Source organism: Sus scrofa, chromosome 13, assembly GCF_000003025.6.
Source record: "Sus scrofa isolate TJ Tabasco breed Duroc chromosome 13, Sscrofa11.1, whole genome shotgun sequence".
Classification (NCBI taxonomy): Eukaryota; Metazoa; Chordata; class Mammalia; order Artiodactyla; family Suidae; genus Sus; species Sus scrofa.
This window is the reverse complement of record NC_010455.5, coordinates 35,345,764-35,489,942: the sequence shown is the minus strand read 5'-3', so window position 1 is coordinate 35,489,942 and position 144,179 is coordinate 35,345,764. Positions and strand designations below refer to the sequence as shown.

Here is a 144,179-nt window from a genome sequence, read left to right as displayed (position 1 = left end):
GTGTGCATTTTACCTCAATAAAAAGATGGGTAAATTTTTTTAAATTTTAATTAGCAAAAAAAAAAAATTAAGTACACTGGTCTTGGTACCAGGACCCCTACCTTGTTGAATCCCTTCTATACCCCTTTTGTCATATAGGATGAAAGTCAAGTTGCTTGAGTGCCCATCCCTTAGGAACCTGGCTCCTAGCCAACAGTGATGACATCCCCTCACCCCAGAGATAGGACAACCAGAGCACAGAAGATCCCTTACATAGATCCCAGTTTCTCACATGTCCATGCCTTTGCACACTCTTCCCTCCATGCAATTGTGTTTCTTCCCCTCTTCCTACTGTAAATGCCTAGACCAAACACAACCCATCTGGTTACCTCTGAGGTGGTGGGTAGGGGTGGGTTACCAGCTGCAGAGGAGCACAAAAGAACTCTACGTGGTTATGAAAATTATTTTTCTTTTCTTTTTTTTTTCTTTTTGTCTTTTTAGGGCCACACCCATGGCATATGAAGGTTGCCAGGCTAGGGGTCTAATCGGAGCTGTAGCCGCCAGCCTACGCCAGAGCCACAGCAATGTCAGATCTGAGCTGTGTCTGAGACCTACATTACAGCTCATGGCAATGCTGGATCCTCAACCCACTGAGCAAGGCCAGGGATTGAACCCCCAATCTCATGATTCCTAGTCGGATTCACTTCCGCTGGGCCATGATGAGAACTACGAAAATTATTTTCCTTAATTGAGGCGGTATTTCCATGGATGCACCCATTTGTCAAAATTCACTGTGCTATAATACAATCTGGATGTTTTATTTAACTCATTCATAATGGGAAGCCACAAGAAAAGAGTCACTTCAAAGCATCATTTCCTATAAGAAGTTTTCCCTGAGCCTCACTTCCAACACAGGCTGATTCAGGTACCTCTCCTCTATGCCCCCAAAACACTGTACGAACACTTCTATCACAGGTTTTAACTTACCTCTGTGTCTGTACACAACTGTTGAATGTACTCGTCTACAATGTCCGACCAAAAGCCTTAGCGGGCTTATGACCACGTCTTAATGGCTTCATTTCCCTAGCACCTGCTGCCACTTGGGGGCATCTTCAGCACCCCCAAAAGCAGGCAGGAAACAAACACCTAATAAATGGATCCAAATGAGATATGACCATGGTGGAGGTGGCAAGAGGGAGACAGGAAAAAACTCTGAGGTTGTAACCTAACTAAAAATACATTCATCAGCATAAAAGGTAATTACCAACTGCAATTAGGATCAGCTTACACACCGCCCCCACCACTGGCCATCACTTTTGTTCTGCAGACCCCCATCAACAACCCCTCATCATCACTTTCTTTATCATTCCTTTTAAACTGTTTACACCGAAGCTGTTTGGTGTGTCTGAGGTCATGGTGTGATGTGAGGCTTGTCTGTTTGTTCCCCTCCAACCTCCATCCACAGTCCTGAAGAAAGACATTTAGAAGCCACACCCACAGTGGACTTATGTGCTCTTGCAGGATCAAATTGGTGTTTCAGAAAAGGCTTCTCGTTTCTGGCTCCTCATCTAGGAATTCAACTCTAATCGCCTCAAAACACATGTGTAAGTGTTCTTTGGCGTCCTTATAATTAACTTCATTTAGATAAATATTAGGCTCCAGGAATTTTCCATCATAAACTTGGCTACAGCTGAATGCTCCAGGAGGGCCCTGATCCATTGATGAGCTGCAGGCGTCAATGAAATGTTAACGAGCATTGACAGCTCAGCAGGTGCCACAGAGGCGAGAAGAATCCAAAAAAAAGGCTGTGCTCCACTAGGCATCTCCACCCCACCTCATCGAGGTTGCATTCTTGCCGCTCTTCCACCTCCACTTACTGACCCAGAGGCACAGCCTCAACCCAAGCAGATTAGGTTGTTCCTCCACATCTGACATCCCATCTCAGCCTCTCTGCCCACTGAAACCTCTATGCAGAAAGAACAGGGATTCATTCGCTTAATGGTAAAATTGACTGATACAGATCTATGTTTTCTCATGAGCAATTCCAAATCCCCAAACTCTGAAAACCGAAAAGCTTTTTGAGGCCGATGCAAACTCATTTGACAACATGCCCTGGCCTGAACTGGCCAGAGACCATTTGTAGTCTTTATCCTCCATGGTGTAAATATTCATCTTTGATTATAGACAGCTGCCCTAGGCCGCGTCGGCAGCATTACATAATACACAGTATATGCAACGTTTCACCTTCTAAAACCCAAAAATGTTTGGATGCTAAAATACATCCGGCACCAAATATTTTACATATGGGATTGTGGGCCCAAACCTATAATAGGCCAATCAGATCTGTTTGTAGTGGGTGCCCATAAGGACATTTCTGGGCCCAAATGGAAAGAGCAAGCACCACAGTAGGAAACTTCTGGGTGGCTGACAGTGATGACACAGCAGAGAGTGGAGCACGCCTGCATGACAGCTTATCCCCAACTTGGAGCGTCACCTCATCCAGGGGTCTACATTCCAGCAGCCCCAATGCACAGGAGCCACTCATTAGCCATACTTTGCTCTTGAAAACACTTAGTAAATCATGAAGACACACTCCTGCCTCAGAGACAGAACGTAGATGCAGAGCTCAGAGAGCACCTACAAAGTCCCATCCACGGGAACAAACTTTCAGAATGGCTATGGCTGGTATCATCTCCATGTCAGCAGGTCAAGTCCATGAATCCTGGTCCCCATTTAATCACACGTTTATTGATATATCATAAGTACATATACAGAGATTGAACTGTTTTCTTGTTACTGAAAATTAGAAGCAGACAGAACGGTGCACATGTCATATGCATACCACTGAATGACTTTTCATAAATTAAACACACCCATGAACCAGTGTCCAGACCAAAAACTACAGGGGAATTCCCATCGTGGCTCAGCAGTTAACGAGCCCAACTAATATCCATGAGGATGCAGGTTCAATCCCTGGCCTTGCTCAGAGGGTTAAGGATCTGGCATTGCTGTGGCTGTGGTGTAGGCCAGTGGCTATAGCTCCAATTCGACCCCTAGCCTAGCAACCTCCATATGCCACAGATGCGGCTCTAAAAAAGACAAAAAATAAAAAATAAATTAAAAATTTACAAAAACCTACAATATCCCCAGCACTACTGAAGCCTCCTCATGTTTCCTTCCAAGTTATAACATGACACTCCACACCAAGGGCAACTGCAACTCTAATTTCTAAAAGTCTATTTTTTAAATTTGATTTTTAGATTAAATTCATCAAATGTTTTGTTACTATGTAGACCCACTGTGGGTGATGACTGAGTTTCCTCCCTACCTTCTGAAGAGAGTACCATAAAACTAGCCAGGCAGAGGTTGAAGAAAAGCAACCATAGTAAAGGGCTGATGTAACTCAAGAAGGACCTGCCCTAACCCCAACCTGGCGTTGCCTCAAGAGCAAACTCTGACAGATATAAAAAGCAGCAAAGCTTGCCTGAAATAAAGAGCACAGAAACCTAATTTAAATAAGATGATTCAAATATATGCCTCAGTTAACGCTTGTAAAATGCCATTTTTTATTGGGATAAAATTCTCCATTTTGGCTTCCCTCTCTCCTGCCCCCTACAGAGTGCGTGCAGCGCCTTGATGTGGGATCTTAGTTCCCAGACCAGGGATCAAACCCAGGCTGTAGCAATGAACTACTAGACCACTAGGGAAGTCCCAGGCCATTTTTTTTTTTTTTTTTTTTTTTGGTCTTTTGTCTTTTTAGGGCTGCATCTGCGGCATATGGAATTTCCCAGGCTAGGGGTCAAACCTGAGCTATACTGCCAGCCTAAACCACAGCTCCAGCAATGCAGGACCCGAGCCATGTGTGCAACCTACACCACAGCTCACAGCAACACGGGATCCTTAGCCCACTGAGGAAGGCCAGGGATTGAACCCATGTCCTCATGGATACTAGTCAGGTTCACTAACTACTGAGCCATGACGGGAACTCCTCCCAGGCCATTTTTAAATATAGAATACAGTGGTGTATTTATTCATAGAGTTGTACAACCACCATCACTATCTAATCACAGAACATTTCCATCACACAGAAAAGAAACACTAGCTAGCAGTTACTCCCAGTTTCCCCGTTCCCCTCATCCCGTGGCAACCAGTAGTCTACTTTCAGTCTTTATGGATTTGCCTCTTCCAGACATTTCATATAAATGGGATCATATATTATGAAGCAGCCTTTTCCACCTGCCTTCTCTCACAGAGCATAATATTTTCCAGGCTCATCCATGGTATAGCATATATTAATACTTTGTTCCTTTTTATGGCTGAATAACATTGTATTATATGGATACACCACATTTTGTTTATCCAATGATCATTTCTTGGACATTTTGGTTTGTTACCTCCTTTTGGCTATCAATAATGCTGCTATGAGCATTCACATATAAGTTCTTACGTGCTTATTTTCATGTGAGAACATGCATTTTCAACCCTTTTGGGTATATAGCTGGGAATGAAATTGCTGGGTCATATGGAAACATAACATTTTGAAGAACTGCCAGTCTGTCTTACCAAGTGGCAGCGGCATTTTACATTCCCACCAGCAAGGAATGAGTGCTCCAATTTCTCCACATCCTCACCAACACTTGTTATTTTCCATTGCTATTATTTTTCTTTCTACTATAGCCCTCCTAGTGGCTATAAAGTAGTATGTCATTGTGGTTTTGACTTAGTGACCTAATGATTAATGATGTTGAGCATCTTTTCTTGTTCTTACTTGCCATTTGTATTTCTGCTTTGGAGAAATGTCTGTTCAGACTTTTGTTTCCTTTTATTTGTTTTTTTCTTCCAGTTTTATTGCGGTAAAATTGTATCAGTTTAAGGTATACAGAAAAGTAATCTGAGTTAGCTACATCATGAAATGATTGTTACAATAAGTTTAGTGAACATTTGTTGTCTCATAAAGATACAAAATTAGGAGTTTCTGTGGCCCAGCAGAATCGAATCAGACTAGAAACCCTGGGCTTGCTCAATGGGTTAAGGGTCTGGTGTTGCCATGGCTGTGGCATAGGCCAGCATCTACAGCTCTGATTTGACCCCTAGCCTGGGAATCTCCATATGCCGCGGGTGCAGCCCTAGCAAAGGCAAAAAGAAAAAAAGAGATACACAATTAAAGAAACAGGGAAAAAATGTTTTGTAATGAGATCTCTTAAGATTTATTCTTAACAGCTCTCAGATAGTACATACGTCAGTGTTTATTTATCACACTGTAGTTTGCATCCTTAGAACTTATCTGAGGACTGGAAGTTTGAACCTTTTAACTTCATCCAATTCCCTCTCCCTTCCACCGCTCCATCTCTGATAACCACAAATCTGATCACATTTTCTGTGAGTTTGTTTTTGAATTACAATTGACCTATAACACTATGTTAGTCCCTGTTACACAACATAGTGATTTGGTATTTCTATACATTTCAAAACAATCACAATAATAAGTCTAGTTACAGTATGTTATCTTACAAAGATATTTCATAGTTACGGACTCTAATCACCACACTGTAGATTTCATACAAAAGACTCATTTATTTGCAGCTAGTATTTTTTACCTCTTTTATTATTATATTATTATTATTTTGGTCTTTTTGTCTTTTGAAGGCCACACCAAGGGCATATGGAGGTTCCCAGGCTAGGGGTTGAATCGGAGCTGTAGCCACCGGCCTACGCCAGAGCCACAGCAACGTGGGATCCGAGCTGCGTCTGCGACCTACACCACAGCTCATAGCAACTCCAGATTCTTAACCCATGGAGCAAGGCCAGGGATCAAACCTGCATCTTCATGGATGCTAGTCGGGTTTGTTAACCACTGAACCATGTCAGGAACTCCGTATTTTGTACCTCTTAATTTCCCTCACCTACCTTTCCCTTGCTTATTTTTAAACTGGATTTTTTGCCTTTATACTGTTAAATTGTAAATATTCTTTACAAATTCTAGATACTAGACCCTTATCAGTTACAAAATTTGTAAACGTGTTCTCCCATCCTGTGGGTTGTCTTCTCGTTTTCTTTTTGAATTTTTACAGCCACACCTGCGTAGATGGAAGTTCCCAGGCTACGGGTCAAATCAGAGCTGCAGCTGCCAGCCTATACCACAGCCATAACAATGCCAGATCCGAGCTGCATCTGTGACCTACACTGCAACTTGAGGCAATACTGAATCCTAACTCACTGAGCAAGGCCAGGGATTGAACTTGCATCCTCATGGACACTGAGTTGAAGTCTTAACCCACTGAGCCACAATGGGAACTCCTCTTCTCATTTTCTTAATAGTGTCCTCTGATAAACAAAGGTTTTTAATTTTGCAAAAGTTCAGTTTGTCTATTTATTCTTTTGTTGCTTTAGCCTGTGGTGTCATATTTAAGAAACCAGCGCCTACATGTACACCTATGTTTTCTGCTTAAATTTATATCTTTGTAAAATGTCACTTTATTAAATCATTTGTTGGTTTATGTAAGAAAATTATCATATTAAAGCCCTCCTATTAGAAGAGTTACAAAGAAAACATGCAAAATATATATTAGTTTTATGTTCCATAGGATAATAGTTTAGAATGTAGTCCCTGGAGCAAAATCTGGATTGAACATATCTGAGGAGCTCCTTTGGAGAATATGTGCATCCTGACTTATAACGAGTGTTCCAAATTATATTGCGTTCTATATATTTGTATATAATTATTTATATGTCCAAATCTACATATATATATATTTTTTGGTCATGTCACTAGGAAAGATTGATGTGAAAAAAAAAAACAGAAAACTGTATAGACTGATAAAATCCTATACCCACTAAGCCGTAGAAAGACAAAGGCTATGTCCATGGCAGAAGAGGTATACATTTTCATGGTATTAAAAACATATTTTGAGACTGAAAAAAACCCAATCCCAATTACCTAATCTCTCCAAGCTTCAGTTTTTGCCTCTATAATATGGAGATGATGACAGTACCTACCTCAGAGGTTATAAAGATTAAATACACTAATGTATGAAAAGTAATAATAGCTTCTGGAAACACATAATTTTCTTAGCGAATATTAGCTATTATTACTTGTATTATGTTTAACATACACTAAAATTGTTTTGTAGGAATTTTTTTTAAATAGCGCATTTTCCTTGCAACCATCCCTGTACCCTCTTGCCCACAGGAGAATATAAACTCTATGCAAGCAAAAGAGCGAATAACTATTTGAGCTGAAGATAATAGCCTTAGGAGACGTCTACAGGATTAGAGGTAAACTGGAAACTTTTGAGTAGTTAAAGACCAAAAAATGGTCATTTTTCCATCTCCTGGGTAATACTCTAATTACACATTTTCCTGACTATTGTTTACTTATTGTTTCCTGACCTTGTTTACTGGGATGGCAGCATAATGTATTCCAAAGAGTGAGGATTCAGAATCCTGAGTTTGGGTTCCGACTTTGCCATTAATTGTGTGAGCCTGGAGCTTCGGCTCATTTCTCTGGCGCTTGGTGTCTATTCGAGGCAGGAAGGAAGAGAAGGAGGAGGGAGGGAGGAAGGAAAGAAGGAGGGAATGGAAGGAGGGAGGGAGGGAAGGAGTGAAGAAAGGAAAGAAGAAAAGGAAGGAAGGAGAGTCAGGAAGGGACGGGGGAGGGAGGGAAAGAAATGCTCTCCTGATTCTAAAAGTCTGATTGTTTAGAAATTCTACATTTAGAATTTCTTTTCTTCTCTATTTGTAGCAAGTAGAATTGCTCAGTTTTTCAAGCCCCTTGTGTGTGCTAGCCTCTGTGATAGCACTTCCATCACATTTGGCTTTTGGAAGTAATCCATAGCCCAGAAGATAATCTTCCTTTCTTTGTCCAGCATCTCTACCCCAAGGTCAAGCATCCATACATTTGGGAGGAAGGAGGGCTCTGTGCCAGGCTCACAGATGGGCCTAAATGTCGACTCCCCAAGGATGCTGCAGGAGATCAAAGGGGAAGACACGCTGACTAAATGTCCAGTTGGAATCTCTGGAACTCAGAAAGACTGAACTTAAGAGTTCAGTGGGACTGTGTCAGTCCTGGTCAGCCTGAATTTTGGAAACAGAAGGCCCACCCATTTCCCATCATGTAGAAAGCAACCAAAATAATGCTTTAAAGTTTCTGCTCTTGCCATTTGTCTCTGTGGGAGAATGGACTATTCAGATAATGCGTTCACGTATTCTATGAAAATATACTGAAAGCCTGCGATGTGGCAGCACTATTCTAGGTGCTGAGAATATAGCAGGGAACAAAAGTAAATTCCTGTACCCTAAAGCTTACCTTCTAGTGCAGAAGATGGGCAATAGTCAATAAACAAACAGGTAAAAAGTATGTGTACATGTGTGCACACATGCAGGCATAGGTGGGAATGTGTGTATGTGGATGAATATACTTACGAATGTATTGCGTGTCAGTAGGTAAATCCTTTGGAAAAAAAGAAAAGCAGAGCAAGCGGCATAGGGAATGGGGAAGGGCTTGTATGCAGTTATTATTTTAAATAGGGTGGGTTCTTTTATTAGGTGACATAGAAACACGGAACTGAAAGATGAGGAACTGAGACATCTGGAGGAAGAGCATTCTAGCAGAAAAACAGTAATGCAAAGGCCTGGGGGTTAGAATATGTGAGTTGTCTATGAGTGAGGAATAGCGAGGAATTCAATAAGGAGAAATCAGAGAATCAAGGCAGGAAGCAGCAGGAGGTGAGTGTGATGTGGGGAGGGGAGGGCACATCCACATCCAGCTTATAAGAACTTTGGCTTTTATTCAGACCAACGTGAGGATCTACTGAAGAATTCCAAGCAGAATAGACACGTAATCTGACTTTAGCTTTAAAACGATGTCTCAGAGTTCCCTGGTGGCCTAGTGGGTTAAGGATCTGGCATTGTCAGGTGGCTGCAGCGGTGTGGATTCAGTTTCTGACCCTGAAATTTCCACATGTCAGGGGCATTCCTGGAAAAAAAAAATTTCTCAAGCTGCTAAGAATGTACCATAGAAGGGTGGCAGCAGGGACACCAGTCAGGAGCTTATTGCAATTATCCAACGAGAGGTGGAGGCTTAGACAGGGGTTTTTAGCTATCGAAGTAATGAGAAGGAGCTGGATTATAGATATTATGAAGAAAAGCCAGCAGGATTTGCTGGTAGATGTGATGTGGGGAGTAAGAAAATTATTCAAGTTTTTGGTCTAAGCATCTAGAGGGAAGGCCGTGGGAGGAACAAGTTGGAAAGCAGGAGGGTGTGGTGACTCAGGAGTTCAATTTTGGACATGTTGGTTTTGCAACGCATGTAAGGCATCCAAGAAGAGATGAAAACACAGCCCTGGAATTCAATGGAAAAGTCCTGGCTGGGGATACAAATTCAGGAGTTGATGGCGTACGTGTGGATGTAAACCCATGAGCCTGAATGAGGTTGTGAGTATAAAGAAAGGAGCTGATGTTGGAGCCCTGGGCTCCCCAACATTAAGGGAGGAAGCGTCTAAGAAGACTGGGAGATACAGCTAGAATCTCAAGAGAAAAGTAAGAGAGAGTCCTCCAGAAGTCAAAAGGGCAAAGAAAGGTGATCATTCATGTTAAATGCTCCCGATAGATCACAAAGAGGATTCACGATTCATGCTACCACATGGATGAATCTTGAAAACACGGTAAATTTAAAAAGCCGGTCACTGGGTCACTTTGCTGCACAGTAGAAAATTGATAGAACACTGTAAACCAACTATAATAGAAAAAATAAAAATCATTAATTAAAAAAAAAGCCAGCTGCAAAAGGCCACATACTATATGATTCCATTTATATAAAGTGTCCAGAATATTGGGGAGTTCCCGTCATGGCTCACTGGTTAATGAACCTGACTAGCATCCATGAGGATGAAGGTTGGATCTCTGGCCTCGCTCAGTGGGTTAAAGATCCAGCATTGCCATGAACTGTGGTGTAGGTCACAGGCACAGCTCAGACCCCGAGTTGTTGTGGCTGTGGCGTAGGCCAGTCGCTACAGCTCCTATTGGACCCCTAGCCTGGGAACCTCCATATGCTACAGGTACAGCCCTAAAAAGACAAAAATAAAATAAAAGTGTCCAGGCACTGTCTACTTTCTATTGAGACAGAAAGTAGATTAGTGGTTAGCAGAGAAATGGGGACTAAATGCTACTGGGTGTGAGGTTTCTTTTGGGGAGGTGATAAATATGTTCTGGGATTAGAGAGTAGTGATGGCTGCACAACTTTGTGAATAAACTTAAAAACCTATTGGAAAAAAAAAAAAAAAAAACTACTGAACTGTATGCATTAAAAGAGTGAGTATTGGAATTCCCAGTGTGGCTCAGTGCTAACGAACACAACTAGTATCCATGAGGATGTGAGTCCAATCCCTGGCCTCACTCAGTGAGTTAAGGATCCAGCATTGCCATGAGCTGTGCTGTAGGTTGACCCGGCTTAGATCCTGTGTTGCTGTGGCTGTGGCATAGGCCAGCAGCTGTAGCTCCAATTCAACCCCTAGCCTGGGAACCTCCATATGCTGTGGGAGCGGCCCTAGAAATGGCAAAAAGACAAAAAAAAAAAAAAAAAATCGAAGAAGAGAGCAAGTACAGACTACTCAGCCAGAAAAGAATGAACATTCGGAGGGTTTTCTGAAAATGGTCAACACTGGAGAAGGTTCATGTTCCGATGAGAGAATGATCCAGTAGGAAGGGAGCAAAGGGAGAGGGGACAATGCTGGGTCCTGCGGTAGTACAAAGAAATCCAGACCAACTCTCACAGGCATGACAGGGACATAAGTTTCTTAGAGAAAAAAACCATCTCCAAGTTTGTTCTACTTAAGGGACCCAAAGAAGTTAATCTGGGGTAACTCCTCATCCTTGGGAAGCGTCTTCCTGAAAACACCCTCCTTTCTATAATCAGGCCTTAAATCAGCCACTGTTCTTCTTCATTAATAATAATCCTACCTATCTCTTTTCCCAAGGGTCTTTCATTTTCATTTTTAAAATTGTTTCATTTTTTAAGAGAAAATGATCATTAAAACAATAGCCCATAATCCCAATGCCCAAATATCCCCTGCTAATATTTTTAATAAAAGTAATAACAAAATGAAGGTAGAAGTCTCCCTCCACTCCTGTTTCTATTCCCCCAACAACAATCACAGTTTTTTGTCTCTTTCTAGCAAATAGTAGTAATACTTTATATTATCAGCATACACACATTTAAAAAAAATTCGTCCACAAAACCACTGTACTATAACTACTACTCTGCACCTTACTCTTTGTGCTTAGTAATGTATCTTGGCAATCCTTATCAACACAATTTTTTAGTGGCCAGAGTGCACTTTCTTAGGGCCACATCCGTGGCATATGGAAGTTCCCAGGCTAGGGGGTCGAAATGGAGCTGCAGCTGCCAGACTATGCCACAGCCACAGCAACTTGGGATCCGAGCCAGGTCTGTGACCTACCCACGGCTCACAGCAATGCCAGATCCTTAACCCACTGAGCAAGGCCAGTTATCAAACCGCATCCTCATGGATCCTCTTTGGGTTTGCTAACCGCTGAGCCACAAAGGGAACACCACCAGAGCACTTTTTTAAAAGCTCTTTGCTGTTTGTCATATCTCAGTCTCACTGAAACACATCGAAACAAAATATTTCTGTTCTGCAGATGGCAAAACTGACCCAGAATGAGATTAAATGACCTGTCCAAGGTCTCACCGGAGCTAGAAGCTGAGACAGCATTAGACCTTAGTCCTGGTTCCTTTCACTCTCTGTGCCACAGTGCCTCCCAGTGGTACTCAGGTGACATTTTCCACCCACAGCACCAGGGTGTCCATCTTTTCAGAGTCCACCAGTTCTCAGGAACTTTTTCATTTGAATTTATTAAGACCATCTCAGGAGTTCCCATCGTGGAGCAGTGGAAATGAATCCGACTAGAAACCATGAGGTTGCAGGTTTGATCCCTGGCCTCACTGTTCAGTGGGTTAAGGATCCGGTGTTGCTGTGGCTGTGGCCGGCCGGCAGCTGCAGCTCCATATGCCATGGGTGGGGCCCTAAAAAGACAAAAGATGGGGGAAAAAAAACCCACCTCACTCTCTTAAGACGAGGAATCTCTTTTTTAATCAGGATACAGTGTCTCTGTTGATGAAATAATTCTTATACTTATTGCATTGGGATTTAAAATTAGTACTGGAATATTAGGCTGTATACCCTATAATATCTAATATTCTAAGACTTTCATGTAGAAAGAGAAGGTATAGATGCCCAGAGAAGTTCCTTTTATCAATTTTTAAAATTTAGTCCAGGAGTTCCCTTTGTGGCTCAGCAGTTAATGAACCCAACCAGTATCCATGAGGCTGTAGGTTCGATCTCTGGCCTCTCTTAGCGAGTTAAGGATCTGGCATTGCGGTGAGCTGTGACGTAGGTCGCAGATGTGGCTTGGATCCAGCATTGCTGTGGCTGTGGTGTAGGCCAGCAGCTGTAGCTCCTATTCAACCCCTAGACAGGGAACCTCCATATGCTGCAGGTGTGGCCATAAAAAGCAAAAAAATAAAATAAAATAAAGTAAAATAAAATAAAATTTAATCCAATGTACTGAGCATTTTGAAGTGTCTGTGGTTCTTAACATTTTGGGGGACATGCACCCTTTTGAGAATCTGGGGGAGTCCCCCAACCCTCTCCGGAGACAAAAGCACAGACACACAAAACATTGCTTTTAATCCCAGGTCAATCACAGAATTTCTAAAGGCAATCCACAGGCTCCGAGTTAAAAACCACAGCAACCATGACTTCATATCCCAATTTCTCTACACCCAGGTATATCTACAACATTTCAATCAGTGTCGCAATATGCTTTTAATTCACTTTTAACATATATGCCTAATCTTCTCACCCTGACTCAATATTTAGGGATATCTCAATATAAGCTCAACTATCTCAGGCAGTCTGAAAACCCTGAAATATTTTGCCTGAAATGTTTTTTAAAAGAATAAAATTTCAATTTCCATTAAAATAGTTATTCAACAACAACAAAGATATTGAAATCAAGGTTTGACTTAATTATACAGTGATAATTTGATGCTGTCTATACTTACACTGAAAACCAAACCAAACCAAACCAAAATCCAGGCTTTGTTATGGTAGGGAGGGGTGAAGGGGATAAAGGATTCATCAAAATATCAATTAGTCATTAACTTCAGAAACATAATGACCCTTAGGGGCAGAGAACATTCACCCTATGGCTTTTGGATAGCAAAAACATTCCCTAAGGATAATCTTTCTTCTACTGCCTTTCAAACTCTCTACTCTAATTAGGGTACATTTTCTCTTCTTTTTATTTATTTATTTATTTATTTATTGCTTTTTAGGGCCACACTTGCAGCATATGGCAGTTTATGGGCTAGGGGTTGAATCAGAGCTACAGCTGCCAGCCACAGCTACAGCCACAACAACTCAGGGTTTGAGCCGTGCCTGGGGCCTACCCCACAGCTCACTGCAATGCCAATCCTTAACCCACTGAGTGTGGCCTGGGATTGAACCCACATCCTCAGGGATCCTCAGGGTTCGTTTCCGCTGAGCCACAATTGGAACTCCAGGGAGCCACCTTTTCTGAGGTATCTTAGGATGTTACTCTGTAATGGCTCAGATCCCCATAGAAATGGAGTCTGCATACAACACCATTAACAAGTAACAATAAAAAACTATTTTTTTCTTACATATGCATGTCTCTCTTACTTTCTTTTTTTTTTCCCCCTGTTCCTGTGGAAGTTCCCTGGCCAGGGATCAAACCTGAACCACAGCAGTGACCTGGGCCACTGCAGTAACACCAGATCCTTAATCTGCTATACCACAAGGGAACTCTTAAACATGCCTTTGTTTTTTTCTTTTCTTTCTTTTTTTCTTTTTGTCTTTTATTTTTTTGTGCGTCTTTTTCTAGGGCCGCTCCCACAGCATATGGAGATTCCCAGGCTAGAGGTCTAATTGGAGCCATAGCCACCGGCCTATACCAGAGCCACAGCAACGCGGGATCCGAGCTGCAGCTGCAACCTACACCACAGCTCACGGCAATGCTGGATCCTTAACCCACTGAGCAAGGCCAGGGATCGAACCTGCAACCTCATGGTTCCTAGTTGGATTCGTTAACCACTGCGCCACGACGGGAACTCCTCAACATGCATTTCTTAAACATGAATCCAATACCTCTCTGCTGACTCCCTGAGTACTCGGGGAAGGAATAGAGAACAGAAGCCCCTGCAGACTTGGAAAATAGTGGCCTTACTCTGCCAGAGACTGGTTGCCCAGTAGAAGTAATTCCTTAAAGCCACAAAGGGGTCCCCGTTTCCATGTCAGTAGCAAATATTAAAGCAAGTGATTTTTTTTTTTTGCCTTGGATCTGTTTCTCTGACTGGAATTTCTTATTTATTGTTATTGTCCTTGTTATTACTATTAATTCAACAGAAACCCTGGGGCATAAGGACACAGGACTTATAGACATGTACTTGATTCCTTCTGAAATTACATTTAGCTTCCAAGAGATGTTCTTCAGCTTGCTAGGGGGCCTGTGGTAATGCGACCTCTCCCTTTCTTCCATTTCCAGGCTTAGAACAAGCCCCAAAACTAGTCTCTCCCCCTTATAATGGCCACTTTCCCAGTAAGATGTTTTAATTAATTAAATAGAGCACAGAGACCATTTATCCTCTCTCTCTCTTCTAGTAGAAAACAGGTTTAACCAGTGTGTCTGCCCCATGTGATTGCACTACCATAGGATTTCAGAAGGCCACCCAGAAAAATACATGTGAGAAAAATTACTATAGCTCTGTGCTGGGCTAGCTCACTGGGAAACTGATTACCTAGCAATATGTACTTGCCCTGGGCTAACAAATATCCTCAGTTTCACATATATGCCTGCCCTCAGCACTTTTCAGTCCTAGAATCTGCTGTCCTTTAATCCTCTTGACAGGGCTCTTGAGGGTTGTGGCTGCCCCCAAGGAAAGAAAGTTCCAGTCACACAACTGCCTTAAGTCAATCATGAGTGTCTTCCACAAAGAGTCCCCAAACTTTTTACTCACCTAACAGAATTGTATGAACACCAGAACTTTTACGTGTGTCTCCTCTTTCTGTTTCATAACCCTGTTCCATCATCGTAGCACAAAAACCATCTTTCATACTTTTCCTGAAACATGGACTTCACATGTAGCTCACAACATACTTTCCTGAAACATCCACCGTAGAAGCTGCTAGTAGGGTAGCTCGGGTAAAATGCACATGACCTGGGAATGGTCTTCAAACCACCATTGGTATGTCAAGCACTTGTTTATCGGTTTCGCTACATGATTCCCTGGATGCCAAAAGATCCCAGATGAGTCCGTGGATAGTAAAGCACAGCAGTCTTGTGAGATGGGTGTTGTGGCAGTGGGTGCCATCTCCACCTCTGTGGAAGCTGGCTTTGTCTCTTCATTTATCAGAGTGTCCATTTTCCCCTAAATAAGATAGGAATAAACCTCCTTAACTTTAAGCCTCAACTCCTGGGTTGAGTCTTAAAGGAAATGATATGGATGGCTGTTCAATGTGAGAGATAAGTATTCCTCTGGCACTAACAGGGTTTAGACATGCTACCCCAAAATACGGCACCTTGACATATTGAATACTTCAAGCTGAAGAAACGTGAGAAACAGCCTGTACAGGAACGACGTTCTGACCTTTCCCTGAAGCAGGTCACAGAGCCCTTATGTGAGAGGTGCCTTCCCAATACCCAGAGTAAAGAAGAAACATCATTATCTCGGAAGGGACACAGAAAAGTATTTGAACAAACAGGCCTTGCTGAGTTACCCCAGTTTACTACACTTGACTCATACTCTTCAAACCATCACCCTTCCAAAACGTCCATTCTTCACCCAACCTAGCATAAAAACATTCAGGGTTATTTTGTTTATTTGGGTTTTGTTTTTGTTTTTTGGTCTTTTGTCTTTTTCAGGCCATACCTGCGGCATGTGGAGGTTCCCAGGCTAGGGGTTGAATCTGAGCTGCAGTTGCCGGCCTAAGCTATAGCCACAGCAATGCAGGATCCGAGCTGCGTCTATGACCTACACCACAGCACATGGCAATGCCAAAATCCTTAAACCACTGAGCGAGGCCAGGGATCGAACCCACAACCTCATGGTTCCTAGTTGGATTTGCTTCCACTACACCACGATGGGAACTCTGTCAGGGTTTTTTGTTTGTTTGTTTTGTTTTTTGGCCACACCCATGGCATGCAGAAGTTCCCCAGGCAGGGATCGAACCTGAGTGCCAAGGATCCCAGGATTCCCCATCCAGGGATTGACCAGACCCACAGCAGTGACAACACCAGATGCTTAACCCACTGAGCCATCAGGGAAGTCTAGAAACACTCAGGTTTAACCATTTCTTTGGGTCTTCATTTCATCATGAAGTCTCTTGTATCACTTAAAACCTAAATTAATTTGTGTTTTTCTCTTGTTAATCTTCATCAGTTTAATGTTCAGACCCAGCTGTGGACCCTAAAAAGGTTGAGAACTTTTTCCTCCTCTAGAGCAAAGAGCATATTAAAAAATCAAGCACTTCTAAATTAAAAAAAAAAAAAAAAGATCAAGTACCAGAATTTGGTGCTTTGTCATCACGGCAGATTTCGTAGCATTCTTAACTCGGAACTGTCAAGTCAAGATTGTTTGGTCAATTAATTATATACAGAATCAAATTGCCTAACTATTTATTGCAAGAAGCACTATTGAGTCCTCATAGGTTTGTTGCTTATATTTTTGGTTTAAACTTAAAAGTCAAGCATTCATACACCTGATGGTGAAGGTTTTAAATAAAACTGGATTTGAAAGCTGAGTAGAAAATCAAAAGAGGGAATTCCCGTTGTGGCTCAGCAGAAATGAATCTGACTAGTATCCATGAGGTTGCAGGTTTGATCCTTGGCCTCCTTCAGTGGGTCAGGGTTCCAGTGTTGCTGTGAACTGTGGGGTGGGTTGCAGACTCTGCTTGGAGCCTGCGTTGCTGTGGCTGTGGTGTAGGCTGGCAGTTGCGGCTCCAACTGGATCTCTAACCTGGGAACTTCCATATGCCATGGGTATGGCCCTAAAAAGCAAAAAAAAAAAAAAAAGCAAAAAAAAAAAAAATCAAAAGAAAGCGAGATCTTTGTTTTTCCACAAGCTTTCAAAATGTTCTTTCTACACCATCTGCATTGTGGAGGACAGGTGACCCTACAGCAGAAGGCCCGGCCACACCATCACACCGTGAAACTGCACAGTCAGCAGCTGGCTTTGGTCTGCTCAGTCCTATGAAATACGTAGGTCTAAAAGATGCGAGCCTAACTCATATTTTCATAAAAGGTCAGTTCTCCTCTGTTTCACAATGTTAGTACATTTACCCTCTGACATTCTTAAGAAGAATGAAAGAAATTCATTGGCTTTGCCTCTGGAACCTCTTTTGCATTACCCATCTCCAGTCTGAAGGACAAAAGTCCAAAGACTACTCCTTTTTTATGGTCAATAATACCTTTTAAAAAGACCTTTCCAACACACTCCAGAAAATATCTATTCCAAGCACTTTAAAAATCAGTCAGCTTCTCCTAGGGGAAAAAAGTCTCCTTGCTTATTCTGAGAAGGCACGCCAAAATATGACATTGAGATTATCTGTCAGTTTGGTTCAGCTGATGTATTTCTAGCAATTGCAAGTTACATGGCTCATTTCTCTCATGTGATATGCTTTTCAACAGATCTCTTGGCTGCTTTCTATAGATGATGTGCCTTGGTCCTCAGGGATTCACTGACTAAAAAAATTGAGATTTTTATTCACATATCTTCTATTAGTATAAATTGTGGATAGGCATTTTTTTCCTTCCAAGCCCCAGTTTTCCATAGATTACTTTAAATGCAGGAATCTGTGGAAACTAGAAAATGACTGTACGGTAATATTTCACCTAAGTAATCATATTTCCATTACCTTTACTAAACCACAAGGAAATTTAGCTCAAAACAGATCAATGGAAAGTTTGAAACTGTGTATGTTCTCATGTGTTTCATTAATGAAGAAGAAAAGGCCATCATAGGAAAACAAAGATAGGAAAGAAATCACTGAGTAATAAAACAAAAACCTTTCTATATGAAAGCATCCATCAATATTCAGGAAATACATGATTTTAGATATTTACAAATAAAATGCTTCCAGTTTCTCCCCAAATCCCTTGAAACAAAGTTACGTCTATTACCAAACAGTCCTATTTAGGTTATTTTCTAGCATTAAATATTATACAAGCACATGAGCTTTAAAATACTCTTTAAAACAATAATAAAGATTAGAAGCGTCTGAGAGGTTAAAGAAACGTTAATAAATAATTTTTCAAAACTTGCTATAGCTCTTTTAAGAAGTAATTTTGCCAGCTTTTGCTGTTGGAATAGCTCACATAAAAATAACCATATAGTATTTTTCAAACAATCTAACCGAGAGAGATAGTTATATTGTATGATATTCTTAATGACATTCTTCATTTCACCTTCACTTTTTGGGGGGGCTTCTACTTATCAGCAATCTAAGTAAAATAAAATTTCAAATATACAGAATATACACAAAATGAAATCCTGTTTGGTTCATATTTTAACATTACCTTTCTACACCATATGCCTCTGGATTTCCAATAAAAAATCTTTTGCTTTGAAAATCTTCATCTTTGCCAAAAGACAGTTTCTGGAGCTCTGGAAAGTTGTCACACTAATACAATCACAAAATGAAATGGTACAGAGTAGCTTAGGAAGATACAGGAGAGTGGGTGTTTTATTACATTTCTGTACCAGATCATTGTTTCTAGGAGGTAAACCATAAATTTTTAATTCTTCTAGTGTTCTTAAGCAATGTAAAAAGAACCATTCCTGACCTAGTTCAACCTCTTTTATCACAGTAATGGCAATAATTTTACTGTGCAATAGAAACTGGGTTATTCTATTATCTTTTGGGGTAATATTTATTGAGTGCGAATATGTCACTTACGCTCTTCTCTTTAGATAATGAACATAGACTGAGATCTCCTTCAAGGCCCAGAACAGGTAATATTCCTTAAATCCAAGACTGCAGACAATATATAGATGACATACTGCATCCATGTCTTGGCTATAGTGAATAGTACTGCAATGAACACTGAGCATGATTTGAAAAGATACATGTACCCCATTGTTCACTGCAGCAAAACATCCAACAGCCAAGACATGGAAGCAACCTAAATGTCCACTGACAGAGGAGTAGATAAAGAAGAAGTGGTACATGCAGTTCCCATTGTGGCGCATCAGAAATGAATCCAACTAGGAACCATGAGGTTTTGGGTTCAATCCCTGGCCTCACTCAGTGCGTTAAGGATTTGGCATTGACGCAGACGCAGCTCGGATTCCCCTGTTGCTGTGGCTGTGGCATAGGCCAGCAGCAGCTGTAGTTCCAATGAGACCCATAGCCTGGGAATTTCTATATGCTGCGAGTGCAGCCCTAAAAAGCAAAAACAAAAACAAAAAAAAAAGAAGAAGAGGTGGTACATATATACAATGGACTATTACTTAGCCATAAAAAAGAATGAAATAATGGCATTTGTAGCAACATGGATGGACCTAGAGATTATCATACTAAGTGAAGTTAGTCAGAGAGTGAGAGACAAACATCACATGCTATACTTATATGTGGAATCTTAAAAAAGGATATAAATGAGCTTATTTTCAGAACAGAGAGAGACTCGCAGACATTGAAAAACTTATGGTTACCAAAGGGGGACAGGTATGGGGAAGAGAGGGGTGGACTTGGGGTTTGGGATGTAAGTGTTCTAAAATTAAGTTGTGATGATAATTGTACAACTATAAATATAATAAAATTCATTGAATTTTAAAAAATTCTTCTTGGAGTTCCCATCGTGGCTCAGTGGAAACAAATACGACTAGGAACCATGAGGTTGCAGATTCTATCCCTGGCCTCGCTCAGTGGGTTAAGGATCCAGCATTGCCAAGAGCTGTGGTGTAGGTCGCAGACATGCTCAAATCGCACATTTCTGTGGCTCTGCCATATGCTGGCAGCTACAGCTCCAATTGGACCCCTAGCCTGGGAACCTCCATATGCCTTGAGTGCAGCCCTAAAAAGCAAAAAACAAACAAACAAACAAAACCTCTTCTTATGGTGCTGGCTTAAGAAATACTTGTATTCTAATATGCCCAAGGGGAAAAAGAAGGCAAAATTAAAAGAGGCCTGAGAGTATCCATGGAAACTCCCATGGAGAAGTGTATTTTAAATGGAGAAGGACCATCTCGCATTTATTTAGCTTAGCAGGTTACTTCATGATGCAATTGCAAAATCACTTGCCTAATGGTATAGGCAAACATATTTTTGGTCTTTGGCCACTTTGCAACTCTGCAAATTTCTGCCTATAACTGATTATAAATGCAGAGCTATGGCTGGAGTTCTTTTGAAATCTTGACATTGTCAAAGCACTGAACGGTGTTACGGTAAGTCATATGCTTAATTTTCATTCTACTGTGAAGACTGAAGTCTTGTTGCTGACTGTCTAAGCAATCTGGAGCAGTAAAAATTGTTGGAATAGGCTAGACTTAGGTAACCAAAAGACCTTGAAGTACACAATCCCTCAAACCCAACAGAGTCTGCTGTTCATTCCCATAATAGTCTGAGACGGATACCCTGGTCAGCTAGCAGCTCTCCTGTGTGTGATGCTTTGGGGTCTTGGCTCTTTTCATCCTATGTCTCAGTCATTCCTCATGGCCTCACAGTGGTCTGCACTGTGCAGCAGTGCCAGCTGAAGGGGGAAAAGAAAGGTGACATGCTCTTTTGAGTCTTGGCCTGGAGAAGGCACACAGCACTTCTGCTAATATCTACTGGCCTGACTTGGGTCATATAGGCAAACCTAACTCAAAGGGATGGGAGACGAAGCCTAACTGGCCCTCATCAATGGAAAGGGTTAAAAGGATTATTGGCGAACTGCAGGCAATCACTGCCACAGGCAAGTCAACTAATCTTGTGCCTCTGAACTCTTTCATGTACAGATGAGCAACAATTATCTATATTTATATACCAATCTTGAAAGCTTGTGACTATGTATCACCAACCAAAAAAAAAAAAAAAAAAAAGCAAAAGTTCACAAATAAGAGTTTATTTGAGGTCTTGAGAATTCAAAAGATGCAGATTCAGGTAAAACTGAAAGAGTGTTTCAAGGAAGAGAAAGAGTCAGGGGCTTAAAGACAAAAACCTACAAGATTGTTAAAGTTGCCTGACAAGAAATGTGATTGACTCTGATGCAAGTCAGGAAATGTTTGTTGTTAAAGAATGCAGAGTTATTTTAGGGTAAGTGTCTGATAAGTATCTTGAGTTTCTGGCAGATGTGCTGGATGCTTGCATTAAGACAGTGGGTGGTCCAAAGTTCAGATTCCATAAAGTCTGAGACATGCATAAGTCACATTTCCTTAGTGGCCTCCCAGATCCATTAGCAATGTTGACTCCATTTTGATTTTCATTCCACAGTCTACCTGTGAAGCATTTTGAGTTCCAAGGATGAATGGTGTATCAGCTGAATATACTACTATTGTTTATGCCATTGCCTTGTTATTGTTAATTTGAAATATTACTTGGGGTAAAGTAACAGTAAACGATAGAGAACTTTCTACCAAAGAACATTATCAAGAACTCTGTGTTAAACGCAATCTTGCCTGCCAATAGAGGGATAAACTAAATGGTGGGTTTTTTGGGGGGTTGTCTTTTGTCTTTTTTAGGGCAGCACCCAAGGCATATGGAAGTTCCTAGGCTAGGGGTGCAATCAGAGCTGTAGCCGCTGGCCTACACCACAGCCACAGCAATGCCAGATCTTTTAACCCACTGAGCAAAGCCAGGGATCGAACCTGCTTCCTCATGGATGCTAATCAGAGTCATTTTCCACTGAGCCATGACAGGAACTCCTAAATGGTGTCCTAATCCTGTGTTCTTTTTATTCTCATTATATTACTTCACATAGGACAGCTATTTCTTTATTTTTGCTCCAGAACTGACAGACTAAACTAGTTCAACATACTAAAAATATAATTTTAGGAAACATATAGCACCAGTTAAAATACTTTCATAAAGTAACAATTTAAAATACAGAGGTCTGGGAGTTCCTACCATGACACAGAGGGTTAAGAATCCAACTGCAGGAGTTCTTGTCGTGCTCGTGGCTCATTGGAAACAAATCTGACTAGTACCAATGAGGACGCAGGTTCAATCCCTGGCCTCGCTCAGTGGGTTAGGGTTGCCATGAGCTGTGGTGTAGGTCACAGATGTGACTCAGATCCAGCATTGCTGTGGCTGTGGCATAGGGTTGCTGTGGGTATGGTGTAGGCCAGTGGCTACAGCTCCAACTCGACCCCTAGCCTGGGAACCACGAGTGTAGCCCTAAAAAAGACAAAAAAAAAAAAAAAAAAAAAAAAGAGAGAGAGAGAGAGAAAATCCAACTGCAGTGGCTCGGGTCACTCTGGAGGTGCAGGTTCAATCCCAGCCCAGTGCTGTTGGTTAAAGGATCTGGTGTTGCCGCAACTGCAGATCAGATTCACTCCCTAGCACAGGAACTTCCATATGCCACAGTGCAGCCAAAAATAATAACATAACATAAAATAATAAAATAAAACAAAGAGGTCTGAAAATAAATAATTAACAAGAACCTACTGTATAGCTCGGGAAAATCTACTCAATAATCTGTAATAACCTATGTGGGAAAAAAGAATGGAGATATATATATAAACTGGTTCACTTTGTTGTATACCTGAAACTAATACAACATTTAAGTCAACTATACTTCAATAAAATTTTAAAAATAAATAAAATAAAATACAGAGGTCTGAGAACTTTCTGGAGAAACTGAAGAACTACCATCCTAACCATCTAGTAGAGACAAATCAATGAGTTTTATAGTAAGTCCACAACATTTTGCATACCAATCATGCAAAATAAGTATCAGTATCGAAACAGCAGCAAAAGGAAAACAAGTTTCACTCACGTGCAGCCAGTGTAACTTAAGAGTGTGCCTGGAACAATGGTAGTGAGATACATGATCTCCCTGAAAACTAAGGCTAAGAGATACTAATCCCAACTCAGAAAATGAATCATTATATGACCTTGGGGAAAATTAGTTAGGTTGGTTTCTCTGTGTGAAGAGGCAAACAATAATAAGCATAAACTTCTAGAATAAACCGTTAAAATCTGAGGGAAAAAAAAGGGAGAAGGAGAGGGAAGAGAGGGGAGATGAGGGATGGAAAGAAAGCAGACAGGGAGAAAGTTGCAAGATTGAAAACATGCCAAATGATTGTTCTGGACTATACTAAAAGCCATAAACATAGACCCCAAGAATCAAAATATATTAACACAAGTAAATCAGGCATGATTATTGGTTTAGTGCACATGATAAACAAATGTTTTTGATGGATGTAGAGTGGAAACAAGCATCCTTTCTCTCAGGTTTATGTGGTAGCTAGAAAATATCTTAACATTCCATTTAATCCAATAGATATTTATCAGGCCTGGCCTCTATGCCAGAACGTGGTAATAAACAAGACAGGCATGGTTCCTGCTTCTCTGAGCTGATGTGACAGACAACACGTAAGTGAATAAAATAATTGCAACTTGCAGATAAGTGCTATGAGGAGTCCCCATCATGGCACAGTGGTTAAGGAATCTGACTAGGAACCATGAGGTTGTGGGTTCCATCCCTAGCCTTGCTCAGTGAGTGGGTTAAGGATCCAGCATTGCCGAAAGCTATGGTGTAGGCCAGCAGCTACAGCTCCGGTTAGACCCCTAGCCTGGGAACCTCCAGATGCCACAGGAAGCGGCTCTAGAAAAGGAAAAAAGACAAAAAAAAAAAAAAATATATATATATATATATATATATGCTATGAAAAAAAGTGAGGAAATGAGCCATTCTTCCATCACACAGATATCAGAGAGGAGAATGTTCCAGAAAGGAAGAACAAGTGCAAAGGCCCTGAGGCAAGATTCATTTAGCACATGTATGTCAGTAGGCTGGGATGGAAAAATTGAAAGGGGGGTGCATAGAAAATGGAGACGGAAAGAAAGCAAGAGACCATGCCCAACAATGTCCCCTCCTAGACCATGGGAAGAATGTGGGATTTGACACCAGAGAAAAGGGAAGTCTGGGACTGACGAAGCTACACAGTGGGAGATTTGGAACTAAAACACTCAACTTCTGACTTGTATCTTACTTAGTGTCCTCTACCTTAGAGCCCACGATTTCAAATGGCAAGTTTTATTTTTTACCACAGAACCACTCAGAGTGGGAGAAAAGTGGAGTTATATTGGTTGGGTTTTAGGGTTTTATAGGTAATTTTTTGTTTGTTTGTTTGTTTTGCTTTTATGGGCCACACCTGCAGCATATGGAAGTCCCCAGGCTTGGGGTCCAATGGGAGCTACAGCTACCAGCCTACACCACAGCCACATGCCATATCCAAGCCACGTCCTCGACCTACACATTGCAGTTCACAGCAATACCAGATCCTTAATACAAGGCCAGGGATGGAACTTGTATCCTCATGGATAATAGTCAGCTTCATAACCCGCTGAGACACAATGGGAATGCACTTTTAGGTAATATTTTATGTTACTTTTTTTAATTGCCATTCATGGAACTCAACTCAAAAATGACCAAAGTTTTTCTAGGGCAGAGTAAGACTCCTTCCCACCTCTGCTCCTATGATCCTGGGCACCCACCTCTCCTCCCCTCCCACTAGTCTCTTCCATGGCCTTAAAGGAGTTGGGTTTTAAGAAAATACACACTCACTAGTATTTATTGAGAGTCTACTCCTGGCCAGGGATTGTACTAGGTACTGGAGCCCCAACAGACTGAGATGCAAAGCCTATTTCTAAAAGACACAAGAAAGACCCCCAAGGAATTCCCACTGTGCCTCAGTCACAACAAATCCAACTAGTATCCATGAGGATGCGGGTTTGATCTCACTCAGTGGGTGAAGTATTCGGCATCTGTAAGCTGTGGTGTAGGTCACTGGCATAACTCAGATCTCAAGTTACTGTGGCTGTGGTGTAGGCTTGCAGCTGCAGCTCCAGTTCAATCCCTAACCTGGGAACTTCCATATGCTGCACATGAAGCACAAAAACAAAAACAAAAAAACTTAAGATTTGTTTCATAAGTATAGTTAGGACTCAAAGTACACTAGAAAGATTTTCAATCCCAAAATATTCACGCTCTCTTTAATATCTTAAGAACTAAGGACCAAAGTCAACTTTAACAGGTTTGGGGCCATGCAAACATGCATTTTGAAGCAATTTTCTATTTTGAATATGAAACTCCCTAAAATAGCTTGATGTTCTTTACTAGTCTAGCCTTGTTCAATCAAAAATAATAAAAAAGGAAATGTCTTAGATGTTTTAGGAAATTTACCTAAGAAAAAAATTACCAAATAAGTCACAAGGATATAATATACAGCATGGTGATTATAGGTAATGATACCATATTGCATACTTGCAAGTAACTAGGAGAGTTGATCTTGAAAGTTCTTATCATGAGAGAAAAATGTGTAACTAGGTGTGCTGATAGATATCAACTGGACTATTTTGGTGACCACTTCACAATATACAAATATCAAATCATTGTTATACACCTGAAACTAATATAATGTTATATGTCAATTATACCTCGATTAAAAAAATAATATTAAAAAACCCTAAAATCAGTTTCAGGTGTGCCTTTGAATTTTGTACCAAGGAAATGTATCCCTACTCAAAAAATACATTTAAAAAAATTAGGGTATAGATTGATAAATGTTCACTTGAAAGTAGATAGTGGGGGAGTACGGCTCTGTCTCCAGTGGGAAGAAAGGCAGCCATAGTGTGAAGAAAAGGACCCTGAGGTAGAAGGCAGCTGTCCTGGGCTTCTGACACCAGATGCCCCCTGACTAGCCAGTAATTTCTCCACCCAGGTTCACTTAAATCAATGGTCAAATGAGGATGCACACATCTCTGCCCTTAGACTGTGAGATGAAAGGGAGCCTTTGCCTTTTTTTCTTAAATGAAATCCTACCCTTCCCTGAAGCGTTAATTCAAACATCCCCTCCTCCATGAAGCCTTTCTACACTATCCTGACCAGATGAAATTAGCAGCTACATCCTCTGGGTTTTGAGAAGGAGGTCTCTAGCATTGCCCTGGCTTCCTTGTATGGTCCTACTTCTTTCAGTTTTCCCCACAGCCAGAAAGTTGTCTTAAACAATCTTTGAAGTTTCCATGGGGTTATCAGTTCACAGTTAGGAGTTCGATAAATAGTTGCCTAATGAATGGTGAATACCTGTTTCCTCGCCTGCATTTGAATATGTAAGGTGATTCTACAAAGAATATTAGACATGAACTATCTTTCCATTAACAAATGATCTTGGGATATAAAATCATAAACAATACAAATATTATGGTCTTTTTTTCTTTTAAAAATTTTCAATTCCGAGCTTGAGCTTCTGCACTGGTGAACACGTAACTTGGGGAGTGTGGTGCTTCTCACATACATGGCACTAGAAATCTCTTCCATCTGGCTATTCCTAAGTTATATCCTTATGATAAACCTGTTATCTAGCAATTCTACCAATCCACTTCCCTTTCTGGTACTCCATGCATGTGTACCACTTCCCCCTGGTACTCCATTTCAGGGGTTGGGGATTAAGATGGTGGAATAGAAGGACTGGAGCTCAACGTATCTCATAAAAACAACAAAATTTACAAAAACATGCTGAGCAATCTTCAACCAAATGGACCAGAAACTTTCAAAAAGATATCCTACTCCAGAAGACAAAGAGGAAGACACATCAAGAGGTAGGAAGGGCAATCACACAATATAAGCAACCCCACACCTCCCAGGTGGGAAGCCCCACAGACTAGAATGCAACTGTTTCACAGAGACTCACTTACAGAAGTGAGACTTCTGAGCCCCACATCAAACTCCCACATGTGGGGATCTGGCACTGGGAGAAAGAGCCCCTGGAGCATCTGGCATTGAAGGCCAGTGGGGCTTGTGTGCAGGAGCTCCACAGGACTGGGGGAAATGGAGACCCCATTCTTAAAAGGTACACACAGACTTTCATGTGCATTGGGTCCCAGGACAAAGCAAGGTCTCCATAGGAATCTGGGTCAAACCTGACTGCAGTTCTTGGAGGACATCCTGGGAAAACAGGGGTGAACATGGCTTGTTGTGAGGGAACAACATTGGAAGAAAGCTCTCGGGAATATTCAGCAGCTGTGCCTTTCTCTCGAGGTGGACATTTTGGGAAAATCTGGCCCCACCCATCAGTGGGTGCAGAGAAGCCCCAGGGCAAACAAAAATCCAGATGGGATCACAGCCCCACCCATCAGTAAACAGGCTGCCTAAAGACCCAGCACACAGCACCTCTAATCCCATCCAGAGACAAAGCCCCACCCACCAGAAGGATAGGAATCAGCTCCACCTACCAGTGGGCAGGCATCAGTCTCTCCCATCAGGAAACCTACAGCAAGCCCCCCATACCAACTTCAGCCGCAAGGGGCACAGACACCAGAAGTAAGAGAGGCTACAACTCTATTATCTGTATAAAGGTCACCACGCCAGGAGTTCCCATCATGGCTCAGTGATTAACGAATCCGACTAAGAACCATGAGGTTGTGGGTTTGATCCCTGGCCTTGATCAGTGGGTTAAGGATCTGGCATTGCCATGAGCTGTGGTGAAGTTTGCAGATGCGGCTCGGATCTGGCATTACTGTGGCTCTGGTGTAGGCCGGCAGCTGTAGCTCTGATTTGACCCCTAGCCTGAGAACCTCCATATGCCACAGAAGCCACCCTAGAAAAGGGAGAAAGACCCCCCCCCAAAAAAAGTCACCACACCAAAAACCTAAAAAAAATGAAAATACAGAGAACTATAACTCAGATGAGGAAGAAAGAAAAAAACCCCAGAAAACCGGCTAAGTGATCAGGAGATTATCAACCTCCAGGAAAAAGACTTTAGACTGTTGATGCTGAAGATGATGCAAGACATTGGAAATAAACTGGAGGCAAAGATGGATATACAGGAAACACTGAGCAAAGAGATACAAGATATAAAACTTAAACAAGAAGAGATACAAAATACAATAACTGAAATAAAAAAAATTCACTAGAAGCAGCTAATAGCAGAATACAGGAGGCAGAAGAACGAATAAGTGAGGTGGAGGACAGATTAGTGGAAATTACAGATGCGGAACAGAAAAGAGAAAGAAGATTGAAAACAAATGAAGAGAGCCTCAGAGAACTCTGGGACAACATTAAACACACCAATATACATATTATATGGGTGCCAAAAGAAGAGACACAGAAAGGGACAGGAAAAATATTCAAAGACATAATAGCCGAAAACTTCCCTAACATGGGAAAGGAACCACTCACTCAAATCCAGGAAGCACAACAAGTACCATACAAAATTAACCCAAAGAGGAACACCCTGAGATACATATTAATCAAAGTGACCAAAATGAAAGACAAAGAAAAAATCTTGAAAGCAGCTAGGGAAAAAAAACAAATAACATACAAGGGAACCCCAATAAGGTTATCGGCAGATTTTTCAGCAGAAACTCTGCAAGCCAGAAGGGAGTGGCATGATATACCTAAAATGATGAAAGGAAAAAACCTCCAACCAAGCTTACTTTTACCCAGCAAGGCTCTCATTCAGATCTGTAGGAGAAATCAAAAGCTTCACAGATAAGCAAAAGCTAAGAGAATTAGGCAACGCTAAACCAGTTTTACAACAAATACTAAAGGAACTTCTCTAGACAGAAAAGAAAAGGCCACAACCAGAAACAAAAATACCACAAATGACACGGCTCACCAGTAAAGGTATATATACAGTAAAGATACAAAATCATCCATGCACAATTATGGCACCAAAATCAGAAACTGAAAGAAGAGATGAGTACAAATGCAGGACACTGAAGATGCACTTGCAATTAAGAGACCAACAACTTAAAACAATCGTGTGTGTGTGTGCGTGTGTGTGTGTGTGTGTATAGACAGAGAGAGACATATTAAAACTAACTGCAAAGGAAAAATCTATAATTGATACACAAACAAGAAAAATCAACTCAGATACAACACTAAAGATAGGCATCAAACCACAAGAGGAGAGAATAAGAGAAGAAGGGAAGAAAAAAGAGCTGCAAAAACAAAGCAACTAATAATATGGCAATAAGAACATACATATCAATAATAACCTTAAATGTTAATGTATAAAAGCCCCAACCTAAAGACATAGACTGGCTGAATAGATACAAAAACAAGGCCCATATATATGCTGTCTTCAAGAGACCCACTTCACTTCTAGGGACACATACAAATTGAAAGTGAGAGGATGGAAGAAAATATTTCATGCAAACGGGAATCAAAAGAAAGCTGGAGCAGCAAAACTCTTATCAGACAAAAGAGAACTTAAAATGAAGAAAATTTTAAGAGACAAGGAAGGTCACTACCTAATGATCAAAGGATCAATCCAAGAAGATATAACAATTTTAAATATCTACACACCCAACATAGGTTCACCACAATATGTAAGGCAACTGCTAACAACCTTAAAAGGTGAAACCAACAATAATACAATCGTAGTGGAGGACTTTAACACCCCTCTTACAGCAATGGACAGATCATCCAAACAGAAAATCATTAAGGAAACACAGGCCCTGAATGAAGCATTAGACCAGATGGACTTAACAGATATTTATAGGACATTCCATCCAAAAGCAACAGAATACACATTTTTCTTAAGTGCACATGGAACATTCTCTAAGGTTGATCACATCCTGGGCTACATATCAAACCTCAGTAAATTTAAGAAAATTGAAATCATATCAAGCATCTTTTCCAACTGACCACAATGCTATACAACTGAAAATCAACAACAACAAAAAAAAAAAACTGCAAAAAACACAAACACGTGGAGACTCAACAACATGCTTCTAAACAACCAGTGGATCACTGAAGAAATCAAAGAGGAAATTAAAAAATACCTAGCAGCAAAAGACAGCAAAGATATGACACTCCAAAACCCATGGGATGCAGCAAAAGCCGTTCTAAGAGGAAAGTTTATAGCAATACAAGCCCACCTCAGGAAACAAGAAAAAGCTCAAATAAACAACCTAATTTCACATCTACAGCATCTAGAGAGAGAAGAACAGACAAGATGTAAAGTTAGTAGCAGGAAAGCAATCATAAAGATCAGAGCAGAAATTAATGAAATAGAAATGAAGAAAGTCATAGAAAAAATCAATGAAACGAAAAGGTGGTTCTTTGAAAAGATCAACAAAATTGATAAACCCTTAGCCAGACTTCTCAAGAAAAAAAGAGAGAGGACTCAAATCAATAAAATTAGAAATGAAAAAGAAGTAACAATGGACATCACAGAAATACAAAGGATCATAAGAGACTATGATATGCAACTATATGCCAATAAAATGGAAAACCTAGAAGAAATGGACGAATTCTTAGAAAGGTACCATCTTCCAAGACTAAACCAAGATGAAATAGAAAAGATGAACCGACCAATCACAAGTACTGTAATTGAAACGGTGATTTAAAACCTTCCCAAAAAAGTCCAGGAATTCACAGGTGAATTCAATTAAACATTTAGAGAAGAGCCAACACCTCTCCTTCTGAAACTATTCCAAAAAATTGCAGAGGAAGGGGTACTCCCAAACTCAATTCTATGAGGCTGCCATCACCTTGATACCAAAACCAGATAAAAATACCACAAAAAAAGACAACTACAGGCCTATTTCACTGAGGAACATCGATGCAAAAATCCTCCACAAAATACTTGCAAACCACATCCAACAATACATTAAAAGGATTGTACATCATGATCAATCAGGATTTATCCCAGAGATGCAAGCGTTCTTCAATATCTGCAAATCAATCAGTGTGATACACCACATTAACAAACTGAAGAATAAAAACCATATAATCCTCTCAATAGACACAGAAAAAGCCTTTGACAAAATCCAACATCCATTTCTGATAAAATCTTTCAGAAAGTGGACATAGAGGGACCTTACCTCAACATAATAAAGGCCATATATGACAAACTGACAGCTAACATCATTGTCAGTGGTGAAAAGCTGAAAGAATTCCAACTGAGGAGTTCCCGTTGTAGCTCAATGGAAATGAATCAGACTAGGAACCATAAGGTTGGGGGTTTGATCCCTGGCCTTGCATAGTGGGTTAAGGATCCAGTGTTGCCATGAGCTGTGGTGTAGGTTGCAGATGCAGCTCAGATCCTGAGTTGCTGTCACTCTGGCGTAGGCTGGCAGCTACAGCTCCTATTCAACTTCTAGCCTGGGAACCTCCATATGCTGCAGGAGCAGCCCAAGAAATGCCAAAAAAAAAAAAAAAAAAGAATTCCAACTGAGATCAGGAACAAGACAAGGCTGCCCACTCTCGTCACTATTAGTCAACATAGTTTTGGAAGTCCCAGCCACGGCAATCAGAGTAGTAAAAGAGATAAAAGGACTCCAAATTGGAAAGGAAGAAGTAAAACTATCACTATTTGCAGATGACATACTATACCTAGAGAATCCTAGACTTGACCAGAAAACTGTTAGAGCTCATCCATGAATTTGGCAAAGTCAGCAGGAAACAAAATTAATACACAGAAATCAACGGCATTTCAATATACCAACAACGAAAGATCAGAAAGAGAAACTAAGGAAGCAATCCCGTTTACCATCACATCCAAAAGAATAAAATCCCTAGGAGTAAACCTACCTAAAGAGACAAAAGACCTGTACTCTGAAAACTGTAAGACATTGATGAAAGAAATCAAAGACGACACAAATAGATGGAAAGATATACCATGCTCTTGGATTGGAAGAGTTAATATTATCAAAATGACTATACTACCTAAGACAATCTACAGATTCAATGCAATCCCTATCAAATTACTAAGGACATTTTTCGCAGAACTAGAACAAAATATTTTAAAGTTTGTTTGGAAGCACAAAAGACCCAGAATAGCCAAAGACATCCTGAAAAGGAAAAATGGAGCTGGAGGAATCAGGTGCCCTGACCTCAAACTATACTGCAAAGCAACAATCATCAAAACCATACGGCACTGGCACAAAGACAGAAATATAGGTCAGTGGAACAGGAGAGAAAGTCCAGAATTAAACCCACGCAGCTATAGCCAACTCATCTATGACAAAGGAAGCAAGAATAGACAATGGAGAAAAGACAGCCTGTTCCATAAGTGGTGCTGGGAGAACTGGACAGCCACATGGAAAAGAATGAAATTAGCACACTCCCTAACACCATACACAAAAATGAACTCAAAATAGATTAAAGACCTAAATATAAGACCAGATACTATAAAACTCTTAGAGGAAAACATAGGCCAAACACTCTGACATAAACGACAGCAACATCTTCTCAGATCCACCTCTTAGAGTAATGACAGTAAAAACAGAAATAAACAAATGGGACCTAATAAAACTTAAAAGTTTCTGCACAGCAAAGGAAACCCTAAACAAAATGAAAAGGCAACCCACAGAATGGGAGAAAATCTTTGCAAATAAATTGACTGACAAGGGGTTAATCTCCAAAATGTATAAACACCTCCTACCGCTCAATACCAAAAAAACAAACAACCCCATCAAAAAATGGGCAGAAGATCTAAACAGACACTTCTCCAAAGAAGACATACAGATGACCAAAAAACACATGAAAAGATGTTCAACATCACTCATCATTAGAGAAATGCAAATCAAAACCACGATGAGGTATATCACCTTACACCAGCCAGAATGGCCATCATTAAAAAGTCTACAAACAATAAGTGCTAGAGAGGGTGTGGAGAAAAAGGAACCCTAGTACACTGTTGGTGGGATTGTAAATTGGTGCAACCCCTGTGGAAAACAGGATGGAGATTCCTCATAAAACTAAAAAGAGAACTACCATTTGATCCAGAAATTCCACTCCTGGGCATCTATCTAGAGAAAACCACGATTTGCAAGGACACATGTACTCCAATGTTCACTGCAGCACTCTTTTCAATAGCCAAGACATGGAAACAACCTAAATGTCCATCAACAGAGGAGTGGATCAAGAAGATGTGGTACATATACACGGTGGAATATTACTCCGCCATTAAAAGGAACGAAATACCAGAATTTTTAGCAACATGGATGGACCTAGCAATTATCATGCTAAGTGAAGTCAGTAATACAATGAGACACCAACATCAAATGCTTTCACTGACATGTGGAATCTGAAAAAAGGACAGAATGAACTTCTTTGCAGAACAGATACTGACTCAACAGACTTTGAAAAACTTATGGTTTCCAAAGGAGATGGTTTGGGGGGGGGGGGCTGGGGTTGTGGGATAGAAATCCAATAAAATTGGATTGTGATGATCATTGTACATCTATAAATGTAATGAAATCATTGAGTAATTTAAAAAATTTCAATTCCATCGGCATACTTTTTCATTAAATAAAATAATAATTTAACAATGGGGGATGGGGGCAGAGTTCCCTGTATGTTCTAAGCGTTGTTTTACTCTTTAACTGACTCTTTAAAATACCTTAAATTCGCAACAGATGTTTGCTTAAAGAATGAGTTCTTGTTTTTAAGCTTTAAGCGGTGCATGACAAACTCAAGATTTCACGGGCTCTTTCCAACACTGGATGGAAAGATTTGCGTGGGATTCAGACGAGGAAAATAAGGAGTAAACGTGAATAATATGACATTCCTGTTAAGTTACAGCTGAGTTAGTTTGGCTTTTTTTTTTTTCTTTTTTTTCGAAAATTTCCTTTATGAAAACACTGCTAACAGTGGCGATCTAGCGAGATCCGAGGACTGAGGTAATTTTCAGGATTCCCTCCTTCCTCCCCGCTTTTCTGTGCTTTCTAAATGGGCAGTGGAGCCCCGCCTTGTCACAGAGTGGTTTTCATTTTGAGGCCACGGGAGCTTAGTCCGGCAAGAGCGCAGAGAAACTGCCAAACAGCTTTGATGCCGGCGCCAGGATCTTTCAGCCAGCGAGGAAAAAATGCACATGGGTCCCCGCCTGCCAGCTCCACTAGGAGACAGTGGACGCCACCATGGACTGTTGGTCCGGTGGGACCACACAACACCGGAACCCGGCGCCCCGGGAGTGGGCGCGGCGGAGCATAATAGCTGACGTACGACCCCGCCGCGAGGCCCGGCCGAGAGACGGAAGTTAAGGACGCTGACGCAGCTGGGGGAACTTTGCCTCGATGGCACTTTCCTGTACGCGACTCCGCCCCCGCTAAAGGGGCTAGGCTCTGGAATTCAAGATGGAGTCGCTGAGTCGAGCTGGGCAGGAGATGAGCCTAGCGGCCCTGAAGCAACACGACCCCTACATCACCAGCATCGCAGATCTCACGGGCCAAGTCGCGTTGTACACCTTCTGCCCCAAGGCCAACCAGTGGGTGAGTGCGGCTAGGCCGCCGAGGTCGCCCGCCCGGCCACCGCCTCTTAAAGGGGCCGCGCGGACGGCCCTGGGTGGGGGGAGATGGGGGAGGCCCGGGCGGCGGAGGCGAGGCCAGAGACTGGAGAAGAGCCGGACGGCTCTTGAGGGTTAGCGGTGGCGCCGGGGATTGGAGAGTTTAGCAAGAGAAGTAGGTCTAAACATCCGGGGGGAAAGTCGCTAGGGGGGAAGATTGGAGGAGGATGAGTCCAGTAGGGTCCCGCCAGAGGTCCTGGGCGACCTGCCTTCTTTGCAGGTGTATTGAAAGATCCTGTGAGACCGGTGGAATCAGATACCTAAAAGGTTGTGTTTGGAGCTTTGAGGGTTATTGGATAAATTATATATACATAATCTGTAAAGTCAACACGCCCCCTCTCCCCGCAACAGACAAATAAGAGCCCCCTTCACAGAGGTTATTTGGATTTTAAGCTTGAAATCCAGTTAGTTTCAGTTCTTGGAAGAGAGGGGATGGGGATAAGTCCCACTTTTATCGAACTACACTATTTCCAGAGTTTGGGAAAGATATCAAGGCACTCACCAAAAAGGCTTCAACGTTCATTAGGTTACCTTGAAACCTTTTGAAAAGACACCAGCTGTGTTGCTCCTCATGTCACCTCTAACTGCTTCTATCAGATTGATTGCTTTTTAGCTTTTCTGCATGGGAGGGAATCCGAAAAGTTACATTCGGTCTGTTCGCTGACTTATTAACCCATTTGAAGCTTCCTTCATTGTTTAAATAACGTAATCCCCCCCTTTTTCTAGTAGTAAAACTTCTTAAATCATTCAGTTATTGCCTTTACTTAGAAAATAATCCATAAATGTTTATTGAATTGAATTAAGAAAGTCCACGTTTCAGTAAAAATTGAAATCTTTATAGTTACAAAACTCAAAGATTTTTATCATAATATGCCCTTTGCAACATAATGTAGATATATGGGTTATATTTAATCAGATAATTTCGTGAAAAATCATTTGGCAAAAATAAACAGTTAATTCAGATGAAGGGAGTTTTCAAAATAATCTTGCTTTGCTTTGTCTTCTTTCCTTCACCTCCTGGAAGAGGAGGAAGTATGGGAAGTCACAGAGAACAAAATTATAAATTTTTTTTAAATGTGTCTCTTTAGACATTGCTTTAGTTAAAATTGTTCTGAACCATTTTTCTTTTTCTGCTCTATATATACATTTGTGGTAGATTGTAGAGAAATGGTTTGGGGCATGGACTTATACTAACAAGCTTTCATTTCTAGTTTGTCACAAACTTATAATATTTTGGAATTTTAACTGTGGAGCTCTCCTTTAAATATGAAATACAAGTTATAATAATCTGAATTGAAAAAAACTTTTTTTTTTTTTTTTTTTTGAGGGCTGCACCCACAGCATATGGAGGTTCCCAGACTAGGGTCGAATCAGAGCTCTGGCTGCTGGCCTATACCACAACCACAGCAATGCAAGATCCAAGCCGGGTCCATGACCTACACCACAGCTCATGGCAACACTGGATCCTTAACCCACTGAGCAAGGCCAGGGACTGAACCTGCATCCTCATGGATTCTGGTCAGATTCATTTCCACTGAGCCACACGGGAACTCAAGAACTGAAAAAAAACTAAGCTGCTATTGTTCATTTCATCATGACACTTGGCATATAGCCAAAATCTTTTCTGTTTGTTTTTTTTGTTTGTTTTTTGCTTTTTAGGGCTATACTTTTGGCATATGGAGGTTCCCAGTCCGAGCTAGAGGTCCAGTCCGAGCTACAGGCCGGCCCACACCACAGCCACAGCAACGGCAGATCCTTAACCCACTGAGCAAGGCCAGGATCAAGCCTACAATCTCATGGTTCCTAGTCGGATTCATTTCCACTGAGCCACGATGGGAACTCCCTCTCTTTGTAATTTTACATTGAATTGTAAGATTGCGCAGTGGTTTATTTGGGCAGGTTTTCTTTCACTGAGAGAGTTGATTACCCATATCTTATACTAATAACATTTGAAAAGCAAGAAAAAGCCTCTGAATTTTTACGAAAGAAAAGTTTCCTGATACTATCTCAGCTAGGGCAGTACTCCTGGAAGGAATTAAGATGGTAAATATTAAAAAAACAATTTTTTTCGGAGTTCCTATCTTGGCTCAGCAGTAACGAACCTGACTAATATCCATGAGGACGCAGGTTCCACCTAGCCTTGCTCAATGGGTTAAAGGATCTGGCGTTGCTGTGGCTGTGGCTGTGGTGTAGGCCGACAGCTACAGCTCTGATTCGACTCCTAGCCTGAGAGGTTCAGCCCTAAAAAGACCAAAAAAATTTTTTTGTCATCCCAGCAAATTCAATTTGATATAACTAACATTTAAGTTGGCTCATAGTTTGTTGACCATATTAAAGTATTTAGGTCCTATCTGAACTGCGAACTTGAATGTTTGTATTTTCTTCTTTTTTTTTTTTTTTTTCCTTTTTTTTCTTTTTTGGTCACCCCATGGCACATGGAGTTCCTGGGCCAGGGATCAGATCTGAGCTACAGTTGCAACCTACACCACAGCTGTGGCAACACCGATCCTTTAAGCCACTGCGCTGGGCCAGAGATGAAACCTGCATCCTGGCACTGCAGAGACACCACCGATCCTATTGCACCACAGCAGGAACTCCTTGTTTGCTGTTTTTTAAACATTTTAATTGTTTGAAACTTAAATATACTCTTGTGACAGCAAATGAAAGGTGATATGAGTTGTATTTTCTTAATCAAACGTTCACTTTAAGCTTAAAAAAAAAGTTTTTAGTTATTTGTAAGACCTACAAGAATTACACTAAGACAGTATAGTTTCAATATTCATGTTTCTTCAACAAAATTCTGATAACAAACTAATTGTGTTTGGCAGTAATTCTTAACGAACCATAAAATTTGCTATTCATGAAAATACCAAAATCCTCCAATGATGAAATATAGTAGCCTATAAGATAAAATTTCTTTTTTTCCCTGACTTTGATAAACTTTAATGCTGAAGAAATTGCTATACACAGGATCTTGGCTTTATTTATTTTTATCTTTTTGTAAGATTTTTATTTTTTCTTTTATAGTTGATTTGGATCTTGGCTTTAAAATTAAGAAATTTGGCTAAAATGTTTTAATTTTAAAGTGAAATTTTCACTTCTTTCAGGATTTTCTCCTTTAAATTTTAAGAAAGAAAAGGAAAGGAGAAATGCTGCAGATATAGGCGTGTTGCTGGATTGAACATTTCGTGTCTGTTAATATGCATCAGTAGAATAGAAAGGATACAAAATAAACTGGTAATGTACTTTGTAGAGTAGGAGAGACTTGATCTGTTAACAGTTATTAATTTTAAATAAATAAGTTGATCCTAAATATAGAGTATTTCTTCTCCATTGGGACTATTTGGGGATGGATCATGGGGAAAAATCTAATTGATTCATTGTCTTTTATAGGAGAAGACTGATATAGAAGGGACCTTATTTGTATATCGAAGGTAAGCTTTTAAAAAGAAATGATTTTTTGTTTTTCTGCCACCCCAGCAGCATATGGAAGTTCCCAGGCCAGGGATCGAATCTGAGCCAGAGCTGTGACCTGCGCCAAGCTGCAGCAATGTCAGATCCTTAACCCACTGCACCACAGTGGGAACTCCAAGAAATGATTTTTGTTTGTTTGTGTGTGTGTGTTTTTAACCTAATGATAAACAGTGTTATATGGAATGAGTCAACCCTTTCGTACATTTGTCTTTGGAACTTTCCTGCTTGACCCGTCAAGTAGTCATCTCTCCCTCACTGTGAGATCCTAACCAAGTAATGTCCCTTCTTTGACTCTTCCTGTGTTCAGAATCAAACAAACAGGACTATATCTTATTTAGGACCCTAGAAAAATGGAAAACATTTTCTAGTTATGAGTGAGTTGAATGCTTTCCTCCCTCCCCGCATATTAAGAAAACAAAGATATAGTAGGAGTTCCAACCATGGCTCAGTGGGAACAAATCTCACTAGCATCCATAAGGACTCAGGTTCGATCCCTGTCCTCGTTCAGTGGGTTAAGGATCCGGCGTTGCCATGAACTGTGGTGTAGGCTGCAGACACAGCTCAGATCTGGCGTTGCTGTGGCTGTCCTATAGACTGGTGGCTACAGCTCTAATTCATCCCCTAGCCTGGGAACGTCCATGTGCCACAGGTGCAGCCCTAAAAAGACAAAAAGAAAGAAAGAAAACAAAGATATAGAGATGAGAGAAATATAATACATGGACTAGCTAATAGTGATTACTAAATGAAGAGGTTATTGTTTTCTTCTATAACTCTGGTTTTATCCCTTTCCCAACTCCTCCCAAAAGTTTTGGATTGTGTACAGTGTCGTTAATAATGTGTAATTTTAGTTTGAGAGTTTGTTAGAAATCCTAGATTATTCATAATTGCACATTTTTTATTTTCAACTTTTCTGAAAATTAATTATCAATTTAAAACATAATTGGGTCGTAAATTGAAACTTTTATTGGCAACTTCCATAGCCTAAAGGCAACTGACAGAATGTTCCTCTTTGGAGTTCCTTGTTTTCCTAGATCCCTCTTAAGTCTTGCTTTGACTAGGACAGATTCCTTCCCTTGATTTCTAAAGCTTAGGGGACTCAGCAGGACTTCACTGACATCTAATTCTTTTCATGTGTGTGTTTTGAGAATTATCTTTTAAGGATTGCCTTTCTGCATTGATGGCTATTAAGAATTTGCCAAGTATTCTAAATTTTGTTGTACAATTTCCAGATCTTGTCTAAAAACACTTATCTTTTTCCTCCTTTAAATGTAAATGATTTTATACTACTTTTTATTTTCCGACACTTTGTTCCCTGTTATTCATCTTTCTTCTTTAAAGGGGCAGGGGGAAGGCTTTACCCTTCACTTACTACATTCTTCATTACCAGTGTAAGTCTCTTCAGCTGTTCTTAGAACCTTGGTATAGTGAATGACTTAATTTAACTTCTGGAGGCTTACATAGTATTGATTCTAATAAAAGGGAGACCAAAGATTCTAATAACAGATCTGTTTACTTCTATTTGGGATATGTGAGAATATTTTATATACCTTGGGTAAAGATATATCAGTATGTCAAAATATCACTTTGGAGGGCCCTTAGTATAGAGGAAGCCTGGATTTGGAATCAGAAAACCTAAAGCCGAACTCTGGTTACATTATTTGCTTGACTTTGGGGTCCAGGCCTGAGTCATTCTGGGCTTGTTTACTTCTCTGTACAGCAGGATTCCAAAATCTCTCCTGGGTACACAGAGAAACAAGTGAGAAATCATAAAGTGTCATATGATATTTCTTTTTTTTTTTTTTTTTTTAATGGCCACACCTGCGGCATGTGGAAGCTTCTGGGCCAGGGCTCAAATGAGAGCTGCAGCTAGGGCCTATGCCACAGCCACAGCATACCACATCCAAGCTGCATCTGCAACCTACACTGCACCTCACCACAATACCGTGTCCTTAACCCAGTGGGTGAGGCCAGGGATCAAACCCATATCCTCACAGAGACAGTATCAGGTCCTTAACCCACTGAACCACAGTGGGAACTCCCAAAGATGTTTCTTATTTTGGGGTTCAAGGCATTTTCTTTCTAACCCAGGTCTTCCCATAGTTCTCCTATTTGATGTAAGAAAAATCATTATTGTAATAGTGAGCAGTAATTATAATCAATCCTGCACTGCATTTAAAATAGATTATATCTTCATTGAGAAAATGTTTATTAAACATCTACTAACTGTTGGTCTTGGGACATAATCTGAAAAAACATCTACTAACTGTTGGTCTTGGGACATAATCTGAAAAAAAATAAGAACCCTATTTGCATGGAGTTTATAGTCTAATGGAGAAAGACAATAAATATAAAAAACAATAAGTGGTATGGAAGAAGAGAGGAGAATTAGAAGTACTGAGCTTGGGAGCAGGTTGTTGATCATTAAAAGGGTAGTTTTCAAGTAGGTGTCCCGTGAGAATAGAACATTAGAGCAAAGGCTTGCAGGAGATGAAATAACTATAGATTCTGGCCGAGTGGTTCAGACTGAGGTGCTGGAATCACACCTATAGGGAGAATGGCAAGGAGCCCAGAGTGGTTGGAGCAGGAGGAACAAAGGAAGAGAGAGGAGATGAAGTCAAAGGGACACATCAACTAAGGCCTTGGTGGCCTTGGTTAGGACTTTGGCCTTTGCTCTGAGAGACTGAGTTCTTAAAAGCTTGTGGTGTAGGGATGTGATCTAACCTAAATTTTTTGTTTACAATTTTAAATGCTAATAATACCGCATAATGCAATAATGGGTTCATTCTTTGAAATGGAAATAAAGAGATAACATTTCTGCAAATGCAACAATAACTACAGATTTGTTTTTCTTCTATTAAATCTAAGGTCAGCTTCACCTTACCATGGTTTTACCATTGTGAATCGACTGAATATGCACAATTTAGTTGAACCAGTGAATAAAGATTTGGAATTTCAGCTCCATGAACCATTTCTTCTATATAGAAATGCAAGCTGTGAGTATCTTATCTGTTTATTACAAATCATATATTTGCAGTTAAAACTGAGTGACTTTAGTTTCTATCAGCACATTATTCTTGGAGATTCAAGGTGACAATAAAAAAATATACTCATGATTATAAATGAGTCTCTTATTCAGATCAAAGCTTTTAAATTGGGCATCTAAAATTGAAACATTCATTTGTATACAATAACTTATTGTTTTAGTTAACTACACTATTTCATATAATAGCATTATGTTATATTCCTGTCCTTTGTACTTTGAAAATGAGTTTCATTCTTTGTTTTTGCTCCGATATGAATTACTGGCTGCCCATGCCCCTGAGCAACAGAACTTAGTTTAAGAGACACAGGATGGGGACAGAAAGTACTGTCTGCCCTGATTGTGGTTATTTTTCAGTCTGTTTAGTTCACACAATTTAGTTGAGTGTCTGCAGGGTACAAGCGCTGGGCCAAGAGCTACTATTGTATTTTGATGTTAAAGATATAATAACCTATGTGAGACAGGCAGCAGTTGAGTCAACTGAGACTCAGTGGTGAGTGGTGGCTACTCAGTTGGAGAGGATTGTAACCCTTTTTCCTGTTTCCTAGTCCAGGGTCTTTTCAGGCATTTTACAGACTTTAAAAATGATTGGATGTGGTCAGCAAAGCTGGAGTGACCCTTTCAAGAAGTAAAGTACTAAAAAGTATTCTTGGTTCCTATATTTCAACATGGGTATTGAAAATGTGATTGTACAGAAAAGTGTACAGAGAGTGTGAATACAGAAGACAGGCAGTTTGCTTGGAATTGATGGTAGAGATATCAGAACTGGTTGTGGTCATTGAGTGATTGTGCCATCACTATCATCTAAGGAGACTGATGGAAATATATTGCTTCTAACTTGAAAATAAAAGTTACCATCTTTGAATTTCACTTAACTGCGAGGGTAGCTGGTATTGGGGAAATGTCTTCAGAATAAAATGTTTAAAACAGGAGTTCCCATCATGGCACAGCGGAAATGAATCCAACTAGGAACCATAAGGTTGTGGGTTCGATCCCTGGCCTCACTCAGTGGGTTAAGGATCCAGTGTTGCCGTGAGCTGTGGTGTAGGTTGCAGACTCGGCTTGGATGTGGCGTGGCTGTGGCTGTGGCGTAGGCCGGCAGCTAGAGCTCTGATTAGAACCCTAGCCTGGGAACCTCCATATGCAACGGGTGCAGCCCTAAAAAGACAAAAGACAAAAAAAAATTTTTTTTAAACAACTAGAAATTATGCGTCTTTTAATTCCTCAATGAGAAATGTCAAGATCTGTTTTGAAGCTAGAAGCCCCATATTCTCCCTTTTCTTATTTTTAAATTTTTTTTTTTTTTTTTTTTTTTTTTTTGCCATTTCTTGGGCTGCTCCCGCGGCATATGGAAGTTCCCAGGCTAGGGGTCTAATTGGAGCTGAAGCCGCTGGCCTACACCAGGGCCACAGCAACGCTGGATCCGAGCCGCATCTGCAACCTACACCACAGCTCACGGCAACGCCGGATTGTTAACCCACTGAGCAAGGGCACGGATCGAACCCGCAACCTCATGGTTCCTAGCTGGATTCGTTAACCACTGCGCCACGACAGGAACTCCTATTTTTAAATATTTTAAGTGAGGAGTTCCTGTTGTGGCTCAGTGGGTTACAAACCTGACTAGTATCCACGAGGGCTCGGGTTTGATCCCTCATGTGGCTCAATGGGTTAAGGATCCAGCATTAGAAAAGAAAAAAAAAAAGGATCCAGCATTGCCCTGAGCTGTGGTGTAGGCCGGTAGCTGCAGTACCAATTCAACCCCTAGCCTAGGAACATGCATATGCCACAGGTGCAGCACTTAAAAAAAAAAAAAAAGGCAAATAAATAAATATCTAAGTGAAATAAAATCTATGTCTTGACTTTCATTTATCAGTAAACTATTTATCCAGATAATTACCCCTCTTAGATGGTTCAAATGGGTTTATCTAAACTAATGTTAGCAATAGAATCACTTTAGATGGCTGTTTTCCTGATATTGACCATCTGTTAAAGAGCAAATTCTGCAAAGGAACCACAGACCCTTTTGGTTTTTGTTTGTTTGTTTGTTTGTTTGTTTTTTAAGGAAAATTGGCTTAGTTCTGCTTTTTATTACCTGGAAACTTAATCTAGTTATTGCCTGTACAAAAAGTTTGATTAGTAAGGTAGTCGATAAGGGAAAATTATCAGAGGCCTGAGGACTTTTTAATTACCGTTTAGCATAAGCCTGAAGTGAATCGTATTTCTTTCACAAGTAAAGATTTCCTATGAAGTTAAAAGTGTGAAATAACACAAATATAGTTGAACTGTGAGTAACCAAGATTTAACTAGCCAGAGCCTCAGATACATGGAAATATGTCTATAGTTTGTGTGTGGAAGAAATGAAAGCAAGTTATAGACAGTAAGTAAGGTTGGGTTTTGTATTGTGAAAATCTGGCAAATTTCTCAAGTGTTCCTTATAGTCAGTACTATAACCTTAACCGCACTGTAGTTTCATAGAGTAATTTGTTGTAATGATGAGATAAGATCTTAGATCATCAGGACTGTTTTTTATGTTAATTAGAATATTCTTGAGGCAAAAAGTGCAGTAATGCATTTTATTTTAGAAAGCTTTTCAACAACAGATTGAAACAAAGATCTCCTTAAACAGAAGACTTAACCAGGTCATTCAATCCCCCAGTTAATTGAGGCACTGAATCCTCTCCTAAGGGCTGTACAGTTTCTGATATTGCTAATTAGAAACTCAGGAGCACATCAGCTTGTTTTCAGACCAGAGAAAAGCCTGAAAAGGTCAAGTACAATACTGTGGTTATATTAGAAACAGCCTAGAAGAGGAGCTTAGGGAAAGTATTTAAAGGAATAGCTGTATCCGGGAGAGGTGGCAAGGCAGCATAAAGTGATTCTGGGCCTGTTAAGGCCTCTCTTGAGTGTATGTTTTGTCTACCTAGTCTTAAAAGTAGAAAGTAGTCTTGTCAGGTCAGCAAGCTGTTGAATTGTTTAGGGATTTTTTCTTTAAATAAAAAGTTAATTAGTGTCTGAGTGTGTGTACAGGTAATTATACATGATTCTGAAGCTGCTGTTCTTTTGCTTTCTTGTGGGAAATACTACCAAGACACCTGACCCATTTTACTCAAGTTTACACATTCAGATCCAGCCTCTTCCACTCAAATAAATTTTTTTTTATTACTTTTTTTTTTTTTTTTTTTTTTTTTTTTTGCTATTTCTTGGGCCGCTCCTGTGGCATATGGAGGTTCCCAGGCTAGGGGTTGAATCGGAGCTGTGGCCGCCAGCCTACGCCAGAGCCACAGCAACGCAGGATCCGAGCCGCGTCTGCAGCCTACACCACAGCTCACAGCAACGCCGGATCGTTAACCCACTGAGCAAGGGCAGGGACCGAACCCGCAACCTCATGGTTCCTAGTCGGATTCGTTAACCACTGCGCCACGACAGGAACTCCTCAAATAAATTTTGAGTTAATATAATAGAATGTTGAGCTATAACTTTTGCCAGTTCTAAATTATTTGTTTTGCTTTATTTTATCTTTTTAGTTTTTTCTTCATACACCACCCCCTAAACCTCCCCATCTCAAGAGAAAGGTCGAGCCATAGCCACTATAGAAGCAACACCGCATAGTTACGTTGTGAGCCACAAGGAAAGTCCAAGAGAAAGGTAAAATCTTACAGGAAATACTTAGGTGCACCAGAAGCTTAAGTTTGGTAATTCTCTTGAACCTTTTGGAAGCAGTATGTATGTATATACTGTGCAAGAACCTTTTGGCAGCCACAAGCCCCCAGTGAGGCTTCAGTGAGGATTGAGGAGACTGCAGATTCTGTAGTTACTAAGCAAAAGCAATGTTCCCAGCACCTTATATCTGATTCCTTACTTACAGATGAGGAAACAAGAGTCACGAAGTGACAGAGGCAGAGGTCAGGTCTAGGTCTGTTGAGCTTAAAAGCCAGTGTTCTTTCTGTTTTACTGGAACAATAAAATTAGTTCATCAATCCACATCCTAGAGCAGTGCTGTCCATTTGAACTCTGTGAAGATGGAAATGCTCCCTATGGGTACTGTCCCATGTAGTAGCCGCCAGCCAGTCACATGTGATTGTCGAGCACTGGAAATATGGCTGCTGCAGCCAAGAAAAAATTTTTTTACCTTTATTTAATCATTTTGCATTTAAACAGCTGTATGAGATTTCTGGCTACCAAAGAGGTCTAAAAGCATGGATCCATGTAGAAGCACACCCTTTTGTTGTGCCATACCTGAATTGAACAAGCACTTGAGAAGCTTTGGATTAGATTTTTATGCCTCCCATTTAGTCATTACTTTTTTTTTTTCAATGGCCGCACCCATGGCTTATGGAAGTTGGGATTGAATCTAAGCTACACTGCGACCTATATATACCCCAACCAACCACAGCAACACTGGATCCTTTAACCTACTGCCCAGGGCCAAGTATCAACCCTGTGCCTCTGCAGTGACCCGAGCTGCTGCAGTTGGATTCTTAACCCACTGTGCCACAGCAGGAACTCCCAGTCACTCCTTTTTAAAATTTACAAATGATTTCTAGATACAAAGACTGCAGAAGATATCCCTGAAGGTGGCTTTGCCATGGTAACACTTTTTGGCATGGAATTTAGATTGCAGACAAGAATTCTATTCTAGGCTTTGCCATTTTACCAACTGTAACCTAGGATAAATCACTTACATCACTCATGGGTCTGACCTGCTTATTTTAAGAGAGCATCATATATGTGAAGATATTTTGTCAGGCAGTTACAAATATAAAATATTATAGACTGTGTCTCCACCTGAGACTTAAGCCAGATGATCTTATTAGTGGAAGAGTCGTAAGAACGTTAATATTGTTCAGGTCCCCTTATAACCTAGGTTCATAGTGTGCTGCTTCACATCCCTTCAGATTAGCACCGTGACAAGCTGGGGACTCTGTTTATTTTTACAAATACTGTATTCAGAAGTTGTAAGGGCAATTACTGGACATCCTGAGGTATGATAAATTGAAAAAAATATATATATTAAAAATGAGAAATCTCAGAGGCTACAGATTTTTTAAAACTCTCAGCAGAAGCTGTTCTGAAATGGGTCATGATGTTCATTTTCATCAGGATGCTGGAACACACAGCGCCCTATGGGCTAAAATTTTGTAGAGTAATATAATACTGTTTTAGTCTATGGACATGTCTCCCTAAAAAACATTTATGATAGTTTAAGTTTTACCTGTGATTAGTTGAAAAATCATAATTCTTTTGCTTTGTAAACATAGGCATTACTACCAATCTACTGATCTTCTGTTTTCATTTGTAGACAGAATCCTTTTTATTTATTTATTGGTCTATTTGCCTTTTCTAGGGCCGCTCCCACGGCATATGGAGGTTCCCAGGCTAGGGGTCTAATCAGAGCTATAGCCACCAGCCTACGCCAGAGCCATAGCAACTCGGGATCCGAGCCACATCTGCAATCTACACCACAGCTCACGGCAATGCCGGATCGTTAACCCCCTGAGCAAGGCCAGGGATCGAACCCGCAACCTCATGGTTCCTAGTCGGATTCGTTAACCACTGAACCACGACGGGAACTCCTTTTTTTTTTTTCTTTTTTTTTTTTTTTTTTTTCTTTTTATGGCTGCACAAGTGGCATATGGAGGTTCCCAGGCCAGGGGTTGAATCTGAGCTGTAACCACTGACCTATGCCACAGCCATGCCAGATCTGAGCCTCTTCTGCAACCTACATTACAGCTCACGGCAATGGCGGATTCTTAACCCACTGAGCAAGGCCAGGGATCGAACCCGCAACCTCATGGTTCCTAGTCGGATTCACTAACCACTGAGCCATGATGGGAACTTCAGAATCCTTTTTAAAATGCATGGATTTTAAGACCATTCTTTGGAGACTGAATTTTGAAGAGTTATGACATAGGCACATCAAAGAAAATATCTTTCAACTCCTATCCAGCAATATGATGTCAGAAGATCTTCCTACAAACAATTAGAAATGCTATATAAAATATTAAATATATAGTGTAGCCTGAAAGGGAATAGAGAACATTTCAATGGGTCAGCATCAGAGTGAAAACTGAAAGCTTTAGTGGAAAGTTTGTGTGCTGATACTGGGTTCTTGGGGATGGGGAGCTCTCCTTAATATAAGGATCCCATTATAATTCATGGGATCAAGAGATAAGACCTTGAGCCCTCAAGAGGCAGCTCATTGGAGCTAAGATGCACATATTGACATATGTCCAGGTCCCCTAATGAGTTATATATTAATAAATTAGGAATATATCAGCCCACTGAGGGAGATGACAGGCAAACTTATCTACTTCACTCTAGGCTATGAGTTAGAGGGAAAACTTCACTCCTGAAAATTGTAGCCTTTTCTCTTATGGATTTGGGGTTCAAGTTATACATTCATTTGGTAAAATTTCTTACCCCCGCCAAAAAATTAACATAAAATTAATCCTCAGCCATTGAGTATTCTATAACACTTGGGAAAAGCAATGCAAAACCCTTCTGGAGAGAAATACTCTTAATCCAGATTGCCCAGAGGTTTTTTTTTTTTTTCTTTGCTTTTTAGGGCTACACCTGCAGCATACGAAAGTTCCCAGGCTAGGGGCTGAATCAGACCTGCAACTGCCAGCCTATGTCACAGCCACAACCATATGCTGCAGTGCAGCCAAAAATAATGACGTAACATAAAATAATAAAATAAAATACAGGAGGAGTTCCCGTCGTGGCGCAGTGGTTAACGAATCCGACTGGGAACCATGAGGTTGCGGTTCGATCCCTGCCCTTGCTCAGTGGGTTAACGATCCAGCGTTGCCGTGAGCTGTGGTGTAGGTTGCAGATGCGGCTCGGATCCTGCGTTGCTGTGGCTCTGGCGTAGGCTGGCAGCTACAGCTCCAATTGGACCCCTAGCCTGGGAACCTCCATATACCACGAGAGTGGCCCAAGAAGTAGCAAAAAGACACACACAAAAAAAAAAAGAAAGAAAAAACAGAGGTCTGAAAATAGATAATTAACAAGAACCTACTGTATAGCACAGGAAAATCTACTCAATAGTCTATAATAACCTATATGGGAAAAAAGAATGAACATATATAAAAACTGATTCACTTTGCTGTACACCTGAAACTAATACAACATTGTAAGTCATGGATACTGGTTGGGTTTGTAATCCACTGAGCCACAATGGGAACGTCCTCTTTTTTCTTTTTAGGGCTGCGCCTGTGGCATGTGGAAGTTCGCAAGCTAGGAGTCAAATCAGCTGCAGCTGCTGGCCACAGCCACAGCCACACCAGATCTGAGCCATGTCTGCAACCTACACTGTAGCTCATGGCAGTGCTGGACCCTTAACCAACTAAGGGGCCAGGGATTGAACCCACATCCTCATGGATAGTAGTAGGGTTCATTACTACTGAGCCACGACGGGAACTCCTTGCCCCGAGGTCTTATTGATAAGCCTTGTGGTCCAAAATTACTATATATATAAAGAATTAATTCACAGTCAGTGAAAAATAAGATACATCAAACAGCTAGCCCTTCCCAAAAACTTTGGTTAATGAAATGATCAGAAAGAGGCTTTAGGAGTTCCCATCGTGGCTCAGTGGTTAACGAACCCAACTCTTATCCATGAGGACTCGGGTTCAGTCCCTGGCCTTGCTCAGCTGGTTAAGGATCCCATGTTGCCGTGAGCTGTGGTGTACATCGCAGATGCGGTTCAGATCCCGCATTGCTACAGCTCTGGCGTCGGCCGGTGGCTACAGCTCCGATTAAACCCCTAGCGTGGGAACCTCCAATGCTGCGGGAGTGGCCCTAGAAAAGGCAAAAAGACAAAAAAAAAAAGAGAGAGAGAGAGAGAGAGAAACTTTAATGGATATGACTATCAGATATAGATTAAAAAATAAAGTGACAGGTAGATTTTAAAAATAACCAAGTAAACCTAGAAATTAAAATTTTAGTTATTGAAATAAATGCTACCTGGACTCAACAGTTTGTTTGTAGCAAAGAGAATTGGAGAACTGCAAGAAACATCTGAGAAAATTATCCAGAATGCATCCTAGAAAGGGAAAACATGGAAAATATGACAAAGAGGATAGAATTGGACAGTTACAGAAAGTCTAACATATGACAGAAAAGAATTTCAGAATGATAAAATAGATTGAGAGAGAGATAATTTCTGAAGAAATTATGACTGAGAATTTTCCAGAATCCATGAAGAACATAAATCCAGATGTAGGCAATAAAATAGACAAAACAAATAGAAATAAATACGCATCTAAACACATGGTAAAGCATCAAAGGCAAAGAGGCAGAAGCAAGCAAAGACTGCTCGAGATTATTTACAAAGAGCACTATTAGATAGCATATTTAATTGCATCTACTGAGTGTGAAAAACAAAGGAATAATATTTTCAGAGTATTTAAGGAAAAAACAACCAGTAATTCAATAATCCAAGAAAACAAAATACACATTTTTCCAACAAAAACGACTTTCGTCTCCAGCAGACCCCTGTTGCAGGCGCTTGCAAAGCAATACTTTCCAGTACGGTAGCCACTAACCATTTGTGGCTATTGAATACTTGAAGTGCACTTAGTACAACTGAGTTTTTAATTGTATTTAATTTTAATTAAACTCTTAATTTAATTTTACCAGTGCAGTTCTAAAGGCTATAGTTCAGAAATAAGAAAATTGAACACAGAAGTAATGGGATTTAAGAAACAATAATAAGCAAAGGAAAGGAAGTGAATTAGAGTAAGCATTGACTGTATAAAACAATAAAATGACTAGTTTGAGTAGAGGCATTAAAAGATTAGGCAGAAATTCTAGACAGCAATAGTATAAACCCAAAGCATCCCAAGACTGAGGTGAAGGTAAATAAAATCAACTGTAGACTTTTAAGTCAAGCTGTGTTCAAAAGATTCAGGGTAACCACTGCACGCCAAAAGTAGGATGTCTTAACTTTTAAACCAGTATAAATCAGCAGAGGAAAAAGGTAAATAGAAACCATGGGAAATAGAAAGCCCAGAATAAAGTGGCAGAAGTAAATGCATCAGTAATTAGAACAAATGTTAAGTGAATTACATTTGTGAGTTAAAAGGGATTCTGAGATTGGATAAAGATACACAATTTGCCAATAGTGCGGTTTTCAAAAACACCAAAAACTGAAAAACCAGGAAGGTTGTAAGTAAGGGATAGAATGAGCTATGTCGGGCAACTCTTAACCAAACACAGCAGATGTAGCAATGTTAATCACATATGATAGATTCTAAGGTAAGAAACATCATCAGAAGTAAAGGTTACCACATAATGATAAAATGAATAAATTGCCTAGAAGATAAAACAATTCCAAACTGATGTATACCTAGTATTTGTCAGAATTACATATCAGATATTTAAAAGCCATGATTATAGTGAGAGATTTAAACAGGCCACCTCAGTAATTGTCAGATAAAGCAGACAATTTAGTAAGGTTATGGGATACTTAAAACATTTAAGTTTAAATCTAATGGACATATAAAGAACCCTGCTTCCAGCAATTTGAGAATTTGCTTTTTTTCAAGTATGTATAGATTTTATAAAAATTACCACCCAACACAGATGTTAGAAAAAAAGAGAAATATGAGTTAAAGGAAAATATAGATGAGAGGAATTGCAATAGAACAGTAGAGCAAATCAGCAAAACAAAAAACTCCCCTTATAACTTGATTGATCCAACAATAAGAGTGAGGAGAGGTATAATAGGTAATATTAGAAACTATAAATATATTGCAACTAAAGATAGAGAAACTACATTTTTAAAAGATAAAAATGCACTCTGAAGAACTTTTGCCTTTAAATTTAAAACTTTGATTATATGGACAACTTCCTGGAAAAAAACACAGTGTAACAAAACTTAGAATAAATGGTCTCAATAAAATAATAGTGTCAAGTTTATCTTTTTTTTTTTTTTTTTTTTTTTTTTTTTACCATTTCTTGGGCTGCTCCCGCGACATAGGAGGTTCCCAGCCTAGGGGTCGAATCAGAGCTATAGCTGCCAGCCACAGCCACAGCAACTCGGGATCCGAGCCGCGCCTGTGACCTACACCACAGCTCACGGCAACACTGGATCCTCAACCCACTGAGCAAAGCCAGGAATGGAACCCAAAACCTCATGGTTCCTAGTCGGCTTCATTAACCACTGAGCCACGACAGAACTCCGAGTGTCAGTAGTTTAAAATCTTTTCCATCACATCTTAAAAAATATGCTGAGAATGTTCTATTCAGTTTAGTACTAGAATAGTTCTCTATATCGTGATCACTTCTGATAAAGTAACTACAGGAGCTCCCGTTGTGGCTCAGTGGGCTAACAAAGTGAACACAGGGTCTGTGAGGATGCAGGTTCAATCCCTGGCCTCAGTCAGTTGGTTAAGGATCTAGTGTTGCTGCAAGCCACAGCGTAGGTCACAGATGCAGCCCAGATTTGGCGTTGCTATGGCTGTAGCATAGGCTGGGAGCCACAGCTCCAGTTCGACCTCTAGCCTGGGAACTGCCATATGCCACAGGTACAGCAGTAAAAAGAAAAAAAAAAAAAAAAGGCAGCTACTGGATCTGTATATTTCTAATCTTATCAAGGACATTTATCTCCACAGTGAGAAAATCATGCTTCATGATTTTCCGTGATTATCACACTGTTCCTTCAGGCATTTGGTGAGCAGCCGCTACAAGCAACATAGCTCACTTAAGGTTGTTTCTCTTAGAAGGTGCATTTCCCTAATCGTTGTCAGGGCTGCTTTGATTGCCACTTCTGTGGGTACCTCTCAGAGTGAACATGGTAATCTGGAATCTGTTTTATATATATATATATATATAAAACATATATGTATACTTGTGACTTAGATGCCCCAGGAATATTTTGTAAGGTAGGCGCTAAGCAATTTTTTAAAAATCCAAAATTTGGTCTGTGAATCAGCAAAAAAGTAAAAGCAAGCAAAACTGGGTTTTGTCTTTGTTAGAGATAGACAGTCTACAGTATAATTTGGTTAATTGAAAATATTAAAAGTTTGGGAGTTCCTGTCATGGCTCAGAAGTTAACGAACCGACTAGCATCCATGAGGACGCAGGTTTGCTCCTTAGCCTCACTCAGTAGGTTAAGGATCCGACATTGCCATGAGCTGTGGTATATGTTACAGACTCAGCTCGGATCCTGTGTGGCTGTGGCTGTGGCTGTGGCGTAGGCCAGTGGCTACAGCTCCAATTGGACCCCTGGCCTGGGAACCTCCACATGCTGCAGGTTTGCCCCTAAAATGACATTTAAAAAAGATAAAAGTTTGTGTCATTAAACTCTGTAAAAAATCAATTCTGGCGTCTCACAATTTTCTTTTTCAAAAACTTTGTGTTATCCTTTTTTTTAAACAAACAAGGTAGTTATTTAATTCAGATGCATATGTTACTTCATTGATGTTTATTAAATATACTTTGCAAAGCACTTTAGAACATGCTGTATCATTTTGATTAAAACCATTGTGTACTTTTAAAGAATTTTAGGTTTCTGGTTCTGAGGTTCCGTTGTATTTTAGAAAATTATAAACAGAAGTCATTAAATTGTGTTAGAACTTTTATTATCAGAACTCTGCCTTTCTGTAAAGGTCAAGATTCTTAAAGAAATATGTGATATTAATCTCAGTGCTATGCATATTTATTCCTGAAACAACCCTGTTAATTAGTGGTAAAGATTAATGATGTAAGATCTGTGATTTGAGACTTACTCGTTGCCAGTTTGAATGATTAGGCTCATTACAGTGAAAATGTGATCCACCAGAGAGATCGTGAGGGTATTTACATATTGTTTTTCCTGGTCACTTTTATCAGCAAAACTGATTCTTTTTTTTTTTTAATGTTTTAATTGTTATTTCTTGAATTAGGAGGAGTATACAGTCTAGATTTTCTCTGCTCATACCTAACTTTATTCTGTCCTTAGGCAAGTGTGGTGCTTTTAGCTGGAAAAGAAGTGATTACTTTGTGTGCATGATGAATTTGACATATTTTTACTGAAAGATAATCATTTTAACAAGGACAACTTTTCATGTTTTCTCCACCCAACACCTCAAGGCATGGATCTCCCACTGAGTGCCACTTTTTGTATTTTAAAATGTTTTCTATAATCCAAAAGCACTTTTGAAAAAAATCAACAAAACTTCGCTCTATAACTGCTTAACAACAGATCTCCATAACAAGAAAAGTTGAAAATAAAAATATTATTGCTATTTAATATTTTTAAGAACTTACCTCTGATAACCTGCGCGAGGTACCCCTTCGTTTCCACTTCACTTACAACTTTTCCTTTATATCGGCCATCAGTTTCTTGATACAGAGCATTTTTAATTAAAATTAGATCACTAGAAAAAGCAGGGAGATTCATTTCCATAGTGTTGAAAAATGTAACTGCCAAATGGCAAGTTATAGTAGTAGAAGAAATACTGTAGTGTATGTGGGTTTTTTGTTTTGTTTTGTTTCCTTAATCTCTTCTTGTCCTGTCTCAGTTCAAGGGCAGGACTCAGAACAGTCTAGATGGTAGGTGGCTGTTGGCATTTGGCACGAATCTTCAGATTTAAAGCACAGTGCAGGACATGTCCTTGCAAGAGAACTTTATGATTTGTCAACTCAAAAAATGTGAGTTCTACCTCCAGACTAGAAGAGGAAATTATAAACAGTTAAAGTTCCACAGTTCATTCTTTGTGATCTTGGAATCCAGCACACTGCTTCTTAACTTGGCTTGAAGAAAGGCAGGCAGTCTTCCCCCAACAGCAGCCAGCTGTGGTTGGTATGATTCTGTAATCAGTGAAAGAGGAAGAATCTGTGGCACTGCATTAGTCTGGCTTTCTGGACCTAGATAAAGAGTCTTGCTGTGGCCTCATTTGTAGCTTGAAGAGGTAAAAACCCATGAAAACATAGTGACTTAGACTCCAAGGCTGATCTGTGGACACTATTCAGTCAGATGTTTCAAAAATCTTTAATGCTTTCTAGCTGTCGTTGGCTGTTGCTTAGTGTTCTAATAGAGCCCTCTCAGGCACCTTCCTATTAACTTTGTGAGTCCATGAACATTGCTGGATTCCCAAAGCAGGTTCTTTTCATTATGCCTCAGTAATTACTAGTTTTTTTCCCCCAGAGGCAGAGTTGTCAGGTAAAAAGCAATTTGTATTTTTTGTGGCATTACCTTAATTGTAAAGATTTTAAAAATGAATTGTGCATGCTCTATTTATTTCTTTTAGATAATTAATGTTTTCTCTTTTGAGAACTCACAGAAGAAAAGAACAATTACTTGTTAACTAAGTGGCAGAAATGTGTTCCTAATATGTATGTGTGTAGGTTTTCACCTTGTGGTAGTATAGAGAAGTATATTTTGGAAGTGAAAAATTGAAACTCAGAGTAACCACTAGTCTAAAAAGATTTGAAGCTGCTCTGTAGTGGACAGAATAAACCTTGAAAGAGCCCTCTAACCTTCAGTCTTCCAGAGGGTCCAGGCGGGTTTGAGCTACTTAGAAAGTCTCTGCTTCCAGGCATGCTCAGCTTTTTCTTTTTGTTAAAGGAAGGCATGGGAGAAGCTTTTGCTACTGACATTTTAAAATTAGGGTATTTACACAGACATCTGGAGTCCTGTCTTTTTTTGTGACAAAATGGCCTGTGTGGCCATACAGCACCTGCGTTCCTGCATGCACAGTAGTAAGTGCATACCCACCACAACCTCACTGATCCTACCAAGCCTGAGGTTTCCTATACCCCCACTGGTATTAGTCTTACAACCCTTCTTTGAATGATCTCTTAGTAAATTGCTAGAAAAAATATGTAGGAGAGAAGTTAGGTAAAGGAGAGAAAAGAAGTTCCCCCTTTTTTTTTTTTACAATACTGTCTGACCTATTTCCCAAAGCTCAAAGTATAGTTGTTGTTGGGGTTTTTTGTTTTGTTGGGGTTTTTTGGTGTTTGGTTGGTTGGTTGCAGTCGCTGCATGTGGAAATTGCTGGGCCAGGGATCAAATCCCACCCGCAGCTGCGACTTATGTTGGGCTGGGGATTGAACCCCTGCCATCACATTGACAAAGTATAGTGTTTTTTTTAATGATTTTTATTTTTTCCATTATAGTTGGTTTACAGTGTCCTGTCAGTGTTCTACACCAAAGTGTAGATTTTTATACACCAGGAAACAGGAACTCGGCTGCATGGAGGCCAAGGGCCATGCTTTCTGCCCTTTGTTGTTCCATGATACGTAAAAATGATAATATGTATTTGTGTAGGATACTGGGGTGAATAGACTAGTGGGGATTGGACAGATCCAGCATTTTGGCACATCCGTGGTTTCTTGCAGCACACTTTTAGAGGACACGCTGTCTTAGGAAGTGGCCAGTACTATTTGGCAATAGTAGCAATAAATTCCAACAGCAGAAATAAAACCCTAATGTGGTTCACTGTTTTATTCAGGGTTGCCCATCATTAAAGAATAGGAAGTTTATAGGAGTTCCTGCTGTGGTACGACGAGATTGGCAGTGTCTTGGGAACGCTGGCATATAGGTTCAATTCCAGGCCTGGTACGGTGGGTTAAGGGTCCAGTGTTACCACAGCTGTGGCTGGGGTCTGATCCCTGGCCCAGGAACTCCATGTGCTTCAGGACGGCCAAGGAGAAAAAAAAATAAAAAGTTTATAAATAGGAATCATCAGTTGTGATATTCTTGGGTTTATTTTCTTAGTCCCCCAAAAGTTCAGTGGGTCATTTCGTGTGTCTGAATCCTATACTGAATTTATGGTATTAAAAGGGACTGTAGGAGTTCCCGTCGTGGCTCAGTGGTTAACGAGGAACCATGAGGTTGCGGGTTCAGTCTCTGGCCTCACTCATTGGGTTAAGGATCCAGCATTGCTGCAAGCTGTGGTGTAGGTTGCAGATGCAGCTCAGATCTGGCATCGCTATGGCTGTGGAGTAGGCCCGTGGCTACAGCTCCGATTAGACCCCTAGCCAGGGAACCTCCATGTACCACAGGTGTGGCCCTTGAAAGACAAAAAAAAAAAAGACAAAAAAGTGGGGGGGAGGGCGGGACTGTGGAAGCAGTATTGCTAGTAAATATTTTCAGACTTGATTTAATTTAGCGAGGGTACCAAATTTATAATCAGAAGGGTCTTATTCTAGAGTGAATGTTTTTGGCTATATCCAAAGTACATTTTATTGATTTTGTTTCCTGGTCTAAGGGATCTTTGTCAGTGTTGTGTTCAGAAATTTTATAACTCTTAACACCATTGCCAAAAAGCTTTTATCAAACCCTCTTTTCTGCTTGGCACCATGCTGAGAAAATCTCTAGCCTTCTCAGATCCTTTTAGAAAGTAGGTCAGATCTAAATAATAAGTGAATCAGAAAGATAACATATGCAGAAAAGAGATTCCCAGATGTTTTTTTAACATTTCACAGGGTTTTTATTTATTTATTTATTTATTTGTCTTTTTTTTTTTTGCCATTTCTTGGGCCGCTCCCGCGGCATATGGAGGTTCCCAGGCTAGGGGTCGAATTGGAGCTGTAGCTGCCAGCCTACACCAGAGCCACAGCAACGCAGGATCCGAGCCGCATCTGCAACCTACACCACAGCTCATGGCAACGCCGGATCGTTAACCCACTGAGCAAGGGTAGGGACCGAACCCGCAACCTCATGGTTCCTAGTCGGATTCGTTAACCACTGCGCCACGACGGGAACTCCCACATTTCACAGGGTTTTTAGAAGTCTCAAGAGGTTTCACAAAGGCTCCAAATTAATTTGGATTTTCTTGATCTTGTGTGTGCCATATACCACTCCAGATGAGAAGCAGAAAGATATAACATCAAATCATAATAGGCTGCTGGATCTTCAGACCAGGTTCTGTAGGGAAACAGAAAAGTCTCACACCTCAGCTTTTTAAAAATTCTCAGTACTAAATAATCTAATAACTTTAATCTTTGTCAGTCGTATTCTTTATGCATTCAAAAGAAAAGGGCTGTCATTTGAAAAGCAATGGAAACATTTAATTTTGAGTATGCTTTTCTGCCTTTTGATATTTTTCATGGAAGTACAACCTGAAGATATTTAAATGTCCTGCCATACCCCTTAACTCTTCAGTAACAGCCTGACTTACTTGGGACAGCAGTTATCAGCCACAATATGTGATGGGTATTCAATAACTAAATAGTTTGCTTTCATTTAAGAAAAACTATTTATAAAGCAGGATGCCATAATTATTTACCATAGCAAAATAATATTGTATTGCCAAATCCCTAAATCCTCTGAGGTATAATTAGTCAAGGGAAATTATTTGAGGATGTTTCACCAAGCAAATTGTTGGCAGAATGTGTTGGGCCTTAGAGTGTTAGTTCTCTTGAGGGAAGAATACTTAGCTCTGGTTTAGAGACAAGGTCCTTCATGCTTTTAGCTATCTGGTGAATTTGTCTGTCTTTCCTCACCAGTGACAGTGACAGGCTCAGTGGCAGCTCCATGGGCCTTCTAGCCAGTTGCATGCACTGAGCATTTGATATGTTGGCAGACAGAGCTGATTCTTGGATGCGTGTCTGAACTTCTACAGGTCAGCTTTTGGCAGAATCAAGTGTGACTCTTATCCTTTACCCATTAAGCTATCATTATGGCTTCCTTATCTTTATTTCTTCTGCAACATGGCTTTGAAAGTGTTTGGCTCTTTTTTGGAAGTTTACTTAATAATGTACAAGAGTGGGAAGTGTGCATCTTATTTCTAAATTATAGTGTATTTCTTCCAAGGAAGGAGGGTGAAGCTTAAGTAAAAATTTGTCAGGATAAGTTGACAGCTCTGACGAATTTATTTTGATTATTGATATGGAATTCTTTCCTAAGAGTTTGGTCTGTTCTCCTATTAAAACATACTTAAATGCTTGTTTAGTTCCCCAAAAATGTTTATTCTTCTCTGAGTGTGATGTATTGCATATCACCCTTTTTCTCATCACTGTAAGCAGTATAGGGTATCTGTTAGAAAAAAATTGGAATCTTTCTGTTTGGTCTCTTGTGTGTGTCCTTTAGCCAAGGTTGGAAGAGGCATATTTAGAAAAAGGTAGTTATGTAATTGCCATATATGGAGTCTTTTCAGATCCGCAATCTGATTTACTCTATGTTGGAGCAATTCTTAACATCTAAGAACATAACTAAGACCCTGCAGTAGATAATGCTTAGTAATTATTTCCTCTGTAATAAGGCTACTCCTGTGCATCTTCCGTTGGAGTGTCAAAGCTCAGTTTAATCTGTTGGCTCATATCATGTAAAATATTTCAACATTATCTGTTATTCAGTGGGTGTTAACGCTCTTTGAAGCATTGGTAGTGTTTTGAAGTTCTATGAACAGAAGAGGGGCTGTGAAAATGGATTCCAGATGCATGGAACTATTCACAGCAGGCTGACAGCCCAGAAAACCAAAACAAGCATGGGCTGCCTCATGATAGTACATGGAGTCACCTGTAGGACACATGGCCAGACATGGAGTCAGAGAAACCCCCTTGTAAATAGGGTAAAATCCATGTTTATGGTCTTCATACGATCTTCATAAAATAAAGCCATTCACAGAGTTCCCATCGTGGTGCAGTGGAAACGAATCCGACTAGGAACCATGATCCCTGGCCTTGCTCAGTAGGTTAAAGATCCGGTGTTGTCATGAGCTGTGGTGTAGGTCACAGACGCAGCTTGGATCCCACATTGCTGTGGCTGTGGCGTAGGCCAGAAGCTGTAGCTCTGATTTGACCCCTACCCTGGGAACCTCCATATGCCATAGGTGCAGCCCTAAAAAAAAAAAAGTTGAAAATAAAACAGCTTTTAGTGTACACTGAAAACTATAAGACATTAATTAATCAAAGAAACTGAGAAAGACACAAATAAATGGAAAAATATTCCATGCTGATGGATTGGAAGAATTAATATTGTTAAAAATATCCTTACTATCCCAAGCAGTCCACAGATTCAGTGCAATCCCTCAAAATTCCAATGGCATTTTTCACAGAAAAAGATAACACAATCCTGATATTTGTATGAAAACACAAAGACTGAAAAACCAAAGCAATCTTGAGAAAAAGAACAAGGCTGGAGACATTATATACTCCCTGTTTTCAAACTATATAGTATGATATTTTCACATACAGCAATGGGCCCGAATAGAGAGCCCACAAATAAACCCATGCATACATAACCAATTAATTTACAGTAAAGAAGCCAAGGATACACAACGGGGAAAGGACAGTCTCTTTGATAAAGGGTATTGGGAGAACTGGAACACACAGTGGAATTTTATTCAGCATAAAAAAGGAATGCAATCCTTCCATTTGGATGGACTTTGAGAGCATTATGCTGAGTGAAATAAGTCAAATGGGAAAAGATAAATACTATATGCTCTTAGGGTAGGCAGAATGGATGAAGGAGGTGAAAGGTACAAATTTCCAGTTATAAAATGAACAAGTCCTGGAAATGTACAGCATGGTGACTATGGTTAATAATACTATATCGTGGCAGTTCTGCACTTGTCTGCACCACTCATCTCACACAGGCAGCCTGGGTTCTGGTTTTGGCATCTGGCCAAGAATTAAACTGTCACCATGTCAAGCAAAAAGGCAAAGACCAAGACCACCAAGAAGTGCCCTCAGCACTCAACATCCAGTTGCGCTCACCGTGTTTGACCACTCACAGATTCAGGAGTTCAAGGAGGTGTTCAACATAATCGATCAAAACAGAAATGTTTTCATTAACAAGGAAGATTTGCATGCTATGCTTGCTTCTCAAGGGAAGAACCCAACTGGCGCATACCTCAACACCATGATGAACAAGAGGCCCATAAACTTCACCATGTGCCTCACCGTGTTTAGGAAGAAATTAAATGGCACAGACCTAGAAAATGTCATCAGAAATGCTTTTGTGGAGTTCCCGTCGTGGCGCAGTGGTTAACGAATCCAATTAGGAACCATGAGGTTGCGGGTTTGGTCCTTGCCCTTGCTCAGTGGGTTGACGATCCGGTGTTGCCGTGAGCTGTGGTGTAGGTTGCAGATGCGGCTCGGATCCTGTGTTGCTGTGGCTCTGGCGTAGGCTGGCAGCTACAGCTCCAATTCAACCCCTAGCCTGGGAACCTCCATATGCTGCGGGAGCAGCCCAAGAAATGGCAAAAGACAAAAAAAAAAAAATTAAAATTAAAATTAAAAAAAAAAAAGAAAGAAATGCTTTTGTTTGCTTTGAGGAAGAAGCAGCTGGCACCATGCCAGGAGGATTACCTGAGAGAGCTGCTGACCACAGTTGGTTCACAGATGACGAAGTAGACCAGCTGGACAGAGAAGCACCTTTTGACAAAAAGGGAGATTTCAGTTACATTGAGTTCACACACATCCTTAAACAGGGAGCAGATGACTGAAAGAACTTTTTAGCTAAGACCTTCCAATTACTTTGTCTTACTCTGTTTTACAATTTCCCGGATACTTCCTCCCCCATAGAACTATTACATGCAACTTAGTTTCAAGGCTTTGCCTCTTTTTTTTTTTTTTTTTTTTTTTTTTTTTGTATTTATTCTAGACCTTTCTGCCACTTAGCACTTGTATAGTCAGACTGCACTTGGGGATGAGGTTATAGATTGTAACAAAAAAGAGATTATGAATAAAAATCAGCAAATGTGAAAGCCCAGGAAAATGTATCTGGTATTTCTGGGTTTGTTCCATATTTATATTTTTATATAATAAAAGTGCTATTTTGAATTTAAAAAAAAAAAAAAAGCTATTGAGGAGTTCCTTGGTGGCTTAGCTGTTAAGGATCTGGCATTGTCACTGCTCTGACTCAGGTCACTGCAGTGATGTGGGTTTGATCCCTGGCCTGGGAACTTCTGCATACTGTGGATGCAGCCAGGAAAAAAAAAATGCTGTATTGCATCTTTGAAAGTAGCTAAGAGAGTGTATATTGAAAGTTCTCATCACAAAAAGACAGTCTTTGAGCAAGTGGTGCTGGCAAAAATGGACAGCTGCATGTAAATCAGTGAAACTAGAACACACCTCCCTCACACCACACACAAAAATAAACTCAAAATGGCTTAAAGACTTAAACATAAGACAAGCCACCATAAAACCCCTAGAAGAGAACATAGGCAAAACATTCTCTGACATCAACCTTACAAATGTTTTATTAGGTCAGTCTCCTCTGTCCACAGAAATAAAAACAAAAATAAACCAATGGGACCTAATCAAACCTAAAAGCTTTTGCACAGCAAAGGAAACCATTAAAAAAAAAAAAAAAGACAACTTATGGAATGGGAGAAAATAGTTTCAAATGATGCAACTGACAAAGGCTTAATCTCTAAAATATACAAAGAACTTACACAACTCAACAGCAAAAAAAACCCACAGTCCAGTTGAAAAATGGACGGAAGACCCGAATAGACTGAGTAGACACTTCTCCAAACAAGATTATACAGATGGCCAACAGGCACATGAAAAATACTCAACATTATTAATTATTAGAGAAATGCAAATCAGAACTACTATGATGTACCACCTCACACCGTCAGAAATGGCCATCATTAACAAGTCAACAAATAACAAATGCTGGAGAAGGTGTGGAGAAAAGGGTACTCTCCTACACTGTTGGTGGGAATGTAAATTGGTACAACCACTACAGAAACAGTATGGAGGTACCTCAGAAAAGGAAATAGAAAACTACCGTATGTCCCAGCAATCCCACTCCTGGGCATATATCCAGACAAAACTTTCATTCAAAAAGATAGATGCACCCCTGTGTTCATTGCAACACTATTCACAATAGCCAAGACATGGAAACAACCTAAAAGATGTTTCAACATATCTGTTGTCAACAGATAAATGTATTAAGAAGATGTGGTATATGTACACAGTGGCATACTACTCAGCCATAAAAAAGAACAAAATAATGCCATTTGTAACACATGAATGAAATTAGAAACATACTAAGTGAAGTAAGAAAGAGAAAGACAAATACCATATGATCTCACTTATATCTGGAATCTAAAATATGACACAAATGATCCTATCTACAGAAAAGAAACAAATTCACGGACAGGGAGAACAGATTTGTGGTTGCCCAGGCGAAGGGGAGGGAGTGGGATGGACGGGGAGCTTAGGGTTAGTAAATGCAAACTATTGCTTTTGGAGTAGATGGGCAGTGAGGCCCTACTATGTAGTACAGGGAATTAGATCTAATCACTTGCAGTAGAACATGATGGAGGATGATGTGAGAAAAAGAATGTATATATATGTATAGCTGGGTCACTTTGCTGTACAGCGGAAATTAACAGAACATTGTAAATCAACTATAATGAAATTTTTTTTTTATTTTCCCAATGTACAGCAAGAGGATCAAGTTATCCTTACATGTATACATTACAATTACATTTTTTTCCCCACCCTTTGTTCTGTTGCAACATGGGTGTCTGGACATAGTTCTCAATGCTATTCAGCAGGATCTCCTTGTAAATCTATTCTAAGTTGTGTCTGATAAGCCCAAGCTCCCAATCCCTCCCACTCCCTCCCCCTCCCATCAGGCAGCCACAAGTCTTTTCTCCAAGTCTATGATTTGAAATTTTTTTTAAAGTTCCCATCACAAGAAAAAAAAATTTTATACCTGTGCGTGGTGATGGATGTTAACTGCATTTATTGAGGTTATTTTGCAGTATATACAAATATCAAATTGTTGGACTGTACACCTGAAGCTAATATAATATTATGTCATTTGTACCTTAATTTTCTTTTCTTTTCTTTTTTTTCTTTTTTTTTTTTTTTTTGCTTTTTAGGGCCACATCTGCAGCATATGGACGTTCCCAGGCTAGGGGTCAAATCGGAGATGCAGTTGTTAGCCATAGCAATGGAGGATCCGAGCCTTGTCTGTGACCTATACCACAGCTCACAGCAATGCTGGATCCTTATCCATGAGCAGGGCCATGGATCAAACCCTCATCCTCATGGATACTGGTTGGGTTCATTATCACTGAGCCACAATGAGAACTCCTGTACCTTAATTTTCTTTCTTTCTTTCTTTCCTTTTTTTTTTTTTTTTTTTTTTTTTTATCTTTTTTAAGGCCATGACTGTGACATATGGAGGTTCCCAGGCTAGGGGTCACTTAATTTTCTTTTAAAAAAAAAAAAAGCTTTTATTAACAGTGACAAATATCATATAGTATCACTTATATGTGAAATCTAAAAAAAATAATACAGGAATTCCCATCATGGTGCAGTGGAAATGAATCCTACTAGGAACCATGAAGTTGCAGATTCAATCCCTGGCCTCACTCAGTGGATTAAGGATCCGGCATTGCCATGAGCTGTGATGTAGGTCACAGACTTGGCTCTGATTCCACGTTGCTGTGGCTGTGGTGTAGGCTGGCAGTTGTAGCTCTGATTCAACCCCTAGCCTGGGAACCTCCATATGCTGCGGGTGTGGCCCTAAAAAGCAAAAATTAATAAAAATTAAAAAATTTTTAAATAATACAAATGAACTTATTTGCAGAACAGAAACAGACCCACAGACTTTGAAAATAAACTTACAGTTATCAAAGGGGACAGGTGGGGTGAGTTGGGATGTGCTGGGGGTTTGGAATTGACATATGCACACTGTGGTATATTAAACAGCTGGCCAACAGAGACCTGCTATATAGCACAGTGAACTCTACCCAATATTCTGTGATAATCTATATGGGAAAAGAATCTGAAAAGAATGGATGTATGTATATGTATAACTGTATTGTTTTGTTGTATAGCAGAAATTTTCAAAACATTGTAGATCAACTACTATAAAACTTTTAAAAATGAAAAGGTGGCTTTCTAAATTAATGTATATTGGTAGTGTGAGTATATGTTAATGTGTATTGATGCAATTCAAATCATAGTTATAGAAAAAGAATTTTTTTTTTTGGTCTTTTTTTTTTTTTTTTAGGGCCACACCCATGGCATATGGAAGTTTCCAGGCTAGGGGTTGAATTGGAGTTGCAGCTGCCAACCTACACTGCAGCTTATGGCAACGCTGAATCCGTAACCCACTGAGCAAGACCAGGGATGGAACCCAAATCCTCATAGACCTTAGTCACGTTCTTAACCCACTGAGCAACAGCAGGAACTCAAAGGATTTTTAAAGTTTCTTCTGCTAGCATTTGTATTTTCTGTATTGTCATTCTTTTAGAATGTAATTTTTACCTTGTTCGATTATTTATGCTTGATTCTTTTTTGTGTTTTAGTCCTCAAGAGTAATTGAAACTTGTTTACTTTACTTTCTACAGAATATTTTGTGTTATTTCAACTAATGAGGCATTGAGTATGTAGTGGAAGGATACTGGCTTAGAGTGAGAAGACATGAGTTCTGGTTCTAGTTATAAGACTATTTTTCTCTAATTTATTAATGTCAGTCTTTCCATGAGCCTCGGTTTTCTATCCATAAAAGTACATAATGGAACTTCTGACCCAAACAAAATGGCATAAATTTGTCTTTCCTTCTCCCCTATTAAATACAATTCTAAAAATCAGAAGTAACAAAAGGACAATCAGGAAAATTCTAAAAGGTAGAAAGAAGAAGATCGGGTTCGGGACCCAGAACTGACAGAACAACCCAACAGCAGCTTGTCTTACAAGCCTTCAACAGAAGAAGGGGACCCAGGCATAGTGTTTCTTGACCTCCAACATAGCAAAGGAAGGTGCCTCATACAGGCTTGTTCCTCTCCTAGATCGAATGGGAGCCCTGCCAGCAGTACCAGGTGAGCCCAACAAGACTGCACGAAGGATTTAAACCTTACTGACAATAAATAGCCACTGAGGTAATATTTTCCCTCCTTTTCATGAGAAGGAGGTGGGTGTAGGGAAGGAGCCACATTACAACCACCTGGCCTAGGAAGCAGTCTTTATCTCCCTTCACCAGTGAAGGTACTCCAGGTGGCCTAGCCATTGAAAACTCCTCCCATCCTTTCAAGCAACACTGGCTAAGGGCCTACTAAATTCCCACCTCAAGAAATTAGAAAAAGAAGAAAAAAATAAACTAACTCAAAGCATGCAGAAGTAAGGAAAGAACAAAGAGTAGAGCAGAAATCAATGACATTAAGACGATGAAAACAAAGAAAAATGAATGAGACAAAAAGTTGATTATTTGAAAAAGTCAATAAAGTTGATAAACCTTTAATAAAGACTAATAAAAGTAAAAAGATGACATAGATTATCAATATCAGGAGTGGAATAGTGGATGTAGTTACCTGAAAAGTAGATTTGCCTCTTAGTTTGTGTCAAGCCAAAAGACATAACCAAGCTAAAGATCATGAGAAGGAAGGGTTTATTATTACTTGCAGCAAGTATAGGGAACATGGGATCTTTCACAAAACAGGGTCTCCCCAAGCAGCAAAGATGAGGGAGTTTCAAGTTAAGCATACATGCGTATTCATTAAGGAGCTTGGGTGGTCCACAGAATCCAAGTGTTAGTTGATTGAAGTTATAAGGGCCAGAAAATGTCAACATACTCCTCCCTTAGACTCCAGCTGATCTGGTGGTTGAACACTTCAGGCTAGTCTTTACCGTTGAAATAGAACTGGGAGCCTTTACAACCGCTACATTATCTTTGCTATCGTTACTTCTCCTACCTGATAATAATTTGTTTCTGCATTCTTTTGTTCCTTTAAGATCATTAATTACTGGGACCTGTTCAAGGGTAAGCATTGTGACCAGGCTTAGATCACAAAATGTCGTAGGCCAAAAATTGTTTCTCTTCTGTCAAGAAAGCCATGCCTGTTTCTCTTTCTCCAGGGAGCCCCTACCATATCTGCCTCCAATATCATCCACACATCCTCTGTAATAGGAGAATGCTATCAATAACTTTACACTCATACACGTGACCATTTAGAAGAAATGGACCAATTCCTTGAAGACAACAAACTACAAAACCAAGATAAAATAGATAACATAAATAAATAGTCCTATTGCCATGAAATAAATTGAATTCCTAATTTTAAAGTTTCCGAAAAAGAAATCCCCAGGCCCAGATGATTTTACTGGAGAATTCAAAGATTCTTTAATGCTAATTTTACAGTTTCTTCCAGAAAACAGAAAAGGGGAAACACTTCTCAACTTATTCTGTAAGACCAACGTTTACTTTAATACTCAAAACAAGAAAGTACAAAAAAGAAAACTACAAACCAGTATCTCTAATGAACTTTAAAAAAAAATCCTTAACCAGATAATAGCAAAGCCAACAATATATAGAAAAGAAATATAAATTATGAACAAATGGGCTTTATTCCAGCTCTGCAAAGGTGGTTCAGTATTAAAAATCAGTCAGTATATCTACCACATTATAAAGGAAAGGGTGAATGTTTTCCCTCTAATATTGAAAATAAAGCAAGGAAATCTATTCTCATTACTGCTATTCAACATAGCACTGAAAGTTCTAGCCAGTGTAATAAGGGGAAAAGAGAATAGGCCTACAGATTGGAAAAGAAGAAATAAAACTGTCTCTGTCCACAGATGACATGAATGTCTCTGTACAAACTCCTACAACTAATAAGTGAGTTTGGAAAGGTCTGGAGATACAAGATCAACACACAAAAATAAATCACACTTATACATACTTATAATGAACCTGTGGAAACCCCAAGTTAAAGGTAGTAACCGTTTATAAATTGTACAGGGAAAATTAAATACTTAGGTGTAAACATAACAAAACATGTACAGGTGTACTGAAAATTACAAAATACTGAATTTTAAAAAAATCAGAACCTAAATAAATGGAGAGATATACTACATTTGTGCATCAAAAGATTCAATGGGAGTTCCCGTCGTGGCGCAGTGGAAATGAATCTGACTAGGAACCATGAGATTGCAGGTTTGATCCCTAGCCTCACTCAATGGGTTAAGGATCCGGCATTGCCGTGAGCTGTAGTGTAGGTTGCAGATGCAGATCAGATCTGGCACTGCTGTGGCTGTGGCGTAGGCTGGTGGCTACAGCTCCGATTAGACTCATAGCCTGGGAACCTCCATAAGCCACAGGTGTGGCCCTAAAAAGACAAAAGCCAAAAAAAAAAAAAGTTTAAAACAACTAGAAATTATGCATCTGTTAATTCCCTCAATGAGAAAATGTCAAGGTCTGTTTTGAAGCTAGAAGCCCCGTTTTCTCTTTTAAATATCTAAGTGAGGAGGTCCTGTTGTGGCTTAGTGGGTTATGAATGCAACTAGTATCCATGAGGGCTCGGATTCAATCCCTGGCTTTGCTCAGTGGGTTAAGGATCTAGTGTTGCCATGAGCTGTGGTGTAGGTCACAGACAGGACTCAGATCCTGCATGGCTATGGGTGTGTTGTAGGCCAATGGCTACAGCTCCCATTTGACCCCTAGCCTGGGAACCTCCATATGCTGCGAGTGGGGCCCTAAAAAGACAGAAAGAAAGAAAAAGAAAAAAAATTCTGCAAAAGTAAAACTGGAAAACAGTATAAATGTTTCTCTTTAAACATGAAACTACTGTGACTCAGTAACTGTACTTTTGGATATTTAACCCCAAGAAATGAAAATTTGAACTTTCAAAAACCTGTACATGAACATAGTAGCTTTATGTGTAATAGCCAAAAACTGGGAACATTCTAACTATCCTTCAGTGAATACATGGTTAAATAAACTAGTACATCCATGGGATGAAATGCTATTCAGTAAAAAAATGGGAACAAACTGTTAATGTAGGCAACAACTTTGATGAATATCCAGAGAATTATGTTGAGTCACAAAAGTCAATCTCAAAAGGTTGCATCCTCTCTAATTCCACTTATATTCTTGAAATGGCAGCATTATAGAAATGGAAAACAGATTAGAGTGTTTGCCAGGGGTCAGAGATGGGGGCCTGGGTACCAGAGGAGATGGGTGTGGCTATAGAAAGGCAACAGTTATTCCTGTGGCTGTGGAAATGTTCTGTATCTTGAATGTATCAATGTCAGTAGTCTGGCTGTAATATTGTTACAGTTGTACAAAATGTTACCATTATAAGAAACAAAGGGGCATACAGGATCTGTACTTATTTTTTTTACAAACACCTATGAAGCTATAATTATTTAAAAACTTAAAGTTTAATTTAAAAAAAAATACACCTGCCCTTCCTGAGCCAGAGAGTCATAGTAAGTAGAAAGAGGTATGCTGAGGATATGCTGGGATACATGGGATATGCTGAGATTGTTGTGGTGGATGCACATGATAACAAATGAACCATGCCTATCCGTATGTTTATTTTGACTTATATTCATTCAGTAGTTCTACTCTACCTTATCCAAAAAGTATTTCCATGTACACCATGGGGAATATAGCCAGTATTTTGTAATAAATATAAATAGATAGTAACCTTTTAAAAGTGTATAAAAATTAAAAATAAAATAGGTTCAGCGGAGTTCCCACTGTGGCACAGTGGAAAAGAATCCGACTAGGAGCCGCGAGGTTTCTGGTTTGATTTCCTGGCCTTGCTCAGTGGGTTAAGGGTATGGCATTGCCAGGAGCTGTGGTATAGGTCACAGGCAAAGTTTGGATCCTGCATTGCTGTGGCTGTGGTGTAGGCTGGCAGCTGTAGCTCTGATTTGACCCCTAGCTTGGGAACTTTCATATGCCACTGGTGCGGCCCTAAAAAGCAAAAAATAAAATAGGTTCAAAAGTATTGACAGTTGTGTATGTGTGTGTGTATCTCTTTAATAATGGAGTTCATCTATCCATTCACCTGTGTTTTGTGGGGATTTTCTTAGTGATGCTCATCATTTTGGGAATAAAAGATTCCAAAGTGTGATATGAGCTCAGCCTTGGCACTTCCATTTCACATGCAAATAGAGTTGATCATAGGATGGGACTGGAGTTGGTGTTTGTATTTTAAAGCCTTGTTTTTACTGTAACATAGTATTAATATAAATTTCGAGAGATTCATAAAGGTTCTGGTGTTTGATTTTGGAACTTGGTTTTCAACAATTAAAATACATTTTTCCCTACATTTGACTATCAGTTTGGAAGATATCTTACAATTATCAAGTGACAAAAAACACACAACCTAAAAGTTGCAAGTTAAGTTTTATTCGAGGACCTTACTGAGGACTGTAGCCCAAGAGACAGCCTTTTAGATAGCTCTGAGGAACTGCTCCAAAGAGGTAAGAGAGGAGCCAGCTTATATAGGTGTTTTTGCTGAAAAAATATCCACGTAGTCAAACATCAAAATATTACTGCTGATCACAAAAAGAAAAGATATCTCAAGTAATGATTTTTGTACTTTTCTATGGACAGGAGGGTGCAAATGTCTGAGCTCATCGAAATTATTCCTTACATATGCATTTTAGAAATGCTGCTATCTGGGGCCAGTATCCAGAGCACAGAATGTTTCCTGTTTGTCTCCATCCTGAATTCTTCTTAGGGCTCACCATGTGTGGGCGCTGTAGTGGCTGATGGCTTGATGACAGGCAAGGGCAACATTCCTTTCCACACAATGTTGAGTCTTAGTTTAAATGGCAGCTTTTTTTTTCCTTGATAATACATAAAATAATAGGGCAACTTACACTTTAGTGGCATCTTAGGTTTAATGAGATCTGGTAATGTCTAAAGCCAAATATTTTTACAATTTTTATCTGAATAGTTTATGTCTTAATTTTATTTTTATTATTAAACAGTTTTGGAGGGAGGCTTTTTTTTTTCTTTAGAGGAACTGTTAAGAGTTTGAGGGTAAATTCTGTGACATTCTGTGGTGATAATATATTACTTACATATGCCCAAGCATTGAAACCTCATTTCCCCTTATCTTTTTTTTCCTTTGTTTTTCAAGTGTCAATATACAGTATCTGGTTTTATGACAAGAATGACTGTCACCGGATAGCCAAACTCATGGCCGAGTAAGTATTTCTGTTTAGATTTAACTGGTGATATATGGAAAATGAAGAAATGACTTTTCCTCCTTCTCTTTGCTACTGGAGCCTATAATTCATGTATTTTCCCTGATTTCCTGTTACTGTAAAAGTTGAAAAGTACAGAATAGCCTACAGAAATCTAAAATTAACCTATAATCCTACTACTACCAGTGTTACCATTTTTGTCTGTTTCATTCCAGTCTTTCTTTATGTGTACTATGGATGTTGATGTGTGATTGTTTATGTCCACTGAAAAATGCACATCATAAAAGTTGAGTTAGGGAGTTTCTGCTGTAGCATGATGAGTTAAGAATCCAACTGCAGTGGCTCAGGTCACTGCAGAGACATGGGCTTGATCCCCAGCCCAGTTCAGTGCATTAAAGGATTCAGTGTTGCCACAGCTGCGGTACAGGTCACAGCTGCAGCTTGAATTTAATCCCTGGCCCAGAAACTTCCATATGCTGCAGGTGCAGCCATTTAAAAAAAGAAAAAAAAAGTTAGGTTGGGGTTCCCTTCATGGCTTAGAGGGAACTAATCTGACTAGCATCCATGGGGACACAGGTTGGATCCCTGGCCTCAGTCAGTGGGTTAAGGATCTGGTGTTGCCATGAGCTGTGGTGTAGGTCGCAGAAAAGCTTAGTTCTCATGTTGCTATGGCTGTGGCCTAGGCCAGCGACTACAGCTCCCATTTGACCCCTAGCCTGGGAACCTCTGCGTGTCATGGGTACAGCCCTAAAAATACAAAAAAAAGAGTCAGTTTTTTTGTTTTTTTTTTTTTTAGTGATCTTACTGAGGACTATTGCCTGGGAGACAGCCTCTCAGATATCTCTGAGGAACTGCTCCCAAGAGGTAAGGGAGGAGCCAGGATACATACAAACTTTTTTCCTGAGGAAAACATGTAGTCAGGCATTAGAAGATTACTGCTTAATAACAAAGAACAGATTATCTCAAGTTGATGATTTTAGTGCTTTATGTATGGGAAAGTGCATGAATCTGGGCGCATCGTAATGATTCCTCAGATATGTATCTTAATTATCTAAAGGCCACTATATCCAAAGCACAGAATGTTTCCTGTTTTTCTCCATCCTGAATTCCTCTCAGGGCACACTGGGAGATTGCAGTGGCTATAGCCTTAATCCTTGCTAAAGTGGAATGGCGGGTAACATTTTTTTCATTATACTTACAAAAATAGTTTCATACTGTACATCCTACTGTTCATGTCAACAGCGTTTTTCCAGGGCATTAAATAGTCCTTTCTAGTATCTATAATGACTGCACTGTAGTCAGTCTCCAGAACCTAACCGGTAAACATGTGTTTATGCCCAGCTCCAGAGGGTACCCTCTACATCCAGTGCACAGCCTAACTCCCACATGCAGTGGCTCTGACTTAGGCTATCTCCAGATTTCCACTCTCACATATGGAACTGAACTGTGTTCAATAGCTGATAAGAACTCATGCACACATCTATGGCTACTTCCACTAAATGAACTTATTTTTGACAGATTCTAGGTTTAATAGTTTCTAGTCCTCATTGGATTGATGTTTTAAGGGGCCATTGTCCTTTTTCAGACTGGTCCACAGAAGATACCCCTCATGCAGCTTACCTGTATTGCTGGTACTGCCAGTCTGGTTAATGGGAGCCCAAGACACTTAGGTGCTAGAGGGGCCTGAGGTGTTACATCTCTGAACAGAAAACTACAGTGGGCAGTGAGTTTGAATGCACTTATGTTTCCTTTGCAGTTTTTGCCTGAATCCCCTCAGAAATGCAGGGATTCAGGCAAAAAACTCTGTCAAATCAAAATTCCCTTTGCCCTCCTGCAAGATTTTTACCTACACTTTTGGGGAGAAAACAGTCTTGATTTTTTTTTTTTTTTTGAAACAGTCTGATTTTAAACTAATTCTTACAAAGGTGTAAATAAATCACTAGGCCCCAAATCTCAGTTCCAGATATATTTGCACTTTGAAAGAACTGCCTGTTGCTAAGACCACATTATAGTCCAGGACTGCTAGCATGTCTCAATTGGATGTTTGTCGGCTTCCTGCTTTGCTTGCTCCAGCTCTGAGCTCACTGACAGGCCAGTTTATTACTGTATGCACCCCAAGGACGTTGTTCCATATCAACTTGTATCATTCATTTGAAAATATGTTGACTCTCTAGAACCAGACTTTCTTTTTAGAACAGCTTTTCTCTAGAAAGAGATAGAAACTGTTTTTTCAAAGCCATTTGTTCGATGACCACTTTTTTGTAGTTTTGAAAGTGATAGCCAGATGCTTACTTCTGGTCACTTAGAAGATAGAGATTTGTTGATTCTTGGTTATTCTGAAATCCACAATAGTTTTCTTAACTATCTAAACTTTCGAGTATATTAATACATAAACTTTGTTCTGCAGATTTCGAGTATATTAATACATAAACTTTGTCCTGCAGATTGAAAGCTTCGGGGCCCAAAGTGAGAGAATCTGGCTCTTATAGCACTAACAGCTCTTCACAGGAAACCATTTTGTGCTTTTTTTTTCTATCACAGCAGGTGATACCCCTAAGGCAAGACTTAGCATCGTATGAAACGGAAGACTGAAGGCCTATCTGCAAATATTGTATTGAACCTAGAAATAAGATAAAGAAGTAGAAATGAGAAGTACAGAGGGAAAAGAAGGGCATTCAGTGTACCATCACTAGAAATGCCCAAACGAGGGATATTAGCTTAAGCTTTCAGTTTGTTTTACAAGAAGCAGGGGTCATGTTGCAGGTGATTAGTGAACGCCTTCAGGAAACTGTTGATAGTGAGTTTTCAAAGGTCTGACCTATTTATGACTGAGGAGAGTATCCTAGTATATTGATGTTAACTTTGTGATAAGTGGCATTCTGGTCACCAAAGATTTTTAAAAGGCCACTTTATCTTTCTTTGTATCTTTATTTGCTACATATTTCAGAATATCACCTCTGTTAACCAGAAATACAGGTAAAATTCCTTTTGGCATTTTGTGCATCTAAATAAAATGCCTGTCGTTGTCCCTTCTATTAAATCTAATTCTTGCCATTGCTGTTTTGACAGCTGCAATGTAATAAACATTCTCCAAGTAAAAAATTGATTTATTCCAAAAGGTGTTAATAAGAACTGAGAAGCTATGTAGAACTGCAAGCAAGTTTCTAGACTTATACTATATATAAATTTGGAAATTCTTTTTGGTCGTGGCACAGTTGAAAATTCACTAAACTTGGAAAATATTGACTCTCCTAAAGAGGAAATTTAGTCTGCCAGAAACTGTTTTTAACAAAATCCTTTTTGAATGTTTGCCTGTACATAAACTATAAAATTTTGGAGAACTCATGGACGTGAGCTTTGTTCCTGAACTTACCGATAGTCTTAGGAGCGTATTTGGGGGTTTGAGAGGAAGAGAGAGAGACAAGGACACTCTTTACCAAGTGTGAATTAGAAGAGACCTTAGAGTCCAAGCCTGGCACACTCAGAGTTTCCTTCCTTGCCACCCAGTCAGTTTCTGCTTTCAGCAGTGGGTGAGCCTATTGGATGGGTGAACACTGGTAATTATTATAATTTTTTTTTTTTTTTTTTTTGGTCTTTTTGCTATTTCTTGGGCCGCTCCCGCTGCATATGGAGATTTCCAGGCTAGGGGTTGAATCGGAGCTGTAGCCACCGGCCTACGCCAGAGCCACAGCAACGCAGGATCCGAGCCGCATCTGCAACCTACACCACAGCTCACGGCAACGCCGGATCGTTAACCCACTGAGCAAGGGCAGGGACCGAACCCGCAACCTCATGGTTCCTAGTCGGATTCGTTAACCACTGCGCCACGACGGGAACTCCTATAGATGTTTTTTTTTTTTAATTAAAAAAAAAAATGTTTTTCTTTTGAACCAAAATCACAGATCCAATCCAGGTCAAGGGAGAGGTTGAATACCAACATGGGCAAGCTAGGCTGCGTGGCAGGTGGTAGACAGAAACAGGCTGTGTGACCAGTCCTTGATGCAGGTGGATTTAGGCTGATGTGGCCTATAACTGAGTATTAAATAATAACTCATTTTAGTGGTATTTTTTTCTGGTTATTAAAGGAATGCTGATCCTCATGTCACATGCCAGTCTTCTTTCAGTCTGCCATCAAGTCTATGATTCTACATGTGTTTTAGAAATAATAATCCTGTTAGGAACTGTAAGACTCTAAATAGAGAAATGACGCTATTACCTTAAAGCAGCATTTTCCAAATAAGAATCTTGTTTCAAGAGGAGATTCTACAGTCAAATAAATTTGGGGAAGTCTACAAGCCCATTCTTGGAAAATCATAATACATTTGAGCATGTTAAAAACTCAGAATGATTGGAGTTCCCTTTGTGGCTCAGCAGTTAACGAACCTGACTAGGATCCATGAGGATGCGGGTTCGATCCCTGGCCTTGTCCAGTGGGTTAAGGATCTGGCGTCGCCTTGAGCTGTGGTATAGGTTGCAGATGCGGCCTGGATCCCGCGTTGCTGTGGCTGTGGTGTAGGCCGGCAGCTGTAGCTCCAATTCATCCCTTAGCCTGGGAACTTCCATATGCCATAGAAAAAAACTCAGAATGATTTTGCTGTTTTGTTTTGTTTTTTTAATCTGTTTAATATTGTCTAACCCAGTGTTTTCAAATAAAAGAACCATCCCCCACATACTAATGGGAGTTCCTGGACAGGCTATTTTAAAGCAGTAAGCTGACACTGGGTGGCCTGTTCTTATCTTACTCCTCTTAGTCAAGGTTTTTACAAATGTTTTACTATTGGACTGTTTTCGTACTTGTCATCATCAGTGTCTGGAAAGTTCTCAGTTAATATAATCAAGTTGTGACTGTGCCTGTATCCTGTGGCAGGTAGGCCTATTCATCACAGTTGGAATTAAAACCTAAATGGGAGTTCCTGTCGTGGTGCAGCAGAAATGAATCTGACTAGGAACCATGAGGTTGTAGGTTCCATCCTTGGCCTCGGTCAGTGAGTTAAGGATCTTGTGTTGCCATGAGCTGTGGTGTAGGTTGCAGACACAGCTCAGATCTGATGTTGCTATGGCTGTGGTGCAGGCCAACAGCTGTAGCTCCTGTTGTACCCCTAGCCTGGGAATCTCCGTATGCCATGAGTACAGCCCTAAAAAGAAAAAAAAAAAAAAAAAAACCCAAATGGATCTTTAAAAGAAGGATTAATTGCCTTATCAAAATTTATTACTTTTATTTCAAGCTTAAATAAAAATATAAGAAACAATAAAATGTCATGACCAGCTTTTCAGTTTCTCACCTTTTTTTTTTTTTTGGCGTATTTAAGTTCCCAGGCTAGGGGTCCAGTTGGAGCTGCAGCTGCCAGCCTACACCATAACCACAGCAACACCAGATACTTAACCCACTGACTGAGGCCAGGGATCAAACCTGCATCCTCATGGTTACCAGTCGGGTTCATTATGGCTGAGCCACAGTGGGAACTCCCCACTTTCTCATAGTTTGTTATAATTGCTTTAAACTTTCATATGTAGGAGAGAGAGGATGTTCCTAAGAAATGAAACCCCTCAGATAGATTTAAAGACCCCAGCCTTCGACTTAGCCCTCAAGTTTTTCATGCTTTATATATTTTCAAATGCAAAATTAGCTTAAGCAGCACCAAAGAGTATTGCCACAGTCACCCTGACCTCAGTCACCCACTTAGTGATTTTTAGGGAGAGAACAAGGGAAGTCTTTTGTTTGCTTGTAGTGCTGTCATTAACCTTTGAAGATTTACCAAGACCTTCATTCTCAAGAAGCTAATCTTTCTTTCTCTTTGCTAGCCCATTATCAATCTATACTCTCCACGGGGCTTGTTCAGCTCTGCAGCCTTCCTTTGTCTTGGTGGCATCATTCATTTTCAATAATTAGTCTGATTATTTCTGAGATACTTTTTAAAAAGAGAGAGAAATAATGAGATAATTTAGGAGATTTTTAGTTTAGTAAAGGTACCTGCTTCTACCAACTCTGGAAAGGAATTCTGTTATATAGGCCTTCTAACAGTGAAATATATTCGTTAGTACTGTTGTGAATGAGATGGTAAAGTATTTAGTCATATACTCCTGGAATGAGGTAGCCGAGGCTCTGTGTTTTGTTTTTCAAGAATGGTGTTGAGGAGAATGGCATTCTTCCTATGTCTTGGAAGGTGGATACCCAAAGGGTTCTGGGGTCAGATTGTGTTGAAAGAGGTCTTTCTAAAACCCATTCTCCTCCTCTAGCGTGTTAGAAGAAGAGACACGGCGGTCCCAGCAAGCAGCTCGGGATAAGCAGAGTCCCAACCAGGCCAATGGCTGCAGTGACCACAGGCCCATCGACATCCTGGAGATGCTAAGCAGAGCCAAGGATGAGTATGAGAGGGTGAGACTCTGAGTGCTGACCGGGAGGACCAAGGGGAGGAGACCTGTACAGAGCTCAGGGAATTGGGGCGGGTCACCTCCAGGGCCAACAGAAATAAGTAGTTTAGGAGTTCCCATTGTGGTGCAGAAGGAATGAATCTGACTAGTAACCACTAGGTTGCAGGTTTGATCCCTGATCTCGCTCAGTGGGTTAAGGACCCAGCATTGCCGTGAGCTGTGATGTAGGTCACAGACACGGCTCGGATCCTGTGTTGCTGTGGCTGTGACGTAGGCCAACGGCGATAGCTCCAATTTGACCCCTAGCCTGGGAACCTCCATATGCCGAAAGTGCGGCCCTTAAAAAAAAAAGAAAGAAGTAGTTCAAAAAGAAAACAAATCTATAGTTTTAAGCTTGAAAGAAAAAGAGATTTTCTTACCTTAAAAAATTTAGAATGCTCTTTTTTTTTTTTCTTCATTATTTTCTTACCTTGCCTACAGCATGTGGAAGTTTCCCAGCCAGGGATCAAACCCATGTCACAGCAGCTGCCTCAGCCACTGAAGTGACAGCGCCAGATCTTTAACCCAATGCACCAGAAAATAACTCCCTAGAATGCTCTTTTCTTATCTCTGTAAAATTACTGTGGCAGTAAATGGTTTGGGGCTGTAGGAGTTAGCCTCTAGCACATAGTTCTGGAAAAGCTTCACACCTCTTCTTCCACCCGGAAGGCTCTGCTTGGTTAGGGATTTATATCAGTTTTGAAAAGTACTCTTGGGGAGTTCCCATCGTGGCGCAGTGGTTAACGAATCCGACTAGGAACCATGAGGTTGCGTGTTTGATCCCTGGCCTTGGTCAGTGGGTTAAGGATCTGGCGTTGCCTCGAGCTGTGGTGTTGGTCGCCGATGTGGCTTGGAATCCCGAGTTGCTGTGGCTCTGGCATAGGGCAGCGGCTACAGCTCCAATTAGACTCCTAGCCTGGGAATCTCCATATGCCGCAAGTGCGGCCCTAGAAAAGGCAAAAAAAAAGAAAAAAAGAAAAGTACTCTTGGAGTACCTGTTGTGGTTCAGCAGGTTAAGAACCTGAGTAGTATCCATGAGAATTCGGGTTCAGTCCCTGGCCTCCATCAGTGGGTTAAGAAACTGGCATTGCCACAAGCTGTGGTGTAGGTTGCAGATGCGGCTCGGATACCACATTGCTGTGACTGTGGTGTAGGCTGGCAGCTGCAACTCTAGTTTGACCCTAGCCCAGAAACTTGCGTATGCTGCAAGTAAGGCCCTAAAAAAAAGAGAGAGAAGTACTCTGAGAGTTCCCTAGTGGCCTAGTGTTTAAGGATCAGTCACTCCTGTGGCTCGGGTTTAATGCCTGTCCAGGGAACCTGACCAGGGAACTTTTGTATGCCTCACGTGCAGCCAACTAAATAAATAAATAAATAAATAAATAAATGGAAGAGAGTACATAATAAAGTAATGCTATTGACTTTTCCCTAAAGGAGTTATAAAAATAAGAGTTGTTACCAACACTTGTCTTTAAAATCACGTGTTCCACTTTCTAGAAATTTTATTGTTCAGGTTATTTACATGTGAGTACAAAGCAAACATTTAGAAAGATTTTTTTGCTTGATTTTTAAAACAGTGTTTATAATAACCTTGAATGCTGTTTTGTGAGCCAAACAATAGAAAGCTTTCTCATGTGATATACTTTTCCTTTTAATTTAAGAATCAGATGGGTGACTCAAATATCTCCAGCCCTGGGTTACAGCCAAGCACTCAGATCTCCAATCTGGGAAGCACTGAGACTCTGGAAGAGACACCATCTGGGTTACAAGATAAGGTTGGTACAGCTAAACCCCTAGCATTGGCCAAAGTAACCTAACGCAGAGTCAACATCATGTAAGGATTTTAATGCGGTATAAATTTGATTTGTTCACCTGTCCAAGTATATATATACAAGCAGCAACATAATGTCATCCTCTCCTGTCATATCCCCTGGTCCATGTGACTGCCTTTCATCTGGATTTTGTTAGCCTTCTGTCTGGTTTCTCAGCTTTTACCCTTGCCACTCCCTTCTCTTCTCTTAACCCAGCAGCCAGAGTAATCCTGGTATAACATAAAGTAAATCCTCCAGTGGTGTCTTACCTCACTGAAATAAAAGTCAGGGTCATGGCAGTGACCCACAAGGCCTACCCGATCTGGTCTGCCTACCCCTGGCCTCATCTTCTACCTTTCTGCCTTGTTCCCAATGTCATTGGCTTTTCTGCCTTTACACAAATGAGCCACACCTACCCCTGACTCAGGACAGGCTTTCACACTTAACTGTTCCCTTGGCCTGGAAAACTTCCCTCCTAGAGGTAGCTTGCTCCCTTTCTTCCTTCAGGTCTCTAGTGTCTTCCATACAGGTAGGGGCTTCTCTGACCGCCCCGGATTTGTTTTGTTTTGTTTCTTTGTTTTTGTTTTTGCTTTTTGTCTTTTTAGAGCTGCACCCACGGCAAATGGAAGTTCCTAGCTAGGGCTTGAATCAGAGCTGCAGCTGCCAGCCTACACCACAGCCACAGCAACTTGGGATCCGAGCCACATCTGTGACCTACGCACAGCTCATAGCAACACCGGATCCTTAACCCACTCAGCAAGACAAGGGATCAAACCTGCATCTTCATGGATGTGAGTTGGGTTCATTACCACTGAGCCACAATGGGAACTCCACCACCCTGTTTTAAATAGGACTCCTCCCCTGCCCCTGTCCTGCTGTGCTTTATTTTCTCCCAGTTAACAAGGTGTATGGTTTTCTTATTTATTCATTGTGTGTCTCCTCCCCACCAAAATGTAAACTCCATGGGGGCATACAGTTTTATCTGCCGTGTTCATTGCTATATCCTCAGCCTCTAGCACTGTAAATATTTGTTGAATGAATTACTTCCCTTTATGACTGATGGCTTGATAAATGAACAAATATCAAGTAAAAAATATAGTTCTTTTATTAAACTTTTTACTTTGAGATAATTATAGATCCATACACAACTATAAGAAATGATACAGAAGATCCATGTCCCCTTTACCCATTTATTGCATTGATAACAGCTTGCAAAATGTAGTACACTATCACAACCAGGATCTTGACACAATATACCCATCTCATTCATATTTCCTTACTTTTATTCATACTCATTTGTGTGTGTATGTGCATGTGTGTACTTAGTTCTGTGCAATTTTTTCTTATGTAGAGCTTTGTGTATCTACCACCACAGGCAAGATGTAGTAGATCCACACAAGGATTCTTGATTGCCCTTTGATTATCACACTGACTTACATGTCGCACCCTCCCAGCCTTCCCCCTTCCCATCCCTAGCCCCCAGCAGTGACTAATCTGTCTCCAGCTCTATAATGTTGTTGCTTCAAGAAGTTTCTGTAAATGGGAGTTCCCATTGTGGCTCAGCTGGTTACAAACCCTACTAGTATCCATGAGGATATAGGTTCGATCCCTGGCCCTGCTCAGTGGGTTAAGGATCCAGCACTGTCATGAGCTGTGGTGTAAGTCATAAATGTGGCTCAGATCCCACGTTGCCGTGGCTGTGGCATAGGGTGGCAGCTGCAGCTCCGATTAGACCCCTAGCCTGCGAACTTCCATATGCCACAGGTACAACCCTAAAAAGAAAAAGAAGAATTTTCTATAAATGGAATCATACAATATATAAACTTCTGGGGTTGTCTTTCTTCATACAGCACAACTCCTGAAGATTCATTGAAATTGTTGTGTATATCAATAATTCCCTTTCACTGCTGGGTGTAATTTACATTTTTAACCATTTTCCTGTTAAGGGACATCTGGATTGTTTTAAGTTTAGGGCTGTTATTAATAAAACTTCCATGAACATTTGTATGTATGTTTTTGTATATAAATTTTTTTTCTCTGAAATAAATGCCCAAGAGTGTAAATGTTGGGTAATTTGGTAATTGCATGTTTTAATTTAGTAAAAAACTGCCATATTGTTTTCCAGAGAGGCTGTACTATTTTACATTCCCATGAACAATGTATCCATCATCTTTTTTAGGTGTGTAGATGATGGTTAATTTAAAACAGATTTTTGTATACTATATACCTTTGCTCCATTTTACCGTGCTTGGAGTTAGGATCCTGAAGGCCAAACATATATTAAAAGCAGTGCTATGTAAAATTTAATTTTACAAAAATAGATGTTAAGAGAGGCAGGGAAGGAGCAGAGTCTCCAGATTCCTTCTGGTCTGGTTTATTAGCCATGACTGTCCAGTGAGCCAGTCACTTCCTGTTTTCTTTCTGTTTTTTTTTTTTAAGGTCCACACCAGTGGCATATGGAGGTTCCCAGGCTAGGGGTCCAATTGGAGCTATAGCCACCAGCCTACACCACAGCCACACAATGCCAGCCACAACAAGCCCAGCCAGGTCTGCAACCTATACCACAGCTCACAGCAACACCAGATCCTTAATCCACTGAGCGAGGCCAGGGATCAAACCTGCATCCTATGGATGCTAGTCAGATTCATTTCTGCTGAGCCACGACTGGAACTCCATCTTTCTTTTTTTTTTTTTTTAATTAATTTTTATTATATATTGGAGCATAGTTGATTTACAATTGTGTCTTAGTTTCAGATGTACAACAAAGTGATTTAGTTATACATATATCCCTTTCCTTTCTGAATCATGGGATTAAGGATTCTTGCACTGCCTAACTCACAGACTAACTGTAAGACCCAAATGAAAAAAATGGACCCTTAGAGTTACATTGTGGTTCAGCAGTAATGAACCTGACTAGGAGGACACGGGTTTGATCCCTGGCTTTGCTCAGTGGGTCAAGGATCCAGTGTTGCCGTGAGCTGTGGTGTACGTCGTCGCAGATGAGGCTCACATCTGGTGTTGCTGTGGCTGTGGTGTAGGCTGGCACCTGTAGCTCCAATTCAGTCCCTAGCCTGGGAACTTCCATATGCCATGGGTGTGGCCCTAAAAAAAAAAAAGGAAGGAAGGAAAGAAATGGGCCTCCTAAAACTCCATTTTATAGGCCACAGTGGCAGCATTTTGTAAACTATTGAGATCTGGATACTATCAAAGCCCCATGATTGACGAAAATTAGCTTAAATCCATAATCAGCCCTATGCAAAGATAGTTCATTGGTGTAGTAGTACTGCCATCTAGTGCTGAGAAAAAAAAATGCTCTTGAGCTTTAATAGTATTAAATTTTACTTGTTCCATAATTAACTTATTGTTAAACTTCCCTTGGGACTGTTTTCCTAGATTTTTTTTTTTGGTATTGTTTTTTTGGTCCCTGTGGTTAAGAATAATCATACCTTCTAGTGTTCCCAGGGCACTCCCAGGTAAGAAATCTGACATGTACACAATAAACTTAAACAGAAATATTAGATTCTGGAGTTCCCATCATGGCTAAGCAGAAATGAATCCAACTAGGAACCATGAGGTTGTGGGTTCAATCCCTGGCCTTGCTCAGTGGGTTAAGGATCCGGCATTGCCGTGAGCTGTGGTGTAGGTCGCAGATGCAGCTCAGATCTGATATTGCTGTAGCTGTGGTGTAGGCCGACGGTTACAGCTCTGATTGGACCCCTAGTCTGGGAACCTCCGTATGTCATGTGAGGCCCTAAAAAGACAAATATATATACAAGCTTCTCTAAACAGCAAAATAGGGTGAGGAAGGAACAATGGTCTGCTATAATTTATAAGAATTTTTTTGAGTACCATACATGCTGTCACTTAGTAAATTCTGTTTCCCAAGGGAATGGTCAGACTAAAACTAGGTTTAAGTGAGGCATTGCAGAGCTCAGAATCTAGACTTTAAGCTTATTCAGACATGAATCAAGAATAAAATTTCACCTTTTCCACAGATGAGGGATGATGAATCCATGAATAAAAAGCCCAGCTCCTAGAGGAATGCAGCCAGTTTTTCTTGTCAGAAGCAGAGAAGCATAGAGAGGGTCCTTTCCAAGTCAGATTATATAGAGCTTTAGGGAGCTTACATGGAGGCACGTGCTATGCTCACTCACCCTCCTTTGACTGATTCAGCCATTTACCTATTTCCAAAAATTGGTCCATTTTGACCTGTGTCCACTTCTTAGTCCTTTGAGCCATAGTTGTACCTCTGTTTCCCAGAGGATTATATCACCATTCAGTTGATTAAGTAACCTGTAATCTGCTCAGTGGACATCTCAGTGCAGTGCAATAGTGATTAAGAATGTGAAGTGTCTTGTTAGAACTAGGTTGGAGTCTGGTTCTGTTGTTGTACTTGAGCATCATCTATAAAATGGCAATAATAATAGTACTCTGACACCCATCCCACACACCCTATTCCAGAGAAGGTCTGAGAATCTGTGTCTGGCCTGGCAGAAGTTGCAGGGAGGCAGCATGGAGAAATCTGGAAACTGTCTGCTTCATTTGCAGTCAGGGTGCAGCGTTCTACCATATAGTTTCCTTTTTTTAATATGAAGTAGATTTTAAGCCATTAGAAATACCTGTTTTTAAATATAAGTGTAGAAACATTTCACATGTAAATGTGGATAATTTTACTTATTCAAAAGTTGATTTGTGGGAGTTCCCTTTGTGGTGCAGCAGAAACTAATCTGACTAGTAACCATGAGGATGCAGGTTCAATCCCTGGCCTCACTCAGTGGGTCAGGAATCCCACATTGCCATGAGCTGTGGTGTAGGTCGCAGATGAAGATCGGATCCCACGTTGCTGTGGCTGTTGTGTAGGCTGGCAGCTGTAGCTCTGATTTTACCCCTAGCCTGGGAATGTCCGTGTGCTATGATAGAGGACTTTAAAAAAAAAAAAATGTTGATTCGTGTTCTACTAGACAGCTAGAAATTGCCACCTGGATCATGTCATTTTTGAAGCCTAAGGTGTATTTCATTCATGGTAAGGCTTCTCCATGTCCTGTTGTTTGAGTGGTCTTTTTCTTACAACTTAAAATAGTATTCTTACTGGAAAAGACTCTTAAGTTTCTACAAGATAGTTCCAATATGGTCTCTTTTTTAAAGTAGGCATATCTAAATGTTGGTATACACACACAGACACACATGCATGCATGCATGCATTAAAAAAAAGAATGTGGTGATTGAGATCTACATAATTTGCATTAATGAATAAGAATTAATGTAGTTGTCCAGTGCTTCTTTTGCCAAGAAATCCTCACCATTTTGTTCTAAACATAATGTGTATAAAAAGGAATTAACCCATTTGAAAAATGGGCAAAGGACGGAATAGACATTTCTCCAAATAAATGTATACACAGATGGCCAACAAGTGTTGGTGAGGATATGAAGAACCTTGCATTGCTGGTGGTAATGTAAAGTGGTGCAGCAGCCCTGGAAATCATTGTGGCAGTCAAATGTAGAATTACTCTATCATCCAGCAATTCTTTTTCTGGATATGTAAGCAAAAGAATTGAAAACAAGGACTGAAAGAGATACTTTTACATTGTTCATAGCAGCGTTATTCACAATAGCTAAAAGGTGGAAACAAATTACATGTCACTTATCAGATGAATGGATAAACAAAATGTGGTATATACACACAATGGAGTGTTGTTTAGCCTTTGAAAAGAATGAAATTCTGATACCTGCTACAGCATGGATGAACCTTGAAAACATGCTTAGTGAAATTAAGTCAGTCACAAAAGCACAAATATTGTATTATTGCACATGGAATTATGTGAGGTACCTCATAGAGCACAGCATTTTCTCTCTGCCTATCAATAGACACTTGATGCCAGGGATCCAAAAGTGAATAAATCAGTGTTCAGCATGGGGAATGGAACCTCTGCATTCCACTACAGTTATGTGGTCTGGACAGAGAGAAAGAGACCTCTGTCCCATATGAGAATTCATTGTCTATTTCAGATTACAGTGAATGGATTTGAAATGTTATCAGTGAATTTCAGACAAAACACCTGTGTCTTTAATGACCCCTTGCATCGGAGAACGATGGGGTGATTTGTAATAGCACAGCCTTGATACCCTATCAAGTGGTTTCGTTGTTGTTATTTCTTTGCATTATGGAGTATGAGATTCCAGAAGGAGTTGATGGATTTTTAATATCCCAACATATTATTTGATATATCCAAACACAAATTTATCGTGATTACTTTTAAGGCTGTATTTGGGTTCATATAATGATGATAAAAACTGGTATCCATTTATTGAATACATGTTGGGCACCAGACATTGTATTGAAAATTTAATTTTCACAATACCTGGATGACATAATTATCCACTGTTGCCTCCATTTTTCAGATGAAGGAACTAAATAGAAATACTGCAAGAGTTCCTGAACAGTATCCATGAGGACGCAGGTTTGATCCCTGTAGGTTAAGGATCTGGTGTTGCCATGAGCTGTGGTATAGATGGAAGACTCGGCTTGGATCCCACCTTTCTGTGGCTGTGGTATAGGCCGGTAGCTACAGCTCTGATTCGACCCTTAGCCTGGGAACCTCCATATGCCATGGGTGCAGCCCTAAAAAGACAAAAGAAAAGAAAAGAGATACTGTGATTTGCCCACTTAACAGCTAGCTGGTTATTGAACCTAGGTTTTTTGTTGTTGTTGTTTTTTGGTTTTTGGTTTTTTTTTGTCTTTTTGCCATTTCTTAGGCTGCTCCCGCGGCATATGGAGGTTCCCAGGCTAGGGGTCTAATCGGAGCTGTAGCCACCAGCCTACGCCAGAGCCACAGCAGCGTGGGATCCAAGCCGTGTCTGCGACCTACACCACAGCTCATGGCAACGCCGGATCATTAACCCACTGAGCAAGGGCAGGGACCGAACCCGCAACCTCATGGTTCCTGGTCAGATTCATTAACCACTGCACCACAACGGGAACTCCGAACCTAGGTATTTTTTATTTCAGACCATAAGCTCTTCAATTTTTCCAAAAGTAAAAATGTAAGAATATTAAACTATATAAAATCTTTTACTTTTTTTACATTCACAATTTATAATTAAATGTTAGCGCTGCCTAATATTCGAAGTGAGATTCTGAATCTGGGAAATCCCTTAAAGTAAGTGGTAGAAAGTATTGTGATAGGATAATCTTACTAAGTCTCACTATTTAGTGGAGGGCCTAAATATACCATTTGAAGATTATATCACTTAAAAAAAGCCTCTTGTCACATTAACTTGCCAAGTTTTATGTGTTAGCTTTTTTATGTTAATAGAATTTTCTTTATTGAATATTTCCTAAGATATAATTGTTTGGTTTGAAATTATAATTTTGTACAACCGGAAGAGGCTTGTCCCTCTTTTCCACATCACCTGTCTTACACAATCTCCCATCTCCTGCCCTGCCTTCTCTCTCTTACCCAGCAGATGCTGCCCTCACCCCAGAGTGAAATGCACAGTGATGCTCCTCATACTTTTTCTGCCCCTCACATGTAAACTCTTAGCATCCTCAGTCCTCGGTGCTAGCCTCCCTTCCCTGTTGTCCTTGCTCAGCAAAAGGGATCCCTAACCCCCTTCCCTTAAGAACCTGCTGCCCAGAACCTGCTCCTCTTCTCCCCACCACTGCCCATCATAGCACAATACCCTGGCACCTGCTTAACACCATGATTATTAGTCAAATGGATGTAACAGACATTTAGGGGAAGCTGAGCTTGTTTTCCTATAGAAATATGATCATACCATAACACTACCATCATTTTATTTCAGATGCAATGTCCTAGGGCCTTTATAGACTTTCTGGGGCCCTGAGAATCATGTGCTTCAGTGAATTTTTTTTCTGTGTAAACATATATGTAAACAACCAAGAAGTCCACATACTTTAGAAATAAAGCCATAAGTTGAGCCTGCTTGCATTCTCAAAGTGTTTTGTCTCCTATCAGAACATAAGCTCTGTCAAGGTAGGCTTTTTTTCTTATTCCCTGGTATGTCCTTTGGGCCAGAGCAGAATCTGGCACCCTGTGGATACTCAGTAAATAAAGGTTAAATGAATTCAGCAATACTATTTGAAGGGAGGGTGCAAGAAAGCTCACAAATAGAAAGCACAAATATTTCTCCTCTGACTCGTTGCAGTGGTATCAATAAACCAGATCACTAAATATATGTAAATTTAACATTTTTGGGCTTAACATTTTCAGGAATCCTTTTTGTTAAGGATTCTGTGATTTGGGAGAAGGAAGGGGGAATGGCTTGCTATTTAAAAAATGATTAAAAATTAGAAAAGACAGTGGATTAAGAGGTACTAACTACTATATATAAAATCAAATAACTGGAGTTCCCACCGTGGCACAACAGGATAAGAGGTGTCTTGAGAATGCTGGACACAGGTTCGATCCCCAGTCCAGCACAGTGGGTTAAGGATCCATTGTTGCCACAGCTGCAGCTTAGGTCACAACTGCAGCTTGGATCTGATCCCTGGCCAGGGAACTCCATATGCTGTGGGGCAGCCAAAAAATAAAAATAAATTCGATCCCTAGCCTCACTCAATTGGGTTAAGGATCCATCATTGCCCTGAGCTGTGGTATAGGTAGCAGACGGCTTGAATCCCTGTGGTGTTGGCTGGCAGCTGCAGCTCCAGTTCGACCCCTAGCCTGGGAACTTCCGTATGTGGCAGGTGTGGCCCTAAAAATTAAAAAAAAAAAGTAAAAAAAAAGTAAAATAAGTAAGATGTAAGGATATATTGTACAGTACAGGGAATATAGCCAATAGTTTATAACTTTGAGGTATGTTCTATAAAAATACTATGTTGGACACCTGAAACTAATATAATACTGTAAATCACCTACATACTTTATTTTTTTTTAGAAGTAAAATTTATTTTCCGATATTTAAGGCCCAGTCCTCAAGGTGTAATGCCTACCTTTTTATGAAGAATCATGAAAATAAAAGTCGGATTGCTTGATCAGCATTTGGTTCCTCTGTCTTCTTGAGTATATAATTTCCCTATATGTGTTACTGATGTGGGGCAATTAGGCGCAATTAACTTTGTGGTAAAGGAATTGCATCTTTACCATGAAAAAAGGTAAATTCTAAACTATACCCTGGAGTCCCTAAAAATTGAATTTTATTACCCATGCAGATTTCTGTCCACTACCTTGAGGAGATCAGATGCCCCTTGACCTTAATCCCGAGAACATCTTCAGTTTGTTCCATTTCTTATTTTCCAGACTTTACCCATCCTTGCTTCTGCAGAGTGTTTTGGTTGATAGAAAAGAAGTTTAGTTACACTGATTTGCAAGAGATTTCTTTCATTGGATGGTTCGATTTGTTTTTCAGTCTGCTCTTTCCGGACACAAACATCTGACGGTGGAAGAATTATTTGGAACCTCTTTACCAAAGGAACAGCCAACAGTTGTGGGTCTGGAGTCAGAAGAAGTGGAGAAACTACCAGGAGATGCCTCCCAGAAAGAGCCCAGCTCATTCCTACCATTTTCCTTTGAGCCTTCAGGAGGGGGCCCTCAGTCAGAAAACATGGGCATCCGTCCTGCTGCCCACCACTCAGTGCAACCTGAAGTCACCACCCCGGTGCTAATCACTCCTGCCTCCATCACACAGTCTAGTGAAAAGCAGGCCCCAAGCTATGCGATCCCGTTGCACCCTGTGCTCAGTCCCACTCTACCAGCAGAAGCTTCTACTGCACAGGCTCCTCCCAGCTTACCCCGAAGCACCACCATGATGCAGGCAGTGAAGACCACGCCTAGACAAAGGTCTCCACTCTCGAGTCAGCCAGTCCCTGAGCTGAGCCAGGCCAGTCTGGCTGCCAGCCAGAGCCCATTCAGGGCCCCACTGAACGTGACAAACACAGCTAGTACATCCCTCCCAAGTGTTGATCTTCTCCAGAAACTCAGGTTGACCCAACAGCATGACCAAATACAGACACAGTCACTTGGGAAAGGTGCAGTGGCACCCAGCTTTTCTCCAGCAGCTGGCCAGCTGGCCACACCTGAGAGCTTCATAGAGCCTCCCCCTAAAACAGCAGCAGCAAGAGCCTCAGCCTCCCTCAGCAACATGGTGCTTGCTCCCCTTCAGGTACTGGCAGGAGGGTGGGTGGCTATAATTGGGTAGGATGAAACTGCAAGGCCCTGGACTTTGATTGATAGGAGACAGAGAGTTGTTTAAAGAAACAGCTTTTGAATATGTCAGGGGCTAGAAGAAAGGAGAGGTGAGAAGCCCTTCATTGACCAACCACAGCATTGGTAACTTGTGTTGTAACTCAATTCCATTTCCCAAAATTATTTCAACTGATAAAAGCTAAGGAATAGTATTTATGTTTTCCTTTCCAGGAGTGTGTCTTATGGCATTTTTGCCTGACAGTTCCAAGAGTCCTTATTTGACTCAGGACCTTGGATCCAAATTATCCCAAATTTTGTTCCATTCCCAGCACCCTCAGTACTCTTGCTGAGTTCCTGCCTTGTGCCAGGCACATTAGGGATGCTGTAAAAGCATCCTGGATTTGGAGGCCTGAGGTCAAATAAGCTTCCTAGGGAAACTGGTGTTCAGCTGAGAGCCAAAGGCTTAGTAGAAGTCAGCCAGAGCTAGCGTAGAGGAAGAGCTTCTGGAGGCAAGGAAGATAGCCTCATGCAGAGCCTGCACGTGGGAAGCTATTTGCTGAACTTAAAGAACTATTATGCGACTGGATCTGTAGGGAAAGAAGCATTGGGGAGCAGGTATTGGTTGATGAGCAGAACTTTGTAAATTATGTCACGGTGTTAGAGGTTTGTTCTCAGGGCCCTGAGCAGTCCTTCAAGGGCTTTGAGCCAAGGGTGGCTTGCTGGGTAAGAGGAAGGCGGGAGAAGGATGGCCCATCAGGAAGGAACCCAGGACAGTCATCCAGGCTTGAGCTGGGGGGCCTTCACTGGAGAATGTGGACAAGTGGATCTGTTAAGAGGTATCATCAGTAGGACTTGGTGGTAGATTGCGTGTGGGGGGTGAAGAAAATGTTTATCCTGCAATAATTTATAAGGTTGGTGAGTTTACAAATGAGGAAATTGGGTCAGAGTTGAAGTGACTTGTGCAAGATCACAAAACCAAGGGGTTAGAACCTTCCACTCTGAACGACTATGTTGGTTGAGGGTTTTAATCTCATGCTTTTCAATAATAATAATCCCCAGCTCTTAACTTTTACCAAGTAATATTGTATGGAAGAGCCCATCATAATAATTGAATATTATTTCTTAGTTAATGGAGTATTTTGTTCCATTCCACTGAAATTCTGTACAGAAAGAGAAGAAACTTAGTGTATCAGCTACATTAAACTGTCATTCTTTGCCATTTCTGTCTGCATTATAAGGAGGAGAGAGAATGTTCTGTTTAACACATAGGTATCACACCCAACATGCATCTGCTGCCACTGTTCCTGTAGTTATAGAAGCACAGTGGGCCATGTTGAATGCCACCCGCTCCAGATTTTGACCTCTGGACTGACACCCTGCTCTCCAGCATGCCTCCTTGTGGGCGAAGCCTACATAAATGTACATTTTCATCTGTGGCAGTATCAAATTTTATGACGTGGGGCTTTATTGAGTTCTGTTGTATTTGCTCTACAACAGGAGGTTCTATGTCTCCCAGTGAATGGGGATAAAATTTAGCACGTCAGGGAGTTCTTTGGTGGCCTAGCAGGTTAAGGACCCAGCATTGTCAGTTCTATGGCTCGGCTTCCTGCTGTGGTGTGAGTTCAGCCCCTGGCCTTGGAACTTTTGTGTCAGGCACAGCCAAAAAAAATTTTAACATGTGGAAAGTGTGACTCTGGATGAAGACCATTTAGTGCCACCTGTCCAAAGCTTAAATCTGCTTATCACAACGTAGCACACTGCCAGGATCTTGCATCTCTATAGCCTCAACAGTAAAAAGAGCTTGTATAAGAGATGCAGGTTTCAGCTTTTTCCTTAGGCCTTCAAGGCTTTGCCTACATCCCTGTTGGGTGGAACTGGAGGGAGTCAAGGGTCCCAAAGCTCTCATCCTGCAGTCAAGTCGTTGGTTGTATTGTCAGCCTCTTCCCTCAAGAATCTAGGAACTAGTTCATGTCTGAACTGTTCCTTATTGCTGCTAACCTACATTTTTCCCCCATAACTAAGAAATCTTTATAGAAATTTGCTACATCCGTTAATCTTTTCTTTTTAAACATTGCAGTCTATGCAGCAAAACCAGGATCCTGAAGTTTTTGCCCAGCCTAAGGTGTTATCCAGTGCCATCCCGGTAAGGATTCCCTTTTTCTGAAGAACACAGTGTGTTCTTCTGCTAGATATGAAGTAAAACATTGTTACTTGAGTAAAAAGTTTTAGCTTTCAACCTAGGTCCCTCCTTCTTAGATACCCCTAGACCAGGCTCCCCCTGCTCCCCCAGGCAGAGTTCATTGCTGTGGCCTCTGTAGGCATGAGGACATCTGTGCCAGTGTCTTCCCTTGTGTATATGCAACAGCAGGGTCAGCCACTCAGTGTTTGTGAAGGGGTGACTGCTAAGAGCGTGTCAGCCTGGTTTCTATAAGTAGGAGATCATCTGTGCCTTGGAAGAGTGTCACTGCCCTGCTCTCATTGGCTTCCATTGCTCTGATGACAAAGCCTACCAGGCCTGTGTTCTCTGTCCCTTCCTTGCTGCCTCTCCCCTGCCTCATTGTTTAAAACTTTTCTTCATCCTCCACTACCTACCAGCCTTGACATGCACACTTGTTTTTTTCAGTGCCTGAATTTTAGCTTTCCATTTGCCTTTTTGAGCCTTTATGCCTCTCCTCAAGTCTCAGAATTTAAACTAAAGCCAGCTTCTGACTGGTCTTGTTAACAGATCTTTTCTGTAGCTTGTCGTGCTGCATGTGATCATTGGGAGCTGTCAGCCTGGTGTTGCACCAAAAAAGCTAACTAAATGGGAATTCATTTGTGGCTCAGCAAATAGAGGACCTGTAGTTGCCACTGCAGCAGCCCAAATCACTACTGTGGCAGTTTGATCCCTGGCCCGGGAACTTCCACATACCATATGTGTGCCCCCCCCAAAAAAAAAACACCTAACTAAATGGCTCAGAACCAAAACCATACTCTTGAAACTATGGCAGAGTTCTTGACTATTTGTAAATGAGGAGAGTGACAGGAGAAAGAGAAATGTAGCTATCTGTCGATTGTATCAAATGTGAGGATTATTGAAAATGCTGATTACTTCTGATTTGTATATTCTGATGGTTAGCCATTATTAGCCTAGAACTACATTTACATGGGGGAAGGAGGTAGACATTAGTTTTATTTTTTAAAAATTTTATCTTTGGGAGTTACCGTCGTGGCTCAGTGGGTAATGAACCTGACTAGCATCCATGAGGATGTAGGTTCGATCCCAGGCCTCTCTCAGTGGGTTGAGGATCTGGCGTTGCCCTGAACCATGGTGTAGGTTGCCGACGCAGCTCAGATCCCACGTTGCTGTGGCTGCAGCGTAGACTGGAGGCTACAGCTCCGATTTGACCCCTAGCCTGGGAACTTCCATATGCTGTGGGTGCGGCCCTAAGAAGACAAAGAGGCAAAAAAAAAAAAAAAATCTTTGAAACCTATAATGGTATAATAAATATATTAAACACCACCAGAGAAACTAACTAGCTTCATATAACTGGGTTTGTGTGTGTGTGTGTGTGTTTGTCTTTTGGGGGCCACACCCGCAGCATATGGAGGGTCCCAGCTAGGGGTCAGACTAGGGATTGAATAGGAGCTGCAGCTGCAGCCTACACCACAACTGCAGCAATTCGGGATCCAAGCTGTGTCTACAACCTACACCACAGCTCACAGCAATGCCAGATCCTCAACTCACTGAGCAAGGCCAGGGATCGAACCCATGTCCTCATGGATACAGTCAGGTTTATTAACCACTGAGCAATGGCAGGAACTCCATAATGATTTTTTTAGATTCTCTTTTTTACTAAATAAAACTTAAATATAATAAAATGCATTTTTTTTTGTTTGTTTTTTGGGGGTTTTTTGAGGTTTTTTGTTTTTTTGCTTTTTAGGACTGTACCCATGGCATATGGAAGTTCCCAGGCTAGGGGTGAATCAAAGCTACACCACAGCCACAGCAACACAGGATCTGACCCACGTCTGCGACCTACACCACAGCTCACAGCAACACCAGATCCCCCACCCACTAAGCAAGGTCAGGGATCAAACCCGACCTCTCGTATACTAGTCGGTCTCATTTCTGCTGCACCACAACAGGAACTCCCTGGAACTCCCAGATTTTTAAATTGCTTTTCAACGTACATATATCCCGTGGTTAATGACTGAATCAAGATATGTAACATTTCTGTCACCTCAGAAAGTTCCTTCATACCTTCTTCCAGTCATTTCCCTGAGCCTCAAGTAAAAACTTTAAATTTTTAATTTATCTTAGGATTCTTCTTATTGTGCATACCCTGCTGTTATTTATCAGATTTCCCTTCTGTGATGATTGGGCTTGACTTCTCCTAACAACTCTAGAGCATCCTTATCATAGAAATAGGCTTGTCATTCTTTAGCTAACACACTTCCCAACCAGACTAAAATGCTCAAATGCTGCTCCTGAATGTTTATCTGAGCCCCAGGTAGTTAATGTTGCACTCTGCTCTCCAGTCTCCTACAGTTTGTGCTTATTGTCAGGCATCCCCTACTCTGGGCCTGGCTGCTGGCTTCCATACTCTGGTGCCAAATGACCATTGTTCTCCTGCAGGTGGCAGGCCCCGCACTGGTTACTGCAACAACCTCAGCAGTGTCCTCGGTCCTGCTCTCTCCAAGTGTTTTCCAGCAGACAGTCACAAGGTCCTCAGACCTGGAGAGGAAAGCAAGCTCCCCTTCTCCTCTCACTGTTGGAACATCAGAAAATCAGAGAAAGCCTTCCATTATCCTCAGCAAGTCTCAGCTCCAGGATACATTAATACATCTAATCAAGGTATGTAGGATATCAATTTAGGCTTTGAATTTTCATTCTATAAAAAAAATTCTATTCTTCTTAGAAAACTAGTTAATAAAAAAAAATCAAGACTAGCCAGGACCAGTGTTTCTCTCATCCTCGATATATATTCCAGGTGGAAAAATATCTGAGTGAATTCTAAAATATTACTCATGGTTGTCTATGGGCAGTAAGATTCTTTGGGTAATTAGTTACAAGTCATTTGTACAGCCTTTTCCTAAGCTGATATCAAGGAGGTAAGTTCTGACGAGGTCAATGTGACATTACCATCTCTTACAGAATGACTCCAGCTTCCTCAGTACACTTCACGAAGTCTACTTGCAGGTTCTGACCAAGAACAAAGACAACCACAACCTATGACTGGAGCAGAGAGAATCTGAAGGCAGAATGTCGACCTCAAAAACAAATAGGCCTCATCATGGAAACTTCTAAAAAGAACACTGAGTTTTGAGAGTCCTAAAATTGAGCCTATGAGAAAGAGACTCACTTCTTAAGAATGTTTTCCAAGTGACGTTCTCAGTGATAATGGAGGTTTCACTGTGAAGCATCACCAGCAGACCTTTGTTTTGACCAAAAAAAAAAAAAAAAAAAAAAAAAAATAACCATTGTTTTAAGTCGTGTGGGTGTTTTCATCAGTTCTAAGCAAGTTTGTGTAATAAGGATTTCCTAATTTTCAGATCGCTTTCACATTCAAGGTCTTAGAGAAGAGGGGTCACCAGCCTTGCAGCAGTCAGAGTTCAGCCCAGCCTGCACCCCTCATCCCTCCACTCCTCCCCCTGAAAACTTGAGCATTAGGGTGATAGTCAAGTTCTGAACAGAGCAAAAGACAGCTCTGTGCAAAGTAGCTTCCAGTTTTAAGGATCATCGATTTCTAAGTTGGCAAATTAGGACTGATGTATTCAAGTGAAGTGTATTTTATATTAATGCCCCATCTGGGCCTTAAAAGTTCTGAAATTTCTTACTTATGTTTTAGGTGTCCCCAGAGGTGCCATGCAACAGACTCCTAGTGGGGTGACAACATTTGAATAGGACCCTGCTGGCCCTATGGTAGCGTGGGAGCAGGCAGGGCATACCTTTGAGGCAAAGGCTGGGGCTGTTAAGGCCCAAATTCTATCAGAGATCTTTTTAAGTTAAATTCTCCAGTGGTTTTGAAAATGTTGAGTTTCTGTGTGAATCATAGCCTTATTTTCCTTTTCTGTCTAAATACAGTTAGAAGTCATTGTTAATTGTTTTCCTTAACACTTTGACAAAAGGACCAGTGGACCAATCTGACAAAGCCATTCTGGTTCTGTTCCTCAAGTCTACTGAGAATAGTTTTAAAGCTATGCAGAAAAGGGAGCTGTTATTCACACTGCCCTTACTTTATTGTAGAATATGGAGTTTGAAGCAAAGTGTGAAATTCAGAACTTTACCAATGTATTCCTAGGCTGTGAGTACTTTTACAGCCCAAAGTGTGAAAATATGTAAAGATGCTTTGTTATGCTGCTATTGATCTGCCATGATTTATATTTATTCTTTTATGGCATGTAATGGTGATTAGTAATATTTTAAAGTAGATTTTGATTTATTTCAGCAATAGTAATTTTAAGATATTCTTTGAATGAAAGTGTCTTCGTTTCTATGATACAGGTCATTTTATAGTATTTAACCAATTAAGATGCACTGCTTATTTTTCTGAGCACTATTTAATGATGGGGTAAAAAACCCAATTGGCTCAACCAGCTAGCATAAGGATTAGCTGTGAATAATGCTGACAGATGTGATGGTTCCTTGGGAACAATCATTTAAGCTTTAATGGTAACTCAATCATAAATCCATAGATTTTTTTTTTTCCTAGCTGAGATTTTAGAAAATCACTTGTGAATTATGTACTTGTTTTAGTTTGGTCTTAGTTTTTTAGTATACTTTGATTGGCTTTTGTTAAACTGAAATCCTTCCTGGGTAACTTTTCTGCTTCCCAATCTAGTGTTTTCTATAGCTGTCTACCTAGTTATTTGTGAATTGTGCAGAAGTCAGGGAAGCTTCTAGGTTCTCATACTCAATTAGGAATAGTTTGTTTTCAAAGGTAGTGTATAAATTCAGCAACCAAAAATGAATTGCTTATGCATCATCCAGAAAGAGAAAGTTGCAGTAAAATACGAAGTGTTCCTGACACCAGGAGATGGTATCCGGGAAACTATGTGACTGTGGTCAGAGAAGAGTTGTACTGGTAGGTTTGTTCACACCCCAGGTGTAATTGCAGTGGGCTTTGGTCAGCAGAAGAATCGAGGGATTCTTGTTACGATAGACATTTGGATTGAAATGGTGATTTGAGTGTGTACACTATTAAGAAAGTTGAGAAAATATCCTGAAGAAGATCTGTAATCAGATCTGTTCATTTTCACCCTTTAATCCAAGGAATGAATATGATAGATAGTAAAGAATCTGTGTTTCCTTAGTGTGAAAATAAACTTTTAAGTGCCCAAGTCATGGAGACTTGAAAAGGATAAACCTGTTTCAACTCCCAAATTTAGATAGTCAAAGCATTTTGAAAATTCAGAAGCCAGAAGTTCACTGTCACGATGACCAGGAAGTTTAGGCCAGAATGAGTCCCCAGAGAAATCAGGCCAAGCCTGAATAGCTGTAGTTGGATGACCCTGGCCAGAAAGTCGCAGTTCAGTTGCCTTATTCCTCGTTCAGGCTTCTGTCCAGAACCTCATGCTAGTTTAGGTTGCATGTTTACATCGTTGCAGTGACTGTACTGGAATCTTAGTTTTAAACCTTAGTTGAATCAGAATGGACACCAAAACAGAGATGCTTCTTGCTAGGTTTGCATAACTCCAGGTGACCTGCATTTAGGTCACCCAGTCTGTCGTGTGCCCACCCCCTCACCCCGGTGGGTGGCACTGCTTTTCTTTTGTCTAGTTAATGTGGTATCTTCAAAGGGGCTCCCACCTCCAGGCAGCAATGTTCCTTTAAGGCAGAAGCACCTCCTCATTGTGCATCTCTCCCGAGGTTTGTAAGGTGTGACTTTGAGTTCCAAGTTTTCAAGTGACTGTCAGTGTCGGGAGAAGCATTTCATGCCACCTACATGGGAATGTGCGTGTCCACAGCTTACGTGCGAGGACTTCGGGCAGCCATCCCCAGGTGGCATTTTGCTACAAGCCCAAGTTGACCTGGGTTCCTCTCTGCCAGAGGATGCGCAGGCTTAGTTTAGATTATGACCCGATTTTGCATGTCCAGAATTTTGTTCTTTTTCCACCTATGTTTTCTTGTAAAAAGTATAAACCCCATCAAATCTTCTACTAGGTAAGTATTTTTAAACCATGCAGCTTTATTACTCTCCTCCCCAAAGAATGTAGTTTGAGTTTTTCTGATTTTGGTAGTAGAGGCCATAACTGCCATTGTATTACTAATAATGCAACATGAAATTGAAGGTGCCTAACTGCTTAAAAAACAAAATCGGCCATCATACTGTAACTCTGGGCAGAATGTCACAACACAGAAGAATGAGAGGTGGCACAGGCACGAGTGGGCTCAGTCCTCGTGAGTGCAGACAAGGAGTCACAAGGGCGTATGTGTGTCCTGCGTTCTTGCTGAGCACATGTTTCTTTCTTACCTGTCTTTGGTTTTCTTTGGTTGTATTCAAAGGGCCTTCTGGAACCAATAGTGCCCTGTGTTTTCAGGTGTCTAAAATATTAAAATCTGAACCAAGTAAAGCAGTTTGCACTGAGCTTTTTAAAAGCCGTGCTTGAGAAATTTCCCTGAGTGGGCCGGGGCCTCAAGGAGCCTGTTTTTCAGCAAATTTAGCAGGAGAGATGTGTGCAATGTTTCACTCGGTTTTGTATTTGACATCTTCATTTGAAATGCTATGATGCAATATCGTTCACTTTGAATGGGGAAATGCAAAATTGTATTTCCCTTTTATCTGTGTGATTCCTTAAGAAACATGTTTTTAAAATATACGTTCTTACTTTTTTTAAATTCTGTATTCCTGCTTTGGCCATGTGGCTCTCATGACTTTCACTCTACCAGAGTCTCAGCTCCCTGAGTTGTGGGCACGAGAAGCTCTGGAATTACAGCAAAATTTTTGTTCCATGAGCGCAATACAGCATCATTAACATTTTTAATGGTATGAATTTTATACCATCTGTGTATGTTTGCAAATATTAAGTTATTACCTGTTTTCAAATGAGCATTTTTCATCCTAAATTTTATATGTTTGCAAATATATTTTTTTAATAAAAGTTCAAAACTACGTTTTAGCACCTACTACATTCTAATTGTGTTTTTATTGAATTTACAGAAACAGGAACTTTTGGATGAGTTGTTGCACTTTGCCAGAGCATCCTAGTGCTGAGAGGGGGTGGGGTGAGAGAACAGAACTGACAGCGGAAACCCTTGTCTACCTGTTTCCAACTTGTTCCCAGCCAGCTGGACCCCGGGCCACACGAATTCTTAGGTCTGAAGCCTGCATCCTGGTGTTTGTCCATGACATGAGCAGTGCCCTCTTCAGTGGCTAAACAGCCAGTGTGTAACTCTTATAAAAGAACTTCATTTATTCCTCTAAGTTTTCCTCAGATAGAAGATACAGCTCTAATCATAGCCAAAAACACTGTTTAATAGGGGGATTTAGAGTCCGAGTCATTTCCCAAATTCACTCAATTCATGTGGCATTTTGTGCCAGGCATCTCATAGGGAAGAAAGGAAAGAGAGGGGAAAAGTAAAGTATTAGGAAAATCAGGGAAAAGAAAAGTGTTAATCATATATCTTCCTATTAATTGTTCACATTAAGTAGGTTCCCAAATGACATTCTCCCTAAGGTGTTTGCTAGACCTGCCTGCTTTCACAGAGCAAAGCATATGCTTAACCCTTGGTGTTCAGTCATACCCTGTGTGTGTGTGTGCATACACCTAACAGTCATCACTAATGCATGCTCATTGATATCTAAGGATTGCTGGCCACTATTGTCTTGATCTTCACAGTAACCCATTTTAGGGAGGAGAAGGGAGTTGAAGCTGGGAGTGACTGAGGGCTGTGCCAAAGGCCGCTGCTTTTTTTTTTTTACTTTTTAGGGCCACACCCACAGCACATGGAGGAATCCACAGAGCAAGGCCAGGGATCAAACCTGCGTCCTCATGGACACTAGTCAGATTCGTTTCCACTGAGCCACAACAGAAACTGCTGCCGCTGCTTATTAAGCCAGTACTGAAGCCAAGCATGCTGGAAGGCTGGTCTAGAATTCCTTTCTTGACTGGATCCATTGCCTCCATGATAAATTATTCTAGATTGCTTTGTATAGTTCTTTAGGTCACTCATTACTGTTGTTTATTACAAGCCATTATTATTAAAAGACCTGCTCATCTGCTGCTTTTCAGCTGTCAAGACCTAGGAAGCCAAGTGACCGGTTCATTGGAATTTCCTGAAAAAGTAAGGCCACTGGCTCCTGCATAAGGGCTGTAGGGGTTGGAATGTTAGGCTTCTTGGTTGTTTCTAATGACATTTTCACTCACTGTTTATGGACCCTGGTTCATCCAGCTGTTTAAAAAAAAAAAAAAAAAAAAAAAAAACCTGATCTTTGAGCAAGGGGTGTATGAGTAAAAAATTGCTGAGGCTTCTCTGTTAGTCGGAGCTACAGGAACCAGTCTGTCTCTCCTGGATGAGCAACTAGAAATCTAGCTGCAGGATTTCCTCTGTGAGGGAAGCCCCCCCCCTTTAGATAAAGCCAGTTCCTTGAAAAGCAGAAAAGAGCAGCAAGAAAGCCATTAAATCAAGCAAACCCCACAGCCCAGCTTACATTCCTTCTTCCAGATAATGTGTTCTGGGGTCTCTTCGTGTGATGGGAAGACGCCTAACAGGTTTCTAAAGGGTTTTGATCAGGTTAATATTCCCCACTTCTTAGAGTTTGCTGTCCCAGAACCCATGAAACTCTCCCACCTGCTGGGGGGGGGGGGGCCCTCACGCATCTCTTCAGGTTCACCAGGCCAAAGAGCTAAAAGTAAAGATGGGAGCTCCCATTGTGGTGCAGCAGAAGCGAATCTGACTAGAAACCATGAGGTTTCGGGTTCGATCCCCAGACTTTCTCAGTGGGTTAAGGATCTGGCATTGCAGTGAGCTGTGGTGTAGGTAGCAGACGCAGCTCGGACCCTGCGTTGCTGTGGCATAGGCCAGCAGCTGTAACTCCAATTGGACCTCTAGCCTGACTTGCGTGCGGCCCTGAAAAAGCAAAAAATAAATAAATAAATAAAAGTAGAGATGACTAGTAAGAGATTCTCACGCTCCAGAGAGGTAGAAGGAGCTTGGGAGGAGGGGGTGCACAGGCAACGTGATAGCCGCACCATGTTTGACAGACATTTCTTTGAGGTGAGTGTGACTAAATCTGAAATATAGTTCCACAGTTATCAAAACTGACATTAGTCATTGCTGTGTGGTTTGTGTGCAATTTTTTTTCAATTCAACTTTTTTTTCTTTTGCATGTTACTGACATTCTTTAATTTTTTGGCTGTGCCCACGGCATACAGAAGATTCCAGACCAGGAGTTCCTGTCATGGCTCAGCAGAAACTTATCTGACTGGTATCCATGAGGATACAGGTTCCATTCCTGGCCTTGCTCAGTGGGTTAAGGATCCAGCGTTGCCGTAAGTTGTGGTGTAGTTCACAGGTGCAGCTCAGATCCTGCATTGCTGTAACTGGGGTGTAGGCCAGCAGCTACAGCTCCAATTAGACCCCTAGCCTGGAAACCTCCATATGCCATGACACCCATGGCCCTAAAAAAAAAAAAAAAAAATAGAAGATTCCGGACCAGAGATCAACCCACCACAGCAGCAACCTGAGCCACAGCAGTGACAGTGCCCTTACCCCACTATACCACCAGGGAATTGTCTGGGTGTGTTCTCATTTAACCCTCTCCACGTCCCTGGGAGGTAGAGGCTATTCAAAGTGCAGCCTTGGCAAAGGGCCACACTTGACACCAACTTCCTGTCATCAGGAAGGGGCAGAGGCATTAGTCGCCTGTGGACAGTGCTGGGGCCCACAGCCCTGCTCTCAGCACTCATTGCCCTGACTCCTCAGGGCTCCTGGAGACTGAGGAGCTATTGGCGCTCCAGCCCAAGATGACAAAGTTTTTAATTCTCCTCAAGGACTTTGGAGCCCTTAAATGAACAGATACTACACTTGATCTTAGCCAAAAGGCTGAGAAGCGATGGAGCCCTTAAATGAAAGGCCAGTGTGATGGCTGGTGGCTCAACTTGAGAAAGGTAGGAGGGCAGGTGGAAAAGGCATACACACACCCTATTTGTTGTCCCTATCTGTCCCTTGGGGCTAAGAATAGCTGCTTTTCTGTCCCAGACCCAGTGCAGGATACCACATGCACACATGCACGCCTGCCCTGTCCCCTTAGATTGTGGCTCCATGGGGAACGGCAATTTCTGCACCCGTCTGTACCCACAGTGTGGCACACAGCAAGCCAGCGTGCAGAGAGGCACTGTTCGGCTTCATGTCTCCCACATGGCTCAGAACAGAGAACAATCCTTCTCCTTGCCTTTCTCCAGAGTGTGATAGCTCTACCCTGAATAGTTATCACTTCAGCTGCTCAACAGCTGCCCAGGAGAAAATCCGCTTAATCTCCGCACATCAAAACAAAAACTTTCATCTTTAATATCCACAGGAACCAACGCCACCGCCACCACCTGGCTTGCTCAGGGAAACCAGGCACTCTCAGAAGTGGGAACAGGGTGACAATCTCTCCCCACTCTGTCTTGCAGGCTGTACAGGCAGGCCTGGCTGCCCTAGAAGTGCCCTGGTTGTCAACAGCACAGCCTGAACCCCGCCTGGCATGGCCTTCCCAGACAGGAGCTGATAGGGGCTGTTGAGGCAGCTCCCTGCTCCTCACTCAGGGAGGTGCCCGGGGCTCCGCTACTCAAATTGCAAACTGCAATGACTAGGCACTTTTTCTTTGCGTGCAGGGAAAGCAGGCCTGGCAGGGCTTGGCTGCGCTCCATGCTGGTGCTCACCTTTCAGGAGTGCAGGGTGCCTCCAGCTCCTGCCGTCGGAGCTACTCAGAGGGTCAACCACCCAGTCTGGTCCTGGGACCCGCCAGGATGACATCACAATGATGACCAGAAAAAAGCCCTTTCTCCCGGAAGCACAGGGCTAGCTGGAATGATACTACAAGTATTGGCTGATACAGTACAAAGGCAGAAGCAACACAAATGTCCAAGCAAGGGGGACAGTGGATGGCCTGCCTCTGTGCCAGTGATAATACTGGGGGAGAGAAGCACATGGATTCTGTGGGGAAAGATTTAAGATACACAGTGATGTAAACATGACCTTATCTAAGATATTTATGTTTTGTAGTTCCCGTCATGGCGCAGTGGTTAATGAATCTGACTAGGAACGATGAGGTTGCAGGCTCGATCCCTGGCCTTGATCAAGTGGGTTAAGGATCTGGCGTTGGAATTCCCATCGTGGCTCAGTGGAAATGAATCTGACTAGTATCCATGAGGTTGCAGGTTCGACCCCTGGCCTCGCTCTGTGCTTTAAGGATCTGGCGTTGCCATGAGCTGTGGTGTAGGTTGCAGATGCGGCTCGGATCCTGCGTTGCTGTGGCTCTGGCGTAGCCTGGCAGCTACAGCTCCGATTCGACCCCTAGCCTGGGAACCTCCATATGCCGCGGGAGTGGCCCTAGAAAAGACAAAAATAAATAAATAAAATATTTATGTTCATGAATAGAAAGTGGAAAAGAAGATTGGAAGGAAATAACCAAAATGTAGCCCTTGGTGACTTCAGGATGGTGAGATTATGGGGGATGAAGTTTTCCTCTTTGTGTATCAGTCAGGGTGCAGGGTCCAGAAGCAGAACCTATAGGGATGTATTAAATGATTTGCAGCAAGGAATTGGATTGCTCCATGTGGGACTGGTCAGCTTAAGTCAGAAACCATGGGGTAGGCTGTGGGAAGGGCAGGCTGGAGCCCGGGGCTTGGGTGGAGCTGCCACAGATGGAGTCACTTTTCTCTTTCAGTCTTTCAACCAACTGAATCAGATTCACCCAGGTTATCTAGAATAACCTCTTTTACTTAAAATCAATTGATTATGGGCTTTAATCACATCTACAAGATAACTTCAAGCAATACTTAGATTACAGTTTGATTGAAAAATTGGGGCCTATAGCCTAACTGAATGACACATCACAATATTTTTGTTACATTCTCAAATTTTCTATAAGGAATATTTGCTGTAACTTGCATAATTTCTTTTTTTTTTTTAAGCAGTGAATGACAAAACCACCATGAGATACCATCTTGCCTCCACAAAACTGGTTAAAACAGACAAGACGTTAACAAGTACTGATAAGGATGTGGAGAAATCAGAACCCTCATCCACTGCTGGGGAAATTGTCCAGTGGTGCAGTCGTTTTCGAAAACACTCCTGGGAGTTCCCATTGTGGCGCAGCAGAAACGAATGCCACTGTTGTCCACGAGGACACAGGTTTGATCCCTGGCCTCGCTCAGTGGGTGGAGAATCCAGCATTGCTGTCAGCTGTGGTATAGGTCGCAGATGAGGTTCGGATCGGGCATTGCTGTGGCTGTAGCATAGGCCAGCAGCTGTAGCTCTGATTCCACCCCTAGCCTGGGAATTTCCGTATGCTATGGGTGTGGCCCTAAAAAGCAAAAAAAAAAGCAAAAACAAAAACAGTTGACTCCTCAAACAGTTAAACACCACACCTGGGTGTATACTCAAGGGAACTGAAAACATACCCACACAAAAATTTTTATATCAACATTCGAAGCAGCATTGTTCATAATAGCAAAGAGGTAGAAACAACATGAATGTCCGGCAATCCATGACTGGATAAACAAAATGTGGTATATCCATACACTGGAAAAGTATTCATCAGTACAAAAGAAATAAAGTACTTTTTATTTACAAAAAAAGTACTTTTTATTTTAGCATGTAGATACATGCTACAATACGGAGGAGTCTTGAAAACATTATGCTAAGTGAAAAGGATCAGTCACGAGGACCACGTATTGTAGGACTCCATTTGTATGAAATGTCCAGAATAAGCATACTTGTAAAGACAGAAAGTAAGAGTTCCGGTTGTGGCTCAGTGGTTAACGAACCCGACTAGTATCCATGAGGACACAGGTTGGATCCCTGACCTCGCTCAGTGGGTTAAGAATCCAGCATTGCCCTGAGCTGTGGTGTAGGTTGCAGATGCAGCTTGGATCCAGTGTTGCTGTGGCTGTGGTGCAGGCCGGCAGCTACAACTCTGATTGGACCCCTAGCCTGGGAACTTCCAAAAAAAAGACTGAAGGTAGATTAGCGGTGACCTGGACTTGTGGAGGAGGGGAAATAGGGAACTGCTACTAATAATGGGTACAAATTTATTTTTAGGGTGATGAAAATGTTCTAAAATTAGGTCATAGTAATAATTCCACAATTCTATGAATACACCAAAAATAACTGAGTTGTACACTTTTTTCCTTTTTCTTTTACAGCTGCATTCACAGCATATGGAAGTTACCAGGCTAGGAGCCGAACTGGAGCTGCAGCTGGGGCCTACACCACAGCCACGGCACCATGAATCCGAGCCGCGTCTGCAACCTAAGCCACAGGTTGTGGAAACCAGATCCTTAACCTACTGAGTTGAGGCCAGAGATCAAACCCACATCCTCACAGAGACAATGTCGGGTCCTTAACCTGCTGAGCCACAACGGGAACTCTGAATTGTACACTTAAACACGATGAATTTCAGACTTCCTGCTGTGGCACAGTGGGTTAAGGATCCAGCATTGCTGCAGCTATGGCATAGGTTGCAGCTCCAGCTTGGATTCGGTCTCTGGCCCTGGAACTCCTATATGCTGTGGGGGGCGGCTGAAAAAGGCAGGGGAAGATGAATTCCAAGGTGTGTTAATTATATCTGAGTAAAGCTGTGATTTTTGGAGTTCCCATCGTGGCACAGTGGAAACGAATCCGACTAGGAACCATGAGGTTTTGGGTTTGATCCCTGGCCTTGCTCAGTGGGTTAAGGATCCAGGGTTGCTGTGAGCTGTGGTGTAGGTCGCAGTTGTGGCTCGGATCTGGCGTTGCTTCGGCTCTGGCGTAGGACAGTGGCTACAGCTCCGATCAGCCCCCCAGCCTGGGAACCTCCATAAGCCACAGGTGCAGCCCTAAAAATACAAAAAGTCCCAAAAGAAAAAAAAAAAAAGCTATGATTTTTTTTTTTGGCCATGCCCACTACATGCTGAAGTTCCCGGGCCAGGGTTCGAACCAAAGCCACAGCAGTCTTATCCTCTACGCTATCAAGAACTCCAGTAAAGTGGTGATTTTTTTAAAAAGCAAAAAATGGGTGTTCCCGTCGTGGCGCAGTGGTTAACGAATCCAACTAGGAACCATGAGGTTGCGGGTTCAGTCCCTGCCCTTGCTCAGTGGGTTAACTGATCCAGCATTGCCCTGAGCTGTGGTGTAGGTTGCAGACGCGGCTCGGATCCCGCGTTGCTGTGGCTCTGACGTAGGCTGGTGGCTACAGCTCGGACTAGACCCCTAGCCTGGGAATCTCCATATGCCGCAAGAGCGGCCCAAGAAATAGCAAAAAGACAAAAAAAAAAAAAAAAAAAAGCAAAAAATGAACAAGGAAAGAGGGAGAGCCATGTGCACCTATGTGAGCTACCTCCCAAAAAAGTCGAGCAACTGGTGAGTTAACACCTGTTTCCAGGTTCCCTTTCCTCACCCCACCTCCCTGTCATGGGGCTCTCACACAGGGCCCCAGAGCCTGCAGGTGTCCTGGAGAAAACCATCTACAAAACTCATCACCGAATTATTTCTTCTTGGAGTTACTGTCGTGGCTCAGCGGATCCCGCCTGGCATCCATGAGAACGAGGGTTCAACTCCTGGCCCTGGTCAATGGGTTAAGGATCTGGCATTGCTGTGAGCTGTGGTATAGGTCGGAGACTCAGCTTGGATCTGGCATTGCTATGCCTCTGGCATAGGCTGGCAGCTACAGTTCCAATTAGACCCCTGGCCTGGGAACCTCCATATGCAGCAGATACAGCCCTAAAAATACAAAAAGACAGAAAAAAAAAAAAAGAATTATCTCTTCTCATTGATTTTCCCTTTGTTCACTGGCCATAGGGGACCCAGTATCTCCCACTGCCTACCTACCATGGCCAGGAAGAGCTTATGGTCCTGTGGAAATGATGGCAGCCTTCCACCTCTGAGTTTGCTTGCCCCAGTAGAGAAAGGGAAAACAAAAACATGTTTGTTGTGAGAATGAGCCCATTTTACAGATGTGAGGAAACTGAGGCCTGGAGACATGGAGGGAACCACACAAAGCCATGCAGGGCTTAGATTCCTCCCTCCGTCCTCTCCTCTAAGCACATGCTGGGGCCTCTCTACTAGAGACAAAGGTGACTCACAGAACCAGACTTTCCAGGGAGCTCATTGCCAAGTATGTATTAAGGGCTTTAGAAGGGTTCCACCCTCTGACCCAGTAGACTCCCATTTAGAACTCTGGTTCAGAGCTAACCTGCCAGGAGGACAAGGATTTGGGTACCACTTGGTAACTGCAGGGGAATATATCACGGTGAAAAACTGGAAGCATTCCAAAAACCCATCACGAAGGGATGGTTAATAAATGAGGAAGGACAGGGCTCCATGATGAGACAATACGCAGCTAGTAAAAAGCACATCTTCAGAGTTCTTGCTGTAGTGCTGTGGGTTAAGAATCTGACTGCAGTGCTGCTGAGATGTGGGTTCAATCCCTCACCCAGTACAGTGGGTTAAAGGATCCAGAGTCACCGCAGCTGCGGCTTGGATTCAATCTGTGACCCAAGAACTTCCATATGCTGCAGTATGGCCAGAAAAAGAAAAAGAAAAAAATAGCTTGTCTTTGAAGAATTTTGGAAAGCTAGTGGGAAAGTGTAAGGGAAATATAGTGAATTTTATATGATCCTGACAATATGAAGAGAAAAAATAAACATAGCGAATATATATATATTGAGGATATCCCCCATTTCCACCGCACCATGATGGGAACTCCAAGTGTTTTTTTAAAAAGAACAAAAAGTCAAATCAAGAAAAATCAGTAGTTCCCGTCGTGGCTCAGTGGTTAACGAATCTGACCAGGAAGCATGAAGTTGCAGGTTCGGTCCCTGCCCTTGCTCAGTGGGTTAAGGATCCGGCGTTGCCATGAGCTGTGGTGTAGGTTGCATACGAGGCTCGGATCCCAAGTTGCTGTGGCTCTGGTGTAGGCCGGTGGCTACAGCTCCGATTCGACCCCTAGCCTGGGAACCTCCATATGCCGCAGGAGCGGCCCTAGAAAAGGCAAAAAGATTTTTTAAAAATTAAAATATTTTAAAAAAGAAAAATCAGAGGTTCTGTGAGTTGAACTATGTGTGATCTCACTTTCCTGGGGGCAACATTATCAAAAGAAACATTTCTGCCAAAATGTCTCTGGAAGGAAATGTCGGGCATTGAGAGAGAGATCAAAACTCAATTAATCAACCTACAAGCCCATTAGAAAGTGTCCAGGTGTGGCTCCTCTGCCAGGAATGGGTGGACACAAGACCAGACACACACTAGCACAGGAATCACCCCGGCCCCTGCAGGCCTCCAGCCCTGGGCATGCGTCAAGTAAAGTGTCCTGAGGACCCAGACTAAGATGTTGGCTCCACTGCAAGTCCAGTGTTGACTGAGGGCCCCCAGCGCCAGCCCAAGCGTGCCCTGCGAGAACACACACAGGCCGGACCTGCCAAAGTGATGCCCAGGGCTGTCACTCAGGAACACAGCTGCTCAGACCCGTTCACGCCTCAGCGGTGTCCACTTTAGGGATATGCAGGAGCATGTTGGGAGCTCTCTGCCCTGAATTTTGTGTGGAAAGCAAAGCAGGGACCAAAGGGTGCGCATTGGTGAGCACCCACTGCCTGGGGGTTCGCTCCCAACCCAAAAACATCCAGGAGGGTAGCCTGACTTACGAAACACAGGGGTTGCTTTACATAATCATGAGAAATTATGAGAAGAGGCGCGTTCATAAAAATGCATCTCTCAATCTCAACAGTACTTTCTTCAAGATGGAATTTTGTTCCGCCTTTTTTTTTTTTTTTTTTATAGAAGTCAATTTGTTTACTGGCACTAAATTCCAACAAAAGAGAATTCGTAAAGTAGAAACCAAAAGTCCCCCTCAGTCCAATACACCAAAGTCCCCATTGCTTGAAGCCTGTCCCTGCTGCCTCTCTGTTTTGTCCAGGCACACTTATGAACACACACACACACACACACACACACACGGGCACAACCATACACCCGCACACTTTCATTTATTTTTGACAGAAATAGGATTACACTCGACCTGCTGTTCTATACCTTGCTCTACTCCACAAACAACACGCCACAGACATCTCCCTACCACATGCTGGATTTTGTTTGTTTGTTTGTTTCTTTGTTTTTGCGTTTTAGGGCCACACCCATGGTACATGGAAGTTCCCAGGCTAGGGGTTGAAAGGAGCTGCAGCTGCTGGCCTACACCACAGCCACAGCAACGCCAGATCTGAGCCGAGTCTGACCTACACCACAGCTCATGGCAACACCAGATCCTTAACCCACTCAGCAAGGACAGGAATCAAAACTGCATCTTCACGGATACTAGTCAGGTTCGTTACCCCTGAGCCACGATGGGAACTCCCCATGCTGGACTTTGAATGCTTCAGTCATCAGTGAGGCACTGAACACAGGCCTGTCCAGCTCCAGAATCATAGTCCTAATGGTTTCCCGCAGGGTTTTCCTCAGGCAAGTCCTCAGAAACTCAGAACAGAATTGCCTGAGGAGCCCTCTTAGAAATGCAGAGTCCTAGGCACTGCTGCAGAAAGTTTGACAAGGATTTGTGTGTAGAATAATTGCTTCAGGCAATTCTTATGACCCAGCCAGCTAGGGGACTGTCCTGTCTGGTGATCAGGACCCTTAGGAGCTACAGTTCCCGGTAGATCCTGCCAATTTTAGGGATAGCTAAGTCAGAAGACTTTAGAGTATACCCAGCTCTCAGGAGGCTTGGTCTTCACACTGGTTGGGTGAAGTGACCACGCAGATCTGCTCCTGTCCCTGCCCCCTGTCATTGTCAACATTCTTGGAGATGGAACTTCCTCAGTATCATCTCCCAGGCACAGAGTTTCCCGTGGAAGGCACAAGCACTGTGGGGTCCTTTGTGTCCAAGGGTCTGGCCAGTGCCCAGAGGAAGCCACAGGAGGAGCTGGACCTTGGTTCTGCCCCATGCCTTAATCAAGGGACCCAGACCTTATTAGAAGGATGTGGTGATGCCAAACTAGCTCCTATTCCCTGGGAACCCCCTGGGAGGAAAATCTGCTCAAAGAATCCTTAGGGCCCCACAGTGGGGCAGGTGGAAGGGCATTTTCTTCTATCACTGCTGGCCCCGCAGAGCCATGGAGAGACCCGTTCCACCATTAGAAGCCAGGGAGGGTGCAGACTGCAAGGATTAGTCTCATTGGGCAACTGGAGAAGTTGAGGTTTAGGATGGGAAACCGTTGCTCTAAAGGCCAGAGTTGAAAGCTTCCAAAGGGTTTCAAAAGTAAGTCCTTTCTTATCAGACTGTGAGCAGCCTGCGGGCAGAGGCGCATGCCAGGTCTCTGATGTGGCATACCCACCAGCTACCCCACCCTGATCCAGCCTGCAGCCCTGGCCAGCTTTGGGGACAGCAGGAGCCAAGTGCTATGAGATGAACAGGCTTATGGTCTGGCCGGGAATCTGGGAGTCAGGCCAGCAGAGGAAAAGCCAAGAAGCACCTGGAGATGGGGCAGGGGTCTTAATCATATTCAGTCCATTGTCCCTCATGCCCCAGAACTCTTGAGGGTGGGCTATGCAAAGGACACAGAGGGGACACAGGCAGGGCCGGGCCACTTGCCTGCCTTGGCTCACTCAGGGCTCAGCATCAGACAGATCTGGTGTTGCCCCTGCTCAGCCACTGATTTGAGGGGCTGCATTTTTCTCTCCTGTGTAAAATGGAGCTTCTTCTTGAAAGAGCTCTAGTAAAGGGTATCAACTTGATAGGGCATGTGGGGTGGGTGGACTCTGCAGGGAATGTCTGTGATGATGGTCCTCTTCCTACCCCACTCTGCAGACCCTCATCTCCCTGGGGGCAGGGGGTCTGGTAAGAGCAGAGGTGGGTTCTCCCGTCCCTACAGATCTGGAACCAAACCCCATTATCTTCTTCAGAATCAGTAGTGTTATTTATTAGGCACTAATAATCTGCAAAGGACCTGCCTCTAGTACTTTCTCAATTAACATTAGCTGATATCATTACTACTATTAAGAATCTCCTTTTCTGGAATCTGACTAGCATCCATGAGGACGCAGGTTCCATCCCTGGCCTTGCTCGGTGGGTTAAGGATCCAGCATTGCAGTGAACTATGGTATACGTCAGAGATGGGTTTGAACCTGGCATCGCTGTGACTGTGGTCTAGGCTGGCAGCTACAGCTACTATTCAACCCCTAGTCTGGAAACTGGAAACTTCTGTATGCTGTGGGTGTGGGCCTAAAAAGGCAAAAAAAAAAAAAAAAAAAAAAAAAAAAAGTGAATGGAAAAGCTGGGAACCTTGGAGGAGATGAAACAATTGAAAGAAGTGAAAGCAATATTACTGTAACTTCTTCTTCTTCTTCTTTTTTTTTTTTTTTTTTTTTTTTGTCTTTTTGCCTCTTCTAGGGCCGCTCCTGCGGCATATGGAGTTTCCCAAACTAGGGGTCCAATCGGAGCTGCAGCTATCAGCCTACACCAGAGCCACAGCAACATGGGATCCGAGCTGCATCTGTGACCCACACCACAGCTCATGGCAATGCCAGATCCTCAACCCACTGAGCAAGGCCAGGGATCGAACCCGCAACTTCATGGTTCCTAGTCGGACTCATTAACCACTGCGCCACGATGGGAGCTCCTACTGTAACTTCTGAGGTGACTTTTTTAAATAATTATAATATTTATTTATTTTTATTTTTTTATTTTTTTGTCTTTTTGCCAGTTCTTGGGCCGCTCTTGTGGCATATGGAGATTCCCAGGCTAGGAGTCAAATCGGATCTGTAGCCACCGGCCTATTCCAGAGCCACAGCAACTTGGGATCTGAGCTGCGTCTGCAACCCACACCACAGCTCATGCAACGCTGGATCCCCAACCCACTGAGCAAGAGCAGGGATCGAACCTGCAACCTCATGGTTCCCAGTTGGATTCGTCAACCACTGCGCCACGACGGGAACTCCGATAATTATAATAGATATTTAAAGTAATACATTTACAGCTCAGATAGGTCTACATTGCACATTTCAGGTTTAACCAAGTTCATAAAAATACTTTGACAATTTCTACACCCACAGATTTAGACTACATGATTTTTGCCCATTTTTCGCTCTCTTTTCTTTCCCGAATAACCTCTTTCAGATATGGTTCAAGGTAGAATTTATCCTCCTCACATTTTGTCCACTACTCTTTAGGCAAGATCTGCTGTCTCATAGTCAGGTCCAATGCTCTCTTAATGCAAAACACCCTGTCAATATAAAAGTTCTCAGGAAGCCTTTTTATGGCTTCTTTTACATCGTCATCCTCATATATTGTATCATCTCACATTGAACCCGGCAGCAATATAATACTATTTCCTTTTTTTTTTTTTTTTTTTTTTTTGTCTTTTGTCCTTTTAGGGCTGCACCCGCGGCATATGGACATTCCCAGGCTAGGGGTCTAATCTGAGCTGTAGCTGCCGGCCTAAGCCAGAGCAGCAACGCGGGATCCAAGCCGTGTCTGCGACCTACACCACAGCTCCTGGCAACACTGGATCCTTAACCCACTGAGCGAGGCCAGGGATCGAACCCGCAACTTCAAGGTTCCTTGAAGTTGGATTCATTTCTGCTGCACCACAACAGGAACTCCTATAATACCATTTTTGTATACCCTCCAGCCACTTGCTTGATGTTGCAACAGTAGGCCTGCTCGCCATTTTGACCCAAGACCTGAGGTGCTTTTTTTCCAAAAGATATTTGAAATATCTCACAAAAATTTTTTTGAAAAAGAATAACCTACGTGATTGGTTACACGTAGTTGCTAACAGCAAAGAGAGTTATGAATTACACTATTTCCAGATTAATCAAGATGGATTTCCTGTGGTGGCTCAGTGGTAAGGTACCCAACAAGTATCTACGAAGATGCAGATTTAATCCCTGGTCTGGTGTAGTGGGTTAAGGATCTGGTGTTGTTGTGAGCTGTGGTGAAGGCAGCAAACACAGATCAGTTCAGATCTGGAGTTGTTGTGGCATAGGTCAGCAGCTATAGCTCTGATTCGACCTCTAGCCTGGGAACTTCCACATGCCCAGGGTTTGGCCCTAAAAAGACACCAAAAAAAGAGAGGAAGATGAGGATTAAGAAACTTAGTTATGGAGTTCCCGTCGTGGCGCAGTGGTTAACGAATCCGACCAGGAACCAAGAAGTTGCAGGTTCAGTCCCTGCCCTTGCTCAGTGGGTTAACGATCCGGCGTTGCTGTGAGCTGTGGTGTAGGTTGCAAACGCGGCTCGGATCCCGCGTTGCTGTGGCTCTGACGTAGGCTGGTGGCTACAGCTCCGATTCGACCCCTAGCCTGGGAACCTCCATATGCCACGGGAGCGGCCCAAGAAATAGCAAAAAGACAAAAAAAAAAAAAAAAAAAAAAAAAAGGAAACTCAGTTATTTGTAATATTTTTATGAATTTTAAAATAAAAGTAAGGAATAAAATTTTTTAAAAAATTCCCATTTTCGTAATGTCCATACGCCTTACGGGGCCCTCAAGCCCTGGGCTCTTTCTCTGAGGCTGAGTCTAGGGCTTGCGGATGGGTGTGCTTCCAGGGCAGAGCCCCCACCAGCTCTGTGACCTTAATCGATTTTGCTAGTCTTAATTTACACATCCATAAAAACGGATTACAAATGAAACCTCCACTCTCAATGCCCCGTGGATTTGTGGAAGAAGGAGAGCAGTCTGCAGTGAAGATGCAAGTCAACAAGCAAATTCTGAGCCAGGCCTAGAACCGAGAGTTATTATTTCATTATTTGTGTGTGTGTTTAATCCCGGCAAAGGCAGTGCCTCCACTCACAGGAACCTGACAGCTGGCAGATGCCCGGAAGGAGAGAAGGAACGAGCGGTTAGGCGGTGGACAGCACCGGACTGGGTGCCCTAGCTGGCAAACGCCTCAGTTTCCCTTTCAGTTCGCCAAGGCTGGGGCGGGGCGGGGCGGGGCTGCCCTCGTGGGCCTGGGGGCGGGGTGGGGCGGGGCGGGGCGGGGCAACCTGGGGTGATGCTGACGCCCCGCCCCCACGGGCGGCTCTCAGGAGTCTTAACGCGCTCGCGCTCAGAGCCCGGGCTCGGCCTCAGTCTGTAGCTGCAGGAATCGCTTCCCTGCGCTGCGTCTCCGCATCCGCGTCTTCGGCCTCCCCACCTGCCCGCTTGCCCGGCTGCGCCATGGAGGCCTACCATAAGCCTGACCAGCAGAAGCTGCAGGCCCTGAAGGACACGGCCAACCGCCTGCGCATCAGCTCCATCCAGGCCACCACTGCGGCCGGCTCCGGGTGAGTGGAGGCGCGGGGCGGGGGCGCCGGGACAGCAAACACGCCGGCTCGGTCTCGCGCTGCAAGGTGCCACCACGAGGGAGGCGGACGGGGTCGGATGGCGGAGCCCGCGCCTCGCCGGCCTGGGCCGGAGGCACTTTCCGCCGCGCTGGCGCTCTTCCGGGCTTCCGCCCGATGAGGCCCGGCTCCCGGGCCGGCTTGGCCCCTAGCTCCCCGCTTCACTAAGGTGTGGGGGACAGGGCTCCGGCATCGCGGAGGGCCCTGGCCGGCTATACCGGAAAGGCCACCATTAGTGCGCTCACTCTCGCCGAGAGCCAGGCTCAGTGCCGTGTGCTCTGCATGCACGGCCCCGCGGACCCTTTCCACTTTGGTAACTAGTAACGGTACACCCACACATGGGGAAACCGAGGCTCCCAGTCTTTTAGTTGCCCGAGGTCCCAGGCGATGGGAGCTGGAATTTGAACCCGAGCGGCCCAGGTCAGGTGCGCCTGTTTTAACCCCTCATCTTGCAGGGAGCCTGGGCTTAGCATTGCCTCTACGTCAAACTACCTGTCCCCTTCTGCATCTCATATTCCTGCCACCCTTGAGTTGGCAGTTGGAGCAGGGGTATTGAGACTCCCGGCGGTGGCCACGTGGATGCAGAACTGTTCTGAATGGAAAGATCTAAGATCACCCCTGAGGCGGCGGCGGGGGAGGGGGCATCGCGGGAGGAGGGATTTGGGTGGAGGAGGGGAGACTTGGGAGGCCTAGAGAACCAAGGAGACAACCCCAGAGCCCGGGATTGAACTAGCAGGTCAGCCTCCGGGCTCACTTTTCCCAAGACCGAGGCCCATCCCCCAACGTTCCTTCCCGCCAGCCCTTCTGGCTCAAAGGGTGGAGGAAGGCTGTTGCCCATCTCAAGAAGCCTTCTCTGTGATGGTGGCCGGTTGTAGGGATAGTAAATCAGCCACTGTTGAGCCACTGTGCACCAGTGGGGTAGCTGAGAGGGCCCAGCCAGTGAGTTACTTCAGAGCCTGTTTCCCCTTCTGGAAAATGGGAACTTTGGTAGCTCCTACACACTGGGTGGTTTCAAGGATTCCAGCCCTGCCTTTGGGGCCTGCTTTGAGGCTGCCTAGACTGCATGTGATGGGTTCAAGAAATGAGCTCTGGGTGGGGGATGGTTTCCAGGGACCTTCCCAACCAAATCATGTCTTTATAACAAAGACAAAAGTCTAGTTTCTGGCTAGTTCCCTGTGGGATGTTATTACTAAGTAAACCTTTTGACCTTCCAAGTAGGCAGCCATTCATCCTGTGTGACTTTAAGACACTTAGTTTTGAGAAGGGATTAGATCTTTCCTGGCAGGCCGCTGCCCTCTCATCCCACCCAGCATGCACACTTAGGACCCTTTATCTCCATTGGGGTTATAGCAGTCTTTTTACTGATTGTAAGGAGCCTGGCTTACTCTTGGTGTCCTGTCCCCCAGCCTGGCACACAGTAGGTCTACACACCTGTATTACTTGGTGAGTACTCCTGGGTCCCCCTCTCTCTGCCATTTCAGGGGATCCTTTGCCCTGCAGGGCCTTTTGAGTCATACTGTGTGCTAGGAGCTGTCTAGCCAGATTCCTGGGGGTCTAGCTGGAGAGACACAGCAGTTGCTCCATTAAATAGTGTACGCATCTAAGCCTCTTACAGGGTCACTGAGTGTCCAAATAGGTATCCCTGGTGTGACACAGAGCATTCTTTGTTGCTAGTATTGTCTCCTCCTGAGAATAACCCAACAACAGATGGTTGTCATATCACATTTTATAGAAGAGGAATCTTGGGAGTTCCTGTCATGGCTCAGTGGTTAATGAATCCGACTAGGAACCATGAGGTTGCGGGTTCGATCCTTGGCCTTGCTCAGTGGGTTAAGGATCCGGTGTTGCTGTGAGCTGTGGTGTAGGTCACAGATGCAGCTCGGATCCTGCATTGCTGTGATTGCGGCGTAGGCTGGCAGCTACAGCTCCTATTGGACCCCTAGCCTGGGAACCTCCATATGCCGCAGGAGTGGCCCTAGAAAAGGCAAAAAATGACACACACACAAAAAAAGAAGAGGAATCTGAGGCTAATGTGCTAAGTGACTTGTCCAGGCCGGGTCATTGGTGGTTCCATGCTGTCCAGTGAGGGGTTCACTTGATGCAGAAGATTTCTTGGGCAGGCAGGCAGCACCAGGCCAGAGAATAAAGAGAAACTGGGGCCGGGAAGATCAGGTGCAATTTGAGGTCAGCCAGTTTGAGGCACTTTAGGAGAAATGAAGTAACATTCACAACTGTAGGGAGAGCTCCCAAGAGAGAGGGTACCCAGTGGGTCTCCTGAGTCTTTGTTAGATAGTTAAACTCTGATTTCTATGGGAAACAGATACCGGATTTGGCAACCCAGTTACACCCAGGTTTATATTGTAATGCCTTAGTGAGGAACTCACTAAACTTGTGTCCATTTACAAAATGAAAAACAGCATAAAATAACAATTCCTGTGCATCCTGAACATATGTAAGAGGTGCTGGAAAGAAATACTTAGAAAAAACTTAATTTTTCAGAAGGAAGTAACATTGTTTATGCAATCTCTGTCACAAGAGAGATTTTGAAAGGTATGTGCCAAGAGGCAACTGTGTACACAAAAAAAAACAGTAAAGGAAGACTTGAACAGGGCAGTACTCCTGTCCCCAGATGCCAACTTTAACTCAAAGCAGTGGGTGAGATCCATCAAGTGAAGGCCCAGCTTCAGGTCCTGGTGTTGTGTAGTCATAGCCCAAGTGACCGCTCTGTTGGGGTGTCCCCTTTTCTAGGGAGCTTGCTCCCCCACTGGTGTAATAGCACTTTGGCCAGTCTTAATGGTCACCTGCAGAAGCTGGACTCAGACATTGGATAGTGAGGACCAGGCTGTGGGGTTCAGGATTCCGGTAAAATCCTACTTTCTTGAAAGCTTTCCATTTCCTGTGCCATCACCGACCGGGTTATTGGTGGACATCCGCAGGCCCCAGAAGTGAGGAAGGACACTGGCCTCTGTGTCAAGGGAGCTAAGGCACAGAGCCCACACAGAGGGCTTATTGTGGAGGCAGCGCCCACAGCCGCCAGAGCTGCTCCAGGTCACCTCCCCCCACGTGCTGGAGGAGCTGAGGCAGCTGTGGCAAGGGTCCAGCTCATCCAGGCTTTACGAAATGAGATCTCATGGCTTTCAGGGCTGACTGAGGCTCCTGGTGAAGATTTCTTCATTTTCACTGACCAGGCTAGACTGATGTATTACCCAAACACTGCTAAGTGTCTGAGGACGCCATGGGTCAGGCCTAGCTGTGGAGGCGTGGGCAGTGCTTAGAAGTCTCCAGGGCCCTGACCCCAGTGTTGGGGTGGGTACTCAGGAATATAATGTCTGACCTGGCTAAGAGCACAGGAGACAGGAATCGAACCCTGGCTGTGTTTCCAGCAGCTGTACCCTTGTCAGAATGACCTTCCCATTACAGGGCCTCAGTTTCCCCATCTTTAAAGGAGAGGTTCATAGGTGGTTTTCAAACTGGGTCCTCAGGAGTGGGGCTAGGAGACCAGAATGAGCACTCTAAAGTCCTCTCACCTGCTCTCGTGAGTTTCACACTCTGGGGGCCCGACTGTCTTTGAAGTGGCTGAAAGTGCATATCTGCTACTAGCTCTGGGTCAGGGAGGTTTTGTCTGAGTGCTCAATGGGCGCCCTGCAGGCCCAGCCTCTCAGGTCAGAAGACCCACTGCCCGGGGCCTGTTTCTCCATTCGGGTGATCTTCACCCCAGCCAGGCGCTGACCGAGGCAAGAGCAAGCTCAATGAGGTTCCCTCAGCAGCAGCATTTCCCAACTCTGCGTGAAGACACCTGGCTGTCCTGCAAGACTCAGTTCTCTGCCTCTGCACACAGCACGGCTGAAGGTCAGTCTCTCCTGAAGCTGGGACCTGGTGCAGCCACCTGGTTAGGGTCCAAGACATTCTCCTGGCTTCCCCTGAGTTGACTACACTATGGCCCCTGTCATAGCTCTGACGTCGTAGACTTTACCCCTTTAGGTAGGCCTGCTGTCGCTAGAGCCCAGTCCCACAAAATAGGAACTCCCTTATTGCTGCAGACTACAGCTATCTGCCCTGGGTGCCAAGTCCTTAGGCAGACTGCTCTTGCCCTGAACAGTGAGGCAAAGTCCATTCTGTGGGGTAGGCTTGTGGGATTTGGCAGGTCCACCAGCTGGCTGGGGCCAGCACTGTTTGGCCTTCTAGTTCATAAGTCAGTTGCATCTGTGGCCTGTATATAATCTCAAGGCTGCACAACTGGGCAGGGGAGTGTGGCTCTCAGCTCCATTTTCCTCCCTTTAAAAACACATGGTTGGAGTTCCCTGGTGGCGCAGTAGGTTAAGATCCCCTCTTGTTACTCAGGGTCACAGCTGCATGAGTTTGATCGCTGGTCCTGGAACTTCCACATGCCAAAAGATAAAATAAAATAAAAACACAGTAGACAGCTCTAGTGAGATGTTATTTGTATATCATACAGTGTCTGCTTTAGTGACTTTCAGTAAATTTAATGTGCCAACAGTGATTTATAATAATTTTAATGAATTTACCCCTTCCCTTTTTTTTTTTTTTTTTTTTAAAGGGCTGCACCGGCAGCATATGAAAGTTCCCAGGCTAGGGGCTGAATTGTAGCTACAGCTGCCTACACCACAGCCACAGCAACACTAGATTGAAGCCGCATCTGCAACCTACACCACAGCTCATAGCAATGCCAGATCCTTGAACCACTGAGCCAGAATCGAACCTGCATCCTCATGGATACTAGTCAGGTTCATTTCTGCAGTGCCGCAGTGGGAACTCCACCACTTGCCATTTTAATTCTTCTGGATATTTCATACAAATAGAATCCTACAGAATGAGGTATTAGGGGTCTGGCTTCTTGCATACTGTATCTCCATTTTACACTGAAGAAACTGAGGCTCAGAGAGTTCACATGCCCAGGGTCTTGGACCAGGGTTATTTATTCATAAATGCACTCCCTTTGTGGCAGCTGCTGTTCAGACCCAAGGCTACAACAGTGAAAAGGTGCAAACTCCCTGCCCCTGTGGCTCTGCAGTTGCACCTAGGATCGTCTACGAATTGCTACTTAACGTCAGGTGGCAGCCAGTGAGAGAATGTAGAGCTATTTTATTTAGATGGTATGGTCAGGAAGGGCTTCTCAGAGGAGAGGGTGTGGGGCAGGGCACTGCTCACAATATAAAATGTGGAGGCAGTGTTCCCAGGCAGGAGCCAGTCCGTGGTTCCAGGAACTGGGTGGGGGGAGAACAAAAACAAAAAACAACCACTTCTGAGGTTCCCTTCTGCCCTTTGATCCTGGGATTCTCACCTGAGTGGTTTGGTTTTTTTGTGTTTTTTTGTTTTTGTTTTTGTTTTTGTCTTTTTGCCTTTTCTAGGGCCGCTCCTGCAGCATATGGAGGTTCCCAGGCCAGGGGTCCAACCGGAGCTACATCAGCAACCTACACCACAGCCCATGGCAACACCGGATCCCCAACCCTCTGAGCAAGGCCAGGGATCGAACCCGCAACCCTATGGCTCCCAGTCGGATTCATCAACCACCAAGCCACAACGGGAACTCCTGAGTGTTTTTTTTTTTTTTTTTTTTTTTAAGGTGTGCTTGAAAAGATTATCAGTTATACATGTTATATTGAGCCTGGCTTATCTCCCACCAGGCTTAGGAAGCAGGCCATTAGAGCACTTTAGAAGCTCCTGGGTGTCTCTCCTTCCTTAGGAAGGAGGGTTCCCCCCAAGAAAAAACCCAGAATTTTGCATTTTATTGCTTTCCTTATAGTTTTGCAACGTTTGTATCAATTCATAAACTGCATAGTCCTCCCTGCTGTAGAGATTCTTCTGCAATGTGCTTTGTTTTTGTTGAGATTGCTGCATAGAGTTATATTATAGGACTTTATTGACATCAGATAACCTCTTGATAGACGCCTGGGTGGTTTCTAGGACCCGTTTCGTGTTCCCCCCCATCCCCATGCTATGGTGAGGTTCTAGGAGTGGAATTGCAGGGCCTTAGGGAATGTACATTTGTTTTTAAGAGTTAAAAGATTACTCAGTTTTTCTACTTCTTCTTAGCTATTTTTCTTCTTTGGTTATTTTTTTCCGACATTTTCCAGTTTACAACTGTATCTCAAGTTGTTCAAGACCTAACTCTTGGCTTCTATTTTTCGTAATTGTATATTTGCTTCCTATTTCATAAATTCTTGTCTACTGTCTTTGAGCTCACTGTGTTTTTCTAACTTTTTACATTGGACCTTAGCTGTTGGTTTTCAGCTCTTGTATTGCTTCTTCCTTTGGGTACTTATGTCTTTGTTGTAACAGATTATTTTCCTTTTCCTTTTCCTTTTTTTTTTTTTTTTTTTTTTTTTTTTTGTCTTCTGTCTTTTTAGGACTGCACCTGAGGCTTGTGGAGGCTCCTAGGCTAGGGGTCCAATAGGAGCTGAAGTTGCCGGCCTACATCACAGCTAACAGCAATGCCGGATCTTAACCCGCTGAGCGAGGCCAGGGATCGAACCCAAGTCCTCATGAATGCTAGTTGGGTTTGCTAACTGCTGAGCCACGACAGGAACTCCTTTTCTTTGTATTTTTAAGCATTGGCAATAGCCTCATGAGGCTTTTGGAGGTACTCACCTTGGTACCTGGCCTTGGTACTCCTATGATTCAGGCCCCACACGTGCATGGCATGTGTACAGTGGGGAGAAGGGCATCTTAGGGAACCTGGCAGCGTTACCTGTTGATAATGGAGAGGAGCCCAGCCAGAGAGCCAAGGATCTTCTCTGCACTTTTTCCATGGGGAAACCTGTGAGCAGGCAGAGTGAGTGCTGAGGGAGGGGCAACATCTGTAAGAATGTGTTGCCACCCTGGGATGGGGGGCCTTTGGGAGACTTTCTTAGTCCCAACTCAGCCCTCAGCACCAGCTTCATAGATTGAACAAATTGGGAGTAAGTGGCCAAGGCAGGGCTTTGAAACAAACTTATAAGCCCCCTGCATCCTAAATATTTGTGCAGTAGATAAAAGTTCCCTGCAGCCTGGCCCTAGTCAGTTTACATTGTTGGGTGTGTCTTGTAGCACCCTGGGGTGGGGCCCCCACCCACGGTTGTCCCCCCAGGGCAGGCTAGGGTTGCTTAAGAAGCTCTGGCCACACAGACTGAAGTCCTTCTGGTAAGTTGAGCTTAAAAATGACTCTCTTTCCTGTGTTTGGCACTTTAATGTTGTTTTTTGTTTTTTTAGGGTCGTACTCTTGGCATATGGAGGTTCCCAGGCTAGGGATCAAATCAGAGCTACACCTGCCAGCCACAGCCACAGCAACGCAGGATCTGAGCTGCATCTGAAACCTACACCACAGATTATGGCGATGCCAGATCCCTAACCCACAGAGCAAGGCCAGGGATAGAACCCGCAACCTCATGGTTCCTAGTCGGATTCATTTCCACTGTGCCACGACAGGAACTCCGGTACTTTAGAGTCTGCAGAGCCCCATCTCAATTCTCAGCTCAGTTCATTTCTTTCTTTTCTTTTTTTTTTTTTTTTGCATTTTAGGGCTGCACCCATAGAATATGGAGGTTCCCAGGCTAGAGGTATAATTGGAGCTACAGCTACCAGCAAAGCCAGATGAGAGCTGTGTCTGCAACCTACACCACTGCTCATGGCAATGCTGGATCCTTAACCCACTGAGTGAGGACAGGGATTGAACACCCACTGTGTCCTCATGGATGCTAGTCAGATTTGTTTCCGCTGAACTATTTCGGCAATTTTGACAACACATTTTTTTTTTTTTAAGTACAGTTGATATACAATGTTGTCAATTTCTGCAGTACAGCAAAGTGACCTAGTCCTATACACATATATTCATTTATTTATTAATTTCATATTGTTAATAAGACCAAAAAAAAAACCACTCAAATCACCTATCACCTTTGGCATCTAGTTTTTACCCAATTAACAAACATTTAGGAGTTCTCACTGTGGTGCAATAGGTTAAAGATTCACCATTGCCACAGCTGTGGTGTAGGTCACAGCTGCAGCCTGGATTTGATCCCTGGCCCAGAAACTTCCATATGCTGCAGGTGCAGCCAAAAATAAAACAAAATACACACACCCAAATGTTTAAATATTTCTATTTAAGTAAAGGTAAAATTTTTTTTCTTCTTAACATGCCCTAATCTGGTGTAATCCCAGTTTCAGGTCATCCAATGTTTTATTTTTTATTTATTTATTTTTTTTGTCTTTTGTCTTTTTGTCTTTTGTTGTTGTTGTTGTTGCTATTTCTTGGGCCGCTCCTGTGGCATATGGAGGTTCCCAGGCTAGGGGTTGAATCGGAGCTGTAGCCACCGGCCTACGCCAGAGCCACAGCAACACGGGATCCGAGCCGCGTCTGCAACCTACACCACAGCTCACGGCAACGCTGGATTGTTAACCCACTGAGCAAGGGCAGGGACCGAACCCGCAACCTCATGGTTCCTAGTTGGATTCGTTAACCACTGCGCCACGACGGGAACTCCCATCCAATGTTTTAAACCATTCTTCCTCTGGGGGAAAAAAAATCCCAAAATTCTTATTAATATTTTTAAAGGTTTTCTTTAAAAAAAAAAAAAACTCACTGAATTTGTATTATATTTATGGTTGTACAACCATCATCACAACCCAGTTTTACAACATTTCTATCCCAAACCCCGAGCTCATCCCTCCCCCCACAACCTGTCTCCTTTGGTAACCATAAGTTTTTCAAAGTCTGTGAGTCAGTATCTGTTCTGCAAATAGGTTCCCTGTATCCTTTTTTAGATTCCACATGTAGGCGATAGCATATGATGTTTGTGTCTCACTGACTAACTTGACTTAGCATGATTTCTGGGTCCATCTATGTTGCCGTAAATGCCATTATTTCATTCCTTTTCACGGCTGAGTAATATTCCATTGTGTATATGTACCACATCTTCTTTATCCTCTCCTGTCAATGTACATTTAGGTTGCTTCCATGTTTGGTTATTGTATATAGTGCTGCAATGAACATTAGGGTATGTGTATCTTTTTGAGACATGGTTTCCTCTGGATAGATGCCCAGGAGCGGGATTGCTGGATCAAATGGTTATTCTATTTTTAGTTTTTTGAGGCATCTCCATACTGTTTTCCATAGTGATTGTACCAATTTACATTTCCACCAACAGTGTAGGAGGGTTCCCTTTTCTCTACACCCTCTCCAGCATTTATTATTTGTAGACTTTTTGATGATGGCCATTCTGACTGGCATAGGTGGTACCTCGTAGTAGTTTTGATTTGCATTGCTCTTAATAATTAGTGGTGTTGAGCATCTTTTCATTTGTTTTTTTAGCCATCTGTATGTCTCTGTTGAAAATTGTCTGTTTAGATCTTCTGCCCATTTTTGGATGGGGTTGTTTGTTTTTTTGGTACTGAGCTGCAGGAGGCGTTTATGTATTTTGGAGATTGATTCCTTGTCAGTCACTTCACTTGTAGGTATTTTCTCCCATTCTGTGTGTTGTCTTTTTGTTTTGTTTATGGTTTCCTTTGCTGTGCAAAAACTTTTAAGTTTTATTAGGTCCCATTTGTTTATTTTTGTTGTTATTGTCATTACTCTAGGAGATGAATCTGAGAGGATGTTGCTGTGGTTTATGTCAGAGAGGGTTTGGCCTATGTTTTCCTCTAAGGAAGTTTTATGGTATCTGGTCTTATATTTAGGTCTTTAATCCATTTTGAGTTTATTTTTCTGTATGTTGTTAGGGAGTGTTCTAATTTCATTCTTTTACACATAGCTCTCCAGTTTTTCCAGCACCACTTATTGAAGGGACTGTCTTTTGTCCATTGTATATTCTTGTCTCCTTTGTTATAGATTAGTTCACCAGAGGTGTGTGGGTTTAATTTTGGGCTTTCTATCCTGTTCCACTAATCCATATTTCCATTTTAGTGCCAGTACCTTACTGTTTTGATGACTGTAACTTTGTAGTATAGTCTGAAGTCAGGGAGCCTGATTTCCTGCAGCTCTATTTTCTTTTCTTTTCTTTCTTTTTTTTTTTTTTTTTTTTTTTTTTTTTTTTTTTTTTTTTGTCTTTTTGCTGGTTTTTGGGCTGCTCCCACAGCACATGAAGGTTCCCAGGCTAGGGGTCCAATTGGAGCTGTAGCCACCAGCCTATGCCAAAGCAATGCAGGATCTGAGCTGCATCTGCAACCTACACCACAGCTCACAGCAACACCAGATACTTAACCCACTGAGCAAGGCCAGGGATGGAACCTGCAACCTCATGGATCCTAGTCGAATTCATTAACCACTGCGCCATGACAGGAACTCCCCTCCATTTTTCTTTCTAAGGATGGCTTTGGCTATTCTGGGTCTTTTGTGCTTCCAAACAAACTTTAAAATATTTTGTTCAGGTTCTGTGAAAAATGTCCTTGGGAATTTGATAGGGATTGCATTGAATCTGTAGATTGCCCTGCGTAGTATAGTCATTTTCCAATACAAGAGTATGGTATATCTTTCCATCTGTTTGTGTCATCTTTGATTTCTTTCATCCATGTTTTTTAGTTTTAAGAGTAGAGGGGTTTTTTTTGTTGTTTTTTGGGTTTTTTTTTTTTTTTGTCTTTTTGCCATTTCTTGGGCCACTCCCGTGGCACATGGAGGTTCCCAAGCTAGGGGTCTAATCGGAGCTGTAGCTGCCAGCCTACGTCAGAGCCACAGCAACGCAGGATCTGAGCCGCATCTGCAACCTACACCACAGCTCACGGCAACGCCGGATCCTTAACCCACTGAGCAAGGGCAGGGATCGAACCCGCAACCTCATGGTTCCTAGTCAGATTCGTTTCCACTGACCACTACGGGAACTCATGTTCTTCAGTTTGTTAATGTGATGTATCACCCTGATGTGCAGATATTGAAAAATCCTTACATCCCCAGGATAAATCGCACTTGATCATGTGTATAGTCCTTTTAATGTATTGTTGGATTCGGTTTGCTAGCATTTTGTCAGGGATCTTTGTATCTATGTTTTTCAGTGATACTGGCCTGTAATTTTCTTTTTTTGTGGTATCTTTGCTTTTTAGGGCCACACCCCCAGAAGTTCCCAGGCTGTGGATTGAATTGGAGCTACAGCTACTAGCCTACGCCCTAGCCACAACAACATGGGTTCCAAGCTGTGTCTGACCTACATCATAGCTCATGGCAAGGCTGGATCTTTAACCCACTGAGTGAGGCCCTAGGTCAAATCTACGTCCTTATAGGTACTAGTCAGGTCCATTACTGCCGAGCCACAATGGGAGCTCCTTTTGTGATGTCTTTGTCTGGTTTTGGTATCAGGGTGCTGGTGGCTTTGTAGAATGTGTTTGGGAGCGTTCCTTCCTTTGCAATTTTTTGGAATAGTTTCAGAAGGATAGGTGTTAACTCTTCTCTAAATGTTTGGTAGAATTTGCCTGTGAAGCCATCTGATCCTGGACTTTTGTTGGAATTTTTTTTTTGTTTTTTGTTTTTTTGTCTTTTTGCTATTTCTTTGGGCCGCTCCCACGGCATATGGAGGTTCCCAGGCTAGGGGTCGAATCAGAGCTATAGCCACTGGCCTACGCCAGAGCCACAGCAACGCGGGATCCGAGTCGCATTTGCAACCTACACCACAGCTCACAGCAACGCCGGATCGTTAACCCACTGAGCAAGGGCAGGGACTGAACCTGCAACTTCATGGTTCCTAGTCGGATTCGTTAACCACTGTGCCACGACGGGAACTCCTGTTGGAAGTTTTTTAATCATAGTTTCAATTTCAGTTCTTATGATTGGTCTGTTCATGTTTTCTCTTTTGTCTTGGTTTAGCCTTGGAAGATTGTACTTTTCTAAGAATTTATCCATTTCTTCTAGGTCGTCTGCTTTATTGGCGTATGGTTGCTTGTAGTAGTCTGTTATGATCCTTTGTATTTCTCTGGTATCCATTGTAACTTCTCCTTTTCATTTCTAATTTTATTGATTGGAGCTCTCTCAGTTCATTTCTTCCCTCCTGCCTGCCCCATGGTCAGCAGGGGTCAGTGTTCCAGCTGCACATTAAGAGTTGGGGGTACTGAGGGGTGAGGCAGCTGGTAGGGGCTGATGGCGAGCTGGGCACTTTAAATGCATTGTGTTGGGGACTCCTGGATGCCTCCACACAGCATCCCATTTACAAGTGAGGAAGCTGAGCCTCAGGGAGGTGAAACACTTGGTAAAGTGCCACAGCCCTGCTGGTCCCCATCCCAGCCTGGGACACCTCACAGAGGGGTTCCCTGGAAGCCCTGGGGTGGGGTGGGGTGGGGCGGACATCTCATCCCTCAGGATCCCTTATTCTGTGTTTTTTTATTTAGCGGATATGAAGTTAGGGCCAACAGTGTGTCCAAGATGCAGGCTGTGGAAGAAATAAACATTGTAGGCTCACCCAACATGGGCCTCACAAGGAAGGAGTCAAAGTAACTAGTTTTCAACTTCTGGTGTCTCTTCCTGGCTGACCGACCTCCTCCACATGTGCTCTGCTCGGGCCACAGCGTGTCTCTGGCACATGCACCAGGTACTCGTGTCAGGGCCGCTTCTCCCTGAAGCCCCTTCCCAGGAGTCTCACCAGGTAGGCAGGGCCAACGGAGCCCTGTCCTGTGCCTGGCTGCCTTCTTCCTCTGGGAGCAGTGTGGCCTGCTGTCCACCCATCCCCTTCCCCCACGGTTCTCCTAACAAGGTCATGCCTTTTGGAACCAGGTTCCTCAGGGCCAGGGCTGTCCTTAGATGGGAAGGGCAGGAGGTCAGCCTGGCCGGTGTTGATGGGAATGTCCCCTGGCTGAACTCTCCGCTAGGGTCAAGGGAGTTGGGATCCTGCCCAGCGGGAAAAAGTTTCTCGTTTACATTTCCTCACCTCCCTCTTTCAGGTCTAGTGTCTTTCCCCATGACCAGGAGTTCGTAGAAATGGTTAAGTATAAGCCTGTGTGCTGGGGCTGAGGGTACTAAACCCGCATGGACAGTTCCGGATTTCTCTACTAATGCGTCTGCTCTGAGAGTGACTCACCCCTAACCGGGGCGGGGAGCCAGCTGGCAGGGGGAGGGAGGCCCGCGTGGAGTCCAGATGGTGCATGTGCCCTTGGATTTGGCAGTGGGCATGTCATAGTGTGAAGGGTCTCGGAGCAGCATCAGGGCTGCGCTGAGCTGCATGGATGGGGTGGCTGGGAGGCACGTGCCCTGAGGCTGACGAAACTAAGAGTCACCAAACCATGGACCAGAGGCTTTCAGGAATTACTCTTAAGTCCTGCCAGGAACCCCAGCCTCCTGGGACTGGGACTGGATCGAACAAGTGGGTCCTAAGAAACCTGAATAAGTCTCACCCCTCAGACATAATCCTGATACTTTCTCTGGTTAAGTCCTTTGCCAAGGAGCCATTCAAAAACTGCAGTGACTAAAACAAGAACCTAAAAGGGGAGGCGGCGGGGACTTGTCCTCACCACTGCAGGCCTGGAAGGGCAGGCTTTTGCTGCTGTCAGCTCTACCCCAGCCCTGGTCTCAGGAAGAAGGAAGTTTTATTTCTTCATGATTTTAGGCTGTGGAGAGGATAAGAAATTGCTTTGCCTTCTCAATTCTGTACAAAAGCATGGTTTCTGCTGGCTACACCCTCTCTCTCCAAATGCCCTTTGAAAGGCTGATGAGCAGCCCCTGTTCTTGGAGATCCCAAAGCCCCAGCTTTCCCCCTACCAGCCCTGGGAGAGTGAGTTGTCCCGACAGGTGGGCGAATCCTGCGCAGTCCCACCGAGGACTTAGTTCACAGGTCACAGAGCGGCCACCACAGTCTCGTGGACCCCTCTTCCTTTCTTACTCTGGTCCAGCCCAGAGTTCTTGAGTTACCCTGACTCTGGGGGTCCCTGGGAGGGTGCATCCCTCGTGCTGCCAGCACTGAGACCCTGTGCCACCCTCCACATGGCAGGAGCACATGGCTCTCTGACAAGCCAGGCCTGTGACTCCTTGGGACCTGCACCCCCAGGTGCCTGTCCGCAGGCCTGGGGTGAGCCCCGTAGGTCAGGAGTCGGGGTCTCTAATGCATTTGTCCCTCTCTCTCCTGGGCCACAGCCACCCAACGTCATGCTGCAGTGCTGCCGAGATCATGGCTGTCCTCTTTTTCCACACCATGCGCTACAAGGCCCAGGATCCCCGGAACCCTCACAATGACCGCTTTGTGCTCTCCAAGGTAAGAGGCCAGCACGCCGACCTTCACCTGGGGTTGGGGGTCACATGGGCCCTGGGGCCCTGTCTCCCGAGTATAAGCCCAGCCCTTCCCCACCCTTCCCCACCCAGGCTCCCTTTCTCCTTCCATGGCCCGCTCTGGCCTGACTCAGCTGGTAGACTTAACCCAGTTAAGGAAGAAAGGACTGAATTAGCAGAGGACAATGGAAGTGGTCTGGGTGTCCCACTCACTTTTGGTGTTGACAGGAGTGGAGTCCAGGCCTGGGGTATAGTAGCTTTGTGGTTCTGCATGTGTCTGCTGTGCTGGGACCCAGGCTGCTCCTGCTCCCTGCTGTGCTTTCTGCAGCAGGGTTGGGGATGGGGTGCCCTGACCCTCCCCCATGAGAGCCGCAGCCACAAACCCCCGAAATCCACCTGCAGTGAGGCCGGGCTCTGTGGCCTCTGGTCTCTCGGTGTAAGCATGGGAGCTTAGAAGTCTGTCCAAGTCGTCTCACATGCCAGAAACCAGGGATTAGGGCAGCCGGCTGCCTGCTGGGGTTTTGGCCTCGGCAGCCGCACAGCTGTACTCCCGCTGCACCTGTCCTAGGGCTTTTGCTCGGCCTTGGCTTTGGGAAGCTTGGGATGAAAGGAGGGAAAGTGGCCTTCACTTGCTTCTTTCCCTGAAAACCATCCCTTGGCTGGCAGGCTCTGCCAGGCCCCCCAGGTTTGCCATAGGGTGGGAACAGTTCCCTATCTGACCCTTCCTCCCCGCCACCCATCCCCCACAGGGCCACGCAGCACCTATCCTGTATTCCGTGTGGGCTGAAGCCGGCTTCCTGCCAGAGGCAGAGCTGCTGAACCTGAGGAAGATCAGCTCTGACCTGGATGGGCACCCTGTCCCGGTAAGCTCGCCCCACCAGGAGCCTCGCCAGGCCTCTGCCTCCACTTCCTGTTTCTCAAGGCGTGTGAGAAAGAGGGCAGGGCACCCGCTGAGGAGCTGAGGGTGTTAGAGGGCAGAGGAGGGTATTAAAGTGAGGAAGAAATGGAGTTCCTGTTGTGGCACAGCGGAAATGAACCCGACTAGGAACCACGAGGTTGTGGGTTTGATCCCTGGCCCTGCTCAGTGGGTTAAGGATCTGGCGTTACCGTGAGCTGTGGTGTAGGTCGCAGATGTGGCCCAGATCCTGTGTTGCTGTGGCTGTGGCTGTGGTCGCCAGCGTTTGTGATGAAGTGTGAGGCCTTTAAGACCCCAGCCCAGGGCTCCCTGGGTCGACTGTAGACAGGGCCTCTCCTCAAACACCAAACACCAGCTTCCCTTTCCCACTGGGCTCCCTGGCCAATTAGACACAGCTTGGGACTCGAGGTTCACCACGAGTCTCTAAGGTGGTTGCAGCAGGATTCTGGGACACCAAGGGAAGGGCCCTGGGGTGCTAATTCCTGCACCCTACGTTCCTGGGTTACCATGAAAACAGTCACACCCCATTTGGGCACCCACCAGGGCCAAATAATCAGTTTTGTCTTGAGGTCTCTGAACCACTGTAAGGTGGATAATGTGGGCTTTGTTTACAGATGAGGGAACTGGGGCCCAGAGAGATGCAGTGACCATAGGCCTCGCAGCTCGCTGGTGGGCAGAGCTGGTGTTTGAGCCAGGCCCACGATTACTGCTGTAGGGGAGTGGAAGTCATACTGTGCCTTCTGCAGACCTGTCTGCACCCTTCCCCATCCCGGGTGGGGTGTGGCTATATGCCCCCTGGGCCAGGATCCTAGCAGGTGGTTCTGAGAAGCACTGCCTGTGCCTAACTGTGGCTCTCTGTCCTGACAGAAACAAGCTTTCACTGATGTGGCCACCGGATCCCTGGGCCAGGGCCTTGGGGCCGCTTGTGGGATGGCCTACACAGGCAAATACTTCGACAAAGCCAGGTAATACTTCCCCTCCCCGTCCCCACCTGTGATGAATTGGGGAGGGGTCCTGGTGGCCCAGTCTTACCCACCTCCCCCAAGTACCTCCTCGTGCCTGGGGGCTGAGTAGAAACGGAGTAATATTTGAGAGCATTTTTGGCCTGAGGCTGGTACCAGGACCAGCCCCCTTTGCAGATGAGGAAACAGCTCAAAAGAGGGAAGGGATTTGCCCAGAGTCCCCAGATAGGGACCAGCAGGGCCAAGTTTGCATCCAAGCCATGTGCTCTCTGGCCAGAATGCTCTGGTTCAGGAGTTTCCATGTTGTCCCCAAGCCAAGCATCTGGACCCTGGAAGTCTCAAAAGGCGCCACCTTTCAAGGCCCGAGTCCCATGAGCCCAGGCCCGAGGTACTCACTTGTTCTGGTTTTAGGTCTCCCTGAGCCCCTCCTATCAACCAGGAAAGAAACAGACACTGGAAAGCGTGGCTATGGAGCAGCCTGTGCAGAGAGGTTTGCTGCTCCAGCACTGGGCAGTCTGGGGGAGGCCTCTCTCGAGGCAGTTTGGCTACACGGCTATTCACTGTGGCCTGCAGACAGGTCTCTGTTGCGGGATGAGGGGGGGGGTTGGCTATAGGCTTATCAAGAAAAGCACTGATCAGGTGGTTTCTTGATAGGGTTTCACCTTGATAAGGCCCCTACGGACTAAGTGGTGACATGCATACAGTTACCCCTCTCACAGATGGGGGGGCTGGGGGAAGATGCTTGTCTAGTGTCGGAGGCAAGGTTTGAACCCAGGGCACACATCCAGAGTCCCCAGGCTGCCCCAAGGGGTTCAAGGGGAGCACAGGGAGCCCTATGGCTGGGAAGATGCCTAGAGGAGAGACCGAGGGAGCCTGACCAATAGGTGGCTGTGGCCAGGGTGGTCTTAGGGGCCACTGAGGACATGTGGCTGCAGGGAGCCTAACTGGATGCTCCACCCCAGTGAGCACCTACTGTGTGCAGGGGGGGTGGGCCCTGAGACAGCTCTCCAGAAGATGAGTGGGCCTCTGCAGTCTTCCAGGCTCACAGCCTATGTCAGAGCATTGGCCTTCATCCCTGGCTGGGCTCTGGGGCCAGGCTCAGCTACATCCAGAAGTTTGTCATCATGAAGTGAAGGAAATCACAAAGAATGGGATGTATGTTTAAGAGTATTTTATTTGGCACAGAACCAGAGCTGTGAGTTAATTATTCCCTACAGTTGCTTGAAGTAATTCCTTGTGAAGGGTCATTTCCTGACCCGAACGTAATCGAACAGGCCTGTGTAGGAACAAGGTTTAGCAGGGGTTGGCTAAGGCTCAGGTCTTGGCTGTTCCTCGCAGTTGAGGGAGTTATCAGGCTGCGTCAGCTGCCAGAGGTAGTCCTGAGAGAGCAGATCCAGTCTCCAGCCATCAACCAGGGAGCACACATCAAACTGGCTCTTCCAATTCTCTCTCTCTCTCTTTTTTTTTCTTTGCTTTTTAGGGCCACACCTGCAGCATATGGAGATTCCCAGGCTAGGGGTCTAATCGGAGCTGTAGTTGCCGGCCTATGCCAGAGCTATAGCAATGCGGGATCCGAGCTGTGTCTGCAACCTACACCACAGCTCACGGCAACAACGAATCCTTAACCCACTGAGTGAGGCCAGGGGTTGAACCTGCAACCTCGTGGTTCCTAGATGGGTTCCTTTCCACTATGACAGGAACTTCTCCATTTCTCTTTCAAATCATTTTTTTTAATTATAAAAACGCCTGCTCACCTGAAATATGGGAATGCATTAAAACGATACAAACCCTTTTCCTTACTCTTAAGCACCCCCACCCTCTGCCATTATTTCTTCCATGTTATTGTGTATGTATGTATAATCCTAAGTTTTTAGGCAATTTTACCTATGCTTTTTAGAAAAATCCGAACATCGTGAACCATTTTCTCACACTGTGAAGAGCTAGTTTTAATGGCTGCCTACTGTTCCGTCTTATGAGGAAGCTGTAGCATGTTTAGATAGGCTCTTATTGGATATTTGAGGTGGTTTCCCAACCCCTATCCCAGCAGACAAATGTTAGCATCTCTTCTCTTCATGATACCTTAGTCTGGGCATTTGTAGCACTCACTCAAAAGCAAACAGCTGCAGGCAGTATGCAGCCTCAGGGTTTGCCCCAGCTTCTGCAGGGCCCCCTTTCCTATGCACAAGCCCCACCCCCATTGTCGCCCCAGGACGCGAGGCTGCCCTCCTGACCTGAGTCTGGGGCTTCGCTGGGACGCCTCAGCCCTAGTCCAACTTCCTTGGAAGTGGGTGTGGGCTTGGGATCGCAGCCAGTCGGCTTCCCTCCAGGCTCAGCCCCATCAGGTTAGTTTGACTAAGTCGCTGCTCTGCCACACCCCACCTCCTGCTGTGTCCCTGGGCCCTCTTGCAGCCTGCGGGCCTTGATTTCAGATACACCTCTGAGTGTGGGCTGTTGGGACCTGCCCCTGGCTAGGGGACCAGTGGCCTGGCCCGCAGGAGGCCTTGGAAGGGAGTGCACAGCACTGGCCTGGCAGGGAAAGGGTGCGGCGGGAGCCCTCCCTAACCCGAGGCCTGCAAGGGTGCTGAGTCATGCTGACAACGCCTAGCCGTCCCGCCTCTCCTCCAGCTCCTCCTGCCCTGCCATAGGGAGGCTTGGAGGCCCAACCGCCTCAGCTGCCAGTAGCTGAGTCTGAGCCATCCAGGCACCACCCTCACTCCCTGGGGTCACGCAGCTAGATGCTGGGCAGGGAGAAGAGGGTTTCCACGTTCTGCCCCCCACCATGTGCAGTCCTAGGCAGCAGAGGTGGACGGTCTAGGCTGGGCCGCCAGGCCGGTGTTTGAATCCTAGCTCAGCTAATGACCTTCAGATAAGTCTCGTGTCTTTGTCCTGTTTCCTTGTCTTGTGGTTTGGGGAATAACAATGGCACTTACCTTCCTGAGAGGGTTACTCAGCACTAAGCAGAGGTGGGGCTGGGTCAAGGTCCCTGAACTGGTCTCCTTGCCTCCAGCCTCACCGCCTGGCTCCTCCTTGGCCTAGGAAGGTTCTGTTCCTGGGTGATTTATCAGTGCTTTTTCTGCCGTGTTCCAGTGCCTTTGCAGCAGTCCTGGCTGTCTGTGCTGAGGGCAGGAGATGGCCCCTGGGGTGGAGAAAGCTCAGGCTCAGGGCAGGAACCAGCCCCAGAACCTTGGGAAGGGTCATCCTACGAGGCACCTGCTCCCACCACAGACCCGGCCCTCGCATCCCTTCATTAGTGCTCACCCCTCCCTCTAGCATGCCTCTGGCCTGCCTGCCTAGCCCAGCCTCCTCCCCAGCCCAGCTCCTTCTAGCAGAAGGGTCCCCCTGTCCCTCTAGCCCACCTGATTCACGGTGGGGCGGAAAGCGTGAATGGTCACCACTTTCTTCATGCCCTGACAACCCCGGTTTCCTGGGTCTTATTGGCCAGACCGTTGTCATTTCCAAGCTCGCTTTTCTTGGCAGCCAGTACTACTTTCTGGAGCTCCCAACAGCTTCCTGCACAGCCATTTCCTTGGGGGGGATGTGGAATTGGGGTGGCATGGCTGATGCGTGTGGCTGCTCCCTTCTGCAGAGGGACAAGGCCCAGGTGAGGGTCCAGCCTCTAACCACGCCTCTTCTCTTGCAGCTACCGCGTCTATTGCTTGCTGGGAGACGGGGAGCTGTCAGAGGGCGCCGTGTGGGAGGCTATGGCCTTCGCGGGCATCTACAAGCTGGACAACCTTGTCGCCATTCTTGACATCAACCGCCTGGGCCAGAGCGACCCCGCCCCGCTGCAGCACCAGATGGATGTCTACCAGAAGCGCTGCGAGGCCTTTGGGTACGTCAGGACCATGGCCTGAGCACCTTCCTGGCTTGGGAGACCTCTGTGCCAGAAGCTCTGCAGGTGCAGGGGCTGAGGCCAGATGTTGAGCCCCATCCAAAGGAGGTCTCCCTACAGCGTTTGACTCGGGGGGCATTTGGACTTAAAGTGGCCACCTTGCCTGCCACCGTGGATTTGTGGGCTGAGGCCCAGCTCTAGGCAGGTTCCTTTATTTGCACTTTGGGTGAAAGGACAGCCCTCAGAGCCTCTGTATTATCTCATATATCCTCGTTCTTGGGTGAGGACGGAGGAGGTGCTTGCTATGAACCAGGCTTGCTCGCTGTGGAGCTTTTGTAGGGTTTGAACCTCAGCCAGCCTGGTGAGGAGGAGCAGGCCCCTCTCCTAGGGAAAAGGGAGATAGGCTTTTCCAATTTCTCCCCTGGGCCTTGGATGGTTGAGTTCAGAGTCACCTGTTACAATACAAGGAGGCTTGTCTGGGTGGGTGTCAGCCAGAGAGGGCCACACCTTGGTGTCCATCCCTCATCCCAAATACAAGCTGCTCTACTGTCAGAGCTCAGGCCCCCAGGCACAGCCTCTGCCGATAGGACTGGAGGGCTCTGGGCTGCAGCTGCTCCAGGCTCTGAGAGCCTCCAAGCCCACCCTTCACAGACGAGCCAGTGACCAGGGAAGGTCGAGGTGGGTGCAGTGCTGGTCACACAGCAGACACAGGGCTGCTATCTCTGAGTTTATAGAGGGAGAGAATAAAGAGAGGAAAGAGTCTCTGTTGGACAGAGGAGGAAATAGACACACCTCCCCAAGGCCACATCAGGTTGGGAACCTAGAGTATAACCCCAGTAGCATCCTTGGGTCTGTGTCCGCAGACTTGTGGCTCTGACATCAGGTTCCTTCAGTCCTGCCTTTATCACTAGCTTGCTTTGTGACTTGGGTAGGTTACTCTCAGTTTACTTGTCTATGAATGGGGCAAAACAGGCTTACATGGGTTATTATGTGGTCAGCCCTATGCCTGTGGAGTACCAGTGGGAGCTGCTACTTCTATTACTATTAATCTGCCAAAAAGAGTCCCAAAAGGTATTGCCTTAAAGGGAAAGGCTCTTACCTCTGAAAGTTTAACAGTATGGCTCATGTCAAACAAGTTTCTAGCACCATGTCCAGCATCTATAGAGTGATAGGATGTGTCCCTAAATAAAAATTGGACAAAAAATTCATCAAGAATCTAATAGCAGGAGCTCCCACTATGGTGTAGCGGGATCAGCAGTGTCTCTGCACCTCCAGGACACAGGTTCAATCCCTGGCCTGGCACAGTGGGTCATAGGATCCAGTGTTGCTGCAAGTGTAGTGTAGGTTGTGGCTCAGATCTGATCCCTGGTGTGGAAATTACATCTGCTGTGGCCAAAAAAGAAAAAAAAAAAAGAATCTAATAACAGATTCTAGATCCCCAGAGCATTGTCCCAAAAGCAGCTTTGTGTAGGAAATGAACAGCTCAGGAATGAAAGACAGTAAGTGAACTAGGCTTTGCCTTACTTAGGAAAGGGGTGGGGGGGGGGATCTGTTCAAGGGCAAACCAGAAGGAAGTAAAACACTGTGAAAGGAGAAAATTAAACCACAATTGGAAACAGGCAGGTTTTAGGTGTCCCAACTCCTCCAGCTGTTTTCCTGGTCACAGCCATGCGGTGGCACAAGGGCAGGCCTTTCCCCAGGACCACCCCCCAGTCCCCCCAGGCCTCAGCCCTCATGCCCTCCTCTCCGCCCCCAGCTGGCACGCCATCATCGTGGACGGACACAGTGTGGAGGAGCTGTGCAAGGCCTTCGGGCAGGTCAAGAACCAGCCGACAGCCATCATCGCCAAGACCTTCAAGGGCCGAGGCATCACAGGTCCGTACGTGCCAGCCTTTCTCCCTACCCCCACCAGGCTTGTGCCCTGTGGCTGACTGAAGAGGTGGGGCTTCCAGGGAAGGGGGCGTGACTCTGAGACCTGTGGCTGGGAAAGAACCAGCCAGCCCCTTGCTTCCTCAGTGGACTGCGTCCAGGACAGGGGCTCTGGTCCTCCTCCCTGAGGTGCCTCGGTGGGCAGCGTGGCTGAGCCAAGAGTTCCACCCTGGTTGGCTGGTCTCAGCGGGAGACATGTATAGACGGGAGGTCCAGGCTTGGGCTCTAGGCCCTCAGGGCTGGGATGGCCCTCTCCCCTTGTAAAGATGGGGAGACAAGGTTAGAAGTGGCCAGGGATGGGAGTTCCTATTGTGGCTCAGTGGAAATGAATCCGACTAGTATCCATGAGGATGCAGGTTCAATCCCTGGCCTTGCTCAGTGGGTCTGGGAATCCAGCGTTGCTCTGATCTGTGGCAAGGGTCACAGATGCGGCTGGAATCGAGTCGCCAGGGATACAGTGAGTCTGGCACTAGCGGGGATAACTGCACGCTCTGTGCCGGCTTCACTGTGCCTGATGCCCAGCTGTCCCCCTGCCAACCCAGGGGTCACGTCCCCACTGCCTATGTGGGTTTGGGGTAAATGAGGACATTCAATGCTATCTGGGGAGAGGTTCACAGCTCTGGGAGCCTCCTGGGACGGGGCTCTAGGATATTGTCAGTCTTGGTGCTGCTGCCTGACACGCTTCCTTCGGGTAGGATCTGGAAATCCCACAGGTTCTGGAGGCTGCCTGGGAGGTGTGTCCTTGCTCTCTCCAGGCTGTGGTGACATCTGAGGTGACCTCAGAGGAGAGGAATATTAAGCCTCAGTGGTCCCCACACAGCAAGGCGCCATGGCAGGGATGCCCCTGGGGGCTTATGGAGCCTGGTCTGAAGCTCACTGGTGATCGGTGACCTTGGCAGCTCTCGCCCCACCCTGGTCCTCAGCTTCTCCTCCTACTTACCCCACAGACTGCATGTGATTTTCCAGCAGACCCCACTCTGCAGGCTCGGGGTTGGGGAGCGGGGTGGAGAATGGGATGGGCATGCCCCCTCGCCACTGGAGCTCCTGGAGGACTGCGCCCCTCCCAAGCAGCCTCCTGGCCCTCTGGGGGCTTTCCCCTTACCTGTCCCTCTGCCCTCCCGGGTTGCCCCCACAGGAGTAGAAGATAAGGAGTCTTGGCATGGGAAGCCCCTCCCCCAGAACATGGCTGATCAGGTCATCCAGGAAATCTACAGCCAGATCCAGAACAAAAAGAAGATCCTGGCCACTCCACCGCAGGAAGACGCCCCCTCAGTGGACATCACCAACATCCGAATGCCCACGCCACCCAGCTACAAAGTTGGGGACAAGGTACTCCGTTGGGCCTCTTTTTTGGACTGGCTGGGCTGAGGTGGCAGTGGTTGCCTGACTTCCAGAGGGCAGGGCCGGGAAAGAGGGGACACATTAGTTCAGGGTGAGGAGGAACCCTGAGATGTTGCTCCTGCCAGTTCTTCATGGGGAGAGCCAGCTCTGGATGTAGTTACCTGGAGAGGCCCAGGGAGGGCAAGGGATTTGCCCATAGTCACACAGCAGGCCATTGGCAGCACTGGGGCCAGAGTCCCCCAGCCCTGGTCCATCTTGGCCTTGGCCCATGCTCAGGACTTGTTCCATGTCTGGCCTGGCTGGCTCCAGTCCCTCCCCCGTGTGGCCCCATCGATGCCACCCACCAGGCTTTCTGACTCCCAGGCCCTGAGCACAGAGTGGGGCAAGTTCAGAGACCTCCTTTGTGAGGCTGCGAGGTAGGGGTGTTAGAATGTCTTTTGCAGCTCAGATGATTGACAACTGGGCTGGGGAAAGGGGCTGCAAGAACCTCCCAAGACATTCGTTGTACAAGTTCACCTTGGCAACTTTGTAAAAGTTTCCACAGGGCCAGATGCTGCTAGGCTTCCTTTTTCCACCTCTGTTTTTTGTCAGCTTTTCCTCCCTGGGAGCTCTGGCCCAGAGGCTGAGCAGGCTTCAGGCTACACACCCACCGGCTGGTCAGCCTTCCGTTCTCCTCCTTACAGATAGCTACCCGCAAGGCCTACGGGCAGGCCCTGGCCAAGCTGGGCCACGCCAGTGACCGCATCATTGCCCTGGACGGGGACACCAAGAATTCCACCTTCTCAGAGCTCTTCAAAAAGGAGCACCCAGACCGCTTCATTGAGTGCTACATCGCCGAGCAGAACATGGTGGGTGTGGGGCTGGGTTTCAGCCCCGCTGCTCCTTTGAGCAGCTGTGTCGGCAGTGCCAGGAGCCTGCTAGGCCCCAGGAACTACCACCCGGCATTGACCCTTGGCCTCGAGTGTCGGGGGAGGGGCGTGTGTGAAAGCTGGATGGGTGCCAACAGGGGAGCTGGATGGGGCTGCAGGTGCACGTGGGCCAGGCTGTGTGGTCAGGCTTTCTTGGGGGGTAAGGAGCCCTCCAGCTGGAAGGGCAGGTGGATCCGGGAGGCTAGAACTCAGAGTCAGCTGAGCCCTTCTGGATGAGGCGCTGGCCCTTGCCACCCTGTGGAGCACAGAAGACTCTGGGGGCCCCTGACATGCACACAGCCGGATTAGCAGCCCCATGTCAGGAAATGAGATAGGGAACGATGTTTTTTTTCTGTTTTTCAAAATACCTGTTCCTTTGGGCCAAGGAGCCAGACCTGGCCAGTAGACCCCTAGGGACCGGGAAGCTTCCTCCTGGTGAACCTGAAGTTGTCTCTGGCTTCTGGAGGGTCCAGGCTAAGCCGGCAGGGCATGGGGGCTGGGGCAGCCCAGCTGCTGGGGAGGGCTCCCATCAGCTGGTGGGTTTCAGGGCCAGGGAGGCAGCATCGATTTGGAACCCGTGCCAGCCCTTGGTGCTTCTGGGCCAGGATTTGGGGCCAGGAGCCTCTGTGGGCAGCAGAGGAGTTGGGAGGGGCTGGTCTCTGCAGAGGCTGATGGTGGAGGGGGCTTGTAGAGGCCTGGGAAGGATGCCCGGCCCTGCCCAGGCTGAGGAGCCTGCTCTGTGGACGGCTTTGCTTGTTGCTAGAAAAGTGTGCCCGGGAAAATGATTTTCAGAGAACTCGAAAGGTTTATTTCAAGTCAGAGGACTTTGGAAATAGACTAGAGTCCGTGGACACCCAGCATCACTTGCAAGGGCCAAGGAGAAATTGACACTTGTCAGGATAACAGCAGCCTCTCCCTCCTCGGGGCCAACACCACCCACTCTGCCCCCAGGTGAGCATCGCCGTGGGCTGCGCCACACGCAACAGGACAGTGCCCTTCTGCAGCACGTTCGCGGCCTTCTTCACACGGGCCTTCGACCAGATCCGCATGGCGGCCATCTCCGAGAGCAACATCAACCTCTGCGGCTCCCACTGTGGCGTGTCCATCGGTGAGCGGGGGCCAGGGCCGGGGCGCTTGTTACCTGTGACGTCCCTGGACCTTCTGGAACTTGGGGGCGGGGGGGTGAGGCCAGGAACCCGTTGCACAGATGGGGTCTTAATTCAGCCCATCCTTTCCCACACCCCAGGGGAAGATGGGCCCTCCCAGATGGCCCTGGAAGACCTGGCCATGTTTCGGTCTGTCCCCATGTCAACTGTCTTTTACCCAAGCGATGGTGTGGCTACAGAGAAGGCAGTGGAATTAGCAGCCAATACAAAGGTAGGTCACAGGGCTGTGCTTTCTGCACCGGCAGCTAGCCCTTCCATAGAGGATTGGGAAGGGAGGCCAGCATGCAGGCCTAGAGCTTGTCCTTTGCTGCACCAGAATGGTGTCCCCTGACCTTGGCCCCGGTGTTATAGCCTGGAGGAGTTAGACAGGGAAACCAAAATACACACCACCCTTGCTTCTGCGGGGCAGACACTGCTAATTGCTCACCACGCTCTTTCCCCACTGAGCATCCTGGCAGCCCTTGCCAATCTGGCTATTGATGCCTATCTGCCCTCCCGTGGGTTGGATTCTCCAAGACAGAAGGAGCTGAGCAGTGTGGTAACCGAGACCAATGGTGGCCTTGACCTGAGTACTGCATGGTTCATGTTCCGCTGCCCGAGGGCAGGGACGGGCCACAGGGGAGCGGCCTCTCTGGGAGGCCAGTCCGCCTGATGGAGCGGTCATCTTCCCTCTGGGGCTTGGGGCTGGTGCTCTCTTCAGAGGAATGTTTGGAGGGGCACATGCTGCAAAGGCTCCTAGAGGCTGGATGTGCTACATCCCGAAATCCTTAGTGACTGTTTCACTCCAGGGTATCTGCTTTATCCGGACCAGCCGCCCAGAAAACGCCATCATCTATAACAACAACGAAGATTTCCAAATTGGACAAGCCAAGGTCAGTGCGGTTTATGCCCCAGTGAGACCCCGCAGGGTGAGCCCAAGGTTGGGGACCCACCCTAGGCCACCAGTCTGAGCCTCACTGGCACCCCCCTGCTGCCCCCAGGTGGTCCTGAAGAGCAAAGATGACCAGGTGACCGTGATCGGGGCTGGGGTGACCCTGCATGAGGCCTTGGCCGCTGCTGACCTGCTCAAGAAAGGTAAGAAGGGCGAGCGAGGTGCAGTCGGAAATGGGGCGCTGCTTGCAGACCAGGCCTTTTGTGAGCACGAATCTCACCTACCTCAGCGATGAGAGCATGAATGCAGGCCAGGCTTGGGGCACTTACTGGGCACCCAGCATGGTGGCCAGGACCAAGGGCCTGGAGCCTGCCAGGGTGTTATTCCACGTCCCTGTCTCCCTCTCCACGCTGGAGGTCCCACCACCTTCCCCGGGGGCTGTCCTGAGGATTTAACAGATGTGACTGGGCATTATTATTATTATAGCGAGCTCACAAGGGTGGGGAAGACAGGCGTTGGCCTCCCTGCGTAGAATCCCAACCAGCACCACAGTCCTGCCTGAGCACGCAGGGGAGGGTGGCGTCCTGAGGAAAAGGACCTCAGGTGTGAGTAGGGACTGCATCTCAGGCAGAAGAAACAAAGCTCTGAGGAGCTGGGGGAGGGCCGGGACAGGAGCAGGTAGGCTGGGGTCTGGGGAGAGGGCTTGAAGGGGGCCTGGCAGCGTGACCTCCTGAATTGACGGCCCCGGCTCCCCCACCACCACCCACAGGGCCTTGCCTTACCTCGGGTCAGGCCCTTGGAGGAGCCTCCCCTGTGACTTCCTCTTATCTTCAAAGACACCCAGGAGGACACAGGAAAGCTCCCGGGCAGCCCAAAGGCCGAGAACCAGCAGCCCCGGGCGGGAGGGAGAGAGGGGCGTCCTCTGCCCTGAGGCCAGCTGCTCCTCAGTGAGGCCAGGGAGGCTCCCGGGAGGGGAGGACACAGCCCCACACAGCAGAGGAGGGGATGAGCCATCGAGGGCGGGCAGGCACAGCGGGCACAAGGGGACAGCTGCTCTGGACAGAAGCAGGCTGAGCTCGTTTCGGTGTGACAGGCCACCCCTCAGGGTACCCAGCAAAGACCCCACAGGGCTCCCTGCTCCTTCCCCTCAGCCCACTGCTGCTTCTCTCCTCACAGAGAAGATCAACATCCGTGTGTTGGACCCTTTCACCGTCAAGCCCCTGGACAGGAAGCTCATTCTCGACAGTGCCCGTGCTACCAAGGGCAGGATCCTCACCGTGGAGGACCACTACTACGAAGGTGACGGGCCTGGGCCAGAGAGCAGGGCCTTGGGGCCCAGCGTCTCCTCTGCCAGGAGGGGGGCTGCCGCCCAGGGAACCCAGAGCAGCTGGGACTTGGCCTCTTACTAGAACTCTGGAATGGCTCCTTGGAGCCCCTGCCCAACCCAGGAAGCCCGTGAAGGTTGCAGCCTGGCTAAGAACACAGGGTGGCCCCTGAAGTAGTGAAAAGTGAAGGCTGCTACACACATTAGATGGGGGAGGCAACACAGATTTGTCTTTTAAGGGTTTGTCACCAAGCCACCCTGCACGAGCACCCCCCCGCCTCCTCCACGGCAGGTCCGCTCTGGGGAAGAGATGGGCTTAGGCCCTGAGGTCAAGTGCAGATGCTCTGGGTGCAGCTGCCTAGAGCACAGGGTGAAAAACTATGCAGAGGCCACGTCTGGGCTTATGAAGAGGATACGTACTGCAGTTGGTGACATCTGCTCTGGCTATAGGCGTGGGGCAGGGCAGTGTATGTGCCAACCCCCGTCCTTGGGGGACGACAGAATAAACTCAGACTGATTGCAGGTGGGGGGCAGCCAGGGGCTCTGGGGACCCACCCACTGCTCACCCTGAGGGTGCATCACCTGACTCACCTCCTTTCCTTTGTCCAGGTGGCCTAGGTGAGGCAGTGGCTGCTGCAGTGGTGGGTGAGCCTGACGTCACTGTCACCCGCCTGGCTGTCAGCCAAGTGCCAAGAAGCGGGAAGCCCGCGGAGCTGCTGAAGATGTTCGGCATCGACAAGGACGCCATCGCGCGAGCCGTGCGGGGCCTGGTCACCAAGGCCTAGGGAGGGCTCGGGGTGCAGCGTGGGAGTTCTCCACATTCCTGGGTGTGTGCAGAGATATACTGAGGGGACTGCCAAATAAATGTTTTGAGAAAAATAAAATTGGCCCCAGAAACATCTTTTCTTTGTGATGCAGCCAGTGCTGGTTCAGGGGCAGAAGGATGGAGGGAAAGGGGGAGGTTGGCACGTGTGATTTGAGGCCTTCTGCCATCATCCCTCCCAGGGCCCAGCATCTGCCCTCAACCACCAGAGCTGCTGCTCCTGCTTCCCAAGCACCACCGGGTGACATGTACCCGCAGCCCACTTTCCAGCCCAGAGCTGGAAAACCAGAGCTGCGGGGAGCTGCCTCACAGCCAGATGTGGTCAGATGTCTCCTGGGGTAAGGAGGGCACCTGCTTATTGTCCCAGCTCCTTCCTACACCCACCTAACCAACAACTTCAGAGAAGCAGAAGGAAACAGGGCAGCCCCATCCTGGGGGAGAAGGTAGCTCTCCGGTTGGCATCAGTACTTCAGGTAGCAGGTCCAGCTCCTACCAGGCACCACAGACCACAAGTCTTCCATCTCAAGTTGGCCTGCTCTCACCTCGTGAAAATGCAGGTTTCTGGGCCTTGCCTGGGATCAGCTATTTTACAGCTGGCCCAGGAGCTTCTGCTCACACTTAGGGAACTGGGTGGGCCCAATTTCCGTCCCCTGCCTGCTGCCTGTTCCTGTTCCCTCACGCCTGTGACCACAACTTATTTCTCCCCTGCTACCTGGACTCAGAGCTGGGATTAGAACCTGGGTCTGACTCCAGAGACGTAGGGCTCAGCTAGGGTAGGTCTTGCTCGTAGCCAAATATATGAAACCTTATCTCGGCCTAGGACAAACTGATTCCAGGAAAGAGGGCTGAGTGCTCCCAGCCACCATGCGCTTCCTAGGAAATTATCCGAGTCCTCGGGGAAGATGAGATACACATTTGACCACCAAACAACCTGCACAGTATGAACCAGTCACACCCACAGTCAACAAGCTGCCACTCACAAAGCTACTCAGCCAGGTCTGTCTGGACCAGGGTCTGCATGCCTGTGTTTGACACCAATTCCAGAGGGTGCCAGGAAGAGCAGGGGTGGGGAGGATGCCTGGGCCAGGGCTGCTCAGCCTGCTTCCTCCCTGGAAGGTGAGGTCAGGACTGGTTCCAGGGACTGCAGGAAGTGGTAGGGAACAGAAGGGGAGAAGGCAAGACTTGTCTCCCTCCTTGGAACCAGTGGGGTGGGGGAAACAGGATAGCACTCACCAGAGCTCTGGATCCTGACATAACCATGATGTCTCTTCCTGTATAATCCAAAATAAAGACGACAGTAAATCAATAAAAGAAAAGTAAGGAAATTCGCTAAGGTCTGTAAGCAGCAGCCTGGCGCAGCAGGGAGCTGAGGGGTGGTAGACGCCACCTGGTGGTAATCCACGGTACTGCAGTACCAAAGTGGGGCTGAGATAGGGAGTGGGGCAGGGGCTGTTGTCCGTTGTCCAAACTCTGGGCAGCAGCCAGCCAGGAACACTGAGTGGGAGGTGAAGGTGATTTTACTGAACACCTCCTACAAGCCAGTGCTTTGTGTGTATGCATCTAATTAGCCTGCCCAACTGAATCATCCCCATCTTACAGATGAGGTAGAACTGAGCCTCAGAGGGGACACCAGTAACCCCAGCCCAGTGAGTAATGGACAGAGATGGATTTGGAACCTGGGTCTCTCTGACTCCAGAGATCTAAGCCTCTGCATCCGACTGTCCCTCAGCCCCTGAAGAAGGGACTGGGAGTTACCCCTGTGGCTCAGCAGAAAATAATCCAACTAGTATCCATAAGGACGTAGCTTCGATCCCTGGCCTCACTCAGTGGGGTAAAGATCCAGAGTTGCCTTGAACTGTGGTGTAGATCACAGATGCAGTTTGGATCCTGAGTTGCTGTGGCTGTGATATAGGCTGGCAGCTGCAGCTCCAATTCGACCCCTAGCTTGAGAATTTCGACATGCTACAGGTGTGGCCATAAAACGACCAAAAAAAACAAAAACAAAAACAAAGGTGGGGGGCTTCTATAGCTGGAGTCCTGGAGAAGGACCTCGGGTCCTGCAGGGCAATGGCCATGGGGAGTATGGAGGGAGCATCCAGGAGCTTGGATTCTGCACATCTGTCAGCAAAGTTTCCTGTGGTCCTTGCAGCCTATAGGCCCATGCAGAGAAGTATCTAGAGGCAAAGGGTAGGACAAGGGCACCTGAGCCTTGGGCACAGCGAAGGTGGAGTAGGCCTGCTGGGCTTGTCCATATGTATCAGTCATGGCCCCAAGGACCTGGGTGTCCCAGGCTAAACCAAGCAGAGGGACAGGAGGCAGCTGCCCTCCCACCCCAGCCTGTCTGGCTTCTCAAAAGCCCACACAGGAGAAGACAAAGGCCTTGGCCAGCAGGCCCTTGGGGCTTAAATAGGATATGGAGGGAGTGACAATACTCCCAAGGCCCCAGACCCAGTCCAGGGACACAGGAAATTGGGACATTTAGGGATGCAGAGCCCATGATGAGCCCTTGAAATCACGTCTCCTCCCTTTTGCTAAGAAGATGGCATAAAACATGCCTGGTAAACCATGTGCAGAAAGCCCAGTCAACTGGGGCCTCATGGGAGCCCAAGAAACCCATCATTTCCCCTTTAGCCCTTGGTCAGGACCAAGTGCCCAAGGCTCTGCTCCGCCTCAGCTCCCAGCCATCCAGCTAGACCTCATGGCTCAGGCAGCTGAGTGGAAGGGCAGCTGCAGGGCCCCACGACACACTCCTGGGACAAGCGAAGGGCCTCCCAGCCCCAGCAAGACCAGTTTTCTTTTTCTTCCTTTCTCTATTTCTCTTTTTTGACCATCCCACTGCACATGGAGCTCCTGGGCCAGGGATTAGATACAAGCCACAGCTGAAATCTAAGCCATAGCTGCAGCAACACCAGAAGCTTAACCCACTGTGCCGGGCCTGGGATCAAACCTGCATCCCAAGACACTGCCGATTCCATTGCGCCAGAGCGGGAACTCCGAAAGACCACTTTTCTTCACATCACCCCGCAGCCACACATGTGTCACGGCTATAGGAATGAGGGGCACCCTGGGGACACGTCAGTCCTCAAGCTGTTGGAGAGAGGCCAAGCCAGATGAGCCTGACAAAGGGGCGGGCAGGGCAGGGGGCACCACACAAACTTCCACAGGCCCAAACGCTCTGATCTAGCAGGTCTGGTTCTGATCCCACCTCCACAGCTCTC

At 44.0% G+C, this 144,179-nt stretch overlaps 2 protein-coding genes and 1 pseudogene across 4 annotated transcripts; 2 read left to right on the top strand and 1 right to left on the bottom strand.

The window, feature by feature from the left end:
* DCP1A (decapping mRNA 1A) lies at positions 34,304-97,351 on the top strand. 2 transcript variants are annotated; one of them, NM_001244358.1, is given in 10 exon segments: positions 34,304-34,442; positions 37,910-37,950; positions 40,856-40,983; positions 69,812-69,878; positions 76,116-76,254; positions 77,948-78,061; positions 87,467-88,219; positions 90,320-90,385; positions 92,861-93,079; positions 93,380-93,671. In NM_001244358.1, coding segments are annotated over 10 exon segments (1,743 nt in total). In that variant the 5' UTR covers positions 34,304-34,307; the 3' UTR covers positions 93,461-93,671.
* Positions 110,297-110,699, bottom strand: LOC100626673 (annotated as a pseudogene).
* On the top strand, positions 112,425-141,022 carry TKT (transketolase). Of its 2 annotated transcripts, XM_021068188.1 has the most exons (15): positions 112,425-112,662; positions 116,442-116,568; positions 126,758-126,875; positions 127,639-127,752; positions 128,673-128,770; positions 132,408-132,599; positions 134,356-134,474; positions 135,664-135,857; positions 136,553-136,717; positions 137,729-137,885; positions 138,024-138,154; positions 138,732-138,815; positions 138,924-139,017; positions 139,991-140,113; positions 140,748-141,022. In XM_021068188.1, the coding sequence occupies exons 3-15, from the start codon at positions 126,792-126,794 to the stop codon at positions 140,921-140,923; spliced, it is 1,731 nt and encodes a 576-aa protein (XP_020923847.1). In that variant the 5' UTR covers positions 112,425-112,662; positions 116,442-116,568; positions 126,758-126,791; the 3' UTR covers positions 140,924-141,022.

Coding starts and splice junctions, on each gene's coding strand:
- DCP1A (XM_021068463.1), top strand. CDS start 64,735: ATGGGAGCCCTGCCAGCAGTACCAG. Junction 69,879..76,115: donor ATAGCCAAACTCATGGCCGA/GTAAGTATTTCT, acceptor CTCCTCCTCTAG/CGTGTTAGAAGAAGAGACAC. Junction 90,386..92,860: donor TGTTATCCAGTGCCATCCCG/GTAAGGATTCCC, acceptor GTTCTCCTGCAG/GTGGCAGGCCCCGCACTGGT.
- TKT (XM_021068188.1), top strand. CDS start 126,792: ATGGCTGTCCTCTTTTTCCACACCATGCGCTACAAGGCCCAGGATCCC. Junction 126,876..127,638: donor ACCGCTTTGTGCTCTCCAAG/GTAAGAGGCCAG, acceptor CATCCCCCACAG/GGCCACGCAGCACCTATCCT. Junction 134,475..135,663: donor CAAGGGCCGAGGCATCACAG/GTCCGTACGTGC, acceptor TTGCCCCCACAG/GAGTAGAAGATAAGGAGTCT.